The following is a 108,169-nucleotide window of genomic DNA, read 5'->3' as shown; positions in this document are numbered from 1 at the left end:
GTCATATTCATGAGACAATCACATGTTTAGGGCATGGAGTAGAGGATCCAACATAGGCTGTAGAGTTTGATCAGCATTTGACTTACAGCTCTGCAGTCCCTGTTCAAGACACTTAGGCTCTCTGATGCCTCCTTTCCATGTGATTCCCCTTACTGGAGAAATAACTAAGTACTCAGAGTTGTTGCAAAGATTGAGAGATGAGAAGTATTTGTAAAACACTAAGCATAATGCCTCCTAGGTAGACTTTTAAAATGGCTACATTCCCTTTCTTTTATTACACATACGCATACCCCTTTCATATTTAATTAATTTTAGAGAAAATATTTAGACAGAGGTTTTATGTGAAGTTTTTTGTTTGTTTGTTTTGCCTACTCATTTCAAAGCGATTTATATCATAAAAGTCCAGTATAACACAATATTGGATTGTGCTTCAGCTTTTTGTTTTATCATGGGATTGACTGGTACATGGTAAACTACACGTATGAGGCAGATGTTAGCTCTAGGTATTTTTACATCTATGAAATTCTGCAAATATTTTTTATTTTTCTATGTGAAAATGGTTAATTTTCTTATAAAATACATATTTGCCTTTTTTCTTCTTGTTGCTTCACAAAATCAGCTACCTTATATAAACCTTCTGGGATTGCCATTCCAGTGGCAATGCCTATAGCAAACTAGAAATTGTTGGAACTGAAACCAGAAACCCAATGATCTCCACAGATACATCTTTTTAAAGTCAAGATCTCTATTTAACAATAATATGTATGAATATGTATGTCTGTATGAATAATAAAATAAATACTTGTTGTAAAATTTTAATGGTCCAACAGATGTTATTTTCTCAACATGTCACCAATGTGAACATGCTTTACTTATGATAAAATATATTTTTAATGATAATTAAGTACAATAAACAAATATTTTCCAACTCATGAAACATAAGAGAGAAAAAGGTCATTTATATTTAAAACTTTTGAGACTACAGTGCATATTCATAAACTATTGACCAGTGTCCAGAATGATAATCTGGTAAGTCAAATGAGTTTTTAAAAGTTGCCATACCAATATTTTAGTGCCAAATGGAAGTTCAGTAAAAATGTGCTTTGATACTAAAAATTATGTTATTACCATATTGGATTCTTTACATGCATGAAAACATTACTACATTTCTTCATAATTACTATGGAAGAAATTTGGAGACATCACCACTAGTTTCATTTTTTTCTAACGATAACAGCTGCCAGTTTTTCAGCATCTACTATGAACCATGCTATTGATGCCACACGCATGTTCTTCCTAATCTTGGCAACAGTCCTGCAGTGACAGAGATTGCAGGTTGCCTTCCTATCACATAGTGCAGCCGCCATTCAGGTGACAGTGGCCCTGTAACATAGTTGGTCAGTCAAATCTGAGAGGAAATTATTAGGATGGTTCCAGAAAATCTCTTTTCTAAGGAAAGCCAGCTCAGCTGACTTGCTTTTTTCTTCTCATCTCTTTTACCAAAGCAAACCTACAGTACTTGAGGTGAAATAGCTTATTATCAGTTGACAAGCACACATTAAGACGGGCTGAACAAAAACCTGAGAAAGCCTCGTGTTCTTAATGACATTATAAAACTTAAGAGTGGACAAATGAGGCCTGCCTGGACAGCCTAACACTGACACAGGTGATAAAAATAACCCTTATTTTTCAGGTTTCTTATTCATGGATGAATGCAACTCTCAACTGATTCACCTGCAAAGAAAATGTTGACCGTTCAGTCAGTATTTGGGGGGCGGCGGGGGCAACCCAGCTGGTAGAAAATAGGACATAATTTGATACATAGGTATCAGAATCATTAATGGTCTGATTTAAAAGTGCTTTGAGAATCTTAGATTTTAAGTGTTATATATTATGGGGAAGGTACAATTGTTAGGGGCTATTGAAATATTTCCCTTAATTTTATTTCAATATATTTTTACCTTGGACAAGTGTCTTTAACCCTGGACCTCAGTTTACTTATCTTTAATACAAGAGAATCACACTAGATTTGTCTCTTGGATTCCTTCCATTGAGAACTATTAGAATGCTGTACATATTGGCCTATAATGAAACAACAACTTGGCCCCCAAATGCATAATTCCTGGCAATCTTATGAATACTAGTGAGCCATAAATGTTTGCAATACAGAATTTAATACACAGGAGTCACATTATAGACTTAGAGGAACAGTCTAAACAGACATGTAGTATTATTATACTCTGTATTGAGGTTTAACAGCAAAGTGCTGAATGGAATCACTAAAAGAACGTGGACTTGGCCTTGAATTTTGCTTTTCTAGACAGACTGTGCTTTTTTTTAGAAAAAAACAAAAGTGCTATACAAGCACAATGCAGAGCATAGTAAAAGCCCTCTTATCCAACATTGGTAGGTGATTGGTGGACTGAAAAAGTCAACTAAAGCAGAGAAATTAAAAAAATGACACTACATACCTAAAGCTAAAATAACCTGAACTGCAAATGTACAGCCGACTCTTGAACAGGGATTTGAACTCCGCAGTTACACTTATATGCGCGTTTTATCAATAGTAAGTACTACTGTACTATATGATACTCAGTTGACTGAATTCATGGGTTTTATTTTTTTTTGGCTGCGCCGTTTGGCATGTGGGATCTTAGTTCCCCGACCAGGGATCGAACCTGTGTCCACTGCGTTGGAAGCGTGGAGTCTTAACCACTGGACCCGCCAGGGAAGTTCCGAATTCATGGATTTGATGTGGATGGTGGATACCCAGGAACTACAAAAAATGGAGGACCAATTATAAATTATACTCAGATTTTCCACTGTGTGGTAGGTTGGCACTCCAACCCCGGCTTTGTTCAAGGGTCAACTGTATTTCATTTGTCAATTTTTTGAAATGCAAAATATTTATAGATTTTTACTTTTTTTTCTAGGCTTTTGTAGTTGTTTTGCTTACACCTAATTTGACAGCGATTTATTTAGTGACTTTGTTTCACATTCCATTGGTTTATGTAATAATAAACATAGTACGAGTTCAGCTGGTATGAAGGGGCTTGGGGGAAAAATGCAACTGATTACACAAGCATGGAACTTGTAGTGGGTGAAGTTCGCAATGATAGCAAAGGAAATTTTACTAGTTTGGGGCGTATACCACAACGTGGGCATGTTTTAAAGAGGGAATGAGGAGCATCACTTAATCTGGCAAATTAAGTGGATGTCATGAGTGCTCCTATGTGCCCGTCATCTGTGATAGATATTGCCTAATAAGATGTAAAGGTATTTTACTCACTGCTTTAGAACACTAGTGTTTGGAGACTAGCGAACTGAATATTAAAATGATATTCTTACTAACATCTTAGAAGCTCTCACCCCATTATCCTTCCCACTATGTTCTTATGAGAAAATTCCTCCCTTATACTATATTTTGTTGATTGGCTCCCTTATGTTTTCCTCTGTGTCTGAGGCTCTGCCTTGTTTTTGTTCCAAGTATCCCAGTTCCTACATCTGCACAGGGATTGGAGCCCTAGCCCTAAGTCCCAATTCCCATGGATGGGTCAACGACAACCCTGTCAGGCTTGCCCTGGATTATGCCTCTGGATTTAGATCCAGGTTCTAAGTTTATTCTGCTTTGTGGCCTTGGACTATGTTAATATTACTTGTTCTCCATTTCCTTTTCTGTAAAAGAAAGAACACTTAGCTTGCAGGTTTGTCAGAAGATTAAATGATCATGGGAAGCTCTAGCAGAGTGCCTGGCACAAGTAGGTGATGAAATGCATGTTTTCTGACCATTCCCTTGATTTCATATTTCTGACTCAGAGTTCTGACCACCTACAGGTATGCTTGTTGAATGTCCTAGAGGTTGACCACCTGCCAGCTGGGATTTTTGCCCATGAAGAGCTCAGAAGGTCTGCTTGCTTGTCCATACTATCCCCTAGCAGCCACTAAAGAGGTTTCCCTGGAGCATTTAGCTTGGTTGGCTTGGGCAGCCATCCATTTCCCCTTGCTCCCTCGGACCCATTCTCTCCACCTCTGAATCTCTCTATAATTGATTTTGTCATTCACCATAGATTACACATCTGCCCTATACTGGCATATTAGTCAGGGTTCTCCAGAGAAACAGAACAAATAGAAACAGAGGAACAGAACATAGAACATACATATATATACATATATATACATATGTACGTATATAGACATATATGTGTGTATGTATGTGTGTGTGTGTATATATATATATATATATATAAGAGAGAGAGAGAGAGAGAGAGAGAGAGAGAGAGAGGGGGAGAGAGATTGTTTATAAAGAATTGGCTCGGGATTCCCTGGTGGCGCAGTGGTTGAGAGTCCGCCTGCCGATGCAGGGGACGCAGGTTCGTGCCTGGTCCGGGAAGATCCCACACGGCTGGGCCCGTGAGCCATGGCCACTGAGCCTGTGCGTCCGGAGCCTGTACTCCGCAACGCTAGAGGCCACAACAGTGAGAGGCCGGCATACCGCAAAAATAAATAAATAAATAAATAATAATAATAATAAAAGAATTGACTCACACGAGCATGGAGCCTGAGAAGTCCCAACATCTGCATTTGGCAAAGTGGAGATGACCTAGGAGAGCCAATACTGTAGTCCCAGTCCAAAAGCTGGCAGGCTTGAGACCCAAGAAGAGCCAGTGTTACAGTTTTGAGTCTGAAGGCAGGAATAGACTGAAGTCCCTGCTCAAGGTGGTCAGGAGAGACGTCCCTCTTACTCAAGGGAGGGTGTCTCTTTGTTCCATTCAGGTCTTTGATTGGATGAGGCCCACTCACTTGGGGGAGGGCAATCTGCTTAACTCAATCTACCCATTCAAATATTAATCTCATCCAAAAACACCCTCACACACACCCAGAATAATGTTTGACCAAATTCTGGGCAGCCTTGTGGTCAATTAACATCACACTGGGCACGGTGCTGGGCATTGCTCACATTATTGTCATTATTTCTGGTCTCAGAGAAGTCAGTCCCCCTTCTTTCACAACCTCATGTTCCCACCTGTGCTCTTGACCCTGTCGTTTCCTCTCCCGAGACTGCCCCCCCATACCTCTCTCACATCTTCAGTTTCTCCCCATTTTTTCTCTACCTAAAAACGTGTTCAGGTTTTTCCTTCACTTTAAAATAAAGGTTCTCTTTGGTCCTTTGAGCTACCGTCCCATCTTCTTTTTTTTAGTTCAAAAAGAGAAGTTTATATTCTCTGCCTTCAGTCATTCACTAAAATCCCTGGTGGGAATTCCCTGGCAGTCCAGTGGTTAGGACTCCACACTTTCACTAAAGGGGGCTTGGGTTCCATCCCTGGTCAGGGAACTAAGATCCCACAAGCTGTGTGGCAGAGCCAAAAAAAGAAAAGTAAAAAAAAAGAAAAATCCCTGGTGATCTAATTCACCTTATTTCTTCTGTCTTTATATTCCTTATAAAAGTCAACAACGGCTTTCTCAAATCTAATAGCTTTTGTTCAGCCTTCACTTTGTTATGTCATTAACTTTTTTTAAATAAATTTATTTATTTATTTTTGGTTGCGTTGGGTCTTCGTTGCTGCACACGGGCTTTCTCTAGTTGCGGTGAGCGGGGACTACTCTTCGTTGAGGTGCGCGGGCTTCTCATTGCGGTGGCTTCTCTTGTTGCGGAGCACAGGCTCTAGGCGCGCGGGCTTCAGTAGTTGTGGCTCACAGGCTCTAGTGAGCAGGCTCCGTAGTTGTGGCTCACGGGCTTAGTTGCTCCGCGGCATGTGGGATCTTCCCGGACCAGGGCTCAAACCCGTGTCCCCTGCATTGGCAGGCGGATTCTTAACCACTGCACTACCAGGGAAGTCCTATATCATTAACTTTTGAAAAAATATATTTTCCTTTTGGAAATTCTCTTTTCTCTTTGCTTTGGCTTTGGTTGTCCACCTGTTCTCTGCTAATTTGGTAGGTTTCTCTTTCTTGTCCTGTCAAATTAGGTAATGTCCCTCATTGCATTTTGAACTTCTTTTGGCATTTACCAAATTCCACTCCATGTTTTAGTTATTTCTATCACACAGGTTTAAAAGGGAAGCACCTAGCTCCACCACTTATTCCTTTTCCCTGCTTTATTTTTTTCTAGAGCACTTGTTGCTGTCTTACAAATATAGAGTTTACATATTTATTGTCTCTCTCCTCCTCTTCCCCATGTGGGCAGGGATTTGGGACTGTTTTTTTCACTAATGTATCCCCAACATCCAGAGCAGTAACTAGTGCTCAAATAATAATTGTTGAATTATTACAAAGATTAATGTATAGGGCTGTTCAGTGCATCCTTATTTATAAAAGTAAAACATCTAGAAATAAAATATCTAGTAATAAGAAAATAAATCATGATACATCCATGGGATGGAATATTATGCACTTATTAAAAGTCCTATTGAAAACATTATTTAATGAAAAATGCTTACATTATATTAGGTGGGAAAAAAGAAGGATAGAAAAAATATATGTAAAAGACCCTAATTTTATTTAAAATATAAAGGAGGGAATATATACTAAAATGTTCTCAGTGGCTATATCTGTGTAGTGAGATTAAAAGTGAATTTTGGGGCTTCCCTGGTGGCGCAGTGGTTGAGAGTCCGCCTGATGATGCAGGGGACGCGGGTTCGTGCCCCGGTCCGGGAGGATCCCACATGCCGCGGAGCGGCTGGGCCCGTGAGCCATGGCCGCTGAGCCTGCGCGTCCGGAGCCTGTGCTCCGCAACGGGAGAGGCCACAACAGTGAGAGGCCCGCGTACCGCAAAAAAAAAAAAAAAAAAAAAAAAGTGAATTTTGGAGCTTCACTGGTGGCGCAGTGTTTGAGAATCTGCCTGCTAATGCAGGGGACACGGGTTCGAGCCCTGGTCTGGGAAGATCCCACATGCCGCGGAGCAACTAGGCCCGTGAGCCACAACTACTGAGCCTGCGCGTCTGGAGCCTGTGCTCTGCAACAAGAGAGGCCACGATAGTGAGAGGCCCGCGCACCGCGATGAAGAGTGGCCCCCACTTGCCACAACTAGAGAAAGCCCTCGCACAGAAACGAAGACCCAACACAGCCAAAACTAAATAAATAAATTTAAAAAAAAAAGATCCTTTGCTTGGGTTTTAAAAAAAAAGTGAATTTTGTTTTCTCTGTTATTTTTGCATTTTGTAAATTTTTGACAAATTCTTTTAAACAAAATTTAAAGTTAGAAAATTGTAAAGCTTTGAAGAAAAATACTTCTTTATTCAGGTGCTTTATTCTATTCTTTAGTCTGAATGAATTTCTCACTTCAATTAGGGATATTATTTGCACTTATCTTTTGGCACTGATTAGACTGTGCTTAGTATTATGTATCTTTATTTGCTCTACTAGGCCCTACGCTTTCTGAAATCAGAAATCATGTCTTATTTATAATTTTCAGAGCCTACAATACCTGTCTCTACATTCAATAACTGAAAGAAAAAATATTTTAAAATGTTTTAATAGCCAGAAATAATGTATAGTGTTATTTGCTTAGGGAAACCATCAAATCATGTAATTTTCTTTTATTGATCTGATGTCCCTCATGACTGCCTTGAAAATACTCAGGTTTAAAGCCATGTCGGAATGATGACTATAGTTCTGGCTCAAGACAGCTACCTAGGAAGACCTTGAACTCACTTCCTGCCATGGACACAATGTATCTACAGCTGTATATAGAACAATTTCCTCTGAACAAAAACCTAAAAACTGGCGGAGCAACCCCTTCACGTGAGGCAAACCAGAGGGAAACCACATTGAAGCAGATAGAAAGGCTGAGACACAATCTCACTGTAATTCCCACCCCTGGCATGGCGACCTATAATCAGGAGGCAACCCCAAACCCAGAGCTTCTTCCTGAGGAGTGAAGGGTTCATACCCAACATTGGGCACCCCAGTTTTTAAAATCAGCACCTGAGAGAATGATGACTACAGTACAAGTATTTTAACCTCTCTGTTGGTAAAAATTATTTACGTATTTTTCTAGTTGCTGGTACATTACGTGAAAACTTCTGATTCTGGAGTAAACCTGGACATGATAGTAGATTTCAGGACTGACACATTAAGGTAGTTAGGCTAGGCTGGTGTTACAAAGAGACCATGGGACAAATGGATCCAAAACACATGGCACAAATACGACAAGTTTGTTTCTTGCTCTTAAGGATGGATGGTCTTGGTTGGCAGGCAGGTTTCTTCCACCCATTTAGGGTCCCCGTGTCTTCCATTTTATGGCTTCCCAGGTTATACAGCATGTGCACTGTATGCTAATTATATTTACTAATCTCTGCCACCTGTAGGTTAGGTTGTAGGTTCAGTGAGGGCATAGAATTGCCGGATTCAGCAAATAAAAATACAGGATGCCCAGTTAAACTTGAATTTCAGATGAACAACACATAATTTTTTTTCTTATGAATTTATTTAATTTTGGCTCCACTGTGTCTTCGTTGCTGCGTGTGGGCTTTCTCTAGTTGCAGCAAGCGGTGGCTGCTGTTCGTTGCGGTGGCTTCTCTTGTAGAGGAGCACGGGCTCTAGGCGTGTGGGCTTCAGTAGTTGTGGCGCACGGGCTTAGTTGCTCCGTGGCATGTGGGATCTTCCCAGACCAGGGCTTGAACCCATGTCCCCTGTATTGGCAGGCGGATTCTTAACTACTGCTCCACCAGGGAAGCCCACACATAATTTTTTTAATATAAGTATGTTGCACATAATATTAGGTACATAATTAGACTAAAAAATATGTATTATCTGAAATTCCAATTTAATTGTGGATCCTGTATTTTATCTGGCAACTCTCTGAGGGTAGCGAGTAGGTCTATCTCACTTAACACTGAATCCCCAGAATCTTTAAAAAAATTTTTTTTATTATAGTTGATTTACAATGTTGTGTTAGTTTCTGCTGTACAGCAAAGTGAATCAGTTATGCATATACATATATCCACTCTGTTTTGTTTTTTTTTTTTTGGCTGCACTGGGTCTTTGTTGTTGCGCGCGGGCTTTCTCTAGTTGCGGCGAGCGGGGGCTTCTCATTGCGGTGGCTTCTTTTGTTGTGGAGCACGGGCTCTAGGCGCGTGGGCTTCAGTAGTTGTGGCAGGCAGGCTCAGTAGTTGTGGCTCACGGGCTCCAGAGCATAGGCTCAGTAGTTGTGGGGCACGGGCTCAGTTGTTCCGCGGCATGTGGGATCTTCCCGGACCAGGGCTTGAACCTGTGTCCCCTGCATTGGCAGGCGGATTCTTAAGCACCGCGCCACCAGGGAAGCCCTATCCACTCTTTTTATATTCTTTTCCCATATAGGCCATTACAGAGTACTGAGAAGAGTTACCTGTGCTATACAGTAGGTCCTTATTAGTTATCTATTTTATATAGTAGTGTGTATTTGTCAATCCCAGTCTCCCAATTTATCCCTCCCCATTGAATCCCCAGAATCTAAAACTGTACCTGTTGACTTTAAGATAAATAAATCTCTCAATTTTTTTTTTTTTTTTTTTCTGTACGCCGGCCTCTCACTGCTGTGGCCTCTCCTGTTGCGGAGCACAGGCTCCGGACGCGCAGGCTCAGCGGCCATGGCTCATGGGCCCAGCCACTCCGCGGCATGTGGGATCCTCCCGGACCGGGGCACGAACCCGTGTCCCCTGCATCGGCAGGCGGACTCCCAACCACTGCGCCACCAGGGAAGCCCTCTCAATAATATTTAATGAATAATTGGTATTCTGCCTGTCAGGGAGAACATATATTAGCAAAGAATACTTATTATTATTAATTAGAACAATACTGGTATTAGTAAGAACATGTATTATCAGCCAAAAATAGTTATTAATACTACTTGTTATAAAAATACTTAAATATCAGCAAAGAATACTTACCAACAGGTAAGACTTTAAAATGTATCAGCATTTCAAACTACAAATGTTTTCAGTAAATGGATAAAATCTGTCGTCCCCTAGATATCTGCACAGCTCTGCCTCTCACTTCTTTCAGGTCTCTACTCAAATGTCATTTTCTCAATGATGTCTTCCCTGTTCTCTATATCTAAAGCGGTAGCCCTTCCCCCTCTGTAACACTGTTACCTTTCCTGCTTTAGTTTTCCTCCTTCACACTTAAGAGTGAACATACCATATACTTATCTTCTTTACTGCCTCCCTCCCCCACTAGAATGTAAACTTCATAAGGACAGGCATTTTCCAACCTGTTTTATTCACTGCTAAATTTCTAGCTGCTGCACATACTAGAGATTCAATAAGTATTTGTTGAACCAGTGACTGAATAAACACCATTGGTTCTTATTAGAATTTATAGGTACCAGGAGTTTGATATTCACTTCACATGACGTAAGATGGATTTAATCTCACAATATCATGATTCTGCCTGCATCTACTCAGTTCACCAAGTCCTATCCATTCATGGAGTCTATCACCTCCATGTCTTTTATTTATTTATTTTTCTATAAATAATATATCACCTCCACGCCTTTCATTTATTTTTCTATAGATTTTTAAATTTTATTTTAAAAAATTTATTTATTTTTGGCTGTGTTGGGTCTTCGTTGCTGCGCGCGGGCTTTCTCTAGTTGCGGCTAGTGGGGGCTGCTCTTTGTTGCGGTGCGCGGGCTTCTCATTGCAGTGGCTTCTCTTGTTGCGAAGCACAGGCTCTAGGCAAGTGGGCTTCAGTAGTTGTGGCACGTGGGCTCAGTAGTTGTGGTGCATGGGCTTAGTTGCTCTGGGCATGTGGGATCTTCCCAGAACAGGGCTCGAACCTGTGTCCCCTGCATTGGCAGGTGGATTCTTAACCACTGTGCCACCGGGGATGTCCCCATGTCTTTTATAACACCTGCCTTACCTTACTGTCCCTGTTGTCACATCCACAGTGATTCCTATTTGTTCCCTGAATTAAGGCAGAAATTGCCTAATTGGTCTCTTTGCTTACTGTATTCCCATTCTAATCCATCTTCCCAATTGTTACTGAAGTTATCTTTCTAAAATGAGGTTTTGATCATATTACTCCCTTACCACAAAACTCTGTCTTCCTATCACCCGAAGATAAAATTCAAAATTTCTTGCTTGGACACATGAAACCCTTGATGTGGTCCAGCCTCAACTCCTGCCACTCTTCCACACACATGTTCCAGCCCCATGGATTTCTGTCTGCTCAAATGTCACTTTGTGAGATTAGCTGCTCTAGCTTCAGAGCTCTTTGTATATTCTAGTGATGCTTATCTTAAAAGCTACAAACACTAAATAGTATTTCACCGATTTTTTTTTTTTTAATGTTTATTTGGCCGCACCGGTCTTAGCTGGGGCATGAGGGATCTAGTTCCTTGACCAGGGATCGAACCCAGACCCCCTGCACTGGGAGCATGGAGTCTTAACCACTGGACCACCAGAGAAGTCCCAGCATTTCACTGATTTTAAAATGTACATTGCTTTCTCTTTTAACATCTTGAAAACTGGAATTCAGCCTTCAATAGTTGCATCTTATAATGCTGTCACCAGAAGGCAGTTGTGATGTAGCTGTCATAGCCTGTACATGCACAAACTTCATGATTATTCTTGGTGGCACAATGAGGCAATTGCAAACCTTACACATTTTAGTCAACTAAACGTTTAAAGAAAGGACATAAATCCTATTTGTGGCCTGAAAACCTTTCACTGACACCTTCTAGTTGGATCAAGAAAGCACCAGAATCAAAACTTGTGGAATGGAAGCCAATGGTTTAGAAGAAAATACTAAGGACAATAGTGGAGTATTCTTTTAAAACATGTTGTATCACTAATGCTCCTGGTTGGTAGAATTCAGTACAGTATGGAAAAATCCTCATTGATAAGAAAGCAATATGTCTTAGTTTATTTACTTTTAATTTTCTTGCTGCACCGTTCAGCTTGTGGGATCTTAGTTCCCCAACAAGGGATCGAACCTGGGGCCCTGAAGTGAAAGCGCCCAGTCCTAACCACTGGACCGCCAGGGAATTCCCATGTTGTAGTTTAATTAGCAGCATTTTTTTTTTTTCAGTGCCCCAAAGTAATGGCATTTCTTAGAACCCGTGGTGTCTCAGAATTGATAAAATATGGTATCTTATCTTGCATTTTCAAAACAATCTTCTAAGACAGGTCTGGTTGTATCATGCCTGGGGTCTGCTGACATCATAAGAGTGTATTCTCACTATTTTTCTGTCTTCTTTCCATTAAACTATAAACTCTCTATGGCTTACCATGGTGATAGGGATTCAATAGTGCCTGTCACATAGTAGGTGGGCTATTAATAGTTGTTTAAATAATTACTGCTATGTTCATGCTCCTTTGATAGAGAAACTGTTCCACTTTGGTTCTAATTCTCAATTTGGATATGTTCATGTTCAGTACTCATCTTGAATCGCCTAAGACTTCAACTATTACTGTGAAATGCTGCTCGTTGGAAAGGTCTAATTTCTTGTTAATAGTAGTCCCTAGTAGTATTTTTTTCTGAGGATTGACATTATATAATTGGTATTATATAATATTATAAATTAGGAGGACCAAAATTAAATTTCCATATATATTATTTGAATATTTTCTGCTGCATAATTTCACATCTAACTTTTTATGCTTATTACTTCATTTTTTTTGATGTTCTCGACCTCTCAACATCACTATTGTGATCTCAAAGAGTAAAACAGAGAGCTGAGGAAATGAATGGTAAGACAGCCAAAAGAAACTTTGTTAGGTTACATGTGAGGAACATTAAGTTCATCTGATTATTCTTTTCAGATGGTACAACCAGATACCATAAGCCAAGTCACTGGCACGTAATTATTTTTAAACCGTGTTACCCTGCTTAGTTTAAAATAATTTAAAAGGGCTCTGGTTGGCTCCTACAAATGAATATAATTCATCAGTTCTTAATTGTTAGAATAGCTCCATTTCAACAATTTAGGCTATTGTTTAAGCCAGAGTCACCATTCTTTCAGAGGGTTTTGTATAATTAATTCATTCCCTTTTAAATCGGAGCCATAGCATTTGGGCAGCATTCCTTTAAAAACAGCAGCAAAGAGCATGTTTTCTCCCACATACTTCTTCCCACCAATGTCCTCCCAGAAAAGTCTTCTCTAATCCCTTAGACTGCAACAGCACAGGGCTTAGCACACCCTACTCCAACTAGTTTTCCCTCTAGCATTGCAAGAGTTCAGTTTCTTCAGTTGAGTCTGATGAAATAGTTGGCTTGCATTTGGGGGCCATGTTTTAGAAAAATAAGCCTGCATATAACCAGAATCTTTCTGGAATCACATTCTAGAATCACAGAGATTGAGTGAAGAAGAGATTCATGTTTCCCATCTTGTGCTTCCTGCAAGGCCAAAGCTCACTGAGGGGAACAGTGGGAGTCTCTGGCATTATTTTGTTTTCTCTTTTTCCTTTTTGTCAAATATAGTTGAATTCAAGCAATTTAAATATGCATGTTATGGAACTCCACTGTTATCTATATTGGTGTCACATTTATAGTTTTTTTCCCTTTTAGTTTGCAGATTTATTTTAGGAGTTTTAAGAAATGTAATAACTCTAAGGGTATGTGAATTTTTAAAGTTATTTACTGAGTACTACTAGATGCTAGACACATATTCTTATACTTTAAGCATATAGCTCTTAATCAGCATTATTTAAGATTCACCTGAATAGCTTTTTAAAAAATGAGAGGTGGAGGGCCCATCCCAATTCTACTGTATCACTTTCCTCTGGGTTTGGGGATTTGGTACCTTCATTATTATTTTTAAGCTCTATTGATAATGCTGATGTACATCTCCTGGCCCAGAACCACTAATTTAAGCCATCACCAACTAATAGCTTAATTGCCAACCAGAGTCACTAAGAATAAACTTGGCCTATTTCACAATTTTGTCTAGGGACCACTCGTCAATGCTTCCTGGTTTTGGACTGCCTCTTGATTTGCTGCCTATGTATGTCCTGATTTTTTTCCTGTTCTGCCTTGGGGCCTTGCCTTCCAGCACTTCTGGGCCTCTGAACTGGAAACCTGGCCTTTGATCTCAGGTGCCACCACAAGCATAGGTTCTGGTTATATGCTCCAGGTTGGCTCCTTGGACTTGGCTCTCCTGATCTTTGCATCTAATCCTGGCTCTGCCATACATCTCCACTTACGACCCTAGTGCAACAATCTGCCAACTCCATGGAGTCAGGGAAGAAAGACCATGGTGGCTCCGCTGGAAATGATTTCAAGTAACGGCAATAGGTAAGGTCATTATTAATGCATGTTCATCTACCTCACTCGTCTAGTTCGATTCCCTTCAAACACTGCTTTGTACACAGCACCCTAATTAAAAACTCCAATTTATATGAAAAAAAATTCTTAGCCTGGAATAAAGGCCCTCTACCATCCAGACCTGACCTACCTTTCTGGATCTTATGCTGTTCTTCATGTACCTGGTGCTCCAGCCTAGCTGAACTTGATTGTTCCCCAGGAAGCCATTGGCAATGCTGTGCTAACTTCCTTTCTTTACTACATCTTCAACGTCTAGAAGGAGTTTTCACCAGCAGCTTCTTTTCCTTTACCCACATACCCAAATCCTACCGATCTTTTAAAGCAGTGTTTCTCAAACCTGAGAAACGTAAAAGAAATTATGATCCTAGAAAATACATTTTCTGAAAGGCAGGAGTCCACAGAACACAGTTTGAAAGCACTGATAGAGAAATCTGAAGACCAACTCTATGAAAATCTTTCAGTTGCAAATTATCACTTTGAAAGAAAAAATTTGTCTTTATAACTAAATAAAACAATTTGTATATTGTCATTAAAATGAAAACAAAAAACTTAAAAGTATCAAAGAACTCTAATTCTTATCTCCAGGGTCTAGGATCCCAGTTTGAGAAACATTGCTTTAAGGCACCGCTTAAACCTACTGACCCTGGAAAATTTGTTCTTTCATTACCCTAGGGAAATAAATTTTTCTCTTTTCTGAATTATTTAGTATCTAATCATTTTCTACTCTGTAGTAGCTAATAATATGTAGGCAATATTCTTCTAGAAAACCCACAAACTCTTTGAAGGCAGGGGCAATATTTTAACCATTTTTTAACTCCACTGGTCCTAAGCAAATATTGGATGTAAGCTCGCTACTCCACTTTTAGAAGTCCAAATCTCTTAAAAGTATTTTACTCTTCTATGGCGCATACAGAACGCCATATTACTGAATAGCCCTACTATAAATTAACAAAAATTCAGAGGTTGTCTTAAATATTAGGAAAAGTCCGAGTTATAAAATTCAAAATTTAAAAAAAGTGCCACAAAACATGTCTGTTCTGTGTTAATGGTAATAGGAACAACTTGAGTGACCAGTAGGGAAATAATTAAGAATTTCAGGATAAACAATCGAAATGCTAGGCCAATAGGAGAGGCCCTATAAATCTCTACACAGTCTTACACAGGTCGTATGTCCCTCATTCAACTTGTATTTTAGGCAACGTCTTTAAGTTTTCAACTAGTATATTTGAAGCAACTTTTCCTCGGACATAATTTAGGAGAGGAATCATTATGCCATCAAGCCTGATGACGGGCTGGTTTTATCCGAGAACGTCTGCCTTCAGGCAGTATTTGGATCGAGTCTGAGACAGCATAGAGTGCAAGGAAAGGGCACTGGCAGGGCTATGGAGAACCCATGCTATGTGTCACCTGGGCAAGCCAAGTCAGTCTGTTCATCTAAAAACAAGAGTAATGGACGCTGCCTTTCTAAGGCCCCTTTTAGCTCTGAGATTGATATTCTGTGGCCCTAAGTAAACATGGCTTGTGAGAGGTTATTTCTTTGGGTAGGACGGGTTATTTTTCCCCGAGTATAAAAGGGGCAATAAACTGTTTATCGCTATTTGAGTCTTCCCCCGCTGCCCTTTTAGGGCTGAGTTCGGAAAAAAAGGGTTTGTTCCCTTTCTGGTGGGTCCTCCAACGAGAGGGCTCCTGGCTAGGTCCAGCCCTCACCCTCGGTCGCTGCCCAAGGCCGAGCGAGGCTGCGGACGAGGATCGCCCCTCGTCCCCCACTCCCCTACGGGAGCGGAGTGACTCGCGGAGAAGATTAGTCCCTGGTCATAAACAACCTCTCACTTCCCTTCCCCCGCCCCGGGCCCGCCCGCGCTGGGGCCGGCCCTCCGAGGCCCAAGGAACCTCCTCCGACGACCGCGGGCCCCGAGCCCTCATCCGGAGGATGACCGCCGGCCTGCCCCGACTCCTAACCGGGCGTTGGATCACTCTACTCATCCCCTCCTCACTCGCCCATTGGGGAAGGGGTTCGCTACAGCGACCTCGAAACAGGAGCTGAGGCCAGCCTCCATTTCCCTTCCTCCGACCCCTATCACCTCCACCAGCCAAGGAGAGGCCGACGGGCCTCACGCGCAGACTCACGGCCGCGGCCCCCGCCCCCATACCGCCGTCCTTCCGCGGGCTGTCCCCGCCCCTTCCCGGAGCCCGCCTCCGCGTCTGCCGGCCCGCCTGCTCGCCCCTCGCGCTCGCTCTCGCGCGCACCCGACGCTCCGCCTCCGCGCGTGCTCCAAAACTGTTCCCGGAGCCAGCCTCCAAGCTTCCCCCGCCCCTGAGCTGTTTGAATATGCTAATAAGAGGCCAGGGATCAGCCAATAGATTAGCGGGGCGGTGCATCACGTGGCTAGAGGACGTGTCAGGGGCGGAGCCTCTGCAGCCCCTGCCCGAGTTAAAACCGGAGTGTGAGAGAGAAAAGCGCTTCAGTAGCGAGAGGGGCTGAGAAAGTGGTGACACCGCCGGGGTGCGGAGGGAGTCCCTGAAACTTCTCCCAACAGCCCCAGGGCCAATCTCCCCTCAGCCCACTCCCCTCTTCGCCAGCTCCCAGGTCCCCACTCCCTGCACCGGGGGTGGGGTTGGGAGCCAGGCCCGTCTCCCGCTGGGACACACACAGGGGCCGGGAGCGGGGACGGGACCCCCGAGGCGGGGGGGACGGACCGACAGACAGACGGCCGGGCGCCCGCCCCAGCGGGCAGGCAGGCAGGAGGAGGCGGAGGCGGGGGTACGACTGGGAGGACTGGGTCTGGGGAGTTTCCTCTCAACTATCGGGGGAGAAACTCCCCGCAGCCGGAGGAAAGACCCAGACCGTGTTTTCCTCCCGGGGGCCGCGCTCCCCCGCCCCGCGTAGCGGCGGTCGCCGCCGCCGCCACCGGCGCCTCCACCTCTACCATCTCCTCTTTCTCCACCACCTCGGGCCCCGGTGTCCCCGGCCAGCACTATGCCCATCTTACTGTTCCTGATAGACACGTCTGCCTCTATGAACCAGCGCAGCCATCTGGGCACCACCTACCTGGACACGGCCAAAGGCGCGGTAGAGACCTTCATGAAGGTACCGACTGACCGAGCCCGGGCGGCGACCCCGGTCCGGCGGCCAGCGGGCGGCAGGGGTGGGGGGAGGGCGGCCGGGGGCGGCGAGGCGGAGGTGTCGGGGACCTGACTGCGGGAGCTGCCGGGCTCGGGGACCCCCTCCCCCACCGCGCGGGCGGGCGGGCGGGCGCTGCAAGCCGGGCTCGGCCCGGGCCGGGGCTGCGGCCCCGGGCGGTGTGCGGGGGCCGATCTGTGTGTGTGGGGCGGCTGCGGCGTGTGCGGTACTGTGGGGGGCGGCGGGGCCGCTGGGCGCCCCTTCTCCGCCTGGTAACCTCGCCTCTGTGCTTCCCTCTCGCCCGCCCTGTTCCTCCTCCCGTTCCCCACCCGCTCTCCCGCAGCTCCGTGCCCGGGACCCTGCCAGCAGAGGAGACAGGTATATGCTGGTCACTTTCGAAGAGCCGCCCTATGCTATCAAGGTAACAGCCCTCGCCCTCCCCCTTCCCTTCCCTGTTCCTTCCTCTCTCACCCTCCCCGCCCCCCCATTCACCCTTCATTATGCTCCCCTCCCCCACCCGCTGTGCTCCAGGCGCTGAGGTCTTTTCCCCTGCGGGCTCCCACTCCCTCCCCCGCTACGGAGCGTCCTGGCGCGGCGCGGAGTCGCCGGGCCACCGCCGTCCCCTCCCCAGCCCGGCCCGGCGGCGGCGGCGGCGGCGGCGGCGCTGCGATCAACATGGCCGACATTTCCCCTCCGCGGCGTGAGCGGCAGCAATGAACTGTGGGGGATATTTATTCAAGTTAGCCCGAGTGACAGCCGGGCCCGGCAGCGCCGAGCCTGGGTCTGCATTAAAGGGGAACCGGCCCGAGGCCGGGGAGGGGGGCGGGGGCCGCGGGGCTGGGGCTGCGGAGTCTCCCCGAGAGGGCCGCGGGCCGGTGGGACAGCGCGCTAGGTGAACTTCGCAAGTCCCGCTCACTTCTGCTTTCCACCAGTATCTTTGCATCCCCGAATTCTGGGTATGAGGCTGGGGAGTACGCTTCCCGGGGAAGTTATAAAGTACGAAGGCTGGTAGCTGACGAAAGCTGTAGAGCCAGCAGGTTTATTCTTGGCCTCCTTTGGAAGAGAGTTTCCTCAGCAGTGATGCGTTATTGACACGTTACTCAAAACCGTGCAGCAAAGTGAAGCAGCTCCTTGGTGAACGGCAGATTGTAACGGCCGTCCGTGTGCACATGGCTTTGAAAGATGAAAAAAAATTCTTACGTTTTTCTTTTCAGGCCGGATGGAAAGAAAACCATGCAACGTTTATGAATGAACTGAAAAACCTTCAGGCTGAAGGACTTACGACTCTTGGCCAATCCCTAAGGACAGCTTTTGATTTATTAAATTTAAATAGATTAGTAACTGGCATAGACAACTATGGGCAGGTAGGTTGACTATTAAGGTGGAAAAACAGTTGATTTTTCTTTTTGTGGAAAAACAGTCCAGTCCCGAAACTGTATAACGTGAAATACAAGTGTAAAACATTTCAGATTAAAATCCAGTATGCACATAATCCAAAAGTGAAACAATGACCACACTGTATATGATTTTATAGCCCTCATTTTTTTTTTCTTTTTTTAAAATGTATTTGTGTTCAGAATTCGAATCTGAATTCTTTGCTATGAAGTTGACATAAATTTAGTTTTAACCTTAAAGTTCACTCAGGAAATAAACGGGAAAACATCCTGCCTCACCACACTCAGTTTCTCTGGTAGTCTGTCCACAGGCAATTGTGCAACTCTTGCAATGACTGACAGACACTAGTTGATTAGTGGTCTTAAAATGTTAGAGGAAATTATTCTATTTGTTGTATCAGGGTTTAATTTAACCATATTATATAGCTCTGAAAGGTAAGAAGGTTTTCATTGTAGTGTACTAACTGGCTGAGTACATTAAGATTTCTCAGCTTTTGGGGTGTGTCCAGTAAGGCACTATGCAGGAAGAATTCTGAAGCCATTCTTGAATTAAATGACAGGTCCAGAGTTTTGTTTTTAAACTCCAAACCCTTGCAAAAGAGGCTGTTTGAAAATATGAAAGAACCCTTCCTTTCTCCCTTAACTCTCCCAGTTCCTCTGTTGCACTTGCTGTTATCTCTTTGAAGATGAGACGAGACCATTAAATCACATGATGGTTCACTATGGGATAATGCAAGGTGGTCCATTATAACACTTCTTGAGATAACTGGCCTGGGAAGTAAAAGATACTGAAGAATGTGTAATGTTACACATAACAAAGGAATATTAAATCCAAGGAGTTCAGTTCCTATGTTGTGCGAAGCACTATTACCACAGTGATACTTTTAGGCACACATTTTGTTCTTGTTCCCAAGTTCCATGAGCCACAGTTTTCAGGAGTTTCACAAATTTCAGGGAAATTCTTCCCACAACTACAGCGTTTGGTTTCTTTATATAGAAAGAAGCAGAATTGTTCCCTTGTTTTAGAAATGTTTATGCTTTACTTTTTAAGGGTAACTTTTCAGTGCCTGAACATCTTTGGCTTTGGAAAATGATTGAATGTAGTTCTGTTGCATTTAAAGTATATGTTGCAACTTGGAGTCACTTTGTTTCTATCTTTATGGAATTACGGAATTGCATTTCATGTATTTTCTCACACATTAATCTTTTTCTATTTCCCCTTTCATGCTGCTTTATTTTTCAGCTTTTAGTAAGTTGGGCAGATTTGCCATGAACTTTTTAGTTTGTTTCTTTAAAATAATGGATTTATTTCCCTTTCATTTTCCTTTGTTATCTGTAGCACTGTGCAGTCTTATTGCTTAAGGTTTTGAGCTAAACTTTGAGTTCAAAGACAGATGAAACTTGCCATTATTCAGTTATCCTTATTTCCTTATTATTGGATATACTAACTGTTATTATTTGGTTGTCAGGTTGTCAGTGTATAGCAGAACTACTAATTTCCTGATCTTCTGCATCACATTTCATAAGTGGGAAAGGCGTTTAGACACGTTTACCTTCTACCTCCTATTAAAAATATGGCTTAGGTGTTTCCTTAGAAAAAACTGATGGTCATGGAGAGGCTGAGGACATTTGTAATTTAAACCCGTATTTTCCTTTTCCCAGTTGCCATCTTCCACCAGAGGATGCTTAAGTTCTTGTCTATAAAGCTCACAAAAAGTTTGAGGTTGAAGGTGGTCCTGCTGTGCTCTTACCACTTTGACCAAGAGAAGAGCCTGGAGATAGGATGTTTTTGTATGTTAAGATTTATTAATTCAACAGAGGGGAGAGATTACGCCTTTCAGTTATTTTGATGAATAAGCAAGGATGCAAGGAGTAATATCCTGAATTGGCACATGAAAATGATACTAGCATTAAAATAACTAAGGAAGCCACAATTTTCCAAATGAAAATTGACAATGATTGAGTCTAATGATTGTGATTCTCATGATTAATTAGAAGAAAACATCTTCCCAGAAGACATTTTTCATCATAAGATTTTTTTCTTGCTGATTTAAATATACATTTTGTATTCAGAAAAGGATAAATTATCAAGAATTTGGATGTCTCAAATATTTAATATTGTATATAGTTCATGTATTTTCTTCGTAAGGTTATCTCCTATTTTTTGTGGAGTACCAGTATTCTGTAACCTCAGTGTTTCTTGTAAATACTTCCCGTTTCATGATCTATATTAGGATCTTCAGAGCCCACAGTACTAAATGCTTGTATATAATCTCAGTAGTTGAAGGAAATGAGAAAAGGTGAGCTAGATGAAAGGGCATATTGATTTTATAGAACATCTAAAAACCTTTATATGTTTTGGAATAATTTTTCTTAAACACTTAAATGGGGTTTATATATATATATGTATCTGTATATTTATATAGATATTTCCACACGTGTTCCCACTACCCACATACATGCACATATGTGGTTTCCATAATCAATTCCAAGAGTATTTTTAATATCTATATCTATATTGCATAAGTTTAGTTGGCATACCTACAAATAAAACATCTTTCAGTTATTAGCTAGGATACTAAGAACTTGCAGGGCATCAGTTAGGTTAAAGTAGCTGAGAAAAAAATGATTCTTGGTGAATGTTTTCTCAAGCACTTTGGATATCTCACCAAGTTCCTTGCATATAGAAGTCCTTACAAATATTTAATTTGGATAATCAGTACCATTTGCTGATACTTGTACAATCATGGAACAATGTAGTCAGTCTTTTCTTTATAAATTATAGTAACAACTTATTAAATTGCTTATCCTTGCCGCTAAATTTGATAGATTTTTTTTTCCACGTGTATTCACCAGAGTTTCAAATAATGCTGATCTTTTGAGAGCCACTGAAAATTTGAACCTGCCTTAATATCTAAAGTTTGGACATGTATAAAGTTTTAGAGGTCTGATTAAAGTTTCCTATGTAGATCGGTTTATTTTTCATACTTTTCCAAGTTGTTCTATTTTCTGTCAATGTTTTCAACATTGTTTATTATTATTTTTTAAGTTAGGTTCCAGTTAGGTTTAGCTGCTAAATATTACTCTGGCTTGCAGTTCATCATTTTTGTCACTGGACTGATTGCACACTCCTACTACTGAAGGTACTAGTACTGATTCAGTTGTTCTAGGACTTAGAATGGTACCTGACCTACTACTGTATGCCTTTGGTGAAGACAATCCTTGAGTAATACCATGAAAGGAAGTATAATATGTGTTTAATTTTTTGAGGGTTTTCTATTCCAAGTGTTTACCTCATTGAAAAATGGTGGCTTTTAGACACCATCAAATTGAATGAATCTTAGGGAGAATAATGTTAGCCAGTTTTATTCTTCAGCATAAAGAGCTATTTGTGAACTTAGCAGATAATTCAGGTAGATTTCTAATAATACTGCTTTTTTCCCTTTACCAAAGCAGCAGTACCCATTTAGTTCTCAGGTAGTACATAATAAAGGCTTCTCTTTTAATGTTGGTAGGTGAAGTAATGAAAACTTGATTCCCATTTGGGTTTTTGGTTTCCTTTAGGCTATCAAGAAATATGTAAACAATAGTTTGGTATTTATTGACCTATAGATATCTTTTCAAAAGAAAGTAGATTATTATACTTGAACATTCTGTGCTGAATATGAACTGGAGACATTTTTTAAGTCTCTGAACTTTTTTTTCTAATTTTTAAATTGTGGTAAAAAACACATAACATCAAATTTACCATCCTAACCATTTTTAAATGTACAGTTCAGTAGTGTTAAGTATATTCACATTATTGTGCAACCAATTTCCAGAACATTTTCATCTTTCAAAACTGAAAGTCCTTTCAAAACAATAACTCCTCATTTCCCCCTAACCCCAGCCCCTGGCAATCAAAGAACGGCACCATTCTACCTTCTGTTCCTATGAATTTGATTACTCTAGAGATGCCACCTATAAATGGAATCATACAGTATTTGTCTTTTTGTGACTGGCTTATTTTACTTAGCATAATGTCCTCAAGGTTCATACATGTAGCATGTGTTGGGATTTCATTTCTTTTTATGGCTAAAATAATATTCCATTGTACGTGTATACCACATTTAAAAAATTTTTTTGCATATACCACATTTTGCCTACCCATTAATCTGTTGTTGGACACTTTGGTTGCTTCCACCTCCTGGCTGTTGTGAATAATGCTGCTATGAACATGGGGTAAATGTCTCTTGAGATCCTGCTTTCAGCTCTTTTGGATATATACCCTGAAGTGGAATTGCTAGATTGTATGGTAATTCTATTTAAAAAAATTTAAGGAAATGCCATATTGTTCTCCATAAAGTTTGCACTATTTTATATTCCCACCAATAATACACAAGAATTTCAATTTCTGCACATCCTTGATAACACTATTTTCCTTTTTTCTAATATTACCCATCCTAATGGATTTGAAGTGATATCTCATTGGTTTATTTGCGTTTACCTAGTTATTATTTATATTGTACATCTCTTCATATGCTGGGTGGACTTTTGTATACTGGCTTTGGAGAAACATCCAAGACCTTTGCTTATTTTTTGTTATTTTTTTCCGTTGTTGGTAGGAGTTCTTTAAATATTTTGGATATTAACCCCTTATCAGATGTGCAATTTGCAGATTTTTCTCCCATTCCATGGTCTGCCTTTTCACTCTGTTGATTGTCCTTTTTACAGAAGTTTAAATTTTTGATGTATTCCAATATATCTATTTTTTATTTTGCTGCCTTTGCTTTTAGTGTTATATCCAAGAAATCATTGCCAAATCCTATGTATTGACGCTTTCCCCCTATATTTTCTTTCAGGAGTTTTAGCTTTATGTCTTACATTTACGTCTTTAATCCATTTTGAGTTAATTTTGGTATATGGTGTAGAATGAAGTAAGCTTCATTCTTTTGCATGTGGACATCCAGTATTTCCAACACCATTTGTTGAAGAGACTGTCCTTTTCCCTTTGAAAGGTCTTGGCGAGTGCCTGAACTTAAGGCTTCTGAAATTATTTTCGGTAATTATTGATGGATAGGGGACTCTATAGTCAAACTTGCTTAAATGTTTTATCTCCATCTTTAATTGTGTAAAAGAAGAGCAATGGCTAGGAATGTGAAAATTGCATTACTATGACACATTGGGCAGTCACTTTACTGCCCTGTGCCTCTGCTTCTTTGTTTCCCAAATTGCCAGTAATGAAGCCATTAATACCCTTAGAGAATCGATGAGAGTCTGAAATGGGATGGTATATTAAAATGTAATTTAAAAATTATGAAGTGCTCAGTAGACACAAAGCATACTTTTTCTCCCCTCCATAGATTATTCACTTCTGGTTTTCTCTTATTTTTCACCTTTGAATTTGAAATTAGTTATAAAAATCTAGTGATATTTAAAGCTGATTTTTATTACATGCTTTGAAATCTGTTAGTAGCATATTAAGTATATATATATTTTTCGCAGGGGTGGGCTTTATATTGCTTCCTGGGGAAGCAGTGTGAAAGTAAATATAACTTGATCAAAGTTGTCTTAGTGGCAGTTGATAAGCATGGGATAAAGTACAAGGCTGGTATTTTTAAAAAAACAATGTTAAATGAAAACTGGATGAATATCAATTAGCAGATAAGTCAAAGTCATTCTTTCATAGGAATACAAGTTAGAAAAGGAACCTTTAGAAGACAAAAGCACATGTTTTAGGATTCTTTCAAACAGGGAGCTCCCCCTAATGCATTTAAGATGAGATTTACACAAGTTTAATATGCAAGGAACTTTTGAGGAGCACATCTATTAGGTAGATCAAGGGATGTTTTAATAAGAAGGTTTGACTGAGCTCAAAGTAGTATAACATGGCTATGATTTATTTCCTATTGAGCATTAATTTAATTTATTATTTATTTATTTATTTTTACATCTTTATTGGAGTGTAATTGCTTTACAATGGTGTGTTAGTTTCTGCTTTATAACGAAGTGAATCAGCTATACGTATACATATATCCCCATATCTCCTCCCTCCTGCATCTCCCTTCCACCCTCCCTATCCCATCCCTCTTAGGTGGTCACATAGCACTGAGCTCATCTCCCTGGTGCTATGCGGCTGCTTCCCACTAGCTATCTGTTTTACATTTGGTAGTGTATATATGTCCATACCACTCTCTCACTTCGTCCCAGCTTACCCTTCCCCCTCCCCTTGTCCTCAAGTCCATTCTCTACGTCTGTGTCTTTATTATTCGTGTCCTGCCCTTAGGTTCTTCAGGACCTTTTTTTTTTTTTGATTCCATATATGTTACCATCTCTTTCTGACTTACTTCACTCTGTATGACAGATTCTAGGTCCATCCACCTCACTACAGATAACTGTTTCATTTCTTTTTATGGCTGAGTAATATTCCATTGTATATATGTGCCACATCTTCTTTATCCATTCATCTGTTGATGGACACTTAGGTTGCTTCCATGTCCTGGCTATTGTAAATAGAGCTGCAGTGAACATTGTGGTACATGACTCTTTTTGAATTATGGTTTTCTCAGGGTATATTCCCAGTAGTGGGATTGCTGGGTTGTGTGGTAGTTCTACTTTTAATTTTTTAAGGAACCTTCCACACTGTTCTCCATAGTGGCTGTATCAGTTTACATTCCCACCAGCAGTGCAAGGGGGTTCCCTTTTCTTCACACCCTCTCCAGCATTTATTATTGTTCGTAGATTTTTTGATGATGGCCATTCTGACTGGTGTGAGCTGATACCTCATAGTAGTTTTGATTTGCATTTTTCTAATGATTAGTGATGTTGAGCCTTCTTTCCTGTGTTTGTTGGCAATCTGTATATCTTCTTTGGAGAAATGTCTATTTAGGTCTTCTGCCCATTTTTGGATTGGGTTTGTTTTTTTGATATTGAGCTGCTTGTAAATTTTGGAGATTAATCCTTTGTCAGTTGCTTCATCTGCAAATATTTTCTCGCATTCTGAGGGTTGTCTTTTTGTCTTGTTTATGTTTTCCTTTGCTGTGCAAAAGCTTTTAAGTTTCATTAGGTCCCATTTGTTTATTTTTGTTTTTATTTCCCTTTCTCTAGGAGGTGGGTCAAAAAGGATCTTGCCATGATTTGTGTCATAGAGTGTTCTGCCTATGTTTTATAGCTTTATAGTGTTTGGCCTTATATTTAGATCTTTAATCCATTTTGAGTTTATTTTTGTGTATGGTGTTAGGGAGTGTTCTAACTTCATTCTTTTACATGTAGCTGTCCAGTTTTCCCAGCATCACTTTGAAGATGCTGTCTTTTCTCCATTGTATTATTCTTGCCTCCTTTATCAAAAATAAGGTGATCATATGTGCGTGGATTTACCTCTGGGCTTTCTATCCTGTTCCATTGATCTATACTTCTGTTTTTGTGCCAGTACCATACTGTCTTGATTACTGTAGCTCTGTCTGAAGTCAGGGAGTCTGATTCCTCCAGCTCCATTTTTCTTTCTCAAGATTGCTTTGGCTATTCGGGGCCTTTTGTGTTTCCATATACATTGTACAATTTTTTGTTCTAGTTCTGTGAAAAATGCCATTGGTAGTTGATAGGGATTGCATTGAATCTGTAGATTGGTTTGGGTAGTATAGTCATTTTCGCAGTGTTGATTCTTCCAATCCAGTAACATGGTATATCTCTCCATCTGTTTGTATCATCTTTAATTTCTTTCATCAGTGTCTTATAGTTTTCTGCATAGAGGTCTTTTGTCTCCTTAGGTAGGTTTATTCCTAGGTATTTTATTCTTTTTGTTGCAGTGGTAAATGGGAGTGTTTCCTTAATTTCTCTTTCAGGTTTTTCATCATTAGTGTATAGGAATGCAGGAGATTTCTGTGCATTAATTTTGTATCCTGCTACTCTACCAAATTCATTGATTAGCTCTAGTAGTTTTCTGGTAGCATCTTTAGGATTCTGTATGTATAGTATTGTGTCATCTGTGAGCATTAGTTTTAAAGATGGTAATTTAAATGACAAATTTCAAGACCCAGGTTTTATTTTCTTTGAAAATACTTGCTATAATTTATCTTCATAATTTTATACTCTAAATCTGTTTTCTAAAGGATCAAAAAACCACCCTGTGTGTTTTTTTAAAAAGAGAATGAAAAAGAATATCCTAAAGACATCAATTGCATTCTTAATTAGAAATTATTGAAAATAAATCAGAAGTATAAAAGGTAAATAACACGTTCCATTTCTTCAAAGAAATTTTTATTTTCCCTTTATGCAGAAGAATGTCAATAATTATGTATTAAACTGTACAGCTGAAAATTAAAAAGCCAGGAACAAATATTTGAATGAAAGAATTTCACTTATTCATTTATTTTCAATTGATTTAAGGTCATTTATGGTCAGAATTAGCTAAAAGTATTGTTCAGCCATGTTTGTGTTATGGATTTCTCCAAGGAGATCATATAATATTTTATAACTTGAAATTTTCCTAAATATTTAAAATTATTTTTAGTCATCATAATCCTTCACTCAAATTTATACTCTTATAAGTAAAATCGTCTTGGTGGGTTTCTTTTCTTTGGTTGGTCAGTGCTCACGTATACCAGCCCTGTTTTCTTTCATTTTATTTTATTTTATTTTTTAATTCTTATTTTGTTTTTGTTTTTTTGACTGGGGCACTTGGCTTGCAGGATCTTAGTTCCCCGACCAGATACTGAACCCAGGCCCTTGGCAGTGAAAGCGCAGAGTCCTAACCACTGAACTGCCAGGGGATTCCCTGTTTCCTTTCATTTTAAATAAGTAATTTCTTTATACAAACTTAATTTTCATTTAGCCCTATTATTAATCTGTTTAATTTAAGCATGGTCCGAAACCATAAAGTACTGAGTCTTTTGGGTTTTGTTTTTGTTTGTCTTTATTGCCTGATCCCTCTTCTTTCCCCCCAACCTTTTCTGTTGAGATATACCTTAAATACACATATTCTAATTATGAAGCTTAGTAAAATTTTAAATACACTCTTGGAAAAAAAATTGAACTTTTTGCATCTACTGACAGAACTTTTCAGTAGATTTTTTGTATATATTATTATGGTTATTGTTTCCCAGAGCTTTATAATTGAAAGTGATGTTAGATTCCATCTTCCTCATTGTATTAATGTAGAAAGTAAGGCCCAGAAAAGTTAAAATGCTGAATTTCTTCACATTATGAAAAATTTCAAAAGAGAGCAATTGGTTATGAAACAGTCATGCAGATTTTATTAGTAATTTGTATTTTATTTAAGAGCAAATTTTACTGGAAGGTATAGCCCGTAGATCTGAGTCCCTCTGGGTGGGGGTGTATCAGTAACTCTCCAATGAAATGTGTGTCCTTTCAGTTCCTCTGTGAAAAGCAGGCGTTTCATTTTGTCATTGTGTTACACTTAGCTTTTCTTGTAACACCTGTTAAAATACAGTTTTTTACATTCAGTTGGATTTTCTTCCCACTCCCTCCTCCCTCCCAACTCCTTGAAAAAAAAAAAAAAAGTGTGAACATGGGGGATAGTTGCCAGGATTTTATACCATTCTTAATTTAAGGCCTGGATGCTAATATGTATGTGTGTGTGTGTATATATACACACACACACACACACATACTGTTTGATTTCATATTCATAGTTTATTTAACGTTTCTGATGTAGTTAATACAGGACTATTAACCTAGTCCGTTAATTAGTTGACTTTTCCCATGTAGTGTGCCAGTATTACTGCTATAATTATAAGTTTTTACCTGGACAGCTTTGTAACTAGTTAACTATCAATTAGTTTCCTTTGACGTAAGATACTTTTGAAAATCTCTAAGCATTGTTGTTAAGATTCAGAAAAATCTGTTTGGCTCTATGAATTCCTAGTCCACCCATGGGTTCCTGGCAAGTCATGTAATCTCTCTCAGCCTCAGTTTCCCCATTAGGAAAATAGAATGAAATAATCTATCTTGCAGGATTGTGGTAAAAATTGAGTGATATATGGTATAATTTGTTATTGTAATACACGTATTACCATTTTTGTGAATTTCCTTTTATTTAAATTTTAAAAATTGGAATTGTGGGTAGAGTATTTTATCCAGCTTTTTAAAGAACAAGAATTGTGGTGATAGGGAAAGAACTGCTTCATTAGAACTGGCTTGCCTGGCTCTGGGGCTACTAGCTTATGTTGTATTGACTGACAAGTCCCTTAACCTCACTGAGCCTCAAATTTCTCATCCACAAAATGGTGGTAATACCAATCTTGAAAAAGTTTTTAAGGATTGGAAATAATTTTTTTTTTTTTTTTTTTTTTGCGGTACGTGGGCCTCTCACTGTTGTGGCCTCTCCCGCCGGGGAGCACAGGCTCCGGACGTGGGGGCTCAGCGGCCATGGCTCACGGGCCCAGCCGCTCCGCAGCACGAACCCGTGTCCCCTGCATCGGCAGGCGGACTCTCAATCACTGCGCCACCAGGGAAGCCCTGGAAATAATTTTGTTAATCATCTAGCAAAGTGCCTGCTTGGAAAAGGTTTATAATCTGAAACCTTTGAGAAAAAACAAAAGTTTTTTCATAACCCAATATGTATACATCACAAGAAGCTAGAATTAGCTGTCCAGCAGTTTCAGCTAAAGTAAATTTTCTTGCCATAGGGAACATAATGGTTTTTGGCTTTGAAATGAAGCTCTGTAGATTACTCCAAAAATACTTTCCCCTTGGAGTTACAAAAGTCTTTTCCCCCACATCTCTAATTCTTATTCAGAAATGGTTTAATAACAGTTAGTACTTCAAACAAACAAACATGTTTTTGATTTTCAAAGCAAGAAAGGTTTCAAGCTTCTTTGAGGAAATTTAGATCTTGGCCCATTTTTAGGGCCTTGTAACAGTATATTTTAGAATTCAGGTTGCTGATGATTAGGATGGGGTGGAGGATGTCATTGTGCAGAAGAAAGGTCAAATGTAAAAGGTGTGATCCATTTTATTGTTTGTAATGTAGATTTATGTGGGAAAAGAACATAATAGGATGACCCTAGGAAGGATTATTTTATGTGATGATATTTCTCTTTTAGGGCCTATGTGATTTGAAATTTGATTATTGGTATATTGAGAGATAGTTGTACCTCAAAAGTATTTTAACTTAAAAATCTTATAATTAAGAGGATTAGTTTTAATCAGAGGACCAATTTATCAGCCTAGTGATGACTTAGCAAAACTTATTCTAGGTCCTACATACGCTTGCCTTTTTTATCTTTGCCTTAAAAGGAAATGACGTTTTAACATTTTCCATCTATTAGTTTTGCTCAGAGAAGCTGGGGAACATGTGAAGGTCCTTGGGAGGATTATATCATCTAAAAAACTTTATTATAGAAAGGAAAACAGTTCTGAGTATGTGAGAAAAAGTAATTGTAGCATTAGCTTATTAGGTAATGTAATTTGTAACTAGTCATTGACAGGATTGATGCTGGCATGTTAAAGGAAAACTCTCACTTTGTCTTCAAGCTGGTGAACCTAGTTAGATATTAGGAAACATCAACAAAGTCTGCTTATTCTGGAGTGCAGACACTGGAAGCATCCAAACAACTATTCTGAAAGGATTAAAAACAATTGATTATTTTTAATCACAGAAATTGAAGATGATTGAGTATGCAGTTCTCTGTGAAAGGTTAGACTGCAAACCACAGTGGATGATGTTACAAAGCCTGGGTCCCTAAGAATGACAAATAATAGTACTTTTGGATTATTAGGAATAAGCAAAGTGATGTTTTTGTAGCCTCTGATGTAATGCTTGAGTTGTGATGGTTCCTGATCATTTATGTACTTTGGCAGGTAATAACTAATGTAGAATTTTGAATTTTTGTTGTACATTTTAAATTGTCAATCCCATTTCTCAAACCAGTAAGTTAGAAGGAATACCCAAGTAATTGCATTCAGAAAATTGGGCCTAAATCAAATAGAAAGAGTAAGAGATCTTTACATCTAAATTTTATTGTTAATCAAGAAGGGATAATATCTAATCCCAAACAAGATTATATTTAATGTAAATCCTAATCTAAAAAAGAGTTATCTTGTCATGTTCTTAGAGCTTCCATTTCAGTGAGCTATAGTATCAATCAAAAACATGTAGCGATCTGTGCAGGCACCCACCCATCCATATGTGACATCTGCTTTTTCATGAGGTTCATTTCTAACTTAAAACCTTGGTGGATTTGTATGTATAGATAGGAAGGCTTGTAAAAATTTGTTTTTAACAGTAGAACCCAAATATTATGTGGTTAGTTTTTTGTTTCCCAAATGTGTCATCTATTTTGAAAAATTTAAATCTATGAACACTTGGGAAGGTGCTTAGCATGAGCATCAGTAAATGTTTGAATCAGAATTTAGCAAGAATGAATTTCTAGAAACTCTTTACTCAAGTTCATATACCTGTATAATGGATTTGGAGAAATTTAAATATTTCCTCCTAAAAAAACTTACTGAAATTGGGTTACCACAAATTCTTTCCTAGAAAACGAAAATTCCATATATTATATATATATATTTTTTTTACAAAGCAGGGCCCCTTAAAACCTAATCTTGCATTTTGATTTATCCAATTAACTTATTTTGAGGTTGACCTTAAGCCATAGCATATGGGAAATAATAGACTACTAGTTTTTCCAAGTGCTTATCATGAATTATTTTCCTTTATGAAGTTTAATACTTTATCGCTAACTTTACTGATATGCAGTATTTATTAGGCAGTTCTTCATTTTCAGTAGTAGTCTTAAAGATACTTAGGTAGAATGCTGTGGTTGAATTCCATCTTTTTTGTAGGATAGCTGTGGTATGTGTGAATGATTCTTTTGATAGCATATTCATAGTGTGGATGTTTAGAAGGAAGTAATGATAATGGTTAAAGATGTGATTTAATCAGACTTTTGCAAAAGTAATATCTGTAGGTTTGGTGTAGTCAACAACCCAAGGAGATGATTATTTTTGATAGAATAGGCAGATCTGTATGATTTTTTTTTTTTTGAGGTTAAATTAATTTGCAGCATTATTGCTGTATAACTTTACCTATCTTTGAAAGTGTGTTTTCATCTTGGCTTTTATTTTTTTACTTTTTCTGTTATGGTTCTAACATGTTTTTTTTTAAATTATTTTATTTTTTTGGCTGTGTTGCGCAGCTTGTGGGATCTTAGTTGCCTGACAAGGGATCAAACCTGGGCCCTCGTTGGTGAGAGCACAGAGCCCTAACCATTGGACTGCCAGGGAATTCCCTAACATGTTTATTATTATATGCTTTGCTGGAATTAAGTTAATACCACACAATCCATTTAGTATAATGGATGTATTAGGTTCTTTATCCAGAATGTTAGTATTTCTTAAGTAAAAGTATATTTCTTACACCCTCATTACTCTTTTTATGCCAGTATAAACACTGTTTACCTGCTACTATGTATTAAATAATGCCAAAACCAAGTATTTATTTGTTAGAGTAATCTTATCCAAATTTTAGACTCCAGTTCAGATGTAAAACTCAAAATTCTGTGAAATTATTTAAATATTTAAATATATTTAATTTATATTATTTTCCTTTGATGTACTCATTGTTAGTCTTATCAGTCATTGAGTTTAACATTCATCTTTTTCACAAAGTCAAGCTAGTAATTCTTCAGTTCTTAACAGTGAATATTTTTTACATTACTACTACAGCTGACCCTTGAATGACACTTACATGTGGAATTTTTTCTTGCATACTACAGTACTACACAGTCGGGGGCTGGTTGAATCTGAGGTTGCAGAATCACAGATATGAAGGTCCGACTATAAAGTTATATGTGTATTTTTGACTGTGCAAGGGTCAGCGCCCCTCAACCCCTTGCGTTCAAGGATCAGCTATATTTAGTTTATTATTTAAATCAAATCCTAGGATATTGCTCCTTACTCATTATGTTAAAATAAATATATGAGATTCCCTCCTACTTTTGCTCAAGTCTTATTATTCCATCTGTTTCTAATGCTATTTTTTTTTTTTTTTGCGGTACGCGGGCCTGTCACTGTTGTGCCCTCTCCCTTTGCGGAGCACAGGCTCCGGACGCGCAGGCTCAGCGGCCATGGCTCACGGGCCCAGCCGCTCCGCGGCACGTGGGATCCTCCCGGACCGGGGCAAAAACCCGTGTCCCCTGCATCGGCAGGCGGACTCTCAACCACTGCGCCACCAGGGAAACCCTAATGCTATTTTTTAAAAAATAAGGAATTAAATAGATAAAGGAACTGTATTGGTACACAATTGTATAATGGCATTACTTGAAACTAAAAATATATTTCTTTTAATGGGGAATTTTAACATGTTTTTCTTTAGTTTATACTTTAATCTATTCTAAGTACTAGGTTTCTATACACTAGGAGATTTTTTTTTAAGTTTTATTTTTGGATACTATGCACATTTTAATTTTGAAGAGTACTTGTTTTGAATATGTAATAAATGCACGTGGTTAAAAAGTTAAAGCATTAGAGAAAGTTATACAGTTGCTCACTTCAGTTCTTCAGAGGCAACCATGATTAATCAGTTTATAGTGTGTATCCTTCAGAAATCTTTTGTATGTAGTTGAAGGTATTTTAAAAGCAGTGATTTTTTTTTTTGCTTTTTTAGCAAAAACTTTTTTTTGAATTTTATTTATTTATTTATACAGCAGGTTCTTATTAGTTATCCATTTTATACATATTAGTGTATATATGTCAATCCCAATCTCCCAGTTCATCACACCACCACCCAAAGCACTAATTTCTTAAGATGAATATCTGAGTTTTTACATCAAAAGACTTATTTATGCCACACCACTTGGGATCTTGACTCTAAAAGTAATCTTGCTGAATTTGAAAACAAACATAAAACTTGTAAATCTGGCCTTGGAATATTGATTTTAATGTAAGCCTGTTGGGCCTTTACTGACTTAAATAATAATTATATTTTGTTCGGAATGTGTAATTAACGAGTTGTGCATTCATCCCTGTAATATAATGAACCCCCCCACCCTTTTTAAAAAAAAAGCTAAACAATATTAATGACAGTGAGTTATTGAATAGAAAATATAACTTGCACATCAAAACTATGATTTCATAGGTCTTATTGCTAGAGTTTGAGGCTAAAATAAAAAAAAGGAACTGATGTAAAGAACAATATTAAGAATGTAAATATTAGTGCAGGTAATAAGTAGATATTGAAAAAATTCTGGTTGTGGTATTCAAATGTCTGAAGTTTGAGCAATACTGAACTAAAGAATGTTATTCTGGTTGACTTGTGTTGCAAAGTATGTATTAAAAGCCTGTTTTCTCAATTCTGTATAGTTGTAGAAGTGTTTATTAGTATTATGACTAATAAGGCTTTGGATGTGAATTGCAATCTAATACTTTTAGAAATAAGCTTAAAGTAGAAGAATATGTTTAATATTGATGTTTCTGTATTATATTTTTTTATAGAATCTGATTTTTGACAAATTATAAAGGGAAGTGTCAGAAAAAGTTTCTAAATGAATATGAGCTGGTTTATCATATTTTAGAACATATATTGTTACCTCTTTATTATCTATGGTAATAGAGAAAAATAAGGTAGATAATGCAGGACTCTTTTCATATTTTCAGTATTTATATAGATTTTACAGTGATGTAAATAAAGGGAAGCTAAAGCTCTAGTCTTGAACTTAACTTACAAAATTTTTAGCAGCAAGCCTGCTAGGTACTTGTCCCGTATATGCATGAGAACCTTTAGTGATGTAGTACTTATTTCTCAGGGCTGCCCTTTCCATTTCCTTACATTTTTGCTTGTTGTCACTGTAATTTACTTGAAAAGGAAGTTTTTTTTGTTTTTTTTTTTGTGGTACGCGGGCCTCTCACTGTTGTGGCATCTCCCGTTGTGGAGCACAGGCTCCGGACGCACAGGCTCAGCGGGCATGGCTCACGGGCCCAGCCACTCCGCGGTATGTGGGATCTCCCCGGACCGGGGCACGAACCCGTGTCCCCTGCATTGGCAGGTGGACTCTCAACCACTGTGCCACCAGGAAAGCCCGAAAAGGAAGTTTTAGATTGAAAAAAAGCACGTGCTATTTCTGGAAGTTTTTGATTTTCTGCTAGGTAATATACTTTTAGCCTGGACGTATCATGTTATACATCTTAACATCTTTTTGGTTGATTTCTGTTGGCCATAGCTTTCCTGGCACATAGCAAAATAGCTAGCTGGTAATAGATGTGGGTTAGCCGAAGATGCTGTCACAGGAGCGAGCCAGAGAGTGGATCTTTGGTGTACATTTTCCCTGCCCTGGGAAAAGTGTAGCATAGACAGGCACTTGGCTGTCTTTCTGGGATTTGTTTAAAGCAGTGATAATCATGGTGGAGCATGGTGGCACGGAAAGAAAACTTGAGGCCTTTGGTCCTGCAGCAGAGGTAGCCACTAAAAGGTCTGCTGAATGCTCAGGGCTGCCTTCCTTTTGCTTCAGAAGATAATAAAGACATGTTTAAGGGTACAGTAAAATTCCTGTGCCTCATCCCCCAACATTTTAAATTTCTTGGGTAAAACTAAAACTGCTGATTCTGAGAACCAGGTTAGTTTATATTTGAAGGTAAATTAGCCTTGATTTTATGTTTTCAAAACTATTTTTGCTAAATAACTTGTCTTAACATTTTCAAAAGCATTTTCTTTGCAAAAATGAAATAGGTTTTAGTGGATAAGACCTACTTACTTTAATTATATTCTTTAAATTGTCTTATTGAGATTTTATGCCTTAATTCATTTAACATCAGAATACTGTTAAATTATTGAGAGAACTTATGTGAAGTAAAAGTTTTTGTATTTGTCTTTAACAAAACTCTTTTACCTGAGACTTTTGACCAATATTAAAACCAAATTTTCTAAATGACAAGATTTTCATTAGTAAATATCTCTAGAGGTAGAGTATTATACTTTGCACTGTAGTTTTTGTTACATGTCTAGATTTCTTTATGCCAAAAACCAGTGCGAGTAAAACATATGAGTTTAGTTTTGCTAATGGCAAAAGTAAACTTTTAGTCCCTCTACTGGCTGCCTTTGTTGTAGCAGAGCTTAAATTTTTTTTTTTTTTCTTTTCAACTCTTAACTAAGATAAAGTCTAGCTTTATGACCAAGGTGAATTTTGAGGCAAATTCTAATATGAACTGCCCCCAAATTGAGTGACTTTGTAAACAAACTTATTAAGAATAAAAATGTAAAGTAGTGACTTTTAAATATAAAGATTTGAGAATTATTAAACTTCAGAGGCTTGGCCCTGAATAGCTAAAAACATTATATTACACTGATTAAATCATAACTTTAGACTTTTGAAATGTTAAATTATTTTTTGTAAAACGTGAAAAAAAATAATCTTGTGATACTGGCAGACAACCAAAATGTATTTTAGTTTGCTGGATAAAAGAGAATGTCAGAGAAAGATGCCAGTTACTTATGCACTTCTGCCAAGAGTAAGTGTACTACCAAAGGCAGAGGAAGAGCAGCCTAAAACTATACATGAGAAGCTTCATGGCGCAACATGGTCTGCTCACTTGCTGCAAGTGATTTAAAAATTTATGCTTAGATAAATGTTAAGACAATCAGCTTTATATAGAGGTTGGGATAACTTTTCCCTGAAGAAAAAAACCCCTCCTTTTGTGTATAAATTACGTTTGTTAAATCATTATTCTAATTAAAAAAAATTTTTGTTTAGTTTTGGCTGTGTCGGGTCTTCGTTGCAGCATGTGGGATCTTCGATGAGGCACCTGGGATCTTTCCTTGCGGCACGCAGACTCTTTGTTGTGGTGGGCAGGCTTCTCTCTACTTGTGGTGTGCGGGTTTTCTCTTCTCTAGTTGTGGCGTGTAGGCTACAGGGTGCGTGGGCTCTATAGTTGTGGCGCACAGGTTCCAGAGTGCATGGGCTCTGTAGTTTTGCAGGACGTGGGCTTTCTAGTTGAGGCGCACGAGCTCAGTAGTTCTGGTGCGTGGGCTTAGTTGCCCCATGGCATGTGGAATCTTAGTTCCCCGACCAGGGCTGGAACCCAAGTCCCCCCGCATTGTAAGGAGGATTCTTTACCATTGGACCACCAGGGAAGTCCCTCATTATTGTAATTTTTATCATAACTAACACTATTGCTTTTCTTATTGTGATTCTTGACTAAACTCTTTCACCTTAGAAAGGAAGGGATCTTAGGCACAGTAGGGTTAAGTGACTAAACAGATGAAATGAGGATAGCCATATTCTTCTTTACTTTTCTTTGCCTTTGATCTTTACCTGTATTTTCCAAAATTTAAAGTCATTAAAAACTTAATGTTTATTTTTTTGTTTGTATGTAAAGTGAAAGTTGATTGAAGTTATATAGTTTTCAAAAGTAAATGATATCTATCTATATAGCATTTTGTTTTACTGTGTTTTTGCTGGGAGGTGGTATATTGATTTATATATAGAAAAAATGGTAGGTAAGACATCACAGAGCAACAGGAAACCAAGTAACGGAATAGTCCTACTGTACGTAGTTAATTTTACTGCAGATAGAATATAGTAAACCAAACTACTTGTAATAACATTCATTGTTGTGTGACTGTGGCACAACCCAGGTTGGTGTAGAATTGTATTCAAGAGAATTTAGCTGCTACCAGTAGGACCTTCAGATGCTGTAGAAAGACCATGCGATTTAGAGTTGGAATCATGTTCTGGCATTGCCAGTTACAACTGTGTGACTGAGGGTTATATTGTTTAATCTCCCTGAACATTTTACCTCACCAAGTTTTTAGGGTCAGATGAGATAAATATAAGTGCTTTATTGTTATTATTAAGTACCTGGTTATTACAGTATTTCCAGGCATAGACTCCGAGGAGTATCATGTGTATAAGACTCTAGTAAAGTATCAATTGAAAGCTTTGTTGTCAAGGAAAAAGTAACTTTGATTTTAGTGTTTGAATGTAGCTTAAATTTTTTTTTTTTTTTGCGGTACGTGGGCCTCTCACTGCTGTGGCCTCTCCCTTTGCTGAGCATAGGCTCCGGACGCGCAGGCTCAGCGGCCATGGCTCACGGGCCCAGCCACTCCGCGGCATGTGGGATCTTCCCGGACCGGGGCACGAACCCGTGTCCCCTGCATCGGCAGGCAGACTCTCAACCACTGCGCCACCAGGGAATCCCCTAGCTTAAATTTTAATAACTCAGACTTTTTGCTAAATTTGAATACATTTGAACTTGACTTTTAGACATTGTGGTTCTTTAGAAAGTACATATTAGCTTTTGGGTGGACATCATCATCCGTAAAGTTCTTAATGACTGTAGACCATTGTCGTTTAATTATAAATATGACGAATTCTTCGGCGGATAATTCTGATCATGCTTACACAGAAATAAGAATAGATGGGTGTCCAACTTTTGATCAGAAAGTATGACTTTGATTTAGGTTAAAAAGTAAAGGTGATACAGAGATACTTTTGCAAGTATTTAGTCCATGCTCTAGTGGCATTAACAGATTTGCATGTCAGCCAAAGTAGTTTTAGCTTAAGAGTGAAAGCGAGGTACAATAGTTTCGAAGATACTAGGACTTCTTGATTTTCTTTATCTCCCTTTGCTAATTTTTGAGCTAAAATGGTATTTGTAGAGACCAGGAGAGGAGAGTTATTATAGGTACATAGGTACATCGTTTATGATGTGTGAGAGTAGTGATTATGTATCATGCACTTAACACAATTCCTATATATGATAGCCACTCAGTAAATGATTGAATGACAAACATGAATGAATGGACAATGGACGGTTGGACATATGTAGGAAGGAGGTGGTATACCCTTGTAGCCTAGCAAATTGTTATATGTTAAGTTTGGGAAGCACTCATTTATATTGAGGTAAAGGTAAGTAACATCTATATATTTTGAAGCTTGTTGAAGTTTGAGTAATTCCGAGTGGCTCTGTGAACTTGGGCAGGTCTATGTTAGGCTATAATCAGTGAATCAATATTTAACTGTCCAGTGCTTAGATATTTTGTGCTCGGTGCTGAGGAAGAATTATGACATGATCCTTGCCTTCAGTGTATTCAAACAGGAAACAATAGCAAACAGTACAAAATGGTGTATTTTTAAAGAAGTGCAGTAAAAACGCATAACAAAATTTACCACCTTAACCATTTTTAAGTGTCGAGTTCAGTAGTGTTAATTACATATACGTTGTTGTGTGAGGTGTTGTATATTTAAATTGAAAATATGAGAATGAGAAGATAAATGCTGTGGGGAAGCGGGATTCAAAATGTACTCCATGAAAGCACTCCAAATCCAATTTTATTTGAGGAAATGTTATATTTATACTTTTATTTACTTAAGTTTGAAAATGACCACTATTAAAATTTGGAGAGGGAAAGGGCTGAATTATTCAAGGCCAGAGTAATCAGGGAAAGTTTCAAGGCAGAAGAGGAAGATTTAAACTGGGCCTTAAAAAATGATTAGGAATTGGATGGGTTGTGGGCAGGGAAAAGGAAAAGCATTCTTCTTGATGGAGCCAATCAAAGCTCAGAGGTTGGGGATATGAACATTGCCTATTTCTCGATTAAAGAGAAGATCTGCATTATGAGAATTTATTGTTTATGTTGGGGGTGAATGGTGTGTAATGTAATGTCTCCCAAAATGTGTTCCATCTGCCATGAATGTTGTGGAGGAGGAAGGGAAGGGAAATTCTTGTCTTTCTCCTGCAAGGTTCTAGTAACATTTGAATGCGACTGTGCATTTGAGAGCTTAAAAGGTTGTATCCAACATATTTTAATTTTATATGAGCAGAGGAAGTTTTCTCTGCCTGGAACCATTGTTTCTTGGACACCAGTTTGAAAACTGTATATGCCACCTACATACACTTTCTTGACTTGATCAAGAAATTTAATATACCAGATATCCCCCTGCTCCCACTTTATGATTAGATTATAATCACAGTTACCGTATGTGAAAAGTGTTGGTAAACTCATTCAACAAATACGGAGTATGTACTGTAATCTGCTAATGATTGAGAGTTATATACATGTAAGGAAAATGTTACAGAACCACAAGATATTACATGCATATAATCCTTCTACATTCTTGCTATTCTATGTATGGTCAGTGAACATTAGCGTCTCCTAGCCTGCAGTCTTGTTAGAAATGCGAAACCTTAGTCTTTGTCCCAGACTTATTGAACCAGAGCCTGCATTTTATTAAGATCACCAAGTGATTCATATGCCCATTAAAGTGTGCATTTGTCGTATGCTGTTTTACGTCATATGCAACACAACTTTGTTCTGTCCTTTCTTGAACACTGTTAGTAGCAGAGAATTTGATACCTTTGATTTCCAGCTTAGGGTTTACCCTCTTGAAACTACTACCCTCTGGTCATGGTTTTGTCTTAAAGAGTTATACAGAATCTGCTTCAGTATCTCAAATGAGAGTCATTTATATGTAAAAGATAAGCTTATGTTTATCTGAGTCCCTAACAAAATGTGTCACCTAGAATTGATCATAGTACTCATAGAGTGACTTGGCCAGAGATTTGAATGGAAGTTATTGAAGTTATTTCACCTTAACTATAGAGCGTTTAAGAGCTCTGTGCCACTGTGTTCCATTGCCTCTGCTGCTGTTATTTTTCTACTCCTCTCGCCAAGCAATTTCTTTAAGTAGCCATCCTTCTTACTTTTAACTTTTCACATTGGACTGTTCTTAAATTTTGCTAAGCTCAGGGTAGGCCTAGTGTTTCTTTGGAACCAGCTCTTAGAGCCCTTCCATACTTAGTCACTTGGTTAGACACTTTGATTAAAGACATAGATTACTTGGTAAAGGATCACCTAGTATTTTGCCTTCCTCTTTAAGAAGTTTCTAAAGAAAATTACCTATTATTTTAATTTGTAATATCTAGATATGTCGAATCACTAGAATTGAAATGTAGGGTCCCTTTTAAGGAATTAAATACTTTTAGTTAAATAAATATAGATGCTCACTGTAAAAATTAATACAATACAAAAATGTAGAAAGAAGTGAAAAATCCATTTTTTCCTCTTTCTAATTCTAACCCTTCAAGGTTAACCTCTGTTTAGTTTACATTTCCTTCTAAACCTTTTAAAAAAATGTACAAAAGGTATGTGCTATAAATAAAATTTAAAAACAAGAAAGGGGGATTTATATACTGTTCTGAAAATTGACTTTTTACTCAGAAAAATTAAGCTGATCTCTAGACCTTAATACGATCAATGTGTTTTTTGACTTTAGGGAAGAAACCCTTTTTTTTTGGAGCCAGCAATAATTATTACAATTACTGATGGGAGCAAGTTGACTACTACCAGTGGAGTCCAGGATGAGGTAAGTTATGTTTATATCAGCATGGATTATGCAAATGCAGTTGAAAAATCTTTATTTATGTGTACATTGTAGGATATTGAAACCTTAAGTAAGTTTGCTCTTTATTTGGTGCAATCTAGAGTCATCTGGCTCCTAGAACTCATTTACTTTCTCTGTTGTTTGTAGCAATGGCCTCTAAATTTTCTTGAATAGGAATCCCTTCTGTGAAAAATTTTGGAGCCTACCACCCATCTCAATTATATATGTATTTTTGAGTTTATGTGAGGGTCACAGTGTCAGTTCATATATTAAATTTAGTAAAATGAATTCTTATTTTCAGGCTAAAAAAATGGAGACAGCATTCTAATAATTTCTTTCCATATTTCAGTGGTTTGTCATATGTACTGCACTATGGAGACTCCTAGACTAGAGTACAGCCAAGCCAAGAGGAGGTTAAAACTAGGAAAAGTGAAGGTGTTTGAGGATTTTAATTCTAAGTCAAATACCATATAAATAATTTACAGCTAACTTCACGTATTCTCTACTAGCATGCATTGTGCAGAGTTGGTTGTGTGTGATGTGATAGGGTGAGTGCAAGAGGTTTATTTTAACTTTAAGCTGTTTTTAGTTTAGAATTTGAACTGCTCTTTTTTTTGTTGTTGAGGCATGCGGGATCTTTCGTTGCGGCGCGTGGGCTCTTTGTTGTGGTGTGCAGGCTTCTCTCGAGTTGTGGCGTGTGGGTTTTCTCTTCTCTAGTTGTGGTGCACAGGCTCCAGGGCGTGTGGGCTCTGTAGTTTGCGGCACGCAGGCTCTAGTTGAAGTGCATGAGCTCAGTAGTTGTGGCACATGGGCTTAGTTGCCCCTCAGCATGTGGGATCTTAGTTCCCTGATCAGGGATTGAACCTGTGTCCCCTGCATTGCAAGGCAGATTCTTTACCACTGGACCACCAGGGAAGTCCCTGAACATTGCTTTTGAACATTTCGTTTATTAAAATAGGTTGTTGTAGAAAGGAGATGGGTTAGGCTACTCTCTTTACTGCTTGCATTTGATTTAGAATCTTAATTTTAATTCTCACTGTATTTACACACGGTTTGATTAAGTAGGAAGAGTGTAGTCTTTAAGTTCAGTAATTTTTAGAAATACTTTCATTTGTGTGACATTGTGGAATGCAAACTGGATATGGAGTCAGGACACGTGGGTTCTAGTCATTGTTCAACTACTTTCTAGCAGTGAACTTTGTATCAGTTACCTAGCTTCCCTAAATTTCTATCCTTGTTCGTGAAATAAAGGTGATAATTCTTGCCTTACCTCATAGGGCTGTTGGAAGACTGAAATGAAATAATGTATATGAAAGTGCTTGGTAGGCTGTAATGAAAAGAACAACTGTATTGTTCTATCATGAAGCATTGGAACTAGTAAAGAATTGTTATTGCCTGATCTTGACTTGAGGGGAAAAGAGCCAGAATTATTTTGTTTGAGCAGTTGACGTTGAAGGGAGTTTAGGATATAATTCATAGAGAAACAGTTGAAAAATTTAGGTAGATTAAAATTCATAATTAAATAATTTATAGTCTATACATAATTAGTAGCCTTGGAACACTCCATAGCTGAACTTAACGGATTTTGGGGCTTTCTTAAACGTAGTTTATGTGTATAGCCAATTATATCCTGCCACTATCAGGAACAGATGGACATTGATTATATACATGAACAATCAATATGTTGCTTAACTTTAAATTTGAAGCTCTCAAACTGATTTTTCCCACTTTACCTTCCTTTTGAAACATTTGACTGAGAGAAAGATTGAGATATCAATAATCAGGTCAGAAATACTAATGATTTAGTTTTGTAGTTATGATGACTTCAAAGGTATTTCTCATTTATATTTACATTTATATTTATATTTATATTCCTACATGTGAGATTATCCATTCAAGGTGCTCTGGTCTTACCACCTTTGTAGAAATGCCCTTTGGGGTACAGTATATTTTGTTCCCATATATCTGGATCTGGTTTGTTTGTAATATTTGTTTTGTAGGACCTCCTCTAGCTTTAAAAACATATCTTGAAATATACATGGATGTTGGAATTGCTCACCTTTCTTCCTAGGTCCTTGGGAAAGATATTGGAGAAATAGACCTATGTGTTTATAATAACCTAAAACTCCTTGCTAGTAAAGTTGGGAAGACTTTCCTGTGGGCCAGGAGCTTACCTTTTAGTTCTCTTATATCTTCTACAATATTTAGCATAGTTCTGAGAACAGAGCTTATATTTTAAAAATATTGATTATAAATATTGTTGTATTGAGTCTGGTAGTCATCAAGATCAAAATTTATCACTGCTACTTCTTATCTGAGGTGGAAGTCATTTGTTATAAGGCAGAGGTTTATTTTGGATATGCGGTTGGAACATAGGTCTCTGAGTTGTGTTGGGTTTCAAGTTTAGGAGTTTCTTCGATCATCGGCATGTTTAGTTCTTAATGTTCCAACAAGACTCATTTTGTGGGCCAGAGGATGTACCCTATATGTGTATATTGTGGAAACTTAATTTTTAAAAAAATTTATTTATTTTTTTATACAGCAGGTTCTTATTAGTTACCTATTTTATACATATTAGTATATATATATGTCAATCCCAATCTCCCAATTCATCCACCACCATCCCCCCCCACACTTTCCCTCCCTTGGTGCCCATATGTTTGTTCTCTACGTCTGTGTCTCAATTTCTGCCTTGCAGATCGGTTCATCTGTAACATTTTTCTAGATTCCACATATATATGTGTTAATATATGGTATTTGTTTTTCTCTTTCTGACTTACTTCACTCTGTATGACAGTCTCTAGGTCCATCCACGTCTCTAAAAATAACTCAATTTCATTCCTTTTTATGGCTGAGTAATACTCCGTTGTATATATGTACCACATCTTCTTTATCCATTCGTCTGTCGATGGGCATTTAGGTTGCTGCATTGAACATTGGGGTGCATGTGTGTTTTTGAATTATGGTTTTCTCTGGGTATATGCACAGTAGTGGGATTGCTGGGATGCTGGTCTCTTCTAGTCCAAGTAATTAAATTATGTTATTCGTTTTGAGGAGAATTATCAATTTATAAAAAGCATAAAGGTGCTTTTTTGTTTGCTTTTGTGTTTGTGTGTGTATGTGTGTATGCATGTGTGTGATACATGTGATCTGTATTGTTGTAATTTCTACTAGGAGATAACAAGCAGAATGTTCCCTTTGGCTCTTTCTCTTCAGTTCTCGTAACGTTTGCCTTTGGCAAAACTTGATTCTTTTTAAAGATTTATTGAATGAGTGATTGTGTTGATGATTTCCACATTAGGTATGTGTATAATTCTTGATTACCTGTGACTGCTATTAATGTGACCTGTTACTGTTTATGGAGTTGTGCATCCCACCCATACAATACCCTTTGCTTACGAGTTATATTATCTCACATAGTGTATTTTATCTGTTCTGCCAGTGCTATTTTTCAGGAATAAGTTTTCCTGCTGCTTTGAAATCATCCTTATGGCATATAAGGAAACATGGAGCTCATCTAGTATTACTTTTTATTTTACAAATGGGGAAATTGAGATCCAGGGAGGCAAAGTGATTTGCTGAAGGTTATAACATTTATTATTGCCAAATTCTGGATTAGAATTGATCTAAATTCTAAAGACATCCCAGCCCCTCAAGACCCAGTGCCTTTTCCCTGATGCTATCTGCAGTCTTTGTGTTTGATTCTATTATTGTATGTTCTGGAAATTTACCTTCTATTTACCTGATTTCCTGTTTGTCTACTTCCGTTTCCTGTACATTTGTGACGTAGGTATTATGTTCTTATTCACTCAGTGTCCCTTGAATGACTATTATGACCTGGGCATTTCTAGTCAGTGAAGATAACAGAGATGAATAGGGTGGATTTCTGGTTCTTAAGTTCACAGTCTTATGGGGGAGGATAGCCTATTAAGTGGTTTTATGAATGATAAACTAGAGATGCCTACTAGGTGTATGGGAGTGCTAAAGAGGGAGGGGAGGGTTAATATTACCTATCTTGTACATATGTCAAATCCTGTGTAATGTGAATTTTTATAGTCATTTTAATGTTGATTAAATGCAAGGATCTTGTGGATGATTTGGTATAGGATGTGGCTCATAGATTATATCTGTGAAAGTTATAGAGAAACCTGGTACAAAGTTGTTTTGAGTGTAGAAAATAGTTAATGGAAAAACTTGGTGCCATACCGCCTCCTGACCTGGCTAAATTTGTACAGGCCAGAATGATCTAATTACTTATAACTTGTTTGTCAAAGTAATGTAGGGATACCATTTCCTCTGTGACGGTTCATCATTTAGCAGTATGTTAGCAATTACAAGAGAAACAGTGTGTATTATGGACAAAAATCCTGAGCTGTATAAAATCATTTTACCTTAATTTATAATTTTAATGATCTTTTTTGGCCTTTTAATAAAAGTCCAGGCCATTGTCGGAATTGTTCATGAGTGTGTTTCTAGTGTAGTGTTTTTTGGATAACTCTGTAGGACTTTTGATGACTGCTTGTGATGGAAGAGTATGTGTGTATTTTTTGACTTTTTTTCTTTTTAAATGTAGCTATTTGGTAAAACTGGTTGTTTGTCGTATTTTCACTTATGAGCTCTGAGTTAGATGGGACTTTGAATTCTGATACACAAGAAATTTATATTTCTTATTGCCATAATAGTTATCTTTGGTGTTTTTTTTTTTTATCTTTGGTGTTGATAAACATACTTGTGGTCATATACTCATAATACCATTTATCATGTTATGTTACTAATGTATCAGATGTTTTGGTAGAATCACTAAATTTTAATTGGAGTTATAGAAAAAAATTTTTTTCTGGTTTTTATTGCTTGCAAAGATCTTCTCTGGTACTCTTTTGCAGTGGAAAACTATTCTGTGCTATGATTCCAGGAACACATGGCTAACTATATTGCTCAATAAAGTAGTCAGAAGAAATCCTGCCAGTACCTTCTTGGTGATGAATGACATTCCAGGATCATGTAGCAGTTAGTTTTCTCTTCCTTGAAAGTGCTAATAGTAGTGTTATCTTTCAAATATTGAGATTTGCTGAAGACTCTTTCTGCATCTCTTGATCAGTTATGATTGCCCTGGAGGCTAACATTTTAGAGAAGATATTTGCAGTCATAAAAATCCTGTTGGCTTTTGGCATTAAAATTTTTGCCTTATGAGCTTTCCCAGCTTTTTAAGACAAACTAGGACAGCTACCTTCATAACTGCTTGGAAGATGTTCAGAAAGTGTACATGTTTGTAGAAAGAGAAATGTCTGAGTAACCTCAACTGTGTGTTCAAGTGGCTATAGTTTGGGGTCTTATCTTTTAACTTGTCAGTTCTCAAAAGTTGATGCAGAAGTCCCATCAGTCTTTGAGATGTGGACTGGTATTAGTGATTTTTCTGGATCATTTTGGTCAATGTTTAATGGTTTTATCTTTTGTAAGGATAATCTGTAATTAGGATCTATAATTACAGTTTGTATTTAACTCTTCATGATATATATACTGATTAAAAGACAATCCAGAATTTTTAAATCTGTTTCTACTATCTGAAATAATTCAGAAATCCCATCTCCCCACCACCATAAAATATTTGTATTTCACTAAAGTCACCAAAAATATGTGCCGTAAGCTGTCAAAACTATTTTAATTGTGTCTACAAAGATTTTTAAACACATTTAAAATTGTTGTTTCCCAGTACACTTAGAATTTTGGGGAATTTTGTCTTTATTTTTTTCTTTTTCAAAAAGACTTCTAAGGAATCTTGAGGGATGTCATTGTAGTATGATAGACTATATTAAACAGATCTGTGTGTAAATTCGTTTCTGAGTTTTCATTATCAAGATTAGCTCCTGTCTTACTGATTTGTGATTCAAATGTTCTAAACATATGTGTAACATTACTATATAAATATGTTAGTCTCTATCAATTCAACTTTCCAAGAACATTTACTAAGAATTTGTTGGATTTAGATCATTTGCATTTTCTTTTTTTTTCTTTTTAAGCCGAGGTCTTCTTAGAAGCCCATATGATTTAAATTTATTTATTTATTTATTTATTTATGGCTGTGTTGGGTCTTCGTTTCTGTGCGAGGGCTTTTTCTAGTTGTGGCAAGCGGAGGCTGCTCTTCATCGCGATGCGCGGGCCTCTCACTATCGCGGCCTCTCTTGTTGCGGAGCACAGGCTCCAGACGCACAGGCTCAGTAATTGTGGCTCACGGGCCCAGTTGCTCCGCAGCATGTGGGATCTTCCCAGACCAGGGCTCAAACCCGTGTCCCCTGCATTAGCAGGCAGATTCTCAACCACTGCGCCACCAGGGAAGCCCTGCATTTTCTTTTTTACCCATATTTTTGGCTGTGTTCTCTCAACCCCTTACTTCTGGTGTGCTATAGAAATGTATAATATCTACAATTATTATTATTTGAAAATATGTAATTATAATAAAAATGCATAATTAAAAGAAGTTGATGATATATTTAATACCTGTAGTGAATTTTCAGCAGTCCACATTTGCAGTACTCTTTTTGAAAGAACCTTTTTTCAAGGTCATGTGGAAAGAAAAACTCTTAAGGATTGCCTCTAGACAGACACTGTAATAGAATAATTAAAAGGAAATGCTGGCTGATCATTCTTTAGTGAAGCTGTATGGCTACAGTTACTCAACTATTATCTAGAATTCCGTGTTAAGATATATCAAAATAGTTTTTATTTCAGAGGGTGAAGCAACTTCACCCTGCATTTATTAGCCTGTCAGAACCAATAAGCAATAAGAGATACTATACATGTAAGAAAAATTTCATTTAGAGATGTTTCTATTATTCTTCTGATTCTAGCTCTTACATATATAAACTACTGATATTTAGAAAAGTAGTTTTCAAATGACTGCATCAGAATCACCTAAGTGTTTTATAAAATATACATGCCTCAGCTCTAATTCTGGAAATTTTGCTTCCATTGATCTGGACAGGGACCTGGGAATCTGTATTTTTGGATGTGTCCAAGTTGATTTTGATACACAGAAACTATGCATCAGAATCAACTATGGCTAGAAACCATAGTTTTAGAACATAACTACAAATATATATTTTTTAAAACTACAAAAAATACTTGTGAAAATAAACAGCTTTAACAAAACAAGATAAAACTGTTTTTGATGTACATGGCCAGCAATATGTTTTTTTTTTTTTACATCTTTATTGGAGTAACAGCAGTATGTTTTGTTTAAGATAAAAATTAATTCTTGACCTTTAGAATTGTTAAACTTGGGAATTGGGTGTCCAAGGGATATGGAATAGGTCTTCTGTGAATTTTTTTTTTATTGTGTTTGATATGACTTAGAATCACTTATTGGATAGCCCTCAGATATTAACTTCTATATCAACTGCAGCCAGTCTTTAGTTACTGCATATGGTATGCTGTGTTGAAGAGGACTCTTAGACCCTGAGAATGAGAATAGGGTAGAGGAGAAGAGGGTAAAAAAGGGGGAGTAATTAATTTATATTATCTGTCATGTGCTTGCTATATCTGTCTTAGGAGTTTTTATCGAAAGGACTACGTAGTTTTTCTCTTACCCTTACTACGCTTTAATTCCTGATTTGGATGTTCATAACTAGCATTATTTTTTTTTAAGTTTATATGTGCATAGAATTGGTGATAGTTACACTTAATTTTTGCTTTCTAGAGAGTTGCTGCTAAAATACCCTTCCATAATGAACTGTTCCAATTTTGAATGCTTAAAGTACATTTTAGATTAATTCAGCAATGATTTTTCTTGTGCTGCATAGTGACTTTGGTTGTGTACAAGAATCGTGGCACACCATACATTTATATTTAGTACTGCTATATTCTAGGTACTGGGGACACAAAGATGGAATTAAGCAAGGCTTTTGCCCCCTAGAAAACATATTGTCTTTCAAGATAGGAAAGTAAATAAGCATTTTTAACACTCTAAGATAAATCTCATGGCAGAAATAATGAGAGAAGCTAAGTTTTGAGGAATGAGTAAGGAATTGAGCCGTGACATTTCAGGAAGAGGGAACAGTGTATATATATAAGTAGGAAGGCATGAGAACAGTATATTGGGAGGCTATAAATTCTATGAGTGGAATATGGTCAGTGTAGGTAGGAGAAGTGGAGAGAAGTGGATGCTTGAAGTGTAGGTAGAGGCCAGATGAAACCATCCTAAGGAGACTGGACATCGTTCTGTTAACATTTGCAGAGGAGATATTGAAGATATTAAGCAGATGAGTCACACGATCAGATTTGCATTTTAGTGAGTGTACTTTGCTAGAACGTGAAAGAAGATAGATTTGAAGGATGGTAAACTGGGAAGAATTAGCAGACTACCTGCAACAACCCAGGAAAAACATGGGGTGTGCTAAAACTAAGCCAGCGCCGGACAGGGAGGCAGAAGTCTGAGAGATTCATAGGTTTTCATAGGTTAGGCAGGTCCTCAAGGACAGTAAGGGAGAAGAAAAAAGCAAAGTGTCTGACAGGGTTCTGAACCCAGGGTCCCTGCTTGGGCTTTAGAGGGTTCTGTAAATTCCCTGAAATGTTATCCAGACATTGTCTAGATATATATGCACGGTTTTCTGGGGGACAGAGGTCTCTAGCTTTAATCATATTCTCAGACAAGTAAAAAAACAAAACCCACGGTTTTAGTAGTATTTTGAGGTTTTCAACTTGGGAATCTATGTGTGGATATTATTGGTAGTGGTGACTGAGATGGGGATATTGGATAAGTAGTAGAAAAGAATATAAAATAATTGTTTGATCAAGTATCATTAACTTTAGGGTACAAATGTATTAAAGGAGTTATGAGCCAACTTTTTAAACAGTAAACTTAAAGACTTTTTCTTGCCCTTTAACATTATGTCTTAGGAAAAGTATTTTGTATTTAAAAACAGAGAAGTAAGCAGAATTTTATCTCTGGGTTCTGACAGAATTTTTATTTTGAAGCAGATTAAATAAATAATCGTTGTCATCTTATCATTTATTTATCAGATCTTTAAGTTGTTTTGTTTAAGGCCATAATGTAAACATCTTCAAGTGCTTATTTTAAACAAGCATGAACATTGATAGTCAGAATGCTAGGACAAGAGCATTGTGTTTCAGGGGGTAGTAGTGTCAAGTCATTTAAAGAGGATGGAAGCTTAATTCCTTTTCTGTTCAATAGTATGTAATTTAAGATGGGCTTTGACTGCATTGGCAGTTTCTGCCAATTAAACTCAGATCAAGTCAGTATGTTAGGTGTATTTCATGCCTCTCTAAGTCAGATTACAATTTGAGAGCATGAAAAAGCTGAGTACTTGGTCTCCTGATGGAGCACACTCACCTAAGCCTGAGGCTGTTAGTCTTTTATAAATACCTTCATTATATTATTTAGCTGTGTTCCATAAATAGCTATTTTATATAACTTCCACCTTGAATTGTTCTTTTCAGATGTAATACAATAGATTTACAGTTCTTTATGTTTGCGTATTAGGAATAAACGTGCATTGACTGGAACGATACTGAAACTATGATCTTTACATCAAGGCAAGGCTACATTTTGATCTAGACAAGGCTGTTTTGGTATATTTTTCCCCACGCTCTGTCTTTTCAGGTTGAATTACTGATTTTTCCCCCTTTGTTTTGTTTGTTGTGGTTTTGATGTTTTTTTTCCTTTCAGCTAAAGGAGCAGTCCAGTGGTTTTCAAGAAGTGCCAAAGTGCACTGACTGTCTCATGATGACTGGTGCCTCAGGGAGGGTCATGATTCCTGGATACAGGATCGACCTGATCCTGGATGTCACTTCAAGCAGTCAGATCGTGGGGAAAAGCCTTGTCTAATGGCTAGCCTTCCTCAAAAGTCTGATGCTAGTCATCTCGGAAGGCCTCAGAAAGAGCCTTAAAGGTGAGCAGAGTAGAGTGTAGTTCTCTCTGGGGGCTGTTACTATTCGTTGGAGAATATGATTCAACACAGAATGACAACCCTAACCTGATAAATCCAGGTTCAGTTGGTAAATTTAGTTTATAAATTTGTTGAGGATGGTGATCAGACCTCAACTTTTGACTTATTAGAAACCACCTTCCTAACCTTAAGATCTGTAAAGGGAGGAATTTGGTATTTCCTGGGCCCTTCAGAACCTTAGGTTAGTATCTGTTGTCGTAAATGGAAACAGCCTACTATCACAACTAAGGAACACTTTAGTTACAAAATTGCATTATGTTAAATACCCATGGATTAAAAAAAATGTAGTGAAGTATTCTCTTAGTTTATATGGTTATCATATATTGATTATATATCAGGCAATTGGGCTTCAGGGCTTGGAAGGGCAAATTGGCATTTGATTTGTCTGTTACACTGATTTTTTTAAAAAACAGCCACTTTTGAAGCAGTTTGGATTTATGTAACACATATTTGGTTGCATTCAACTTGAAGAATTAGTACTACCTGCATCATTTGAGTAACATTTTTAACCCCATAAAAGATTCTTTAGAGATGTTTTGAGCATTTTGGTTTGGAAAATATTTAATTCTAGGCCTCTTTCTCTTGTCCTTTGAAGTACTTACAGAACCTAATTGTTCATATAATAATCTTGATTGCTAAATTTTCAATAAACTCTAAAACTTGTCTATCATAATAAGACTTACTAGGTTTTTGTTTAAAAATTTTTTAATTGAGTCACTATTAGTAAAAAAATAATATGGGCATGCACAATCCGCAATGTATTTGTGTACATTTTTACATTTAGAAATTATATATTCACTAATGTATTAATATTAGAAAACATATACAAAAGTAAGAATTTTAAAAGATGAGATGAAAAAACTTATAAAAGGGAGTTCTGATATTTTCTTTCCCCCCGCCACGCATCATGATGTATTTCGGGTTGACAAACTCTTTTTAAAGGCCAGATAGTAAATATTTTAGGCTTTTCAGCCCATATGGTTTCTGTTGGAACTACTCAACTCTGCTGTTGTAGGGTAAAAACAGCCACAGACAATATATTAAACAAATGAGCATGGCTGTTTTCAATAAAAATTTATTTACTGAAACAAGCTGTGGGCTGGATTTGGCTGGAGGGCCATTGTTTGTTGACCCCTGGAGTATACCCTGTTTTGCAGACCACTGCCCTAGACTTTGCAATTGTGTTCTACTACTTCTGTTAGATCCTTTCACCATCAGTTTTTAGAGTACAGTTGATCTTCCTTATTGAAGTGAGCAGAAGAATATTAGTAGTCAGAATGTATTGTTTAATTGAACAGATACTTATTGAATACCAGTGATGTTCAAACATAAGGTTAGGTGCTGGGATGAGTTTGGTAAGAGAGATAGGTAAACAGTTGTGGCATGGTGTAAGAAGTAATTTGATTACAGCACAAGCTGCTGAGAAAGTGGGCTGGCTCTGGGAAATGATGTATTAAGTTGGACTTGAAAACTTAATGCAAATTTGTGAAGTAGATGAGTTCAAAGGCATATAGGTGATAGAAGAGAGCATGGGAGAACCATATATATATACGTCAATAACTGATTGCTGGCAGAGTGTTCAAGAAAGAAGCAATAGGGAATGAGACTGGACAGATCAACATGGCTCACAGTGTGTGCTCTGCCAAGGAGCTTGAACTTTGCCTTATAGGTTGATGGTAATTGTTGAAGAGATTTTAGCAGAGGAAAAAGCCATCAGATTTGAATTTTAGAAAGATAGTGGCAGTAGTGTGGCGTATACAAGGAATAAATATTTTTGGTAACTTTTTTTTTTAACCTCTTTGTAAAAGAGGACACAAATTGTTTTTGTGGGTTGTTTTATACCAGACATAAAATAAAGAAACTTGGGATATTATTTAGCAACGAAAATGAATGAACTATTGACATGCTACAGTGTGGATGAACCTCCAAAACATTATGCTAGGTGCAAAAGACCACATGTTGTGTGATTCAGTTTTTACAACATTTTATGGAATGTCCATAAAATAGATTAGTGGTTGCCTGGGAATGGACTGGGGACTCACTGCAAATGGGCACAAGTGATCTTTTCAGGGTGTTGGAAATGGTCTAAAACTGGATGGTGGTGGTAGTTGTACAACTCTGTAAATTTACTAAAAATAATTGGATTGGACACTTTTTTTTAAATTGAAGTAGAGTTGATTTACAATGCTGTGCCAATATCTGCTGTACAGCAAAGTGTCTCACTTATACACATAGAGACATTATCGTTTTTAAATATTCTTTTCCATAATGGTTGATCCCAGGAGACTGGATATAGTTTGGATTGGACACTTTTTAAGATGGGTGCATTTTATGGTAGGTAATTATATTTCAATAAAGTTGTTAAAGACCTCACTTTTGAAATTTTTTGGATAAAACATATTGCTGATTCCCAAATAATTGCTCTTTACTCTGAACAAATATTGATCTTAAGCTGCTGGAACCAAAAAAAGGTGTTTTTTTTTTTTCCTCCTAAACTTAAAGGGTATACATTGTAACTATAGAGTTAACTGTAGGAACTACCAACTAAATAAATCATGTTGTTACTAAATTTTATAGAATTCACTTTGACTTTAATATTTTAAAATTTCCTTTCCTTATTAAATATCATATGAGGAGAACCTTCTTAAGTAGAATATTGGATAATATTAAAAAGCTAGAAGTAGCCTAAGGGAAATTTACTACCCCCCCCACTTTTTTTCCTCCAAGGAAATAATTGCTAAAGGAAAAACCTGAAGTTTGATGATTTAAAATTTATAAGTTGTTTCCTCAGTCTTAACAGTTATAGAAAATAGAGTACAGAGCAATTGGAAAATAGTTAATTTTACTCAGTAAATATTTATTGAGGGCCTACTATGTGCAAGGCACTGTTTTTAAAATCTGTTCTTTAGAAACAGATTTTAAAAGGTTCTTACTATGTTACTTTTATTCCTGGCTGCCAAAATTTATGAGGTTCAGTCGTAATCATTAAAATATGTACAAAACTTAATTGTGTTACCTTTTATTGTTTACAAGGTAATTTCACATCTCACTTAATTCCTAATTCTGCGAGAGTAAGGAAAATGAGTTTTGTAGTATAGCCAATTCCCAAGTAAGAGCCAGAGCTGGGACTTGACCATTGGTGTTTATTTTTACTTCAAGTCCATTGCTCTTTACATGCTAGTGTGTGATTTAAAAAAACAAACAAACAACCCCCCCCCCACCACCACCAACAGTACAGTACTGCATAAGGATAGGCATATAGATCAATAGATAAAATCAAGAGTCAAGAAACAAACCATACATTTATGGTCAATTGATTTTCGAAAAGGGCGACAAGATAGTTTAATGGGGAAAGAATAATCTTTTCAAGCAGAGGTACTGAACAACTGAATATCCACATGCAAGAGAGTGAGGTTAGACTCTTACCTGACACCATGTACAAAAATGAAATAAAAATGGGTGGGCAGCCTAAATGTGAGAGCCAAAACCCTTGAAAGAAAAAACATAGGCATAAATTTTGATGACTTTGGATTAGTTAGGCAATGGTTTCTTAGACATGGCACCAGAAACGCAACCAAAGGAAAATTAGATAAATCTGACTTCATCAAAATTAAAAGCATTTGTGCTTCAAAGGATACTGTGAGGAAAAGATAGTAACAGGAGGAAATATTTGCAAATCACATATCTGATAAGGGCCTAGTATCCAGAATATACAAGGAACTCTTATGACACAAAAATAAAAAGACAACCCAATTTAAAAAAAGGGCAACAGATTTGAAAAGATATTTTTCCACAGAAGACATACAAATGGCCAATAAGCACGTGAAAAGATGTTCACCATCATTAGCCATTATGGAAATGCAAACCAAAACCAATGAGATACCACTTCATACCTACTATAATGGCTAAAATAAAAAAGATGGATAAAGCAAATGTTGATGAAAAGGTAGAGAAACTGGAACTCTCATTGCTGGTAGGAGTGTAAAGTAATGTAGCTGCTGTGGAAAATAGTTTGACAGTTCCTCGAGAAGTTCTACACAGTTATTCTGTGACCCCAGAATTCTACTGATATGCACCTAAGAGAAATGAAAACATTACCACGTAAAATGTCATATCAGCATTATTTATAATAGCCAAAAAGTAGAAACAATATAATGTTCATCAGCTGATGAATGCATAAACAAGTGTGGTATATCCATACACATGGAGTGTTGATCCCCTTAAGAAGGAATGAAATTCTGACATACACTGCAGTGTGGATGAACCTTGAAAATATGCTAAGTGAAAGAAGTCAGACACAAAAGGCCACTTACTGCATGATTCCATTTATTTGAAATGTCTAGAACAAGCAACTCCATAGAAACAGAAATAGTGGTTGCTAGGGGTTGGGGATAAGATGAGATGCTAATGGGTATGGGGTTTCTTTTTTGGGTGCTGAAAATGTTCTGAAATTAGATAGTACCTCCCTGGTTCAGCCATTCTAAAGAAATGAAATAAAACAAATGGAAAAACTCGTATCTTTACCTGCATACATCTATTTCCCTCTCTAGTGCCTTTCTTAATTTCCTTTCACAGCAAATTTAGAAGTTGTTTCTGCTGTCTCCTTCGCTTCCCTACCTCTTTTTTACTCCTTAACCTATTACAATCTAGTTTCTGATTCTACCCATAATGAGGTCAGCAATGTCTTCCTCATCTTCCAAATCCAACTGTTGGTTTAAAATTTTTCTCTTTCATGACGTTTTGCCAGTACTATTGAATGCTCTTTCATATAGTTTTCTCTTGGCTTCTGGATTTATACTCTCCTGGCTTTCCTCTGGCTTTCTGTTCTGTTTTAATCCTTTGTCTTAATTTATTTGTTTGTTGCTTTAACACTTGTGACTGGTTTAATCTTAGATTTATTTATTTATTTTTTTCCTTTTTATTTGACATGCTCCTCTTGGGCAGTTTCATTCATTCTCAGGCTTCATCCATCAGTATTGTAAAAATTTCCATCTATAAACAGATTCCTAAGATTTGTTTTGCTAACCTGTATCTTTTTTAAAAAAACTTTATTATTTTTAATTTTTAATATGGAAAACATCAATAGGTAGATATAACCCACATAAAGCTCTTCAGGATCCTCAGTTTTTAAGCCTTCAGATGGTGTCAAAGTAAAAAGTGTTGAGCACCGCTGCTCTTGGGTGTATGTATGTATGTATGTGTACATATATATGTATATATACACACAGACATACACACACACATGTATTTTTTGAAAAATTGAGATATCGAAATATAACATTGTATTAGTTTCGGGTATGCAACACAATGATTTTATGTTTATATATTGAGATATATACATATATATATCACTATAGTAACTCTAGTGAACGTTGATCACTATACATAGAAAAAATTTTTTTTCTTGTGATGAGAACTTTTAAGATCTGTTCTCTTAGCAACTTTCAAATATACCAATACAGTATTCTTAACTGTAGTCGCTATGCTTTACATGACATCCCCATGATGTACCTGTTTTATAACTGGAAGTTTGTACATTTTGACCACCTTCACCCATTTGCCCACCCCCACCTGCCTTTATCTTTCTAATTGAGTTTTTTTTGCGGTACGCGGGCCTCTCACTGTTGTGGCCTCTCCCGTTGCAGAGCACAGACTCCGGACGCGCAGGCTCAGCGGCCATGGCTCATGGGCCTAGCCGCTCCGTGGCATGTGGGATTTTCCCTGACCGGGGCGTGAACCCGTGTCCCCTGCATTGGCAGGCGGACTCTCAACCACTGCGCCACCAGGGAAGCCCTCTAATTGAGTTTTGATGCTACTTAGGTGTTCTCCGTTTTCCCCTCATTTCCTCCCTTGGGATATCTGTACTCCCTAACTGGGCATAAAAATCACTTTATGATTTTATTCCAACTTTCCATGATTTATTTGGTTTTTACTACTTTTAAGTGCTTCACCATCAATGAATTGACCCCATTGTTCCTTGAATACATGACACTCTTTTATTTGTCAGGGCCTGTTCCATAATTTTGGAATGTTCCTGTCTCTTTCCACCTTTCAGTCCCCAAAACCTGCTCAGTATTTGTTGAGACACTGATCAAATGCTACCTCTTGTGAAGCTTTTGGGCATTTAGTTGTACTTTCTTCTCTGCACTTTTAGGGCTTTCTTCTTGTCACTGTAATCCCAGTTTTTGTTCATTATTTTACTTGTTAACTTATCTTACTGCCACTAGACTTTGTGTTGGGCTCCTGGCAGGCCCTTTCAGTTTGGGAACTCATATCCTTTAAGTTTCAGAAATGTTCTTATTTCTTTGACAATCTTTTCCTTCTTATGTCTCTATTCTTTCTTTTTGAATGTCAGACTTATGAATTGATTCGTTACAGTCATCATCATCATCATTATTTAACTTTTCTCTCCTACTTCCATCTTTGTCTTTATTCTTTCTTTGTTCTCTCTGGCTAGGTTGGTAAAGGGCTTGGCTTTTGCTAATGTTTTTATATTTTTTTGTTGAGGTGAAATACACATAACATAAAATTAATCATTTTAAAGTGAACAATTCAGTGACATTTAGTACATCCTTTTTAATAGAACTCTCATACTAGGCAGAAATATAAAGGTGATATAATAGAGTGTGTTGTTGTTCTCTAATCCCAAGCAGCAAATTCTAGGATAGGCAGATTTCTTTCACATATCTTTTCTCCACCAGATAATTTCAGTTTGGGTATCCTTGGATTTTAAACTGTTCTTGGAAATAAACAGAAAAATAACTGACAATTATGATTGTTGAAGGGTAGAATCTTAGGGAGAGAAAGGACGTTGAAGGACTAAATCTTGAGTTTTAGAATTATTCCTGCATGTATTGGGAAGGAGGAAACTGAAATGAATCTGTAAGGGCCTGATACTAGTTATATGGATTTTTTTTTTTGTTCATTATGAGTAAGAGCTAACGCTGTATTATATTTGAGGAAGTAGGTTTAAGAAATACTCAGTTCCACTGAAAATGTTAAAACTTTATTTGAAGCTTTTTTCCCATCTACATTATCCAAGCAAATCTGAGTAATGGGACTTGATCCTGGAGGTGCCAGCGTTCTATTTATTAAATCACAAAGGCATTTAGCATTGGTTTGATTAGAATGTGTGCTTCCCTGCCTTTAATGCACAAAAATTGCCTCTTCCAATGCATATTTTCTGCAACAAAGCAAAACAAATTGACAAGCATCTAGTTCAACTTTCAAGGATTGTGAAAAGCTTCTGGAAAGGTATATGATTTAGGATACTGGTTCAGTTTCTGTAATTGGGACAAGAGTAACAGTGGCTTAAAAAGAAAATTTCTTTTTCTCTCCCATCAAAGACAGAACTGGTTGGTGGTCTGGGAGGTAGGGTGGCTCTGCTCCAAGCTATTGTCTAGGCCCCCATGTTCCTTCTCCTTTGTTGATCTGTCTGCTTTACCTGAATGCTTGACACTGGTTTTATAACACATCCTAGTTCAGTACTACAACTGAATTTCAGCCTGTGGGAAGAATGTGGAGGGCAGGCAGCTGCCTAATGTGAACATGACCTAAAACGTCTATATGGCAGTTCCAGTCAGAGTCCATCACCCAGAACCTGACTGCACTTACTGCAAGGCAGAGTATAATCTCTACTTGGGCCAAAATTTAGGGGTTTCGATGAGAAGGAAGAAAGAGAGATTGGATTCTGAGGGCAGTTTTTAGTTTCTGAAATGAAAGGGATGGTAAAGAAATTAATTATGCTTTAAAAGCTTTGGAAACTTCCTTACCTTGTAGTTTGACAGCTTATTCTAAGTTTATCTTGTACATTTTTGCCCCAGACCTGGAATCATGTCAGGTTCTGTGTATTTGGAAATGGTATGTGGAAACCCATAACCTGAGTGTTAAGAGGTGATCTTTGCTGTTGAGTTGGTCATTGTTTTCATGCCTTTGCAGTAGACAGAGTTAGGAATACATACTTTTTTTTTTTTCTGAAAGTAAATATGTCATGAATTCATACTAGTGTTTCCAATTCAAATTTAAGGTAGATATTTAAAGAATGTAATTAAAGAATGTGTTTGTGTTATAAAGACCCAGGCTTGATTCCTGGCTTTGCAGCTAATTAGAGATGTAACCTAATTCTCTCTTGTTCTAAGCTTCAGTTTCCTCATCTTTAAAATGGGGATAATAATAACTGTATCTCATGCTTGTTGTAATGATTAAATGAGAAAATAAGTGCTCAAGAAATTTTACTGTTTTATTATTCTCTATCACACTGCAAAAAGGAGAGACTTAATTTTTGTAGGAGTTAGAGAAGACTTGCCCATTAAAGTAACACTGGTGCTATCAGGAAAGATTGGGTGTTAATGGGATGTAGAGATTTAGTTATAAAAATATCAGGGCAAGAGACTCACCAGGGAGGAGTGATCTGCATTAGTTAAGACAGGAGCATAGGATTCTGTTTTGCTCTTTAAAAAAAAAAGAAAAGGAGGGAGGGAGGGAGAAAGGAGAAAGACAGGAAGGGAGGGAGGGAGGAAGGCAGGAAGGAAGGGAAGAAAGAAAGAAGGAAGGGAGGAAAGAAAGAGAAAGAAGGAAAAAGAAAGAGAAAAAGAAGGAAGGAAAGAAAGAAAGAAAGAGAAAGAGAGGGAGGGAGGGAGGAAGGAAGGAAGAAGGAAAGAGAAAAAGAAAACCTTTTTCCCTTATAGAGTTTAGCTTAATGTGTAATTACATGGTAATCTGTGTGCTTATTTGATTAATGTCAGCCTGCCTTCCTGCCCCACAAGGGCAAGGACTATCCTGTCTTCCTTTTGCTTACCTTTGTAACCCCAGAGTAGTCACTGCACAGAGTAGTCACTCAGTTGATATTCGTACCCTGAATGAACTTTTACAGCATTTATAAAAATGACAAAATTTAGCATTTGATTATGTACCTATATTATCATTCTGTAGTTATTTCATTAGTGTTACCTTGTCCCTAGCTCAGCTATAGCTCATGAACTACTAATTGACCTAATTTCTTTAAGATTGATAACTTATAATGCTTGAATACTCTACAGATTTTTATCATTTATCCATTATCTGACAGCATTAGTTCTTTGTAAATTTTTGTTCAGAGTGAATTAATAAATGAATCTGCTGGTGATTCCATTTGTTTGGGTCTCAGCCTGTTGTGAAATGTGTGCCAAGTCATCTATTGTTAAGAGTTTAAAGTACTTCAACTATATCCCTTACAGTGAAGCCACTCGATGCTTTCATTTTGTTATGTTGCCTTAAGTGGGCGAGAGCAGGATGTATATATATAGTTAGATTATCTTCCCAAGAATTAAGTCGAATACTTCCATGGGAGTGTGTGTGCATGTGTGCTCGCATGCACATCTTTTGTGTCCCATGGAAAAGATTGAGGATGAATATTCTCACCTGGATATTTAGAGAAGCGTTCTCAGAAAGAAGGCAGCATGGTTATAGTATAAGGCACCAGACTCCAAATTAAATGGCACATGTATTCTAGAGCCTTTTCTCCTTTTCTTTCTTCCCTTTTTTTTTTTTGCCACTAAATGTATGGTTCTCAGATTTGTGTTTGCTTATATTTCTTTTGTTGTTATTTCCTCTTTGTTTAGCTGCAATCTATATATAATAAAATGTAGCAATTTCAAGTATAAAACTTGGTGAGTTTTGACAAATGTAAACATGGTGTTATTAACAGCACAATAATGATATAAAATGTATCTGTCATTCCAAAAAAGTTTTCTTATGCCCTTTGCAGTTAATTTCTATCACTGTCCCCTGGAAACCACTGACATGCTTTCTGTCACAATGTGTGTGTGTGCATGCACGTGAGTGCGTGTGTATAGTTTTGCCTTTTCTAGAATTTCATATAAATGGAATCATTCAGTGTGTAGTTTGTGTCTGTCTTCTTTCACTTAGCATAATGCTTTTGAGGCTTATCTACATTTTTGCATCTATCAGTAGTTTGGTCCTTTTTATTGTTGAGTAGTATTCCACTGTGTGGCTATACTAAACTATAATTTGCTTATCCATTCACCAAAGTAGAACAGTTGGGTTTTTCCCTTTTTTTTTTTTTGGGGGGGGGGGACCGTTATAATAGTCATTGTGTACATTGGCATGAAAATCCTTTTGTGGGCATATGTTTTCATTTCTCTTGGGTATATACCTAGGATTGTAATTGGTGGGTCACTGACAAGCTTTTTTTAAAATAAATTTACTTATTTTATTTATTTATTTTTGGCTGTGTTGGGTCTTCGTTGCTGTGCACGGGCTTTCTCTAGTTGCAGCGAGCAGTGGCTACTCTTCCTTGCAGGCGTGGGCTTCTCATTGCAGTGGCTTCTTATGTTGTGGAGCACCGGCTCTAGGCGCACAGGCTTCAGTAGTTGTGGCTCGCGGGCTCAGTGAAACTGCCAAACTGTTTACTAAAGTGGCTGTACTGTTTTGCATTCCTACCAGGAAGTGTATGAGAGTTCTAGTTGCTCTACATCCTTCCAACACTTGAATTTTTTCAGTCTTAATTTTAGACAGTATAGTGGGTGTGTAGTGGTATCTCATTTTGGTTTTAGTTTGGATTCCTTAATGACTAATGATGTTGAACATCTTTCATGTGCTTATATGTCACCTGTATATCTTTGGTGAAGTGAGTGTTCAGATTCTCTTGCCCATTTTTTACTTGTTATCATTGAGTTATAAGAAGCTTTTACATATTCTGGATACAAGTCTTTTATTGGATACATGTTTTCCAAGTATTTTCTCCCAGTCTATGGCTTGCCTTTTCAATTTTTACAGTGTCTTTTAAAGAGCAAATATTTTTAATTTTTTTCTTTTTTTAAAATTAATTTTTGTTGGAGTATATTTGGTTTACAATGTTGTGTTAGTTTCTACTGTACAGCAAAATGAATCAGTTATACATATACATGTATCCCCTCTTTTTTGGATTCTTTCTTTCTTTTATGGTTTGTGCTTTCTGTGTCCTATTTCAGAAATCTTTGCCTAACTTAATGTTACTTTCTCCTGTGTTTTCTTTAAGGAGTTTTGTAGTGTGAGCTTTTACTTTTAGGGTCATGATTCATTTAGGAATTTTATGTATGATGGGAAGAAAGTGTTGAGGTTCATTTTTTGGACACACTGTTAACTAATTGTATCAGTACCATTTGTTGAAAAGGTAATCCTTTACCCATTGAACTGCTGTGGCATCTTTGTTAAAAGTCAATTGGCCACATATTTGATTGTCTGGACTTTCTATTCTGTTTCATTGATTTCTATTTCTGCCTTTTGCCAGTATAACACTGTCTCTACTACTGTAGCTTTGTAAGTCTTAAAGGCAATTTGTCTCCAACATTTTCTTTTTCAAACTTGTTTTGTCTGTTCTAGGCCTTTGAATTTCCATATTTAAGTCATTTAAATTTTTCCATATTTAAATTTATTTCAATATCCAAATTTAAAGTCAGCTTATTAAATTTTACAAGAAAGCCTACTGCACTTTTGATTGTAATTACATTGAATCTCTAAGTTAATTTGGGGGAAATCCACATTTTACATTATTGGTTATTCTGATCCATGAGCATGGTATATCTCTCAAATTTTTTAAGTCTAATTTTTCTCACCAATGTTTGTGGTTTTCCTTGTATAAGTTTTACACATATATACTTTTTTTTTTGCGGTATGCGGGCCTCTCACTGTTGTGGCCTCTCCCGTTGCGGAGCACAGGCTTCGGACACGCAGGCCCAGTGGCCATGGCTCACGGGCCCAGCTGCTCCGCGGCATGTGGGATCCTCCCGGACTGGGGCATGAACCCGTGTCCCCCTGCATCGGCAGGCAGACTCTCAACCACTGCGCCACCAGGGAAGCCCCTACACATATATTTTGACGCTTTTGTAAATCAGTTGTTTTACGTTTAATTTTTTATTATTTGTTGCTAGTACATAGAAATATATTTTATTTTTATATTTTGACCTTGAATTCTGTGACTTTCCTAAAATGACTTTTTATCTAGCAGTTTTTTCCAGATTTCTTGGAATTGTTTTTTTCATATAAAATCATGTTGTCGGGCTTCCCTGGGGGTGCAGTGGTTGAGAGTCCGCCTGCCGATGCAGGGGACACGGGTTCATTCCCCGGTCCGGGAAGATCCCACATGCCGCGGAGTGGCTGGGCCCGTGAGCCATGGCCGCTGAGCCTGCGCGTCCGGAGCCTGTGCTCCGCAACGGGAGAGGTCACAACAGCGAGAGGCCCGCGTACCGCAAAAAAAAAAAAATCATGTTGTCTGTGAATATTGACAGTTTTACTTCTTTCCAGTATCTGTCTGCTTTTTGGTTTGTTTTTCTTGTCTTAATGTACTGGTAGAAGTGGTGAGAGTAGACATCTTTGCCTTGTTCCCAGTCTTGGCAAATGAGGTGAGAGTGAAACCTTTCACTATGTAAGTGTGATTTTAACTGTAGGTTTTTTTTCTGTATTCCTTTTATCAGGTTGTGGAAGTTCTCCTTTGTTCCCAGTTTGCTGATTTTTGTTTTTTAAAATATCATGAATATGAGTATGGAATTTTGTCAATTTTTATGCATATGTTGAGATTATCATATGATTTTTTATTTTGCTAATATAGTGAATTACATTGATTAATTTTTAATGTTAAACCAGCCTTGTTTATATACATATATATTCTTGTTATATATTTTAATAGATGAGGAAACATACACAAAAGTGGTGATGTGAGTAAGTAGACATAGGAGCTCAGGAAGCAGCAGTCTGAAATTAATTACTATAAGTCAAGGATAAAAACAGATTTTAGTAGTGTGACACACTACTAAACACAGTGTAAACATTAGATGAGAATCCAGATATGTAACAAGGCTGTAGCAAACTGGGAGAATGTGGGTTTAAATCTTGCTTTTTCCAGAATCTGCAGTTACTTAGACAAATTTATCAGTCTCTTTGTGTCAGGGTTTCCTTACCTTCCTCCCACCCCCAAAGGATAATTCTGTATTTATTTTGTTCTAAGAAATATTATCCACCCTTACCCTCTCAGAGTTTCTGAAATCAGGAGAAGTTAGTTAGCTTTCAGCTAGACTGTATGGACTTATATCTGGTGCTGCCTGTGTCCGTGCATATTGATGCACAGGTGTGGGTCATTTCGCTCTCACTTGGGCTGAACTATTTGCTTTATTAACACCTCGTGTCAGGGGAAATTTTTTATATTCTGTTTAAAAGAGTTAAAATGTTTCGGTTTAAATAACATGAACATTTGGCTAATGTAGTAAAAGCACGACGAGGGCTAGTAGTAAAAGCAAGACCTCCCATTCTCATTTCCTTTCCTCAGAGGCTTTTAATTGCTTGCATTTTTAATTGTTGTGTTGGTTATTCACATATGTCCAATCAAAGAAATTTTTATTGTGGAACTTTTAAACATATACAAAAGTAGGGAAAATAAAATAATTAACCTCAAGAACCCTTACCTAGCTTCAGTAATTAGCCACATTTTGCTGGTCTCATTTCATCTGTTCTGCCCCTACCCCATACACATTTATACATTTATATAAACATTTATATATACAATATACATTTTAGGGGGAATATTTTAAAGCAAATTCCAGACATCGCACGCACACACACATGCACACACACACCCCTGCAGTGTTCAATATGGCTTAACAATAATTTATTTTAAAAAATCTTATTAAATTTAAGTTTAAAATATAATTACTCTAAATTAAATTCTTTTTATAGCTTAACAAAAAATTTAAGGTGTTTAATAAATAATCTAACATCCATTCTATATCCCAGTTTCTCTACTTGTCTCACAAATGTTGACGATTGTTTTGTTTGAATCAGAATGCAAACATGGTTCACATATTACATCTGATTGTTACGTATTTTTATCCAGAAGACTCAGAAGTTTAACATAAATTTGTATCCCTAAGGAAATTATTACTTTACAGTGAATAAGCATTGAAACAAACAAAAAATATGATACATACATTAGATCACCTAAGGTACAACAGGCAGTGCAATATAAAGAGAGTTGAAATTGCCCAATTTCTGAGAAGAGAGGTAAAACTTTCAAAGCTATGAGATGGTATTATGACTCTTTTACCAGTTGTGAAGAACTATTACTGAAGAATCCAATATCTGTTCAAAGCCAACCTTTTAAAGAGAAGCATTATATCATCTAGTAATTTATCATTGAAATAAAGAGAATACAAAAATATTCTAAGGTTAATCAAATAGGAACTGCAAATGAAATTCTAGTAGCCTTTGATATACCTTGAAGTGACATTCTTCAAACTAGAGGTGCTATAAAGAGGTCAAGATCATAAGCACAGGCTATAACATATGACTCTGATGTTCTGTTTAACTTATCATGGCCAAAAGGGATTCAGAAGAACCTCTAGACCCAGTGTGGAGAAGACTTAGACTAAACTCTGTTTGATACTCAAACACCATGAAACTCATGAGATGGAAGAAGGAGGGGATATGCAACTTTATGGATAATTATGTGCTATTGTTGGAAAAAGTTTCATGTAACACTTAATGTTAAATTTTGGGGAGGCAAGGAAATATACATTAAATTGCTGATATATCTTAGAATCTAAGTTATAGGTAACCAGGTGTGGTGGAGGATTAAATACGATGATTCAAGCAGAGTATCTAAATAAAACCCCGGCACAGAGTTCAGTTAATGAAGACTTGTCAGCCTGCTAACTTGCCATGTGATTTGGGGCAGTATTTGGTATGAACAAGAGGTCTTTAAGCTTTTTTTTCTCCCTGCTTCTTTGAATTATCAAGAAGAGTTTATTATTGTTATTTTTTAGGGGGTACAATGTACTTCCAGACGATAGGGACATATATAACATACTGAAGAAAGTTTGTTGATAAGTTTTTATGCTTGAAGCATTAATTGCTCTCGGTTACCTGGGAAATAATGAGTCTCAAAATGATTCACAAGGTTTTTACTCTATTTTTTGTTTCTTTACCAATGTGCTTTAAGTTAACCTTCTGACTAATACTTTATAATTTATTTCAGTTTAAATGTTTTATGTTAGATTCTGAATAATTTGGGATATTATTTAACAATTACGTGTAGTTATACGTTAGAGTTGGTAACATTACTGTGCATCGTTTGAGAAAAGTGCTCTTTTTTAGAGTGTGTGTGTGTGTCCTTTTGGAACTTAGTTTTGCATTTTTTTAAAAGTCATGCTTCATGTATTACAGTAACTTGTTATCATTTGAACATGTTAAATCATAACTGCAACAGTAGAGGTAGAGAAGGCATCAGAGCCTTAGGGGGCATATCATAATCTATATTTTTTCCTCTATAATTGTCTTTGATATTAGTCCCTTGCTTTTTGCTTTCATTAATTTGTTTCTTACTTTCTTTCCTATTCCTTTTGCCATCATTCACCTTGATGTTTTTCTTAAACTATTAATTAGCTCCTTAACTTGTCTTGGTTTCCTTCAAATCTGTCTTTCCATGGCAATAATTATGCTAAAGCACACCACTTGAGTGTATTATTCTATTGTTCAAAATGTTTCATTGTTTTCCATTGTCCACTAGATTCCTCTGGACCTTTCACAGTTAAGCCAGTTACCTTATTTATCCATCTGTTTTATTCATTCAGCCACATTTATTGAGTTTCTTCTATGAACTAGACACTGCTGTGCTCTGAGGATCAAATGATAAAACAATCAGGAGCTCAGTCCCCTTGGGTCTAATTGAGAAGAGAGACATTAATAAAAGTATCATGTGTTAAAAGTAAAACTGCAATGATCATGTATCCTACAAAAGGGAGGAGTATGTATTGTGAGAGCTTTTAATAAGGGCACTCTGGATCTAGTCAAGAAGGTCATTGAAAGCTAAGATTTGAAGAGGTGAGGAGGATTTACTATCCAAAAAGCGGGAAGGATGATCACACCAGGTAGAGGCACTGTACAAAGGCTCTTCTCCCAAAAGGAGTATGTTTTGAGACTGAGGGACTAGAAGGCGGCTAATGTGACTTGGAGCATAAAAAAAGAGGGATCATTGTATAAAATGGAAAAGAAGGTTGGAATTGACCACACAAGGGGTTTTGAGGCCATGCCAATTAATGTTATTAATGTGAATGCAATAGGAAGTCATCCAAGGGTTTTATTTAGAGGTAGGGGATGGAGGAGTGAAAGACAAGTGGATGTTGGAAGACCAGTTAGGCATTGTTGCATTAGTTCTGACAATAGCTTGGTCATGGAGGTTGGTGATAGTAAAAGGGATAGAAAGAAGCAGCAGTTTCAAGAGATATTTAGAAAGTTAAGTCAACCAAATTTGCTGATATATATTTCATTTGGGGGTATAAGGAAGAGGGAGATGGCTTCTTGCAAAACTGGATAGATTGCGGTGCCATTCATTGAGCTAGGGAATCTTGAGAGAGTGCCATTTGGGGTGGAGGAAAATCATGAGTTCAGTTTTGAGCAAACTGAGTTTGAAGTACCTTTGAGCCATCCAAGAGGGAATGGCAAGTAGGCAGAAGAATATTTTGGTGCTCAAAAGAAAGATCTAGGCTGGACATATCCAACTGTAAGATATTATCTGAGTATAGGTAGTAATTGAAACTGTGAGTAGGTAGATTGAGGGTTTAGAGTATAAACTGGCCAAGGCTTAATACTGAGCCTTGAGCGTCAGCAGCATGTAATGGCTAGGTATTAGAGATTGAGGGGAGGATCGGGATGGAAGACAGAGGAGCAGCCGAAGAAGCAGAGGGAAGCCATGAGAATATTTTAAGGTGAAAGCCAAAGGAAGAGTATCTTTCTAAAGAGTGGTAAATAGTTTTGAATGCTGCTGGGAAGCTAAATCTGAAAAATCTTCACTAGGTTTAATGACTCCTTTGGTTATCTATTTCTGTGTAACAAATCATCCTAAATCTTAGTGGCTTAAAACAACAACAGCTTATTATTTCTCAAGATTCTGTGAGTTGGCTTCATTCATCTGGGGGCTTAGCTGGGGCTGGAACACCCAAGATGGCCGTATTTACATGTCTGGGGCTTTGGTGCCCACTGTTGCCTGGGCACCTTGCTTCTTGTCCCTGTGACTTCTGTCTCTCCGTAAGATCTCTTATCGGGCAGTGGTCTAGTTCAAGCTTCTTCACCTGGCGACTGGCTCCCAACGGGCTGGCAGTGAAGCTTCGAGGTCTGTTAAGACTCAAGCCTGGAACACTTTGACCACACTGTCATCTACCACCGTGGCCAAAAAAAGATCTTTGATGACTTAGTGTGGGAGTTGTTTTAGTAGAGTTGGAAAGACTAGGAAATGATGAGCAGATGAAGAAAAATTCCTTATCATTCCCCTATATTTTCTATAAACTTGACCCAAAATAGGCTACTAATTTCCTGAATGCTTCCTGTTTATTTCCTCACATGCTCCTTTCCGCTAAATATTATTCCTCTATCTCCACCATATTAAAATCTTACCCGTTCTTTTTTTTTTAATTTTTATTGGAGTATAGTTGATTTACAGTGTTGTGTTAGTTTCTGCTGTACAGCAAAGTGAATCAGTTATACATACACATATATCTACTCTTTTAGATTCTTTTCCCATATAGGTCATTACAGAGTGTTGAGAAGAGTTCCCTGTGCTATACAGTAGGTCCTTATACGTTATCTTTTTTATATATATATATATATATATATATATATATGAAAATCTTACCCATTCTTAAAGGTTTTCTTAAAATCTTCAGTTTCTCTCCTTTGTATGTTGCTCTCCAGCAGTTCTGAATTTTAATTTAATTTTTTATCCCAGTATTTGTTATTTCTTGCCTTTTATCTTTTTGATCATGATCTTCACTCTGCATGTCCTGCAATCTGCAAAAGGTTGTAGATTCTCAGTAAACTTTTCATTCTTCAAACTAACTCAAATGCTACTTCCTCGGAGAGCCTTCGCTGGTCCATCCCCCAAATAATCAATTATTCCTCTGTACCTCATGCATACTTTTACTATTGTACATATCATAACATATTATAATTATTTACGTGTTCTTGAAGGTAGGAGATTACAGTGTCTGCTGTGTTGCCTTTCATTAAATAATTCCTGAGTTATAGCTCGATTTGTGATCCCCATTCTTAATATTTAAGAAAAATGCCCCACATGATAACAATTAAAAATTTTGTATTAATAATGACCTAATTACTTTTTTGATACTGTGCCAAGTTCATTGATACTAGGCCAGTGCATTAAACTGTAAAGACAAGTTTTGGTTTGGTGTGTGAGGTAAAACATTTTTGCAAGAAAGAATATATGACCACACTCTTTGTATCTCTAAATTCTAAGGCTAGAATTTATGAGGTTGTATTCTGTGTGGCCTCAGTAGAAGTATGTCCATATGTAAATTCTCATTGTGAATATTGTACATTGAGCACGATTCAGGAGTTGTTAATGGCTTCACCATATGGAATGGTTGTTTCTCTACCCCCTGCTGTAGGTGTCAGGCAAATTTTTGCAGCTCGTGTCTTTATATCCTCTATGTGTGGGTACATACAAGGGACATAGAGATCAGCTGGTTTCATATATCGGGGAAGAATAATACTTCAGCTCTTGGAGATAGGACTAGCTGGTTCTGCGACCCACCACAGTATGACAGTGGAATCTGTGTTTGTGTGTTTGCATCCATATCTGTGTATGGTTTGGGCTGGGGGGAGCACAAATGTTGTTGGCAGGACACTGACTGGTGCTTGTGTTCTGCAGCGGTCATTCCGCTCCTCGTACTGTACTACTCTAGTCCTTTCCTTAGGCTGTGGGAACGGGACAAATACTATGGGGGGGACACAGAAAAGAATCAGATCCCTCTCCCTGCCTTCTCTCAAACTGGAGAGGGATAGGCAGTCAGGGAAATAGGTCATTAAAACTTAAGGTAGGAAGTATAATTATTAAAGGACTTATAATGAGTTACTTCAGTAATAGAACCAGTTGGCAGAATATCCAGCTGCAAGCGGAAACCTCCTAAGAGTTGGTACAGATCAGTCACCTGACTCTCATGATGTGATCATCATCCAGGAGTGAGTTAGGTTGTGTGCCAGGAGAAATCCGTTCGGGTCCTGAATTAAAAATGTTTTTAAAAGAAATTTCTTTTACCTTCTTTCAGTGTTTGCTGACTTTTATTTATTTATTTTTTACATTCTGCAAATGTAAAAAACAAGTAATAACGTATGAGAATCCTGATTATCTGAAGTTTTATAATTGGTTATCTTAAAGTGAGCTAGCTAAAACGTTATCCAAATCTTACTTATTTGGCTTGGTAGAGTCCTTATTAAATCCTGAAATAATGCCATGCTTGTGGTAGGCACTCACAGAATAACTGATTAAAATTTAAGTTGATCTTTAGTCCAGCCTTAGCAAAATCACAAATAATTAGGGTCTGAACCATAAACAAATATGAAACAAATTAAGGGGAAGTCACACTATTATAAATAAATAAATTTTGAGTATGCCTAATGATAGACAATCACCTTCCGAATCTGCCCTTTGTTTTTCATACCTATGGAGAAATAAACTGTCTTCTTTTTTTAATAAGAAATTGAGGAGAGACTCAAAGGTGAGAAAGGGCAGTAAGATAGTTATCCAAAGGAAAGAAGGAAAAGTAGGACAGTCTTCCTCAATTTAAATTGAAGTTATATTTCCTTTTCTGTCAGCTACCAAGGTAATTATATAAGAAATCTGGAATGGTGAGATCAATAAAATTAATAGAAAACCTCAACTGTATTCAAGTAAAAATAAAACTTGGTTAGTATAAAGTTTTCTGTGCTTATTAGTCCATTAGTCTGAAACTTTGCAAAGTATAATCTTATGAAGACCCTAATAAAGACCAATAATGTCATGGTTATGGGAAAGTTACTGTATTATTGAATTACACATGATTCATCCAGTTCTTAAAATTTTCAGTCCTTCTTTGATGCTCTAAACTTGATTATATAGCAGGGGTTATTTGAGTCTGTATTCTCTCTTGACACACAGTCTTACATTGCAACTTGTCTGTAAAATGGGGATAATAATAGTACCTACCCCATCGGTTTGTTATAAACATGTTATAAATATGAAAAGCTCCCAGAATGTTGCTTGACACATACATAGTGAGTGCTCATTATGCTAGCAGTTATTGTTGTTTATTTTTATTGTTGTTATTACCCATGTACTTGAGAACTGGAAGTGAATAGCAAGAGGGAGAAAGTGCCTCTTTTCATCAAAGAGTAACTGGGGGAAAAGCATAGGATTGTGCTTTATAAAAACAAATAATCTAAAATGTTCATAACATTTAGTAATTAGTGGTTCAAAATCACCAGATTGATTCAGAAATGGATGATTAAAAGTTTTTTCTAAAAGTAGTTATTTTTATAATTAAAATTTTCTTTTTCCACTTAATAGAATTAGTTTATTTTTTACATTAATATCTCAACACTTGATCTTTTTAAATGCAGATTATGATTTCAATAACAGGCAGTACAATGCAGTGTTTAAGAGCACAGCATCAGGGACCGGTCTACCTGGGTTTATATTCTGTCTCCTCATCATTTACTGTGTACCTTCTGGCAAGGCTCTCTGTGCCTCAGTTTTTATCATTTGTAAATAGGAATGTGTAGTGCCTGCCACGTTTGTTTATTTTGTAGATTAAATGAGTGTGTGTGTATACACACACACACACACACACACACACACACACACACACACACACACACATATATATGGTTTAGAACAGTGTCTGCCAAATAATAGTTACTACTGTATAATTGTTGTTGCTAATGACAGTTTTTTTTGCCTCATCAGACATTTAAATTTGAGTACTCTCTTACTAAAGTTTCCTGCAATTAAGTCTCAGAAAACGGCTTTTATAAAACTGTTTTCCTGTCAAGTGTTCAGAAATAAAAATCCTAATAAATATTTTGATAGCCAGTACTGTGATTTTCTATCTTCTTCTTTCTGTTTGTCAGCTTCTCCTTAAACACATCTCTAAAACCAGTTCCTTTAGGAACATGATCCCTGTCCTCAGAAATCTTGGGAGTTAGTGGGACCATATTTTATCATGCATCTTTAAGTCCTCCAAATCCTAAATGCCTAATATTGTAGGGGCATAAAAAACGATGAGAGAAAGCAAACATAATTTTCAAGAAATATTCTACTGTCTTACGGTATATTTTAATAGCCAGTTAAGTATAAGCAGAACTCTGTGTTAATGTCCTTATAAATGTCTGAGCTTTGGGGCTAGTGATTATATCTAATCTACCTTTTATTGAGTTGAGACGTGTATGAAGTTTTCTTGTGTTTAATTTTGTTATAAAATGACAACACTGTTATAAAAGAGATATAGATAACTGCTTGAATGGATAGTTTACTGTGTTTTTGCATATTAATATATTCTAATATTCTGGATGAGAGTAAGTGATACAAAAATTTCTGCCATATTTACTCATTTTGATTTTTTTTTTGTTGAGGATTTTTAAAAATTTAGTGAATGGAAGAGAACATTGCAGATAGTTAAGTGCCTTTTCTTCCCTTACTCAGTGTTATTTCCCTCCCTCTTCCCCATCCAAGCAGCAACAATTATCATGAATTTGGTGTGTATCCTTCCAGTTCATGTTTTTTTACTTTTCCTATATGTGTATGTTATACACATATAAAACTACACTAAGTAATTGTTTAATAGTGCATATAGATGCTCTGCTCTATGTAGCATTTTGCATCTTGCCTTTAATTTGTATTATCTGATGATTAGTGTATTTGAGCATCTTTCTACATATTTATAGGCTATATGAGTTTCCTCGGGCATTATTTTTTTTTGTTGCCCATTTTTAACTTTGGGAATTATCTATTCATATTTATTGCACATTTTTCTAGTGGTTAATTTTATGTTTTTCTACTTGATTTATGTGCTATTTGCCTTGATTTTCAAAGTCCACATATCCAGAAAGACCTCCCTTGGTGATTATAAGACATTGCTAGAATTTCAACTGTAGACTTTAGGTTTGGAGTAATCCAACCCTCCTGAGAATATTTTTTCACTAAGGTTTTTTATCTTTTTCCTGTCCCTGTTTGCTTGCCCTTACTCCTTCCTATTTTACTAGCACATTTCAGCTATAGAGGAGTTTTTCCTGCCTCTTTGGTGATGAGGGAGGGTGGTAGTGATATGGAAGGTGTAAATAATAACAAATAGAAAAATGAATAAAAATTTGACAAGTTTATAAAATTGATATTGCTCTGTGTAAAATATGCTTGTGACCCTTGGCTTTTTGTTTTACTTGAAGTACATTCTAGATCTAGCATTGTGCAGCCAATAAAAAGATAATGCTCATCATTATCTGATTGGGGGGTGTGTGTGTGTGTGTGTGTGTGAGCATTGCTTGATAAGTTGTGTGTGTATGTGTACGTGATTTGGGGTCTGTTGTTGTCCTATCCACTATTTATTTATACATGAGGTCTCTGCAGTGCTGTTATCCACTGGATTCTTGAGACAGGTCCACGTATCCATTACTTTCCAGAGCTACTGCATTAACAGTTGAAATCTTCCTCCAGTGCCATTGGTGCTTCAATATTTATCTTCTGGCAGGGTGTGGTGATAGCAGCAAGGTCTTGGAGTTCCCAAGCTGTTTTGCAAGTGTCACAGAACCTTTGAGGTTAGAAAACCTTCCTCAGGGAACACCCTGGCCCAGATTTCTTAATTTAAGAGTCCTTCCTTATTATTGCCTCTGACTTCTGCCTTAAAAGTAGGATCAGTGCCAGGAGAAAAGCTCATGACTCTTGGCCATGGGCACGAAATCTTGGCTGGTCCTGATGTAAGAATCTTGCAGCAGATTCTCTTGACATGAGTCTTTTGGAGAGAGGTGCCACTTTAGCAGAGCTTTGCTAGGAATTCTCTTCTTAGAATTGAATCTGATTTTTTTTCAATGGTTTGATGTAAGTCATTGAAGAAACTTGAGTTCTTAAGTCAGTGTAGAATGACTTCAATCCCTAATTTATCAAGTTCAGAAATCTTCAAGGTGAGAAATAGAAAGGCTGTAAGCAATACAATTATGTCTTGTTTTTGACAAAAGTAGTATAAACTCTGGCAATTAATTTGAAAGTGATCATTTTATTTTATTAAGAAAAATTTTTATTGGAGTATAGTTGATTTACAGTGTTGTGTTAGTTTCAGGTGTACAGCAGAGTGATAATTTTGAAATGTGTTCTGTATTTTAAAGAAAACTCCAGTATTTGTATAAATCAATCCCTGAGTATGCTGATCCTGGGTTTCATTTCTTTTTTAAAAAATTTTATAAGTGATAAAGACTTTTGTTTTCCTAAGTACTATATCATCACACTTAAATATTATTAGTAATACCAGTAACATGTATTTCAGATTTTCCCGATTGTCTTAAAAATCTTTGCTCTTGATTGTTTTGTCTCATATTCTCTAACAGTTCCACCAGCCCTCCCCACTCCCACTCTTTGCTTTTTCGTGCCATTGATTCATTGGAGAAACCAGGTCATCTGTCCTGTAACATTCTGGATTTGACTGATTGCTCCCTATGGTGGTAGATAACTTGATCCTGTATCGTCAGTTGTCCCTGTAAACTGGTGGTTAGAACTGAAGGCTTGGTTAGATTCAGATTCAACCTTTCCTTCCCTTTTTCTTTCCTTCCTTTTTTCATTGTTATGTACTTCACATCATGAGGCCCATATTGTCTGGTTGTCCCCATTTACTTACGCTAAGACTGATGTGTGGATCTGTTGGTACCTTGTGACTGTTGGTTCAGAGGTACCCATTAGAATCACTTTAAAGTGTTTAAAAATTCTTAAGAATCTTGGATTCTGATTGAGCAGGTCCTAGAGGCATGGGGAGAGGCATAGATTAAAAAACACATGGAAGAAACCCCCAAACCCTCTACCTTTACTCAGAAGTAGTAAGAATCATTACCTTTAATATATTTAACATGTAACTAGAGTGATAAAATTTACTTTTAAGCAAATGCTTTGGGAAGATATGTTTCGTATGAAATGAAGCATATTTAAATCATTAACTGTGGAGGTGTTTGAGGCTACTGTGGTGTGGTAGAAAAAAATACTGGACTTCCCTGGTGGGACAGTGGTTGAGAATCCGCCTGCCAGTGCAGCGGACACGGGTTCGATCCCTGGTTTGGGAAGGTCCCACATGCCGCGGAGCAACTAAGCCCGTACGTCACAACTACTAAGCCTGCACTCTAGAGCCTGTGAGCCACAACTACTGAAGCCTGCGCTTCTAGAGCCTGTGCTCCACAACAGGAGAAGCCACTGCAATGAGAAGACGGTGCACCGCAACAAAGAGTAGCCTCCACTTGACACAACTAGAGAAAGCCCACGCACAGCAATGAAGACCCAAAGCAGCCAAAAATAAATAAATAAATACATAAATTAATTAATTTAAAAAGAAAAAGAAAAAATAGTGACTTGGACCTGGGAGGCCAAATCATTTATTTTCTCTGAGGCCCATTTTTTTTTTTAATCTAGAAAATAGGAACCCTAAGATATTTATCATAGGGTTGATTTGATGATTAAATGAAATGATTTATTTAGAAGCAGTCCAGCACCTGGTGGTGAGTTATGTTGAAATCTGAAAAGCATTACAGAAAGCTTGGTTTTTTTTAAATGATAGGAGACTCATGACTCATGATGTAGTTTTAATATGTGTCATTAATGTAGCCTTTTTGGGAGAAATAGTGTTGGAAATCTTATTGTTTTTTTATTTCCCCTTACTTTCAGCTCCATTTACCTCTTAATTCTCCTTTGCCTGGAAGCGAATTGACCAAGGAACCTTTTCGTTGGGATCAGAGACTCTTTGCATTAGTGTTGCGGTTGCCTGGCACGATGTCAGTAGAATCAGAGCAGTTGACAGGTGTGCCTTTAGATGACTCTGCAATCACACCAATGTGTGAAGTGACAGGCGGTAAGTTCTTTGCTGGCAGTAATTCAGTGACTTAAGCAGAGTTTATCTGAATGTTTTAAAGTGTGCATTTCAAAATCTCCATGTTTGTTTTTGTTCAATAAATTAATATTAGAAGTTAGTAGACATAGATGGTTTTAAAACTACATTGATGAAGGTCTTTGATTCGATTTGAATAAGATGTGAATACTATTGGGTCTGATAATGCATGATATATTTTTTCTAACCATATAGAAAATGCTGGTATTTGAAGTTGTTAAACTTATATTCTTATCTACAAAGATTGCTAATGATTTACAAATGCCGTAGAACTTTTTTCTCTGAAAAAATGTTTTGAGAATCATCTCATTATCCATGTAATGATTAATGCCTGGTTAAGTACAGTTTTCCCCAGAGGCAAAGAGGAAGCTAGATAGGTTAGAGGAAACAGGTAGTGAACTCTTAGCCAGCTAGTCCAGGTGGTCACTGTGCTCAGTGAACATTAATGAAATTCTTGAAACAGAATATGTAAGAGACTCAGAACTTTTATAATGTGGAATTGGTTAACAGGTGGGTTAAATTCATATGGATATGGATTGAGTGCCTGCTGTGTACCAAGCACTGTTCCATGCTTTAGGACTTCCATAGTGAATATGACAGGCATGGTATTCTTGCTTTCATGGTGCCTTTTAGTTCTTGCTTAGGGAATTTGATACTAAAATGTCCAGGTTGGGCATACCACTATTTCATCAGTGTCAGGGGCTGTGACATAGTCTCCATACACTGTCAGTGCTCTATTGAGATTCTATCATAGCCAGCTATGTAAGTTAAAGGAAAATATAAAGTCTAATTTATATTTTAGGTGCCTTTCTTCTAAAATTCTGTGGATTTTGGAGATCTGCAAATTTCACAGACAAAAAGCGTATCCCATATAGATAGGTATGTGAAGAAGATAAGTTAGAGAGAGCGGCAAAGACATATATACACTACCAAACGTAAAATAGATAGCTAGTGGGAAGCAGCTGCATAGCACAGGGCGATCAGCTTGGTGCTTTGTGACCACCTAGAGGGGTGGGATAGGGAGGGTGGGAGTGAGGGAGACGCAAGAGGGAAGAGATATGGGAACATATGTATATGTATAACTGATTCACTTTGTTATAAAGCAGAAACTAACACACCATTGTAAAGCAATTATACTCCAATAAAGATGTTAAAAAAAAAAAAAAGAAGAAGAAGATAAGTTAGAAGAAGATTCCGAAATCACCGTTGGTAATATCTTTCAGTGACCCAGAAAACTTAGTTGGTCAAGGAATTAGGGAGCTTTCCCCAATATATATCCTGAATCTCTCCTGACGTAGTGGTTTATTTACCTTTCTTCATGCTCCTGCTAGCAACAATGGGAAGCTGGTCAAATGTCACTCACCTTTCCATATTATATGAATAGTACGTTTTCTTCTTTATTTTCAAAGAATGTTGGCTAAAAAAAGTTTTGAGGATAAAACACCAGAAAAGTAGAAATAACAGAAAAGCTAACATCCACTGGTGGTGTACTATCCAAACATGTAATCACTGCTAACAATTCTGTGCATTTTTAAACTTGATGATAAGAGTAGTGTGTGTACATTTATTTTTTCCATTATAGAACAATTCATGTTCATTAAGGAAAAATTGGAAAGAAATTTGCCTGTGTTGCCAAAATAATATTTTGTTATATTTTTAATGTATACTTTAAAAATTATATAATTGTCATTGTAAGCATTTTTCTTTTATTATCAAGTAATTAATGAATACTCTATGCCAAATAACTGTTTTTGATCCTGGGAATACAGCAGGAACGATAGACAGAAAGCTTACATTTTTGGACTGTGTGACAGATGAAATCATGTAAAATGAATAAATAATATTTCAGAGAGTTCTCCTTACTATCAAGAAAAAATTAGGGTGAGGGTGCAGAACGTAATGAGGCAGAGAATGAGTATTCCTGGGAAGTCTTTTGAGGAGGTGACTTTTTTTTTTTTTTAACCATCAACCTAAAGGATATGCTTACCCCAGTTTGAATCAGTTTAAAATATTGCATGTCCTTGGAGATTATTATACTCTTTGTCTAAAGAAGTAAATAAAACAACAGTTATTTATAAATTACATTTGCGTATCTCTAACCTTGATGTTAAAGTCAGTTGTTTGAATAGGGATTAAATCAGCCCTGGTTGTATCTTAAAAATATTAATCCCTCTAAAATTATTGTTACAGCATGTTCATCAACCCTCTCTCTTTTTTAGATATTTTAGTTCCAGGTGTACAACATAATGATTTGATATTTGTATACATTGTGAAATGGTCACCACAGTAAGTCTAGTTAGCATTTGAACAGAAATCTGAATAATGCAGTAAGCCATACAAAGATCTAGGTAGAGGAAATAATAAGAGAAGGAACATGCCCCATGTTTTTGGGAGCAACAGCAAGGCTGATATGGCTGGAGCTTTTGTAGGGAGAAGTAGAGAGTAACAGGTTTGTTTAGAGGGGTAGGCAAGGGCCAAGTATTGAATAGCCTTTTAGGCCATAATGAATATTTTTTATTTTCCAAGTGTGATGAGAAGTCATTGGAGGGCTTTTTATAGGAGGTGACATCTGATTTCTGTTTCTGAAAGATCACTTCAGCTGTTGGATGAGAATATACTGTAAAGGGGTGAGAATGGAAGCAGGGAGACTAGAAGAGATGATAGTACTTTGATCTAAAGTGTTAGGTTTGGAGGTGGTGGGTGAGAGGTGGTCTGACGGAAAGGAGATACTGAGGGCAATGAGGGAAGAAGGAATCAAGCCTGATTCCTAGATGATTCAGTTGGCCTGAACAAGTGGAGGTGAATGGCTATGCCAAGTACTGAGATGGTTACTCAGAGGAGAAGCAGGTTTGGGAGAGGCGCAGGTATGACATCAAATTTTAAAAATGCCTAATAGACATGTTGGTGGAAGTATTGAGGATAAAAAGCTTTTTATAAAAATTGTAAGACTTTTCTAGATTAAATAAATTTAACTTTCTTAGCCTGTATAAAGACTGTTGCCCAACTTAGAAATGTTCCTTTTGTCTCTTATCCATTTTACTAAAATGCTAATCTAGTATACTCTGGGAGAAAGTTTTTTTTTTTTTCCTTTGTTTCACTTTACTGCCTCAGACTCACTATGTTTAGATTTTTTTGGGGGGGATCCTCTAACCACAAGTGAGCCAGCTTCTTGACTTGAAAGTATGTACTTTTCTCACAAATATTATTAGTGATCCCAGAAAATTTATCCTTCAATACAAGGTGTTAAACATTCCAAGAGGTGAGTTTTGACATAAAGAATAAGAGAAACATGACATAGGTTATAGGTTCACTTTGTAAAGATGGCAAAATTTCCTTTAACTTTCAAAAGAATTAATGAATTTTTGTTATTTTCTAAGTGACTCAAGTTTGTTTATTCTCCAATTTTCATAAAATGTCTTTGTTAGTAATTTTATTTCATACTAAGATCATAACCTCTTATATTTTCCTAATCAATTAGTTGATGACACAGGTTAGGGGAGTAGAGAGGATTGCCACAATTTCATACTTAAGAACTTCTGTTTTTTATTAACATCTTGGGAATATGCTTAAATATCATGAAATAAGATATTGAACCTTTATATAATCTTCTAAATACTTCCTGTGTTAAGACGGTCAGCCTTTTTATGTATTGTTTTATGTATATGTTTAAATAGACTAAAAAAATTTTAATTTGCCAATTCTTTCAAGTAAGTGTGGTTCCATATAGGCTTTCTATTTTAAATTAACATCATGGTTTTCAGGGAAGAAGGTATATCCAGATGAAAGTGTCTAATACTTTGTAAGGGTTTGAATCTTGGCTGCACTACTATACTAGAATAAATTAGTTAATCTCTCCATGCTTTAGTTTTCTCATTTGTAAAATGGAGAAAGTAACCAATAAAATTGTTGCTAGGATTGGATAAATTAATAGAGTGATTAGAATAGTGCCAGGTACATAGACACTCAGTAATTGGTGAGTATTTTTATAAGTATGGCTCTTATTGTTGTATTCAGGGTAAGCCATTTGTTATATGATGCTTGTTATTCTAAGCTGACTCTGAGGATTTGAATCACTCTACTGCCTAATGTTCTCTTTTCTGAGTAGCCTTTAGCAAATCACATGTTGAGTGTAAATTGATACGAGTAATTTGATATGTCAAATATAATAATATAATGTGTTTGGTAATAATTGGTTGAATTTCTTAAGGAATAGGACTTTTTCGTATTGAGCTTATTGCAAATAACATTGTAAGATGTTTGATTAAAGATTTTTAGTTGTCATGGTTTTCAGCACTGGTCTAGATCAGTACAGATAATAGAAATATAAGTTATATATATAAATTTTATAGTGTCACATTAAAAAGAAACTGATAGGGAATTCCCTGGCGATCCAGTGGTTAGGACTCTGCACTTTCACTGCTGAGGGACTTGGTTCAGTCCCTGGTTGGGGAACTAAGATCCCACAAGCCGAGTGGCGCAGCCAAAAAACAAAAACCACCAAAAAACTAAAAAGAAACAGGTAAAATTAATTTATATAATATTTATTTAAATCAATATATTCAAAATATTTCAACATGATATTGGTAATTAAAAATTACTCAGGTATGTTATAGTTACTATATATCTCAATTTGGACTAGCCGTGTTTCAAGTTTTCAGTAGCCATATGTGGCCAGTGGCTGCAATATGGGACAGCACAGGTCTAGATATATTTATTGAAAAATCCCTGTTTAAGAATTCTTTTCACTGGTATTTTTTCTTAATCACTAGCATTTTAATGCTTCTGAACTAAAAATTTTATAGGTTAAAATATTCAAGAGGGAAATTCACTTAAGATAGGTAATTTCTAAGTATGTAAGCCAAATGAAATTCAGAGAAGCACATGCTACTATCTATATATTAAAGTGCAAACACTTAAAATATGCAGTACCTACCAGCAGATCAATTAAATAATTATTGAGTATCATCTATGTCCTTAACATTAATCTTTAGTGATAATACTTTTGTTAAGCAGGAGTAAGATTTTGGGGGTTCGTTGCCAGATGTTGCGTATGTGTAATAAAGATAAATTGTGTTGGAAAACAGTTGGAGATAGTTTTTTTTAATTTATATATATTTTAAAATCTCATTTCATGTAATACATTGTGTATATATGTAATGATTTTTTTCATTGTGGTTTGTTCACACAAAGATTTCTATTTTCCACATACCTTTAATTACAAAGAAAAATTTACATACTCTCACAAAATGGAATTGTTGATTGATTGAGAATAGCTATTTTTGTTTTGTTATCCTTCTATTAGATAATGAAAAGGTCAGACTTTATCATTGAACTTTCGTTAATCAGTATTGTCAAAAACCCTACTATGGTTCTTTTTTGTTAAAAGTAGGAATTTTTGCAACTTTATTCTTTTTATTTCAGGCCGTTCATACTCTGTATGTTCTCCAAGAATGCTTAATCAGTGTCTGGAGTCCTTGGTGCAGAAAGTACAAAGTGGAGTGGTAATAAACTTTGAGAAAGCAGGACCAGATCCTTCCCCTGTAGAAGGTATTATTGTACTTCTCTTATAGACGTTGTAAACTGGCTTTATCAAGTATTCAACTTGAACTGAAAAATTACTATGATTTGGCCTTGTCAATGTTAAGGCCAGATTATTAAGATGACAAAACAGCTGTTGGTAAAGAGGGAAGATTAAATAGGAAAGTCAAGGTAATATGACAGTGGTTTGGTAGCATCGCGTTTTTATATTGGTTGTTCATAGCCTGAAAATTTATAAGCGCCAAAACCCTTTTTAAACATTTACAGATTAGCATATTTCCTTTTTAGTATTGTAATGCTGACTCTCTCCAGTATATATGCTTCTTCCATGTCCCTTAATTCACAAGAGTGTTCAACCCTAAGTGTTTATTTAATTCCTTAGCTACATTTTTTCTAAAGATCAGACTGATCAGAACCAAATGGTTGGTGTGGTTCCCAAAATGAGAAACCAGCCTTTGCCATTCAGCTTGATCCTTTAAAGTCTAGCTGAGCCCCACCTGGCTTTATTCTAATATTTTGTGATCATGAACTATTTATATTAGCCAGAGGGTATAAGGAGTTTTACCAGAACCAATGGACAGTTTACATCTGGACCTTCTGCCTTGTATGATGTAGCTTATGACAAGAATTAGAAAGTCATTAATGGCACTGGCAGAGGTGATCCACTAGAGTGGGTAATTGGGAGAAGAGAAAGGTCATAGAGATGAGAAAGTGGTACCCTCAGAAGGGATTATAGGGAAGGAGCAGAAGATGGTAAGATTATATAAATCGCATACTGTGTCTGGTTTAAAAAAACAAACTTAAAAAAAAATTGAATTGTTACACATGGAATATATTTATTTTTAAATTATTTTAGGACTTTGCTTAGAGTTAGGCACTAAGTAAATGTTTACTGAACTGTTAAAGAGAGTTACTGTTTTCTAGAATTGCTTTAGATTAAAGGTAGGCACCTCAAATCTGGATTTGCATATTAACTTTTCGTTTTAGTTATTAGGCTTTAGTTAAAAAGATTGATTTTAAAGGAATATTCATTTAGCAATACTTACCTAGTATTTACTAAGCCAAGCATGATGGTGAAGAAATTGAGTGTTTGCCCTTATCATCTAGTGGGGAAAACATGTCATTCGTTAAACAAGTATCTACCATAAAGTATGTTTTACATATTCTGATTGGACAAGCAAAAGATGCTGTGGGACCTCCTTTCACCTATTGAACTCATAGTTGGAATTTGCTGATGTTACTCTCTAGTGAATTCTGATATAATCTAAATGTTAAGCCTTAGTCATGATAGTATTCTACCATTTAAGAAAAATAGGAAAATCCAGAATTGAACAAGTATTACGACATTTTCACTAAGTAATAGTAGATATAATTTAACTGCTTATGTTTTTCCTTTAATGATACATACTTTGCTTTGATTTCTTTGCCGTAGATGGGCAGCCAGATGTATCAAGGCCTTTGGGATCTCAGCCTTGGCATAGCTGTCACAAACTCATATATGTCAGACCAAATCCTAAAACTGGGGTTCCTATAGGTCACTGGCCTGTTCCAGAGTCTTTTTGGCCAGATCAGAATTCTCCAACACTAGTAAGTACCAGAGAGACTGTGACTTTGTAATGTAACCGTTAACTGCTTTTCCTACTAGTTTTAAGTGCTCCTGTCAGTTAAGGGTGTGGCTGTTGTATAGGAATTAGACAAGCGCTCAAAGTGCACTGATGAGCTGTTACTTGCTTAAGTGTACTGTATTGTTCATCAGGAAGTAATAGAGAAGAGGCATCTGTCTCCTTTAGAATCTAACATTATGCTTATGCTTTTATTATTGGCATCTGGTTACAGAAGCATAGATATAACAAGAGCTTCTCTTTGGATTCTAAATATAATGTAACATGAGGATTTGTCTCTGGGACATAATATACAGTTTAAATGAAGGCTTAGAAAATAATTCTGATGGTTTGCCTGCAATCTTTTAGGACTTAGTCTTAGAAATTCATGTTGACTTGCATAGTTTTAGTTATATTCAGTGTTTTCAGTCTGGAGGTTTAAGGTAGCAAAGATTTTCTGGTCTTGTTTATAGGAATTATTTTTTGAAACAGTGAGGCTTGTTGAATGATCCTGGTGAATTATCAGTGTTCACTGTATGGTTCTTATAATAATAGGGTAAATTTATATAAATATCTATTAAATCTTGTTAATACCCTTTTTTCAGATTAGTGTTTTTTGTAGTAATTGAAGACGCCATGGGATATGACAGTGGTTCTTTTGATGTTACCTTTAGAAGATAAGAGTTGTATTTCAAAGATCATTAAGCAGTCTTTAGTAATGTTTCATGCAGCTATCATTTATGAATTAAATTGAACTCTTTTTGAAACCTTTTATGTTTTAAACCGATATCAACTCTTTAGGATAATTTTTACTTTTATTCTATACAAGGTCTATAAAGTGATATTTCCTTTATTCATTAGGGATTTAATGTAGTACATGAAATTAAGTTTTTATACATTTCAGTGAGGTATCGTCTTTCTTTTTTGGATTGAACCATCATAGTTTTTTAGTCTGGCTTTAGAGAAGCTCTCAATTTCTTTGGTCATACTACTTTCTCCTCTAGAGCCCTTTCAAAATTCTTACGGAACAGATATTATATTTATATGAAATATTATATTGTTGGTTATTCATTCTATTATATTTATTTAACACCTACAGTAGTTAAATAACAAGTACATATGGTACTTGTTAAGTCCTAATAGGAAGAAATCCAAAACCAGTATCACAAGCATTATCTATTAATATTGCTCTAGTGGTCTATTACAAATTGTTACATGCCATAGAGGATTTTGAAGTGTCGGTAGGATTTCAGTTGGAGGAGGAAACTGTGAGAAAAAAGTATGGAAGTAAAAAAGAACAAGGTGAATTTAGAGGAATGGAAAGTAACTGTGAGGATAGGTGGGTCATAATATGTATGTAGGACATTGAGAGAACTATTAAATAAACCAAATTGCTTATGACTTTACATGCAAGGTTAAGGAATTTGAGCTTTTCTTAATAGCGTTCATAGAACTGAAGACATTTTTAACAGAGTGTTCCTTTAGGAAAATTAATCTGGTGGTTGTTACATGAACTGGAAGGTAAGCAATTTACCTAGAGGGCTATTGCTTTGGTTCACTTAATATAAGAGTTTGAATTAAGATGATGGAAGAGAGAATGATAAAAAAAAAAGAGAATATTAGAAAGAACTGGCAAAATTTAGTAACTGAAGGATATTTGAGGGGAAATGAAATTTTTATAAATAATAGTATTTCATATAAGAAATATTGATACTGAAATTAAATGTGATTTATTAGAGACTGGTTCTGAATTTGAATCATGGCTCTACCAGTTATTAGCCATGTATCTTTGGTTAATTATATTCTCTAAGCTCAATTTCCCATCTGTTAGAGATAGTAACTCCTATCTCATAGGATTATTTTGGGGATTAAATGAAATAATAAATGCCCCCCCCTTTTCTTTTTGGATCTCAATATTGTCATCCAAAAAAATAGATGAGTTTCACAGACCCATTCAATACGCTGTATGTCAGGTACATGCTAGGCACAGGAGCAAAACAGTACTTCCCCTCTGGAACCTTACCATTCCATAGGAAGGTCAGTCATATAAACATAATAGAGTACAGTGTGCTGTCATAGGGGGCAGAGCAGAGCCCAGAGGAGGTGGTGCCTAACTGCCTGGTATGTGTTTGGGGTACATGGTGAGACTGTGTCAGGGAAGAAGTTTCTTAGAGGTTGGTACTTGCCTTGCCAGTTCAGTCTTCAAAACTTAGTTTGTTTGCATTATGCAGGGGGGAAAATAGTAAAGCAGCTTGTGATAACATATGAAACACCGGGGCATGAAAGATAATGATCTGTTTGGGCAACTGCAAGTCGTTTTGGTATGGCTGGAGCACAGGGTGTACATGGTGTGGTGGTTAAAAGGCAGATGGGGACCTTATTGTCAAGGCTTTTTGTAAAACAATATTAAAAGAAAAGAATCTGGCCCTATTTTTAGGTGGTTGGCTGCTATTTTTACCCAATAATTTGAGTTAGGAAAATTACATGATTATATTTATCTTTCATGGCCATGGGATTGATTGGAGGGGGCTGACTAATTAGGGAGACTAATTAAAAATGAACAGTTGTACTAATCTAGTCTGAGAAATGATGAAGGCATGAATTAGAGTGGTAAGAAATAGAAGGTAAATTTTTAGAGAGATGAGAATTTAGCATTGAGAGAGGGCAGTAACTAAAATAGTGACCATCTGCCATGTTTATGTGTTCTGCTAAGTGGCTTAGAATTTGTGGTATCATTTAATCTAATTCTTTGTGACAGTTAAGTATGGAGGATAAGAGGGTGATATTAAGGCTAACATCTAGAACAGGTTTTGTGGTTTGGGGGTGAAATAATGAATAATAATGAATTTGAGGGACCTATAGAAAATTCAGGTTATGTACAGTAGGTAGTTGGATACATAAGAGAAATGAGAGCAATCTGGTCCCTATACCGTAGATTTGGGAGCCACCAGTATATGTAGATAGTAACTGAGGCCAAAAGGAGTCCTTTATAGCTATGAAATTCCACATTATTTCTTCATAGCTCATATTTTCTTCACCAGTCTTCACTTGGTGAGATTTTTAGGAAGGATACTGTTAAGGGGGAAATAGAGTAACTTGCTTTTTTTTTTTCTTTAAAGTATTGTGGTTTTTGCGGCTCTACAACAGGGCCTCCAAAGTAGGGTGTATTTAACACAGGGGTGACCAATACAGTCTGCTGGAATAGGGAAGGGAAGCATTAGAACTTCTATGTATGTTTACACTTTTCTATTTTTAATATTATTTTGGTATGTATTTTATTATGTACCTATAAATTAATAATTTACAAGTATAAATATATATATGCTCTAATATATTGTATATTCAAAAATTTGTACTGATCAATGTGTGTCATCAATTTGGAAGCCAAGTAGTTAAATTGCTACAACTGAGGACTTAGGAAGGTTTCTATTAAATTAGTTGTTTCTTATATATAAAAATTAATGAGCACTTATTTAATTCCAAAATTTTGCATTTAATTTTTCTGATAAATTTGATTTTAAGACTTAACAAAAATTTTAATTCTGTATAGATTTTGAAGTGTCTTTTTTTCTTGTGAATATTATATAATTTAAGCATTACATTTTTAAGTATTTTCTTTCAGCTTAGTGGTGCTTTTGGTAGTAAATTAAATTCTCACTAGCAAAACTGAGAAACTGAGTAAACTTTGGTAGTGAGGGATACTAAAAAGGAGTTTGTTTCTGGTACTTTGTGAAAGAGTAATAATAAGACTTTCCCCTCTAGCCACCTCGTACATCTCATCCTGTAGTGAAGTTTTCCTGTACAGACTGTGAACCGATGGTTATTGACAAATTGCCTTTTGACAAATATGAGCTGGAACCTTCACCGCTGACTCAATTTATCCTGGAAAGAAAATCTCCTCAAACCTGTTGGCAGGTGAGCTGAACGACTATAGCAATTTAAAATTTTATTTATTTATTTAATTTTTATTGAGAGTATAATTGATTTACAATGTTGTGTTAGTTTCAGGTGTACAGCAAAGTGAATCAGTTATACATATACATATATCCACTCTTTTTTTTTCTTTGTTGCTGCGCACAGGTTTTCTCTAGTTGCAGTTAGCAGGGGCTACTCTTCGTTGCTGTGCATGGGCTTCTCATTGCAGTGGCATCTCTTGTTGTGGAGCACGGGCTCTAGGCGTGTGGGCTTTAGTAGTTGTGGCACACGGGCTCAGTAGTTGTGGCTCGCGGGCTCCAGAGCACATGCTCAGTAGCTGTGGCGCATGGGCTCAGTTGCTCCACAGCATGTGGGATCTTCCCCGACCCGTGTCCCCTGCATTGGCAGGTGGACTCCCAACCACTGCGCCACCAGGGAAGCCCTATCCACTCTTTTTTAGATTCTTTTCCCATATACGCCATTACAGAGTACTGAGTAGAGTTCCCTGTGCTATACAGCAGGTCCTTATTAGTTATCTGTTTTATATATAGCAGTGTGTATATGTCAATCCCAGTCTCCCAATTTATCCCTCCCCACTCCCCACACCATAAGTTTTATTTTTTACACCTGTAGCTCTATTTCTGTTTTGTAGATAAGTTCATTTGTAGCCTTTTTTTAGATTCTACATATAAGCAATATCATATGATATTTGTCTTTCTGTCTGACTTACTTCACTCAGTATGAGAATTTCTAAAAATTTAATTTGATGTTTCTTAAAAAGTTAAATTGAATCCGTGGTTTATATAACGTTCTGTAAAGGTTATTAAATGTGAAGTTTTAACTACTCCTTTTTAACAGGTATATGTAAGCAATAGTGCAAAATATAGCGAACTTGGCCATCCCTTTGGTTACTTGAAAGCCAGTACAGCACTGAACTGTGTCAACTTATTTGTGATGCCTTACAATTACCCAGTCCTCCTTCCCCTTTTAGGTAAGTTATTCTCATCACATTCTCTGTGGCTTAGCATACATACAAATTTTTCCTAAAAACAAACTTTGGGAACATCCCTCCCTTTCTAAGTCTTCTTGTCTTCTGGAAATTAATGAAGATTTTTTTTCTTAATACTCTAAAATACTGAAGCTGTATAAGGTTGTGTTATAGCAACCCGTGCATGTTTCTGATAAATTGAAAGTCAGTGTCAAACTACCTTTGATTCTGCAAACTATTGAAGATATTATATTTTAAGTTTCTAAATTAAGTATTCTCTAAGTTTTTTGCAATTAGATTTCTCACATAGTTAGAATTAGTAATGCAGGCTTTGTATTTGGTAAATAATTAGACATTTTGTAGAAGCATGTCATATTTAAGGATTTATCTATACTTTTAATTTTCATTTGGCAAATATTTTTAAATGATGAGTTTGTTCTAAAATAATATGATAAGCCTAAAGTTGGTTTCTGGGGACCATTTGGCTATAATTTTTTGAGGGGTACTGTTGGAGAAGACATCTTTCCCTTCATGGAACTGCATCAGATTTAAAGATTACAGACAAAATATTAGTAGGTATATTTTATAGAAAACATCATGCATACTTTGTTTCTGTCTTCAAATCTGTTTCATATCTAGATTTTCCTTGTGTATTTTCTGATTCTACCTTTATTATTACATTTAATTTTAGACCATAATTGGCACCTTTTTATTTTTAAAGTGGTATTACTACTCAAAAATGCCAGAAGCAAAAATTTTACCACCTTTAATTTTGTTAAAAATATAGGTCAGATGTTCCTCTCTCTCTTATATAAATAAGAAAGCATACTTTAAAAATGAAACTTATTTGACTTGATTTTCATGTGTGGAAACAATGAATGATGATAGTTTGTTCACATTATAAATTTATAGATGACTTGTTTAAAGTACATAAGGCAAAACCAACATTGAAATGGAGACAGTCATTTGAAAGTTATTTGAAGACAATGCCTCCCTACTATCTTGGGGTAAGAATATTATTGTTAAAAATAGAACTTGTTATAAAATTTTATATTATGCTTATAGTTTACTGTAGGTATTAAAACTTTTATTTATTGCTGTTATAGAATAAATGTCATGAAAATTGAGTGTACAAATGACCCATATAAATGTAATGGGAAAGAAATGTTTCAGTGATTTGCAGAATAATGATGATGATAATGAGAATATATATATATAATGCTTACCCAGGCCTGGTTCTGTCCTAAGCACTTTACATGTATTAACCTCATTTAATTTATATGGTAACCCTATGAGGCAGAAATCACTGTTCTTATATCACAGATGAGGAAACTGAGGCACTAAAAGATTAAATAATTCATCCAAGGCTACATAGCTAATATTTGGGGGTCAGGAATTCAATCCCAGGCAGGCTTGGCTTTAGAATTTAAGCTTTTAACCTCAATTGTTATACTACCTTTTTAAATTGCAGTTTTATAATTATTTCCCTTTAAGGGTACAAAAAAAGGTTTGTGTTGCATTATTCCCTAAATCTCCAGAAATATTGCTTAAAACCTAGTGTATCATAATAGATAGGACCAATAATGCATATATTATTAAATATATTACTTTATTTATTTTGTGAAAAGTAGCTTCTTAACAAAAAGACCTACACTAAAAGCACTTTAAAACATTACTTCTGCTTTTACTGCAGGAATGTTACAGTATTTGACTGTAACTAATCTTTCTAAATGGTCCCTAATAAGAACACTAATTTCTTGAGCTTTGAAAATCATATGTTATAGTTGTAAGAGAAAAGTTGTGTGTGTCTAGCACATAGTGCCTGCTATGTAAGAGAGGGAAAAGGAAGAAACACTTGAATATGAACTTGCATATGTTTGACTCCTATGTTTCATAGCAACTGGGAGGATTTAGCCAAAGCCACATGAATATTAAATGTCAGATCTGGGATTTGATTCCAGTTTGACACCAGTGCTTTTATACACTTTCTAATATGTCATTGGGTGGTTATCATCCTTTTTCTGACTCTGTCCCGTTCACATGGGCTAGACAGTCCTGTCCTGCTAGTGATATTTTTCCTTGCACAAAGTGGCTCTCAGTTAGTCCTTACAATTGAAAATCACTATATCACATCCATAGTAAATATTAGATGATTTTTGCCTCCTTGTTTTTCCTTCAGAGCTTGTTTCTGTTTTTTCAGCTCAGCTAATGATAATAGTAGTGATGATTAATACCTACTGAATGCTTACTGTGTGCCAGATGTATTTACATGTATTAATTCATTTAATCCCATGACAATCCTATGAGGTAGATACTACTATTATCATTTTACACATGAGAAACTTAAGGCACAGAGGGGTTATATTACCTGGTACAGGGTAACAAAGCTAGTAAGGTGTTGAGCCACAACCCTTCCAGTTACCCAAGGTAGAAATCTTCTATTGTCCTTGACTCCTCTTTCTACTTACCACCCAAGTTCTATCAAATCAACCTCTGCAATGTGTCTCCTGCCCTCTTCTTCCAAACCTAGTGTCTCCAATGGTGCTAAGAAGTCCAGGACTTCACCCTTTCTTGCTCTAGGTGCTAGCCTCTAATCCTTGTTTAGTATTTCAAACTGCCTTTCATACCACTGACAAACATTTTAATGAAGTACAAATATGATTATGTGACTCTTACTGAAGAAAAGGAGACATTTTGGGAGGTGAAATTTTCAAAATTGACAATACATATAGCTATAAGTTTTTGACAAGCTCAGGATTGAGTGGTATTTTCTTTTTCCCTATAGCCTTTGAAGAAAGCTGTTAGAATGATGGGAGCACCTAACCTAATAGCAGACAGTATGGAATATGGACTTAGTTACAGTGTCATTTCATACCTCAAAAAATTGAGTCAGCAGGTAATGTTAAGAAATAGAGCCATTAAGTATTTTGAATGGTTTTGGCTAAGGTGGTCAATAGGCCAGGTGTTAGTTCTTGAGGATTCTAATAGAATTCCATCATATTAATGTATTACATTTTAAAACCACGTATATCATATATTAACATAATTCTGTCTCAAGTAAATGGTATGCTATGTTTTGAAATGATAATTTCAAGCAATAATTCCTAGTTTGTGAAAATGGCTTTATTAATGTGGTCCTAGCCTTCCTGTATGTGAACATTCTTTGTTTTCTTTTGGGAAATTTATGTTAGAAAGTTGTTTTTCTTAGACAAAAAAGTCAGTTTCTTTTGCTTTATGTTTTAAACCTATAGCTTTTTCTTTCAAAATGGGAGTTTCTTTTGAAATATTTGTAAAAATACTGAATTTTGTCATTTTGGGCATACATCACATTAGTAGATACTATAGTAGTCAAGCAGTGTACACTTTGACTGCCAAGTTATTAAAATTGTATAAAACACAATTTTTCCAGTACTCCTGCCATCTCTACTTCAAGTGCTAATTGAAATGTAGGTTGGAAAGAGTCAAAATATTGCTATTTGCTTTCCAGTGAAAAACTCCATCAGTGTTTGCCATATCTATGAACATTTAGTTATGTGCTAGTAATAATGTCTTTAAGTAAATATTGATGAGATTTTTTTTTCTAATTTTATTTCACCTCTGAATTGGAAATATATATTTTTATTTAGGGTACATTTACATTTCATGGTTTAGGTGTAGTGGGTATTTAATAAATAAAATAAATTGAAGTTGTGTGTGTGAACCCTGCTGCAAAACGTAAGAATTGTGATGATTTAAAATCATAAGACATTATTGTTTAAACTATGTTCAGTTTACCAAGGACTTGACATAAACTTCTCTACTTGAGTTTTAAATTTCTTATGTACTTTTTAAATATAAAATACTTAATTTATAGAAGACCAAAACGATTAGCATTTAATTTACCACTTCAGATTATGTCAAGACAACTTTTGTGTTTTTTTTTTTGCTTTAGGCGAAAATAGAATCTGATCGAGTCATCGGTTCTGTAGGCAAAAAAGTAGTACAGGAAACTGGAATTAAAGTCCGAAGCAGATCACATGGTTTATCAATGGCTTATAGGAAAGATTTTCAACAACTGCTTCAGGGAATTTCAGAGGATGTTCCTCACAGACTGCTAGACCTTAATATGAAAGAATACACTGGGTTCCAAGTTGCTTTGCTCAATAAGGTAATGGTTATGTGAATTTAGTACTGATATAGTTATAGTCTGTTACATTGTTGAATATGGCAAATTTTCTGTTAACTGATACTCAGTTTGTCTGAACTTCTGTACCTCCGCAGAATAATGATCAATTATATTATTGAATCATTAGATTTTAGAGTTAAACACTGTACTTGGTGAGTGGATGAATGGATGGACTGCAAAGAGCAAACCATCCCGTTCATTTTATAGACGAGAAAACAGGCTTAGAGATTGCCTAAAGTTACATAGCTAATGGTAGAGTTCACTGTAGTTTGGTACTTTTATACTGCTGACCTTGGGTACACAGCATGATCCTGAAGTGCTTTGTGAATACTCATTAAAAAGATCTTCATCCCAGTAGTCTTTTTTGTAGAAACAGGCTGATTCTAAAACTTACATGGAAGTGTAAAGGTCCTAGAGTAGCTAAAACAATTTTGGAAAAGAATAAAGCTGGAAGATTTGCACTATCTAATTTTAAAAGTTACTGTAAAGCTACAGCGATCAACATGTTGTGTTGTTGGCATAAGGAAAAATATATAGATCAGTAGAACAGAAGTAGGCCCTCACACGTAGAGTCAATTAATTTTTAACAAAGGTGCCAAAATAATTCAGTGGGTTAGGAGACAGTCTTTTCAACAAATAGCGTGGGAACAATTGGCTATCCATATGCAAAATAATGAACTTGACCCTTACCTCACATTACTTGAAGTGATCATAGTCATACATGTAAGAACTGAAACTATAAACTTCTACAACAGAACAGGAAGAAATCTTTAAGATATTGGATTATGGGTCAATGAAGATTTCTAAAATACAACACACAAAGCACACACACACACAAACTTGATAAATAGAACTTCATTAAAATTGAAATTTTTGTCTTCAGAAGAAACTTTGATGTTTCTCCCAGGCAAGCTATAGCCTGGGAGAAAAGCATGTATTGAATAAAGAACTTGTTTCAAAATATATAAAGAACTCATAGAACTCAATAATAAAAAGACAAACATCCAATAAAAAAAATAGACTAAATATTTGAACAGACAGCTCATATACAAACTTGAACAGGCACATAAAAAGATGTTCAACATTATTAGCCACTGTGGAAATGCAAATTAAAACCATAATGAGATCCCACTTTATGCCCACTAGAATGGCTAAAATTTAAGACTGAAAAATATGAAGTGTTGGTAAGGTTGTAGAACAACTGGAACTCTTATACATTATTGATGGAAAATAGTTTGCAGTTTCTTAGGAAAGGTAAATATTGCTATATACCAACAGTTCTGCTTGTAGGTATCTACCGAGATAAATGAAAATATGTGTATATAAAGGCTTTGTATGCAGATGTTCATAGCAGCATTACTAACAGCCCCAAACTGAAAATAGTCCAAGTGTTCATCAACTGGTGAATGGATAGAGATATGGTATATCCATGTAAAAAGGAAAAGACAGTAAAAAGGAATAGACACCAGTACACGAACAACATGGTTGAATCTCAAAAACATGCTCAGTGAAACAAGCCAGATAGAAAAGATTGCATATTGCAAGATTCCGTTTATAAAATGGAATGTAGAGAGAAGGAAAGTAGATTAGTGGTTGCTTGGGGATAGGAATAGAGATTGACTACAAATGGACACAAGGAACTTTCTGGGATGATGGAGATATTCTAAAACTGGATTGTAGTGGTGGTTTCACAACTATACATTTATGAACACTCATTAAACTGTTTATGTAAAATGGGTAGTTTCATGGTATGTAAATTATACGTCAAAGCTTTTATTTACTTCTCTTAGCCAGAATATGTAATAAAATCTTGAACAGATATGAGTTTGAGATTATTTGGTTGAGCCTCACTACCAAATTTTTATCTTTTGGTTATTAAAACAGTACAGTAAGATTGCATCATATCTCTTTATTTTTTTAAGCTATTTAGTTAACTTGTGTATCTTATTTTCAAAGCTATGCTGCAGGCTAGAGATTTCAGTCTCTTAATTCTATGTTTGAAAATAAATCTTGTCTTTAAATCTTTTTTAACAGGATTTGAAGCCACAGACATTTAGAAATGCGTATGACATACCAAGACGGAATCTTTTGGATCACTTAACAAGAATGAGATCTAATCTTTTGAAGAGCACCCGCAGATTTCTTAAAGGACAGGATGAAGGTTAGATCATGGTTTTAATGTTGGTATTTCTTCAGTAAACTTATTTCTTTATATTGGAAATAAATAGAGTGTTATTGTAACTTTTAAAGAATTATAACAGTAGTATTACATTCTCATTGAATGAAGTAAAAAGTGAGTCATCCCTGATTCTCTACACTTCTTCCTACCATCACTGTTGCCCCAAATTCTATTCCCCAGAGGTAACGACCTTTGTTAGCAGCTTAGTTTCCTTTTTAGCTTTCTTCATACATTCACATATACAGGCACATGCGCAAACAAAATCATTTTCTTGTCATCTACTAGTATCTGTTAGTTTAACTAGTTTAACTCTGGATGGCCAATATATATCATATTCTGGTATTTCCTTCAACTGTACCCATGGCACCTACTACAAATCAAGTCAGATGAGAACTTAACCCTTTGCCAACTCTCACGTAAGCATTTCAACTATAGTTTTATATAAAAAGGGTCATCTATGTGATATCTCTTTTCTGTAAATTCTGCTTTAATTAAATTCTGCTTATTTGGAATAGAGTAGAAGAGACATTTCCTTTTCATAGAAAGGTTACACATATGCTTATTCTATACACTGAAATTGACTGCAATATTTTTTGCTTTGTTTAGAAGATAAAATCAAGTATTTAAAATTTTATTTTAAAAAAATCTCAAGATTTTATGTCACAATATTTATAATGGTGACAAAATAATTTAGAATATGTGTTAAGGAAAGATTGTCTAGAATAAACCAGAGAGCATTCATACATAAGAAGACATTATTTGATAACTAGTTGGAAGGTAGTTTCAGTGAGGTTAACTTTTGTTTTTGCTCTGTTCTGTTTGAAAAGATCAAGTGCACAGTGTTCCTATAGCACAAATGGGGAATTACCAGGAATACCTCAAGCAAGTACCTTCTCCACTAAGAGAACTTGATCCTGATCAGCCTCGAAGGTTGCATACATTTGGCAACCCCTTTAAGCTGGATAAAAAGGTAAATTTGAAATGTTCCATTATATAATTTATTTGTGCTAGGCACTGTGGAGAGGAGCAGTTCTTAATTTAACTAAAGAAAGCTGAAGCTATTTTCTTGGTAGAATACCTAATAAATGTCAACAGTTAAAATATAGTTATTTTACTGGGTATTGGAGTTAGTTGTGCGATTAAAAACTGTATGTAAAGCTAGGGAAATTATATTCTTTTTTGTTATAGGGTATGATGATAGATGAGGCAGATGAATTTGTGGCTGGACCTCAAAATAAACATAAACGACCTGGAGAACCAAATATGCAAGGCATCCCTAAGAGACGTCGCTGTATGTCTCCACTACTAAGAGGCAGACAACAGAATCCAGTTGTGAACAATCATATTGGAGGAAAAGGACCACCTGTACCTATGACTCAAGCACAGCCAGATCTTCTTAAACCCCTTCCTCTTCATAAAAGTAAGAGTTTTTCTTTAAATGTTATTTGCTGCTCTTTGGTGGTTCTTCATGGGAAAGATTTTTGTAATACAGAAAAAATTGATAAGGTCCAAGAGTGTCTAGAGAAGGTATTTGTTTACTCTAAATTAGCATGTAATCATTTTTATGTCTTTTTAATGAACATTTATTGAACATTTCATATATTCATTATGCTTAATAGCTATCATGATTTGAAATATCATTTGCAAATCTTATTTAAAAATAACAGTTTTTAAAGGGGCATTATCAACACCCACAGAACGATGGTTTTCAATTTCAGTTTAATTCAACAACTAATTCTTAAATGATATGCTAATTTAGACAGTGCTAGGCATTGAGGTATAGCAGTGAACAAGACAATAGTGATCTCTGCCTTTATTTATAATGAGTGAGGAAAGAAAGTCATTGAACATTTCATTAGAAGTGTGATGAATATTACAAAAGGGAAGTCAAGTGTGTTGTGGAAGTATTTGGCAAGAGGATATAACTTAGTCCGTGGGGTCAAGGCACTTTACTGAGGAAGTTCTGTTTATGCCAGTACTTGAAGGATGAATGGGAATTAGTAAACTAAAGCTATGCATTTGCCTATGCCTCAGTAGTAGTCTAAGAAGAGTATGTGCAGAGGCATACAGTAAAGAGCAGGGCATTAAGGGAACTGAAAGAAGGCTGGTTATAGCAAGGGTTGTTGGGAATGAGGCAAAGTGAGAACTGAAAGATATACATGCAGAGTCTAGATCATAGAGGGTCTTGGAAGCCATTATAAAGATTTTAGACTTTATTCGAAGGACAATGAGAATCCATTGAAAGGTTTTAAAGAGGTAGTGATCTGATCTGATTAGCATTTTATGAAGACCAGGCTGACTTTACTGTGTGGAATATTATTAGGGAAGAATGAGAATTGATGTAGGGAACCCTTAATTAATGGATTCATTAATTATAGGTAGTGATCATTCATGGCTAATGACATCTTAACTGGAGAGAAACCAAGTATGATACCTCCTGATGGAATTACACAGTACTACTTTTGAGGTAGTCCTGCCCTCCCCCCCCCCCAAAAAAATACTGAACATCAATCTGACCAAGCCTCTCTGTCTAACTACCAATTTTTAGGAAAAATAAGGGACAGAGAAACATGTTAAATAACAAAACAGGGATAAAATTAGAAAAATCCAGATTGTGGGAAACTCTATAGGACAAAGAATCTGGTGTGTGTGTGTATTTTTCCAGAAAAAAAAATGCATAGAAAAAAAGAGGTACAGAAGGATTTTTATAGATTAAAAGATAGTTAAAAAACATGTAAATTAATTGCAATGTCCAGGTCTGATTTGGACTCTGAATCAAAGAAAATCAAACTTTCCACAAACAGAAACTATATAAGGTAATTGGAGATTGTGCACAGTGACTGGGTATTTGATGTTGTTAAATAATTGTTACAGTTGCACAGAAACCAGTTAGGAAACACAGGGAAGAGCTAATGGTTACCTGGGAGTGTGGTTGTGAGAAGAACCTGTATTGGAGAAATACTTGGATATATCAGCAAAGGACTTGGTGATGACTGGCTGGATGATGGAGACAGGGCAGGGGAGGAGTTGAGAGACCCTGGGTATTTCAGTGTGTCAGGGGTGGAGTGGAAGAAGAGAGGTTGAATGAGTTTAGTTTAGAAGTGTCTGTTAGATAGCCAAGTGGATTTCCTAAGTTAGAAGATGGGTCATTGAGTTTGGAACTTAAGAGAAGAGGACTGGGCTAGAGAGATAGGTAGGGGAGGCAGCCTTAAGCCCCATTGGAGTAACCAAGGGAAACAGAAGAAAAAGCCTAGAGCAGAACTTTGAAAGTACCAAAGTTAAGAGGAGAAATAAGGTTCAGAAAAGGAGAGTGAGAAGAAAGGAAGAATCCAAGAAAGAGGAGAAAATAGGGAATAATTTAGTGTTATGGAAGCTAAATGGAAGGAGAATTGAGTGGTTGGTGGTCTCAAATACTTCTTAAACAAATCATTTGAGAGGATTGGAATAGTTCTGTAGGTCTTTAAGATGACAGAGTTGAATATATTTAAATGCTGGTGTGATGGAGCCAATAGAGAGGGAACAGCTGAAAATGAAGATGAGACAGAGTATAATCACAAAATCACTGAGAAGGCAAAAGGGAATGAATGGTCCAGAGCCCACATGAAGAATGCTTCTTCCATTAAAGCCGAATGGGTGTGGTGGGCACAAGTTTAATGGTGGGAAATTGAGGAAGTTCACCTTCTTTCTGCTTTTGCTTTCCTCTGTGAAGTTGGAGGTGATGTGTACTGCTGAGAGGAAAGAGACACTGGGAAAGTCAGAGATGTTAAGACAGTGGAGAAGGTTTGAATGATTTTTTTGTGTGGTAGAGGGAGAAAAGGTTGTAATAAGACTGCTAGGCAGTGCTAAGATCCAGGTACAGGTGGTGACTGTGACCACTCTGTAGAGCTGTGTCATATTTCTCCAGTAGTGCCTGCTCATCATTCCACATGTGAGTCTGCAGCAAGAAGATAGACTGCATCATCAAATTTGGGATTTTTGCTTGGCAGGGGTCATGGGAGGACAATAGAATGAGAGAATTTAGGACACTGTTAAAAAGTGATACATTTTGGGATATAAGTTAGATAAGAAAGTGGATATCTAGAAGGAATCTGATTAATATGAGGGAGAACGTAGAGGAACTGCTGGAGTGAAAAGTCTGGCAGAGTTCAAGAGCAATAGTAGGAATACTGCAAAGATGAGGGTTACACATGCCTCCATCCCTGAATTTGTGTTTCACTCGAGAAGCAAATGGGTGGGTGGAAAAGTTCCTTGGAGATGAGAAATTGAGGAATTGGGAGGCCAGGTTCTTAGCAGGTGATGTCCTTAGACATGGATGTCACATACTACAGCATTTCTCAAACCTTAACGTGTATGTGAAGCCAGGCGGGGGTCGGGGGAGTGGTTAGTTAAACAGATTCTAATACATTGTTTGGGATAGGGCTCAAGATGAGCATTTCTAGCAAGCTCTCTGATGGTACTAATGCTGCTTGTCCACAAACCACACTTTGAGTAGTAAGGACCTAGAATGATGTCCCAAGGGACATGGGGTGGAAGGAAGTCTGTGAACCAGGTGCCAGAGACATCCGTGACCACGGGTGTGCTCTGGAGGTCAGTAAAGATAGTGATGAGGAGAGAGAGGATGAGTTGAGTGGGATAATTAAATCTCAGAAGAGCAAGAATTTTTCAAGAGTGCATGGAGAAATGTTCTTGAAGTGGCATTGGAAGGTGAAGGGATTAGTGACTCCACATCCTTATTTATTTATTTATTTTTATACATTTATTTATTTTATTTTATTTTTGGCTGCGTTGGGTCTTTGTTGCTGTGCACAGGCTTTCTCTACTTGCAGCGAGTGGGGGCTACTCTTCGTTGCGGTGCGTGGGCTCATTGCGGTGGCTTCTCTTTGTTTCGGAACATGGGCTCTAGGCACGTGGGCTTCAGTAGTTGTGGCACAGGGGCTCAGTAGTTGTGGCTCGTCGGCTCTAGAGCACAGGCTCAGTAGTTGTGGTGCACAAGCTTAGTTGCTGTGTGGCATGTGGGATCTTCCCGGACCAGGCCTCGAACCCGTGTCCCCTGCATTGGCAGGCGGATTCTTAACCACTGCGCCAGCAGGGAAGCCCCACATCCTTATTTTAAGTCCACGGAGAGTGTTTGACAGACAGCAGTTTCTTTGCAGGAGAGTTGGGTTTCGATTAAAGCAGGAGTTACTCTAGAGAATATTCAGTAAAGTTTGCACATCATGGAATAGAATTTAGGAGGGAGGGAGTCAGAAGTTCAGGGAATTTTTGTGGGGATGAGTTTACATTTTGAACAGTAAAGAGATGAATTCAGCTGGTGTCCTGGTGGTTTGGTGAGCAATCAGAGAACTTAGAATTTAGCTGCTTTCTGTGAGGAGCAAGTACAGTAATCTAATATTAAGTAGTAAGCTTGCAAGCTTTTAAGTCTAGTAGTCTAGAGAACTAAAGTGGGCACCAGCTATTCTTCACTGCTCAAGTAATGAAGACTATATGGATGGTTATAAGAAAAGGGGGCGCTGTGGAGGTTTGGTGGTGTGTTGCTGCAGAATATTGATCAGCTTAAACTCCCTGTGTTCACTTTTGCCTCTGAACGGTAATAACTTACAAGGTAGAGGTAAGTTGGAGTGAACTAGTACTCTCTAATAAAAGGATAACCATGATAATCTTGATCACATATATTTCCCTAAAGCATTAAAAACCTACTTATTCAATAAAATTGCCATAGAATAAAGCAGAGAACTAAAAGTTGTTTGAAACTGGCTTTTATTTTTATTCCTAAGGGCAAAAATTGTACAGGTTTTTAAAATATTGTGAATGTTTCACATTGAAATATACCATATATTTGGCAAAGCTTAAAAACCATATCAAATTGTTAATTTGCAGCAGTCAGGGAGATCAGTTGTGATTTGCTGTAATATTGTTTCTTTGAGGTTTTCTTTACTGTGTGCTTTGAAATTGGCTCTCATCATCTTTTTTTTCTTATTTTTAGCTTCAGAAGCCACTAATGATTCGACAATAGATGATGTGGTTGAAAATCATGTTGCAGACCAACTTTCATCAGATATTACACCAAATGCTATGGAAAGTGAATTTTCAGCATCTTCTTCTCCAGCCAGTTTACTGGAACGACCAACCAATCATACAGAGGCTCTCGGCCATGACCACTTAGGAACTAATGACCTCACTGTTGGTGGATTTTTAGAAAATCACGAGGAGCCAAGAGATAAAGAACAATGTCCTGAAGAGAATCTACCAGCGTCTTCACTCAACAAAGGGAAGAAATTGATGCATTGCAGAAGCCATGAAGAGGTCAACACTGAACTAAAAGCACAAATAATGAAAGAGATCCGAAAGCCAGGAAGAAGTATGTATAATTAGACACAAATATCAGATTTGATTTCTGTTTGTGCTCAAAAAAAAAAAAGTCAAATAAACTAAAGCCTAGATCTGATTTTAGATCACTCTTAAACAACATATGAGCTATATAAGATTTGGTTCTTTACTCAGCCAACAAACACTTACTGAATAGCTGCTATGTCCAAAGTACTGTGTTAGGTGTGGTAAGTAGGAGGGACTGAGAGCAGAGCAGGAACTCACAGACACACATGGTTCCTACCATGACAGGAACCCATAGTCTTGAGCATTCTGTCAACCAGCAACTGGAATTTTAAGGTAACAGCAAACCCAGACAGATGTAGTGACTATTAAATGACTTCGTATCTGTAAGGTTCTAGGCATAGTACCTACCTATCATCTTAACTTTTAAGATTTAAACTATGATAGTGATCAGGGATGTGTTTAGGCCAAAAAACTAAAATTATGAAAGCTATCTATTATATGAGTACAGAAGAACTTTGTGAGTTAAAGTTTCAATATTATTGACATTGATTCCAAAGATGTTGGCAGATCACCTGCTATGATGGTGCGGTGGCCCATGGGTGGTCCAGAAGTGGGTAAGACTCAGTACTGGCCATTTAGGAGCTTATAGTCCTTGGCAAAGTTTTATGTGAAAACTTGAAACTGAGGCAGCATCCTTTTTTTTCCCACCAATTACGACGTGTATATTCTTTTTTTTTTTTTAAAACATCTTTATTGGAGAATAATTGCTTTACAATGGTATGTTAGTTTCTGCTTTATAACAAAGTGAATCAGCTATACGTATACATATATCCCCATATCCCCTTCCTCTTGTGTCTCCTTCCCACCCTCCCTGTGGCACCCCTCTAGGTGGTCACAAAGCACCGAGCTGATCTCCCTGTGCTATGCAGCTGCTTCCCACTAGCTAGCTGTTTTACATTTGGTAGTGTATATATGTCAATGCTACTCTCTCACTTCGTCCCAGCTTACCCTTCCCACTCCTAGTGTCCTCAAGTCCATTCTCTACATCTGCGTCTTTATTCCTGTGAGACAGCACTCTTCACTTTTTTTTTCTCCCCCGCTCTATTTTATCCACTCCCAAGGTTAGCTGTAATTTAGAATTTGTCATAAGGATGGATTTTTGTAAAGGCCACTTCTTATTTTTCTGTGGCACTACCAAAAAGCTGTTTACTCATCCTTCTAAGCTTTATATTTGATACCCTATTGAGAACTTTTACCAAAAAAAAAGCAGTGTTTGAAAAGCTATTTTATCTTTTTTGATGTATGATGAAATATGTGTATTATAAAATCTCTAATGAGCAGTGAAAATTTTATGTAGACTAGTTTTGGTTTTGTCTTAGTATATCTTGATATAGTAAGCTGTAATAGAAAAATATTGAATAAGAATGCAAATTAAAGCCACTTAATTTTTCTTTTTGCTTCTCGTTTTAAGAATATGAAAGGATCTTCACTTTACTGAAGCATGTGCAAGGCAGTTTACAAACAAGACTAATATTTTTACAAAATGTCATTAAAGAAGCATCAAGGTAAATAATCTGTTGTACATTATGATATGAGGCAGTGAGTCCCCAGTTTTCTGTAGTTGGTATTTTAACAGTATCTGTTTTATACTTGTGTTGTTATGCATGTATATGACATACCCCTTTGTATATAAGTACTTCTCTCTTTTTTTTCAGTTTATTGAAGGAAGTTCACTTAAAAAATAGCTACACAGAAATTCTTCAGAAATCATGGACCCTTTCTCTCTACACATTACAGATTCTTGCATAATTCTCGTTTATCCTACCCTGTGGCTTTTTGGTGTCTTTATATGTTATAGTCTTTAATTTTTCTCCTTTGTATATTTGAGCTACAGTTAATATTAGTGATAAAACGTAATCTTGAAAGGCAATATTTGAATGCAGTTCACTTGTATGTGGGAAAACATGTAATTAAGGGGACCAGAGCTGGACAAATGGGCCTTATTCTGATTGCCTCAGTAGCCCAGGATTATGTACTTTAGTACAAGGAATGTGGATCAAGATTATAAATGGTAACTATGAAGTGCAATTAACTGGAAAGCATAGTTGTATGAGTTCAGTGAGTAAAAAAGCATTTTTTTAAATTTCTTCTTCAAGACTTTTAGAATTTTAGTAATGTAAGAAAACTTAGCGTTTGTCTCATCTGACCTTCCAAGATACCCACCCTTTAATTAGTCCCCCAGTTTCTTCCATCCTACATGTAAAGGTTTTTTTAGATAAAGCTGTTAATTCTATTTTTTTTTTTTCTATGAGTGGCTAGAGCATAGGTTACTTTGAAGTTTCAAGATAAGGCCATAACTTTTCATATTATTGATATTGAGTATTTAACTAATTCTGCTCTTTTATGTAACATTCTGCCAACTCAAACTTCATCATCGATTTAGCTATATTCCGGGTGCCTGGATTCTACTTCTGCCACCTTTTTTTTTTTTTTTTTTTTTTTTTTTTTGCATTATGCGGGCCTCTCACTGCTGTGGCCTCTCCCGTTGCGGAGCACAGGCTCCGGACGTGCAGGTCCAGCGGCCATGGCTCACGGGCCTAGCCGCTCCGCGGCATGTGGGATCCTCCCGGACCGGGGCCCAAACCCACGTCCCCTGCGTCGGCAGGCAGACTCTCAACTACTGCGCCACCAGGGAAGCCCTACTTCTGCCACCTTTTAGAGAGTTGTGTAATATTATGGTCGGTAGTCATATTAGTGTACAAGTAGAGAGGAAGTAGGTATAGATTGGGCAGTGTTTTGGGATATTCTGAAAAGCATCAGCAGTATTAATACTTAGGCAGACAAAAGCAATTTTAGTCTACTATATTTATTACTGCAAAAATTTAAAACTTGCAACTTGAACTTTGTTTGCTGTATCCTATACTACAGATGTCTAATTGTCCTTGATTTGCTAGTTTTCAAATTGTAATAGTAGAACACCACAGTTTAAATGCAATTGCCCAAATTTCATTTCTTCTTCCATTTTGTGGGGAATTATATTCATATTTTATTCACATTCCATTCAACATTCAGTGTTCAAAGAGCATAAGAAGCTATTGGAGTCATTGCTTTGGGAGCCCATATTGCTGGAATATTTATAACCCTTGTATTTATTAGGGTTTTTTCTCCCCCCTTTTTCTTTTTGATTGTGGAAGAAATAACCTCTTTCCCATTGTACTTAGGCCTGGATTATTTGTTTTAGGAACAAACTATAATACTCTACTGATAAAATAATTTTCTAATCCTCCAAGAGATTTTATATATCATAAAGTTGTTGAATTTTCATTTTCATCTCACTTTGAAAAATCTTTCCAAGGCAGTTTCTCTCTTTTAAAAAAAATTATACTGATATATAACTATTTGTTAAAAAGAAATTGAGAGTACTATTACTTATTTTTTTTATACAGGTTTAAAAAAAGAATGCTAATAGAACAACTGGAGAACTTCTTGGATGAAATTCATCGAAGAGCCAATCAGATCAACCATATTAATAGCAATTAAAAGAAAACAGAATGTGGCCACTTATTTCACTACCTTCTCCAAATACAAAGTAAATACAAGACTGTTGTGATCTTGCATTCATTTTTTGACATGCATTGTTGGCTTTTTGAAATACTAAGAGCAAGTCTACAGATCCTTTTTCCATCATTTTACAGTGACCTTTTCTTCATTTTGGTTTATTTTTGTAATGTGAAAAGTATCACTCTAAAAAACATTTTTATTTAACAAACTAAAAATATTCCTCCAAATCTCTTGCTTGTCATTGACTCTTGCGTGTCAATTTCCCTCAGGTTCTATTTTCTTAAACCAACCTTTAAAATTGTCACCTCTGTTAAGGTTGAACTTTGCCAAAAAAATAAAAAAGAAGTTACTTTGTAATTTTTGGGGAAAAAAGCACATACATTAAAACTAGGCAATGTTTTGTATATACAGTTATTTTGGATATATTATTGTAAGTTGTACAAATGTATTTTGAAGAATATTTAAGAAAAGCACTTTTGTTATTCCATCAATAAATGCTCTATTTTACTCTTGTGTGGTTTAGGAAATAATCACATTTAAAGTAATCATTTAAAACCATCTTAAGATAATGGAATTTTAAAGGCCTTGCTTTTTAGCATTGGAAAAATACACCACTTGAAGTTCACATTTGTTAAACCTAACTGTAATTACATGTTACATAATCTGCATTGTCTTTTTACTCTATGTTCTTAGATTTTGTTGGCCACTCCAACATGCTCCGTTTCTGCCTAGATAATGGAAATGATGGTATCTGTGGCGGATAGGCAGACTCTTTAAAGCTGTTTAAAAAGCAGACGCCTTTGGACTTTATTGGTTTCCTTACTTACTTTCCTTCAACCCCTTTTCCTTTCTCACTAGGATTGTGGATGGCACTAAGGTGAAGCCATCGGTCAGGGAGTTGTAAGTTTGGGGTATACCACATACTCTGAAACGTCTAGCATTTAGCAGCTTGATGCCATACTTACAGAAGTCTCACAACAGACTGGGGTTTCAACAGGGATCTCTTTGTTCTGCTCTGCTATTACACTTCAACTCTCCATTTTATTTAGAAGCTAAATGGAAAGGAAACATGTTTCAAATGACTTTCCTCGTTTTGCATTCTCCCTAAGTTATCCAGGATAAGGAAAACTGAACACTATTCACTGTCCGCCCTCAGTCCAACATGGCCTCACGTGTCCTTACTGAGGACGTGACCCTGTGACCTGACTCACTTACCATTCATAGATCACTGCTGTGCCTTGTAGTGCTTTTGGGATAACCAGTAGAAAAGAAGGCTAAAATACATTTAGATTAAGAGAGGGTGAAATAAATTTATAAAATTATGGTAAAATTGAAGTATTTTTAGGTTCATAATATTTGAAAATCACATACCCTTGTCTTTTTATACTTTAGCAGAACATTTTTAAAATCAAGGGTATAGCAAAATGAAATTGTAACTTTTTATGAAGAAAAGCATCGATGAAAGTGGAGAACATGCTTGAGATCTGTTAATTCAGTTTAGGGGATTTGAAACTCTCCCAATACTGAAGACAAATGCTGTCAAGAAAAAAAAGCATTTAATGTAGTGTTAAATAGTATTTTCATATGCAATTCTTTAAACATGTTTTCACCTCTACAAAATACCTTTAAGCAGGATATCATTTAGTAAATGGAATTGTTAAGGTAATTAGCTGCAGTCACATTGCTAAATTCAACAAGAGATACACAAAATCCAGAATATACTGTCTGGTTTTAAATTATATATGTTTAGATTCTGAGATTAACAGGAGGGGGACTACAAGTCATTCAGATAAAAGTTAATACTTAACAAGAATATTTAGGAAAGGGACTCAATCTAGTCCAATATTTGGCCACTTTCCTTATCAGAAAGTTCTTAGTTGCATTTCACAGGTTGCTCATGAGGTAATAATCCTTTAGACTCTTGCTTGACCTTTAATACATTTTGGGGTATGAACCCTAGAGGGAGTTGGAAAGAAGCAGTTTGTTCTGTCTCCTCTTTTTGTCCTTAATCTCTCTGCCTCCATACTCTATGCCCTCATCCCAAAACCTAGTCACAAGCTTTGAAACCCATCAAAATTCAAGCTTAATATCTCATCTCTTGCAGGTTTTTTTTACATTTTAAGAAACTGGGCATATTAGTTGAATTAGTGAAATACTGCAGAATTTTTGTAAGCAAAGGGGAGGGGGAGTACATTTGAGGGGAATATCATGTCTTTTAGGCCCTTTAGATCAATGGATGGATGGCTGTAGGCTGGACAAATGATGTTCTCCAACAGTTTAATTTTCAGGTTAAGATCATTTTTTGTAATGTTCTTGTATGTGTCCCATTTGTCAACTGATTGAGTCATTATTTACCCTTATCAGTAAGCTTTGTCAATTTGGTGTACTGAAGGCTGAGACTCATTTGTCCTTTCAATACCCCGTCACCAGAAGAATAGCCACTTTGCCTTGTGTGTTATGGGCAAGTACCTCCCAGAAAGAGAGGTAAATAAATTCACAAGGACTATATTTAGATGTGCGGCGGATTATGGAACTGGTGTTGGATTGTATTTTCATTCTGTTTACTATGGCCGTTCTGGAAACTCTTAGCACGGAAACAGTGGTGTGTCCTTTACTAGGTAGTTCAAAGATTTTACATCATTTTATGCAGTTGAATTCCAAAAGAGAAACTGTTCTCTCTTAACTGTCATCAACCTTTATTGGCTATGAGCTTTTGACAGTGACCTTTCTGTTCAAGTTTAGTCCTGTTTCTTTGTTTCTTGAGGGAGTAGTGTATCCTTTCTAAGAGAGGGCTCTCTGTTGCCTGTTCTGAGTGATAAGTGACACTTTCATCTAATGAATATGGGGTTGGGATGATCATGGTGAAATACTAAGAGGATATACTTTGTTGATGGACTTTTTCTCCCCAAATAATCCCCCAATAGATGATTTCCTAGTGAATGACTATCTTCATCCTTTTTGTCTCAAGTGTCTCTTTGATTTCTAGCATAAGTTACAGCAGTATGCAAATGATTCTCAGATAAAATGATGTTGACAGTATTTCCTTAACAATTTGTGTAAAACCTATGCGTAATTTTCATTATTCTAACTTGACTTTTTTTCTCTCCATAAATAAAAATAATGCCTGATGTTTAGTTAAAGTAGATCCACTTTTGCTTGATTTTGTTAGACTTGTTCCATCCTATCTCTTTTTGACACATTGTTTAGACTTGCCAACAACTCTTTACTGAGAATCTCTTTTCCTTTCCTAGGCTGATAAGTAATTGCCAGAGAGGGTGGGGCAACATTAAGAGGAATGATTTGAATACTTTGTTCACTGTTGTTGATGCTTAAAGGACTTCTGCTTGTCCTTCTGATGTGCTAAGGCTCTGCCTGTACCATCCCCTCTTTGGATTAAGATGAGGTTGTATGGTGGGACCTAACAAGTACTAGGGCAAACATTTGATTTGTGCGTAACTTCAGCAAGCTTGAGAAAGATCAACAGGAAAACTATAGAAATGCAGGTGCGTTCCCTAGGATACTAGGGGTGCTGAGAGCCAGAGGACTGCTTGGACACTCTAGTGGCCTGAAGGAATTCTTTCATCCTTCAAGGCCAAGAAAGCTTGGCAACAATGGGGAAAAAAGATGTATCATTTATTTTACTTTCATGACTTTAAGTCTCCCCAGAAGTAGAAACCTGAATTTTTAAAGACCTACATCAACTATAAATGAGCTGAGAGAAACAGAAGGCAAAAACGCCACCGAGGTTATTAGTTTGCTCAGTAGTTATGAAATATTCCCCTTTCTCAGGATACATGACATAGCAACTGAGAAGCTTCTGAAGCACCATGGAAACCAGCTGGAAGGAATGCTTGTTTTAGGTTAGGGTGGACAAACGAGGCTTTGTTGCTAGAGAGATGCTGATAAATACTTAATTTATG

The 108,169-nt window shown here is 36.7% G+C and overlaps 1 protein-coding gene across 3 annotated transcripts; it reads left to right on the top strand.

Moving 5' to 3' along the window:
• The first annotated feature begins 16,704 nt into the window (after positions 1–16,704).
• Positions 16,705–107,394, top strand: INTS6 (integrator complex subunit 6). Of its 3 annotated transcripts, XM_004274617.4 has the most exons (18): positions 16,705–17,332; positions 17,709–17,786; positions 18,580–18,729; positions 40,971–41,060; positions 75,750–75,933; positions 81,391–81,516; positions 82,940–83,094; positions 86,871–87,023; positions 87,882–88,014; positions 88,924–89,018; positions 90,797–90,907; positions 91,943–92,158; positions 94,211–94,337; positions 95,183–95,325; positions 95,544–95,775; positions 100,339–100,713; positions 102,160–102,253; positions 104,135–107,394. In XM_004274617.4, the coding sequence occupies exons 1-18, from the start codon at positions 17,222–17,224 to the stop codon at positions 104,226–104,228; spliced, it is 2,667 nt and encodes an 888-aa protein (XP_004274665.1). In that variant the 5' UTR covers positions 16,705–17,221; the 3' UTR covers positions 104,229–107,394. The 3 variants fall into 3 exon arrangements, with proteins under 3 accessions (XP_004274665.1, XP_049557006.1, XP_033292794.1); XM_049701049.1 differs by lacking the exons at positions 16,705–17,332; positions 17,709–17,786 and adding an exon at positions 18,045–18,065; XM_033436903.2 differs by lacking the exons at positions 16,705–17,332; positions 17,709–17,786; positions 18,580–18,729; positions 40,971–41,060 and adding an exon at positions 50,843–50,983.
• The last annotated feature ends 775 nt before the right edge of the window (positions 107,395–108,169 follow it).

The sequence above is a fragment of the Orcinus orca genome, chromosome 18 (genome assembly GCF_937001465.1).
Source record: "Orcinus orca chromosome 18, mOrcOrc1.1, whole genome shotgun sequence".
In the NCBI taxonomy this organism is placed as follows: domain Eukaryota; kingdom Metazoa; phylum Chordata; class Mammalia; order Artiodactyla; family Delphinidae; genus Orcinus; species Orcinus orca.
Note: the sequence above shows the minus strand (reverse complement) of the source record. Positions and strands in the feature narration are given on the sequence as shown.

What these genes read in the sequence shown, in the direction of transcription:
- INTS6 (XM_004274617.4), top strand. Translation starts at nt 17,222, where the DNA reads ATGCCCATCTTACTGTTCCTGATAGACACGTCTGCCTCTATGAACCAG. An exon ending in GCATAGACAACTATGGGCAG is followed by an intron (nt 18,730 to 40,970) that starts GTAGGTTGACTA and finishes TTTTGACTTTAG; the next exon opens with GGAAGAAACCCTTTTTTTTT. An exon ending in ACCCCTTCCTCTTCATAAAA is followed by an intron (nt 95,776 to 100,338) that starts GTAAGAGTTTTT and finishes TCTTATTTTTAG; the next exon opens with CTTCAGAAGCCACTAATGAT.